This window comes from Lepisma saccharinum, chromosome 14 (assembly GCF_977018435.1).
Source record: "Lepisma saccharinum chromosome 14, izLepSacc3.1, whole genome shotgun sequence".
NCBI classification, from domain to species: domain Eukaryota; kingdom Metazoa; phylum Arthropoda; class Insecta; order Zygentoma; family Lepismatidae; genus Lepisma; species Lepisma saccharinum.
The window spans coordinates 20,031,063-20,175,241 of NC_139242.1; the positions used below are offsets into that span (position 1 = coordinate 20,031,063).

The 144,179-nt window shown below is 38.4% G+C and overlaps 4 protein-coding genes across 4 annotated transcripts in view; all 4 read right to left on the bottom strand.

Moving 5' to 3' along the window:
- LOC145998711 (facilitated trehalose transporter Tret1-like) overlaps positions 1–2,192 on the bottom strand; it is a 106,687-nt gene extending 104,495 nt beyond the window's left edge. Inside the window, exon 1 of the mRNA XM_083135207.1 lies at positions 2,013–2,192. The gene's annotated coding sequence lies outside the window, so the exon portion shown is untranslated. The remainder of the gene's footprint in view (positions 1–2,012) is intronic.
- Positions 2,193–7,248: 5,056 nt separating this feature from the next.
- LOC145998442 (uncharacterized) lies at positions 7,249–24,855 on the bottom strand. Its single transcript, XM_083134854.1, has 4 exons — positions 24,432–24,855; positions 14,027–14,114; positions 10,646–10,838; positions 7,249–8,108 (listed from the first exon to the last, which is right to left on the bottom strand). Exons 1-4 carry the CDS (start codon positions 24,512–24,514, stop codon positions 7,513–7,515), a joined length of 960 nt encoding a protein of 319 aa, XP_082990980.1. The 5' UTR covers positions 24,515–24,855; the 3' UTR covers positions 7,249–7,512.
- Positions 24,856–27,067: 2,212 nt separating this feature from the next.
- Positions 27,068–39,539, bottom strand: LOC145998308 (uncharacterized). The gene is made up of 7 exons (XM_083134713.1): positions 39,488–39,539; positions 37,823–37,875; positions 36,119–36,250; positions 32,610–32,681; positions 31,425–31,490; positions 29,607–29,648; positions 27,068–27,305 (listed from the first exon to the last, which is right to left on the bottom strand). The coding sequence occupies exons 2-7, from the start codon at positions 37,838–37,840 to the stop codon at positions 27,192–27,194; spliced, it is 444 nt and encodes a 147-aa protein (XP_082990839.1). The 5' UTR covers positions 37,841–37,875; positions 39,488–39,539; the 3' UTR covers positions 27,068–27,191.
- Positions 39,540–44,787: 5,248 nt separating this feature from the next.
- LOC145998443 (trehalose transporter 1-like protein) lies at positions 44,788–119,548 on the bottom strand. The gene is made up of 4 exons (XM_083134855.1): positions 119,326–119,548; positions 106,749–106,822; positions 54,758–54,893; positions 44,788–46,091 (listed from the first exon to the last, which is right to left on the bottom strand). The coding sequence occupies exons 2-4, from the start codon at positions 106,809–106,811 to the stop codon at positions 44,803–44,805; spliced, it is 1,488 nt and encodes a 495-aa protein (XP_082990981.1). The 5' UTR covers positions 106,812–106,822; positions 119,326–119,548; the 3' UTR covers positions 44,788–44,802.
- Positions 119,549–144,179: the final 24,631 nt, after the last annotated feature.

Genomic DNA, 144,179 nt, shown 5'->3' on the forward strand with positions numbered 1-144,179 from the left:
CGTCCAGTGCCAAGGTCAGCGTAAAGCTGTGGGTCTAAATACCGGCAGACGCACTCCCACTTGCCCGGCGAGCTGGTGGCCCATCCGTGGACGATTCGACCTTGAAAGGCATGTAGAAACTGGAATCGCCTTGCTTCTTTTCCAAAAACATCTATCACTTTCTTGATGCACAGTTCTACTTCTATTTGTACTTTTTCCCTATGCACAAATATCAAACATAGACCACGTAATCTACTGTCCTCATGGGGTGAAAATTTACTATTCCACAAACACATGTAACTTCTTCGTTTCGTCACTCTTAACATTCGTACTTACCTATCTGCTTCGCGGAACATTCTTGAACGTGTATCATACGTTTTTTTGATGAAAGTAATGTCAATTTTTCACATTACGAGTACTTCTTTATTTGCATTGTTTCGTTTCCTTAAGAAACAGTATGGCGCGTACACCTTCGCAGATCATCGCGCGACGTGCGTGTGTTTTGTCGATGCAGGGTTTCCAAACTTCGTAACCCAAAAAATACTAGTAAAGTTTTTTTTGTTTCTTTAAGCTGCTTCTCATTATTTTACGAACAACATTTTAACTATGCTTGCCTAACCTAACTTCGCCGGAAATGGTTCGTGGGGCTATGCGTGAATGGTTTTTGGGGCTATCCGTAAATGGTTTGTGGAGCTACCAGTTTTTCAAGTACCCAATTACAAAATCCAATGGATCTTCCACACCCGGTATGAATTTCACCACGCATCCACGACACGTCATCTTTTCGGAAAACAATGGCGTGGTTGGAAACCCTGCAATCGACAAAATACAAGCACGACGCGCGATAATCTACGGAGGTGTACGCGCCAAAGGCTATCGTGCGTCGGAGAATTAATTTTGAACAAAAATAGTGAATTTCCGCTATGATACATTTCCACATGACAGAAAACACCTTCCAGATGTTAGACAATGCTACAGGAACTTATTACCGTAAGTAGTTTCTTGTGTAAAAATGAAGAAATCTGTTTGTGGAATAGTAAATTAGTATCCCTCATGGTACTTATGCCATGTTTTTACGTGTCGAAGGGTACTGAAAAAAAGTAACAATTCAAAATGACGGGATGTGACTTATGAACGCGAGATTCAGACTTTTCGTAATCCCGAAGAGCCGAGAATTTCCAAAGTATCTTATTTAAAAGAGGCTAATTCTTGATATTTTCTGCACGATAAGCATCTGAAATTTCTAAAAATTAACAATTTTTATTTCAGAAGTGCAAAAACAGTGCCTTGAAGGGCAAATGATTTGTATACTTCTAGATTTTCAACGCATCGGGAAAGTTCCGAAATTTGCCGTACAGATTTTTTTTTCAGTCCCCAACGGCCGAATAATTAATATTTCCAATCCCGTCCCTAACATAATTTTTCCATCCCGCACACCAATAGTTATGACAATCCCTACGATTATAAAGTCTTGTAAAAACGTTGTCTCGTTATCTTATTGGACATGGCAGTTAATTGCTGTAACTGACAGCCTGTAAATTACAGAAAACAATATTCTTTGTAATAAAATATCGTTACAATTTCACCATACGAATTACGTGAACTTTTCCCAACTTACCCTTGGTTGTGTGACTGTTTCCGCTGGACGGGTTAGCCAATGAAAAAGCCGGCTGTCACCTGTCAGGCAGGTTTAAATTTGGATCCGAACCACTATGTGTCTCCACGGAAGAGCGAACACAAAATCCCTTGATTACAAGGCCGGAGGTTCTTGAAATGTAGTAAAAATACCATCTAAACATCTTAAGTTATTTGGTTTAAAAGTTATAACTGAAACTTAATGTAGGGGGCGGGAAGAGTGTCACAAATATGCTAATCTGTTTCTACGTATTTCTCGCAATGTCACTGTTTTTCAGTGACGTTCTACTCGATGTCATTGACTTTCTAAATATAAAACAGATTCTACGTTGCATTTCGCTCGAGTTTACCACTGCACTCACAAAATAAAATAAACTACTTTTATAAGAGTGACATACCTGAGTCCTGTGACCGCCTTCTGGGTCGTAGCTGAATGGAAATATTGCTTTTTGTTCCACACAAGCCTCGGTTGGAACAGGTGAGCCACTAACCAGACTAGAAGGTTAGGTTGGTCCGCTGCGCCACCTAGATGACTGTTTCTGTAATTCGCAGGACTTTATCAGATCTAGAATCGCACAGACTGGTGCCTCTGCTCTTCAATAACAGCATTCCGTTCACATTTTTCCTCACTCTCACCTTCTGCCTTTGAAAATATCGCAGGAAGAAAAAAATGGGACCGAATGTTGCTGAAGTAACTAAAAAAAAGTTTGACCAATTTTATCCAAACCTTTCTTTCCACGATAAACACTAGTTGCAAGCTCAGTATTCAAAACAGCACGACTCACTTCTTCATTGTATCGAATGGAATTGAGTAAGAATGAAAGTTACGTGATTTTCTACATGTTTCAAACAAGGAACCGGGGATTGTTCCCACTTAGAAGAAACTAACAAAGACCTAAACATTTCGATAGAATTTACTCGGAATAATTGTGGTCGTAAAGCCATATCCTGTTCTAAATTACCATTTCATTAAAGTCTTTAATGTGTCATGTAAGTATGCTGATTATTTTTGAGACTGTTCTACTCTCAAATAAGTTGCATAGTGAGTCTAGGGCAAGTAACAGACTCTTTATACAGGGTGTTACCGTGACCTTGAATCAATCGAACAGGGTGGCCCAAGTACTAATATGAGATGAGAACTCCCGGTCCGGAATTGAGTCATTGAAAAGTTATAAGCCAAAAATAAGACAACTGAAAGATGCGGCTTGTAGATTCAATACGGACATTAAAACTTTTTGATGACGCGTTTCCGGACAGGGATTCCTTATCTCATATTGGCACTTGGGTCAGTCTCCATCCACCCTGCCAGTTTGATTCAAGGTCACGGAAACACCATGTATAAATATAATAAACGGATGGTCCAAGAAGAAAGGTCTGTAGGTAACCAACAGGGTGCTGTGTGGGCAATATGGCAACATCGAAGCAGCAGAAATCTAACAAGGTCTGTCGTGACAGTGCAGCGACAGTTTCAGATCAAATTCTGGTTGTGTGAGTGCGTTGCATCCTTCACATTATACGGAGCCAAGCCCCTTACCATAACCACGTGTCTCTGAGGACTGAGATCTCCTTAACAATGTTAAAATCTGAGGCTGTAAAGGGACACTCAGCACATATGTGGACAACACACAACCCTACAGAATAGATACATACACACACACACACAAAATTGTTCAAATAGTTCTGTGTTCCGCAAATTAACAATGTTTTCAAATTTCCTTCAAGTTTCTTATGCGAGCGCCGTTCAAAAGTAATGATAATTCTATGTTTAGAAAGTAATATATTTAAAAATTAAATGTTGCGTATTAGCAATTATTATTATAATAAAGATCATGTCTAAATGTGAGTTAACAAAAAAATAAGGTAATACTATCAAAGCCGGGAATTGTCTGTAACTCGTTTATTCTTATTGTTGACAATCGTACAGTGGGATCCACGAGTATTACCGTGCAAATTGTCCATGACTATTTTCATTAATTTTTCTCTTACATTCTATGTGCTTTTAAGCAGTGGATTTTTATGTATGCTGGTGCAGAAGTTGTCAACAGCTTGTTTTGAGTTTTCTTTTAATTCTTGAAGCTCTTATTGGGTCAAATAAAGTGCACGAACATGGTGATGGACAATTTGCACGGTAATACTCATGGATCCCACTGTACTTACTTATTCTACATTTTGAAAGATTGTTTAACAAGGGATTTCGCCCTTTTTTAACGAAATTAGTATCTATTGTCGACATATCGAGTAATTAGTATTGTTCGTTCTTTTCTCGCTTCCTTAACACGCAAAATAGCGGGCAAATCTTGACTAGGATAGCCCCCAAAACCATTCACGCATAGCCCCAAAAACCATTCTGGATCGGATAACAATCCACGAATAGCCCCAAAAACCATTTACGATAGCCCCACGCAACATCACGGTAAAGTTAGGTTAGATTGCTTTGGGTTGGGCAAAACTGTGTGTTTGGAAACACTTACCGGAGATTACGTCATCAGATGCTCGCAACATCAGGTTCAAGTACATGGCTGGAAATGCAAGCAACAGCTTTCGTGCATCGGACGGACATTATTATAGAAAAATACATGAATTAGCGGCCAAATACATTGAAAAATGCGAGAAAACACTTCTACGACCTTCCGAAATTACACAGGAACTCAATTCCGTAAGTACTTTCTCCTGTATATTTGAAGAAATCTGATTCCCGGCTTTGATAGTTTTACCAAAAATAATAATGAGACATTTTCACATCACGACCGCAGTTCGAAAAAGTCGGGACAAGGACTAAATCTGTCCGGACTAAATCTGTGATTCGGACGTCTTGCATCAATGATTATAAAACTAAAGCTACCCAATATTGCAGACTGGAGACTTCTATACAATAAACACATTAATATATGCAAAAACAAAATTGAAATTTTACAAATCGACTGTTATTTTCGTAGTTTTTATAGGCTCACGTTTAAATATATCAGGGTTCGAGAGGGGGGCATGGCCCCTCCCCTAGGTACGGGCCTGCAGATGAGTATACTGATCGTAGATCCAGACGCCTGAGCCTCGTTGGCCTTGAGGAGTGCAGTTACTGGGGTGTGCTACGTGTAAGGAATGCTAACTTTTGTTTGGGTGCCTTCTAAAAAAGATCGCCTTCTAAAAAAGATCACCCCTAACACCCCGCAGAGAAAATGCAATGTGCACTGTGAGAATCAGTCCGAATTCACTGGTGGCTGTTGATGCCGTGGAATTGACACCCGAGGATGTGTCTGGGCAGTACTAAACTACCATTTTGAGTGCAATTCCATTTCCGAAACCCATAATCTCAACTCAAAAGAGTTCTAGAAAAACCAAACATATGGAAGCAATAAAAAACACCCTTAAAATGTTCCGGTACACTTACTTAGATGGCGCAGTTAAAACAACGTCTCTGCTCCTCGTCACAAACTTCCACTTTGAAATATTTTCGCATCTTTTTGCGATAATATCGTAATATACTTTCTCTTTCCAGAAAAGTAAAACTGGATTTTCAGCTTAAGAGGATTATATTTCCTGATTCAGGAGTGGTTTTCTCCTAAAATCTTTGTCAATAGTACAGTGGTAACATAACACGTGAAAACTGAGTTTAGGACGAGTTTAGTGCCTGAAAATAATGAGAGAAATATTCCTACAATCACTCTCACCCTGTCCCTGATGCAGTGAGTCCGCGGTGGGGTGGGCGTACCTTGCGGCCTGTTTTTTGGGGGGTGGCAGACTCGAATTCTTTTCATCCCATAAGCATAGCGTGCAGGATTATTTGCTACAGAAACTCTTACATTTGTGAAATCACAAGTAGTACTTTGCTTCCCAGGCCCAAGGAGATTAACAAAAGTAATATACGCGATTTTGTTTGGGGTGGGGGGAGTGTTCCCCCTTGCTCTCGCCAAGTTACGCCTATTCTCTTGCCTCTAGATGTTGCGGTTAGTTGTTTGAGTAGAACTTTTTTTGTTTTAAGTTTTAAGTACTTTATGCACAGAAAGGCTAATCCTGACGGACCTACAGTTTAAAGTGGGATCCGACCTACTATGTGCCTCCATTGGGTATCATTCCGGGGCCCCTTTATTACAAGGCGAGGACGTTCCTACCAGTGCCGGATCTACAAATCTTGCTCCCCCCGCAAAATATTACCAGAGGCCCCCTCATACACATATATAATGTATGTGTGTGTGTGTGTGTGTGTAATTTTTGATCTCATGTTGACAAAGTCACATATAAGAGTCTAGAGGGTGATTCAAAAGTCCCTTAACACCCCTTATAAAAGGTAAAGGAATTATGCTGGGTGCAATTGGTCATGAGTGAAACAGGTTAGGCTTAGGCGGAACCACTTTGGTGTGTTACAAGCGGAAGTCCGCCATGTTAGTGGTCGCCACATTGAATTCAACTCAATTTTTTTAAATGGGAAAGGGATGATGTGATATATGACACTGTTCTCTCACACCTGGAAAATGATACATTTGTTGCAATCATGCAGTCGTAACTTTTTCCTGATTAAAGATAGGTTGAAGAAACCTTCACCAGTGCACTTCTCGTGAAATTCTAGCTGATATGATTCTAGACTAAGTGCCACGCGGGAGACCCAGGGTAGGTGATCTAAGGTCGAAATTTTTCCTGCTTGGTCCTAGCATAAAGCGGCTCTAGGGCCCACCCAGCTCAAATCAAATCAAACTATACCGGGGGTCGTAAAGGCGGCCGCAGAGTGGTACTGATCACATCACCTCCAAGATTGCTGACATCGAAAATATGTCCACATACCCTAAATGTGCCTTCATGGCATGGTGCCATCCACAGGGAACTTTAACTTTACCTTTATATATAACATTCGTTTCTGTACCCCTGAGTAACTACGTTTATTTTTTACATACGCATATACGAACCCTCTACTATGTCAATGGCTGAGGGTGAGGGCTTCCCTAAAGGCTTAATTGTCTCCGTCCCCGCACTGCGGGGTTTTGCGGCTTGTAGATTCCACACTGGTTCCCACATTGCCATCGGGGAGACCCCTGCGGTTAATCATGATGGAGTTGATAAGGTTCAAAGAGATAGATGCTTGCTCTGCTGGGAAGAATGTTTAAGACACGTTTGAGGTAGATTGGAGAAGTGTCAAGTGCTGCTGATTTGTAGAGCAGAGGAGATGGATCAATATATACATATATATATATATATATATATATATATATATATATATATATATATATGTGTGTGTGTGTGTGTGTGTGTGTGTGTGTGGGTGTGTGTGTGTGTGTGTGTGTGTGTTCCTTGGCAGCCATCACGTGAGTGCTTCCACCCAATGAGGGGAGTGCTGGCGACTGCACGTGCTTCGTTCTGTGCCAATCAGAGTTCGCCGTTCCCTTTGCGAGGGGGAATTGAACACTTGGTTGCCACATTATATTGGGCCTCCCCCATGGCGCAGTGGTAGCGTCATTGCCTTGTAATCAAGGGGTCCCGGGTTCGATACCCGGTGGAGGCACAAGTGGTTCGGATCCCACTTTAAACTGTAGGTCCAGTCCCGATTAGCCTTACTGTGCATAAAGTGGACTTAAAAACAACAACTCAAACAACCCACATTATATTATACAACCTATATATTAGTAAGCTATTTTATTATTTCTGGCACTGAATTTATTTGGCAAACTTATATATTACATTATGTACATGATACACAGATTACTTTTAATGTTCTGTTTCATATTTGCTGCAGTTTGTAATATGAGCGAAGGCAGTGCTTGAAGTGGAAAATGTTAACTGGGAGGATGTTTGCTTGAGCTTTGGGGCTATCTGGGGGGATGCTTTGCGTATTTTTTCTAGCAGAGGGAGATACTATCCCCCACATCCCTCCACTTCGAGCACTGAGTGAAGGTCTATGTTAACTTTCTGTAACTATTCAATTAATCTTTCCCTGTAACGGACCACCTGTGTATTAATCGTCGACTTGCTCTGTGTTAAATATGAAATAATATACGCTTCAAAGTCTTCTATTACACGCAACGTTTCCTCACTCACTTCTGTTTTGACGGAACCGCCGTTACCTCGGTTAATTCTTGCGATTGGTTTTGAATATTGTCCATTGGAACTCGACAAAAAATCCAAAGACCTAGACCTGTTGTGATTGGGAATGGTCATACTTTGCACTCGCGTCACGCTCGGTACGAGTTTCGTCTTTTCACCGCCAGAGCGTGCCACGTTATGGTTCACTTCGACTCCCTCTGCAAGTTGTTTTCCCAAGTAATCGGTCGACTTTGTGCGATTGTGCCGTTGTCCGAAAGACGTGAAGAAATCCGATATCTTTGCCTTGGTGGACGATTTTTTCTTGGATTTCCCAACAGACAAGAATTCGTTCTTGGACGAGCTCTCGTCGCACGCTTCGGTGATGTTCGGATCCGACGTTGATGCGGGGAGAGGGCATTCTATGGAGGGCGCCGTCGTTATTATTTGTATGTCCAACGAAGAGTGCCTTTTCTTCCCATTCGATTCACCTGTAAAGAAAATGCATGCTCAAAATATTAGGAGATAATTTACTAATTGCAAACTGTGATTTATCCACATACCCTCAGCACGCCCCTCAAAAAATATCCTCAACATCTCCTAAAACTCTTCACAAAGACCCAATTTATTATCATTTTGGGTCTATATGTTCCCTTACACCCTTCTAAATTAGAACTTCCCCTCACCCTCAATGGAAAATTTTGGACAAGCCACTGACTGCAAGAAAAAAAATTGTCGGCAAATGATTTATTATTATTGGTAGCGATGATATATACCAGGGGTCCCAGATTCTAATCCCTGCATGGCCATGAGTGTTCTTTCATCATATCATCACTCATCCTCTTTGTTGCGATTAGCCAAAAGTGGAAGAAAAGCGAAGGAAAATGAACTAAATCAATCAATCAATAGTTACATTTTCTAGTTGCAAAAAAATTACACTGTCACAATTACAACTTTGGTTAGTTGTTTATTTATTTTCCTTCAGCAGATAATATTGGCTCCTATTACAAAAGCATGAATGTACGTATATTAAACAAATGGTACAGATTCAATAGAATGTCACAACATATTATAGTATAGACAAATGTAACACATACACATATGTAACACAACCCTACTTCAAGTAATAAAGAATAACAATAATAATAACAACACATACTCATACGTGTACCTATACCCATACTCGTATATACGGATTATCAGTGAACATTTTTTTCAGCCTTTTTTGTCACATAAGTTTTAAAATTAGACCATAGCGGTATCATAGTGGTTACCGTGCGAAGACAAAACCGTAAGCAGTCTGGTGTGATTGCTATCTTAAACGCGTATTTCAAACCCATATGGCATGAAAGCAGTTGGGAGCTTTGTCAGTAATTGGTTAATTGCATGCAACTCACGTAGGGCGGCATCGAACATGAATGGGAAGGCAAGTATATTTCTCACAATAAACACAGGAGCCACCACCAAACAGCTTCAGACAATTCGCAAGTTAGGTAATTTGTGACGTACAATTAGGCGCTGCCGGAACTAGTATTCGCAGAGCAATTTTCTTCAATGAGTTCGTCGGATTTTCTTCACAAGCAGAGTGACGTTCTTGAGAAAAGGGCTATTGACATGTTTTCACAAAGGCAATAACCCAGTAGGCTAATGTCTCTATTATTTTCAAGAATCGCTGCAAATTTTAACCGATATAGAAATACTGTTAGAAGACCTAAGGCCTGACTATAAACCGTTGTGATTACCTTATTCATTTATCTTACTTGGGAAGCTTATCATCGGTCCGATTTCATTTCGCAACTGAACAGCAATAAGTATGCTACAGAAAATAATCCCCTCCCGGGCACGAGACGTAATTACTCTTTACACCAGTTTGCAAGTTCGAGGCCCGGTGACGACGACATATTATCCCTAGTTTGTTTATCTGTACATAGTACTCGTACATTGACACAAAGATTTCTATCATCTTTGAAACTTTAAACTTTATTAGAATTTGTTGTTGAATTGTTGTTTTATTGATTGATTTGTGGTTTTAAGTTTTATGCACAGAAAGGTTAATCGGCACTGGACCTACAGTTTAAAGTGGGTTCCGAACCACTGTGCCATGTGCCTCCACCGGGTATCGAACCCGGGACCCCTTTATTACAAGGCGACATTACCACTACGCCATCGGGGAGGCTGAAACTTCATTAGAATTTTCTCCTGAAATTATCATGACCATTTTGGATACTTTCTTTTGTTTTTCGATTTAGACTAGTTTTCTATGCTTTATTCATTTTGGGACTTATATTAGACAAAGACGAGAGTTCCTTAGATTAGTGTCTCTCAACCGCCGAGTGGCACGTAACCGGGGCCTAGCATAAATTATACCGCTTCGTGAGAGGCTATCTTGAAACAGTTTTTCTCTGACTAACATTATTAAAAATAAAAAAAATCATTTGATAATAATCAGTTTTCAGAGTATTTTAATGAAATCATCGATTTCAGGATTAGTATTAATTCGAATTTTTCCGTATTCAAAATGCAATATGCCAAAGGAAATCAGCACTTTTCAAATTATTTTAATGATGTTAGCCGAGAAAAGCTACAAACAATAGAACCACTAGTTGATAATTAATGTAAACCTAAATGCGTATTTGTCAACAAGCCACACTTTAAATATTACTCTTTAGGATCATGTCGTAATTTATTTATTAATATTTAATTTCAAGGGTGCACATTAATTCGTGTATAAAGTTAAAATAAATAGAAAGGTATTTGATAGTGAAGTGCTTCAGATCGGGCCTTAGATTGTCCTTTAACCCTTATGGAGAACCATTGAGGACAATCAATAACCTACTGAAGGCCATACCCTACATGCGAAATATCCCCTTCTGTTTTAAACATTCGCACAGTGGGAAAAATCGTGTAACTCAACAATGGGTGGAATTTTGAAGATGAATCGCTGATGTGCGATAAGAAAATAAGGACGAGGAAACGACTTGAACCACATTAAGAGAGAGGGAGAGAGAGAGAAAGAGAGAGATAGTACCTTGCTTTGACAGTTTTTGGAACTCAATGGATTTTTGGGCGTTGAGGTTGTCCCTGCTCTGCTGCATCATCCTGGCCACCATGTCCAGGTCCTTGTCCAGATCCTTGACGCTGGACTCTAAGCGCTGGAACTCTTCCGCCATGCTCCATGAGGATGACGTCTGCTCCTTCTGGAGTCTGCGAAGATGCTCGAGCTGGCAATGAGTGGAAAAGGATTACAAAATCAAACGTTTGTATTTAAAGACATCCATTCAAATTCAACGAGATCGAATTCTTTATTTGTTTCTTTTTTAAATCACAGAGACAGGCAATATCTGAAATTGTCTTTGATTTTATAAAAATATATAAATTGTGTTGTCAACCTAGTACGGACAGTAGTTATAGAGAGAGGAAGATCGATTCAGTTGCTAACCGGCTTAGACACACCTTGGACTATTGCTTAAGTTTGGTAAGGCAGTGTGGACCATATTAGTATGACGTCACGAGCAGACATCTGAGCAAGACCGAGTCCAAACAAACCCGTCACGTGCTTTATCTATGCCATAACATTGGATTTTCCATTACAAGGGGTAACTTTTAAAATTATGGCAGCAGCTATGAAACAAGATTGTGGTGATATGTATCGTCAGTATGAGATTTCGGAGAATATGTCGATATATATAACATATACCCTACAAAGGATAATGTAAAGAATAACCGGAGTAAGAAATCCGGCATTCGATGTGGGAACGCAGCCAATAGGCGGCGCCGCTGCTGTCACGTGAGGCTGCTGGGCTTCCAATGGACTCTGTTCTGTTTGGACTCAGTCCTGCTCAGTTGTCTGCTCGTGACGTCACACTAATAGCCTATATTCCATGTATACACATGTACAACTCGTAATACCTCAACAATTGCCCATCACTATGGAAACTGGATCAATCTGATTGGTTCAAGGGTTCGTGTGTCCCTCCCTGCTCTCCTGTGCAAGAGCTAAAAGAAGAATTCCAACACGTTTCTATCATCGTGCGGTGGGTGCTCAGCATGTGATGGCACATCATATTTTCTTTACAAAATTAAGCTGATTATGAGACCTTGGACATTTGCCTTGCCTTTGCTCACAGCTTCAGTAACTTGCATTTTTTATTTCTAACTGAATCAGTCCAATGATTAGAGTATTAAAATTGGAGAATTAATGTCTGCTCTGTTATTTTCCAACTGTCTTGCGTGGCTGGATTTTTTCAACCTGCTCTTTAATTGTTCATATGAAATTATCATAAGTAGCACCGTCACGACAACAGTAATTCAAACAACCAATTAATATAAACGATTGATTGATTAGTTTTTTAAGTCCACTTTATGCATAGAAAGGCTAATTGGGACTGGCATTTTGTGATAACATAACTTAATATTTTGATGTAATTCTCAAATATTTTAGGCCTACCCAATGGTAGCGTTGTCGCCTTGTAATCAAGGGGTTCCGGGTTCGATACCCGGTGGAGGCAGATGGCACAGTGGTTCAGATCCCACTTTAAACCGTAGGCCCAGTCCCGGTTAACCTTACTGTGCATAAAGCGGACTTAAAACAGCAATCAATCAAACAAACAATCAAACAAACAAACAACCAACCAAACAACGAACTAAACAAGTATCAAAGAAACAATCAACCAAACAACAATCAAACAAGCAATCAAACAACCAACCAAACAAGCAATCAAGCAACCAAACAAACAATAAATCAATCAAACAATCAATCAATCAAACAAAGAATTAATTACTTAAAACAAAAATCTGGTATATGGCATATAATTAGAGTGGCATACGTAGGATACACACTAATAATAATATACATTTTGAACAACTTATAATTATTACAATTTTCCAAGTATTGGTATCCCTTAACAGGAAGTATGATTTTTTATTACATAATTGGAAGTATGTGTCTGACAGACACGGAACGCCGAAACTTTTGTTTCCTTGCAAAGTATTACATAGATTTATTCTTATAATCTAATATTATAAAATTTATTTCAATATACATACACAACGCAAGTGCTACGTAAGAAAAAATAACTATTATTGAGAAAAACTTTTCTTTTTTTATGAAAATGCAACTTTGTTTGTCTCCTTCCGTGTTTCTCTTGTTTCAGAGTCGTCAAATCAGAGGCAGAGTAACAAAATTTAGAAACGCTTCACTGACATAGCTGATCTAAATATGGGTCTACCCATAGAATCAGTAGAAAATAGGAAAACCATATCCTCATGTCCAGACTTACAAATTGATGTAAGCATAAAAAGAGCTAAAAGTGCCTTTATTTCACACTTATGAGTTGGTCTGTAATTGCTCTTTTGATGCTCTTTGACTTTAATTCTTGTTTTCTCTAATTTTACATTTGTCCACAACAGAATATGATCAATAATGTCGTCATCAAAAATTAGAGACCAAATATCTTCCATTTGAGGATTTTCACCTAAATTTCTAACAATCTTTGTCAAGCTTGGAATTCCTCGTATTATATTTTGACGAGGAACACGTCTAGTCTTTGTTGGTTCTTTAGATTCCCAAGAATATCCTTCCTTACCTTGAAAGAAAGCTGGAACGTCATTCTCTTTATTTGTCCTGCAACTTACAGACGAAATACTAGCTTCGATATTACGACAATCTTCATCATCAGTGGAAGAACCATATGTCACAAGAATGAACATGGAGTCCACATCGGAATCATCATCAGAAAATAGATCTTCCATCTCCTCTTCTAGCCCGTCTTCTTCTTCCATTTCTTCCCACATTTTTGAAACCTTGGCGCAAAAATTGGGTTCACCCACTTTCGCTACATCGCTTAGTTTCCTTTTCCTAGATGTAGAAGGTCCTTCCTCCATTATAACTAAGTTCTAATCATCAACATCAATAATACTTGTGTGCAAGAAAACTCCACTACTGGAAGTATGTGTCCAAGGGACACGCAAAAAAACTTACGTTATTGGAAGTATGTGCCTCTCAGACACGGTAGGTTACAAAAAAGCTCTTATCAGCTAACACACAAGCGCGACCGACAACAATGAATCACACCACCAAACTAAGAAAAAAAAATTATGAAGGTATTGAGGAGCTCGTTTCACAGAAACATACAGGGATGCCAGCACAACGAGAAAAAAAACGATGCGTGTCTGTCAGACACATACTTCCAGTAAAGGGGTATCAGTGGGTTTCGGTAAGAGTACCGGCATTGGTATCGTCGCTCTCAGTTCAAAGTGGTATCTGCTCAGCCCTACAAATTATGTAACCTATTTTTGTGGACAATTGTTTTGGGTGGAGTACGCATGTAATGCACTTTCGCAATGTCCAAAGTGAAAAGAGCTCTTATTCTTTACTTGAAAATTGATAATTTCATAACTTAGCACCTACCTGTAAGAGGACGGAGTTCTTCTTGTGACGTATTTGGGTGACAACTCGGTGCTCATTTTGCGTTATCTCGGATTCCTTACGGTCGAACCTGCAAAAACATTTTTACAATATTGAACTTCAAAATAAACACAAACACCCCTTCACCCCACACGCAGAGATAGATTACAGGAATGGAAAAAAACAACATAATTCAGCTAGAATTGTCTTCCCTGAGGAGGAGTAAATTGTAGACGATTTCCGTAACCTGTTTCAATTTTGACTACTTTACATCGTTTTCATACCTCTCCAGGTTAACCACGATATAATGAATGAATGATAACTGGATATAATTGACGACGACGCAAATACACATTAATGATTTAGTCAGAATACGAACCGAATTGTCAAAACTAGTAACCTTTCAAGAACATAACTTGCAAAATACCTAAAATAATAATAAAAAATACTCAACATATACATAACCATAAAATATTACGAACGTATAATAAGACAAAGATGAGTGTATAATATGATGCAAAAATAAGATATTTCAGTATGTAAACACATGGAATTTTAATCGGTATAATGAACCTGGTATTAGCACAAAATCTATTTAATATATTATTTTGGTTTCATTTTGTGTTTCTTTTCTAACCCTTTAAGTTGATCGCGACGGTAAGGATAAATAATGATTAGATGAAATGTATGAAAGTAAAGTCAGAGAGGTGTCCTTATCAGAAGAACGAATGAACATCTTTCGTGAACAAAATTTCATTTTAAAATGAATAAAAAATATTTAATTTATGCATTTGACTTTTCTTAAAATATTCATCTCTGTATAATATTTTACCCTATAGCACCGATTGCACCTCTTCGATGACGTAGCGTTAATACTATCGCCTTGTAATAAAGAGGTCCCAGGTTCGATCCCCGGTGGAGGCAGATAGCAGTTCGTATCCACTTTAAACTGTAGGTCCAGTCCCGATTGGCCTATTCGTGAATAAAGTGGACTTACAACAAGTTTTGACTTATATATTTTGTTATTTATAGCATTGCTTTTCTTCCACTTTTGTCTTACCGCGACGACAATTAGATGCAATTCTTTAAGGGACACCGGGATTCGAACCTGGGAATCCAAAACTTAAATTACATGGCTACGCACCCAACAAACTATGACTTTTGATAGAGCATCAACGACACCATGTTTGCAAGGGAGGGATGAACACTCTGCTGAGTCGTGCCTGTAATGCGTTTTAAATGTTCCTCACGTCCGTCTCGAATGCACCAATTTTAATATTCTCAGACAGAGTTTAACCTTTCAAGAGATTGATAATCTATGTTGGAAGATGATGACAGTGTCTTAACTAATGTGTTTGGCTTTGCGTGAAGAGAGAACCTTTTACGCTGTCTCTGTGGAAGTTTCTTTAGTGTGTCCTTACCTTTTTAATGTGTCGTGTACTTCCTGTGCAGGTCTTTTTACAACATACACTTTTTACACTCCTAGGTAAAGATCTTAGATAAGGGTGTTTTCCCCAGAATACTTTGAAGGGTGCAAAATGACCGACGCACCCAAAAATTTTAAATCATTCATTCATTTAACTACGCTATTTTATTTAATGTAGCGATAAAGTAGCATAAAAGCGACCTAACAGCCATTTTTCATTCCAATGTTATTCCTCTGTAGCTCATGGACTGTTGTATGTGTTGGGCCTCAAAGGCACATTTGTTTTACCATCATAAAATATAAAATTGTCTCCACCATTCCGAATAGAGAATTTTCCTAAGTGCTGAGCAGTAATACATTACATACACGTAAAGACTTAAACAGAACCTGAATCGTAGTGGATTCGTCGCTAATATCATTACGATGAGAGGAGTACTCTTCATGACGAGGAAAATAAAAACGACGCCAAAGGTAATTTGAGACCCATCAGCGTGTGTACGCAAGGGTGAAGTGGCTCTGCACACATGAAAAGGCCGGATGACACTCCACCCTCACATGCGGAACCAATTTCCGGCTGGCAAACAGCTCTGATAAAAAGAGTCCTGGTTTCACAAACTGAGGAAACACCTAATACAGCTACGTTTCCATTCGGCGTGGCTGGCATTAGAATGTTTTGTCTACAACACTTGACTGTGCGGACAGAGACACTCAATGAGTAACAATTCTCCACAGTATATAGAGCTTTATCAATTCTTACATTTGCATGATGCCAAAACCTGTTTTAAAGCTCCCTTTTGAAGAATATGATTTTTTTTAAAGTTCAAAACTATTTGACCGATCTCTGTGGCAGAGTGGTTATCACAGCGTGCTATACGACGCCAGGGATCCCGAATTCGAATCCCGGGCTGAGCATAGGTGTCCCTTCATCAATTTCATCATATTATCACTTATCCTGATCTTCGCGATTAGCCAAAGTGGCAGAAAAGCAAAATAGAATAAACCAAATCAATCAATCAAAACTATATTTTGATATTGATTTTTGTATTGACTGATTCCACATCAAATCACCCAGAAAAAATTCAAAATGCAACCCAACGATTCAACAAGGTGTAAACACATGCAACATTATTCTTCTGTACATCTCATAGTTACTGAGAAACAGGAGGCTAAAGTTTCAGAATTTTGTACGGATAGGTCATTGCCTTGGCCATGGTGCCTGGAGAAAAAATTGTTTCTCAGAGTCGAATCGATATATCACTTTGATTTTTTTTCTAAATTTAATAGATATATTTTATTTTATTTAAACGTTGTCACCAAGATTCCTTTACACTGAGAGCCAGAAAAAAAAATTGTATTGTAAATAATGTTGATTTTTTGTGTCAACGTCTGACATTACTAAAATTGCATTATCACTAAATGACCCTGCAGTTATCATGCCGATCTTTTTAAAGTTGAAGCTTTAAGTATGTTCTAAAAGTTTATAAAATAAAATGAGTGGCTTTCTCACTGCTTCTATTAATAAATCTACATCAAAAATGTTTTATGTATATTCATATGGGATATTCCATGCCAAATCATCACAAAAAAATGAACTTTTCAACCAGACCATTTCAGATATGTATGAAATTTGGTAGGATGGTAGAAGACATGAAGTAACTTATACATATGTAAAATTGTAGCCCTCAGTGATACACGGTATTCATACAGCAGGGTTGCCAACCTTACAACAAATGTAAAATGTAAGTGCTTACAAGGTCAAATATAACAATTCATAACTTTTCTTACACTTATAGCATAACTTTATCTTGTGTTTCTTTTGAAGCAAGGACAGAATAGTTTTCACAAAAAGATCTTTATACGAAAATATTGAAATTGTCACTTCAAAGTCACATGATGTTACTTTTTACTTTGAATATATAAACATATGTATGTTCAATTTTGTGGGGAATAAAGTATGTTACACACTGAAATGCAATCTTAGTTTGGTGTAAGTTTCATTTTGGGATGACTTTGCTAACAGGAATAAAAAATAATCTGACAGTACTACGCCTCATTCGACGAAGGGAAGAACATAGAATGATTGGATCACTTCCGTAACAGCTGAATTTTGGTCAAATTACGGCAACATCACTGACATTAGAAAAAGTCAAAGAACCTTTTTTATTGTCAGTCCATCGAATGAGAATCATGACAAAAAAATCTGTTTATGATCATTAGTTACAGGGTTATACGAGGAACCCTCAGTTCGTAGGTCAGAAACTGGGGTTTCAGGAGAAGGGGGAGCACCTGGGAGAGGGACGGGGACTTCTAGGATATTTCACTTCTCGTAGTATTCTAACAACAGACCAAAATTCAGCTTTCACGGAATTAATCCTGCCTTTCGATGTTGTTTTCCCTTCACTGACTGGTATATAAAGTGTTGCATCGAATGAGGCGTACTACTGTCAGATTATTTTTTATTCTTGTTTGCCAAGTCATCCCAAAATGAAACTTACACCAAACTGAGATTGCATTTTACTGTGTAACATACTTTATTCCCCACAAAATTGAACATACATATATGTTTATATATGAAAGGTCAAAAGTAACATCAAGTTACCTTGAATGAAAATTTCAATATTTTCAAATAAAGATATTTTTTGTGAAAACTATGCTTCCATAACTACTAAAGAAGCCTAAGATGAAAGTTATACCACAATTGGAAGCAAAATTATGAATTGTTTTATTTGACCTTGTAAGCACTTAAATTTTTACATTTGTTATAAGGTTGGCAACCATGCTGTAAAAATACCGTGTATCATTGAGGAAAGTTTTACATATGTAAGTTACTTCATGCCTTCTACCATCCTACTAAATTTCATGAAAATCTATAATGGTCTGGTTGAAAGTTCATTTTTTGTGATGATTTGGCATGGAATAACCCATATGAATGTCCACAAAAATTTCTTTTAATGAAGATTTCTTAATAGAAGTAGTAAGAAAGCCACTAATTTTATTTTATACACTTTTAGAACATACTTTAAGCTTAAACATGAAAAAAGATCGGCATGATAACTGCAGTGCCTTTTAGTGATAATGCAATTTTAGTCACGTCAGACGTTGACACAAAATAATATTTAAAATATAATATTTTTTCTGACTCTCAGTGGAAAGGAATCTTGGTGGCAACTTTTTAAATAGAACATACATATACGTATTAAATTTATTAAAAAAATCAAAGTGATATATCGATTTGACTCTGAGAAATAACTTTTTCTGTTAAGCACTTCCATGGCCTAGGCAACGACCGATCCGTACAAAATTCTGAAACTTTAGCCTCCTGTTTATCGTAACTATGAAGTGTACAGAAGAAAAATGTTTCATGTTTTTATACCTGATTAGTATTAACGAATGCAACAAGTTTCATGAAAATCTGAATCGGTGGGTTGCATGGTTCGGGTGATTTGACGTGGAATCAGTCATTGGTATAGCAGAAGATTATTCAAATTTTATTTTAGAAATTTGAAAGCTTTGCGGCACGTTCTAATATGTAACGGCCAATATTTGTGTGTGCGTGTGTGTTTATCTTGCATCATGTTATAACCTGCACACCTGATAATGAACAAAGTCCCGACAATGCAGCATACCACCTTACGAACCTAACGACCATAACAGCTGATGAAAGCAAATATTAAATAAATATCTCGCTTAGGAGTTTCCGTGTTGCTTTCAATTGAGAACGAACAATTTTTATTGCATTTTTATTTTCATGCAAAATCTGCGATTTACAATGACTTCCAATTAGTAAGAGAGTTTAACATTGAAAAATTACATTTCTAACACCACTAAAAAATGTGATAAGGCTGGAAAGGCAAAAAGGGTGGAATAAAGAAAGAAAAGCTTCTGATGTGTGAGAAACTAAACTGTAGGTCGTTACGTGGTATAGTCACGTCTTTAGGAGCTTGAATTTATCATGTGAAAATTGTGACAAGCGTTAACACACATCATATGAAGGTGCCATGGTCGTTGGAGTGCAATCAGATGTCCTAATTTTCCGTTTTACTACACATGCAATACGGCTCCAGATTGTAAGACATCTTTAGCCGCTAAGTTACATGTAGTGATTGGACTCTTTCTTCAACGGATCATTGGATACAATTTGCATTGAAATTACGTGTGGTACACTCGATAAACCTTGTTTCCATCCTGTATTGTGCTTCCTTGCAAAATGGGCTGCAAGATTAGTCAAGGCCAACGCGTGAAAAGTTAAGAAATACATATTGGTAAATTCAAATATAATGAACCCATCCTATACTGATATCTAGGAACATATTAATTGGTTTGGTTTATTTTACTTCGCTTTTCTGCAACTTTTGGCTAATCTCGAAGAATAGGATGAGTGGTGATATGATTAAATTGAAGGGACACCCAAAGGCAAGGAATCGAAACCAGGACCCCGGTGTCGTAGCGCTAACTACTTCGGTAAGGGGACCGGCAATAAATGGCGACAAAACTGCAATAATAGTTTCACATCAACCAAGTAGCCTTTAAAGTAATGAATTTTGAATGTATCTGAAGTTTTACTTCATATGAGGAGATGGAGGTATTTTCTTGAAATTTTCTTACGTGTATGTCGCTTTGTTTCCTCTGCAGGCTAATTGCGATGATGCAGATGAATGATGATTAGATCGACACTCACAAAGGAACACTCATCTGAAAGTCAGGATTCGAACTTGCCTGAGGTGTGAAATCGTGAATGGACCACTGAGCACGCTCGGTCGCAGAGCCAACGTAGATGTAGAAGGAGGGTGAAGCACGATTTCACCAAAAATCAGTTTGCGAACCTGATATTTATTTAAATATATTTTGGGCAACATTTTTATGAAAGTCGATACGCACAATTCATTTGAAAATATACAACTGATTACTTAAATTTCTGCGACAAAACACAACCATCAAGGAGACTATTTCTAGTTATGATCAGGACACCATAATTCCTAAACGCCCGTTTTCCTCATTTTTAGAAGGTGGTAATGGTACGTCAATTAGTTATAAAAATATTTTTTCAATCATTCTCTTTCAACAAATTAATTTGTTTGCATTGAACTCAGAATTTTTTATCTAATCATTCTAGTTCTATTACAAGCCATTATCAGTAGTCTGATAACGATTTTTTCTTTGTCATAAGCTACGTATTAGCAATAGTCGCCTTGATATGCTGCGTGTTTGAAATTTTATAGAATCCTACCGTAAGATGTGAGGCATTCGTTTGTATTACAATGCTATCTGATTATCAAGCTACGTTTGGTTTAAATCCCGAAAATACATGGACTGGAATATTAGGAGTTAGCATTATACTTATATCTTAACAATACAATAATAAGTTGAAATTAATTTTTATTGCAAATCTCTCCACTGAATTTCCTCTATACCTTGATCTACAAATAGCAATGAAATCTTTAAAATATAGTGTGCAATTTAGGGTGTGCTGGAGGCAAAGAGCAGCAACTTATTAGTTTTGTGAACATTATAATTGCCATAAATTTAGAAGTATTTAGGCAAAACTGTTTCTGTTAGGAGTTGGAACGCACATTTGTTACGCACACTACTACACCGTGTTATGCAAAACGTTTCAAAATTCCAACTAGAATAATTTTTCAGAATAAGGAACTAAGCTCACAGTAATTTTAGGACATAATTTAAGAGAGGGTAAGAGAGGGGCGAATTCAAAAGGCTGGGGCTGATGGGGCTATATGCCCTCCGAAAATTTTGAGAAAATCAAAATTTTGTAGTGAAAGCATTAAAGAACTCAGGAAAACCAAAGTGATAATGACTCCCGATTACATTTTTTTGTCTTTGAACAAACTTTAAGGCCAAGGTTAAACATAAATGCAAGAAAAGGCATTACTTAAAGCCTTAACTAAATAAAATAAATAATAATAAACATAATAATTATGTAATATTTTATAGTATATCTATCCCCCTCCTCCCCAGAACGCAGCTATTTAAAATTCACCTTTACAAATCTAGTCCCTTCGGAATACTGTGAACGCCAGCTTAAAGCTTCGGAGCTGAAATTCCTGCACATGCTAGGTACCATGGAAGATTTAACTCCTATTACATTTCAACGAAATCGATAACATATTTCAAGTTGGTGGGCAAAATTCCGATTTTCTGTATCTTGCGAGAGGTTCAAATTCTGCTCGTATAAGTCTTCACTATATTTTCGTACATTAAGAAACCAATATATTACAGTTTTGGAACATCCCTCGCCTCGAGCGATATGTTTTTCATAAAAACATCACAATATAATGAGTAGTTAGGAGGGGTGTGGATTTGAAATGAGTGAAAAGCACTTACGTATATTGTGGTCTCCAGAAGGGCATACAATTTACTGGTTTTTGTTTGAAATTCGTACAGCAATTAGACACGTCGGGTGACTGGTCTGGTATAGTATTCGAGTGAAATCTGACAAAACGTTCCAAGATGGTACTAGACAAAACATTGTTTGTTTCTCTGTTTGGACAATGTTTTAAATGCCCGCCACAAAAAAAAAAAAAACTAACATCAATTTTTTTCGGGATCAATTGCACTGTAATATACACATTGAAATGTCATACGTGGTTGAGGAGGGACGGGTATGAAGTGGAAGACAGTCACTGTACTGTGACCATATAAACTAGCGTAATATAAATTCGGAGCTTTCTAGCTGACATACAGTGCGTTTCGCCGTCCTTTGTGCGCCTGTCGGCGCCCCGCTTGGCGGCCGGCCAGACGGCACCTTCCGACAAATCACGTGTGATATCTCCGCTATGGAAACCGCTAGCTTCGAAATGACTTCAAGTTCTCAAAATTACAGTTACAATTACGATCAAAATAAGCACATTAATTGTCACAAGGGATGTTGGAAATGTTGTTCTCGTGCATCCACACATTTCTGGCACTATTCTGCAAATAGTGATTACCTCAGAGACAAATCTGCTTCAAAGAAATCGGTCAAGTTTCAAGATGACAGACTTTGCAAAAATCTACAAAATTTTGAAAAATACCATTGACCAAGGTGTTGTGTGACAGAAATATTTATATATTGGAAGCGTAAAAAGGTAAGTACTCTATTTATCTTTTGATTTGTAATTTCTAAAATTTCGTCACTTCACGATTAGACCAAGTGGCAGAAAAACGAAGCTGAATACAAAATTACAATACGTATACAAATGAAGTCACCTTGTGAAAGCAGTAAATTTCGGATCTAGTGTCTTTATTTGCGAAATGAATTAAGGAAAATACACTAAGAAGCGAATGAAAAATATTTTGCAATATACTAAAATTAATGAAGGATATGAATGAGAACTAAGAGAAGCCGGGTGAGATATCATGTGACATTTCAGAGGTTCCTATTCTCATGCAAGGGAAAACAAAACCAAGGTTAGATGATCTGATTATGTATTGGATAATTATGGGACAGGCGAGAGGATATTAGATACAAGATGGCAGGGGCTGATTGTTGAGGAGGCCAAGGCTCAGCTAGGCTTGTAGCGCCGAGTATTAATGTCATCAGGCTCTCTGTTAACAGGTCGTAATTATTTTTCGATTATAGTTTTTGTTATTGCTATTGAAAGTCATTGAAATCTACAGAAACTATACCACCACAACTTTGGTTACGTTCATTCTGCTTTATTTATTTATTTATTTGAGAAATCCTGAATACAGAGAGGATCCATTTTATATCAGGATATCAACAGCGAGAAAAATAGAAATTAACAAATGAGAAGCACGCACACATATGTAACAAGAATAATACAATAAAAATAATAAAAATTAAACAATAATAATAAAACAATAACAAGGGTATAACAAATATTAATTACTCTTCAGCTGCTTGATGCACGCATTTCTGAAAGCCTGCTTAGATAGATGGAAGCCTGGAGGATCAATTAGTGTATTGTACCTTGTTTGTAGCCTATAGAGAAATGACCTTTGTTCTAGGGATAGCCTTGATGCTTTTGTATAAAAGAAGTTGTTGCATTTGCTGTTGGTACGTGGGATCCGGATGTGAAGATGTGGCAAGAGTTCGTTAGTGAAAAGTTGTCCATTCATGATTTTGAAAAGAAATGTTAGATCTGAAACTTGACGGCGAAGGGAAGGATCGTGAATTTGAAGAGTGGACAGAATTTCATGTTTGGAAAAGTTTGCAAGGGCTGGGCATCTATGTTTGACTATTCTGATAAAGAAATTTACCACTTTGTTTGTTCTCTTTATATTGCTATCACAGGCCATAGACCAAATACAGGAACCATATTCAAGAATAGATACTACGCACGATGTAAAGTAGGTTTTGAGGGCAGAAACATGTGTGATATCTGTAAATTAGCCCAAGGGTTTTCATGGCTCTCGAAGTTATGTAATCTATGTGGTGGCTGAAAGTGAGTTGTGTTGATATTTTATGTCATTATCCTGTAAAAACAAAAGGAATGGCTTGTCGCAAATAGTTACATTAGTGGACATCAAACTTAATAGTACGTATAATTACACGAGTATTGCAAGCTGGGCTCCATGGTTAAATCTACGATCTTCATGATAGCTACTAGGAACTACACACGTGCAAACGGGGCTTAGGGTCTCCCTGATGGCATAGTGGTAACGTTGTCGCCTTGTAATCAAGGGGTTCCGGGTTCTGTACTCGGTGGAGGCACATAGTGGTTCGGTTCCCGATTAGCCGGTCTGTGTATAAAATGGACTTACAACAAAACACCACTCGATGGTGTAGTGGTGACGTCGACCATTTGTAATTAAGTGGTCTCGGGTCGATACCAGGTGGAGGGGCACATGGTTGTTCTGATCCCTCTGTAAACTGTAGATCCAGTCCAGATTAGCCTATCTGTGCATAAGTGGATTTGAAACTCAAGTATCAAGTGCGTGATTAGATAATTCATATATGTTTATGTGTGTTTCATGTTGGAGTCTTTGGCTACTAACAAAGAAAGAGAACTCCGCGCAACTCACCTGCTAAGTATGCTCACGACGTTATCATGGGTCGACGTGGTGTACTGTGAATGAAAATCCAGCTCCGACGAACAGCGGGACATTCCACGACGTCTTCTGCCTTCCTGAATCACCCCTAGCTGGCCACAGCGACGCACAAGCTTTCACCTGTCATACCACAGCCTGCACTAAACACTGCGATCGAAACGAGAGCGGTTATCAGTGATTCCTATCACAATAAGCTAGATAACAGATTCCCCTTTCGTATGGTGGGCGGATATCCTCCCGTTCTGAAATTCCACCGTGTCAGTAGCCGTGCCCGATCGGATGGAGGAAGCGAGACCCAAGGTTGCAGCGAGGTGCATCGTATGGGCGTTTATGTGTGACCTTTGTCACAGCGCACAGCCCATCCATTGCCAGCCGACGAGTGTTAATACTGCCTCTGCTATCGGATCCATCGTGTGCGCGCTTCTGAGTGTGAGCGTTTCATGTGAAATGAATGCGTAATGGCTCCCAGGAAGGTTCGGAACTATGTCAGCTCGTCCTCACGTGGATGTTAAAAGTACCTTCACGCTGGGTGTGTATCGCACTCAAGCCGCTTACCCGAATCATAAATGGGTGTATTGAAAGCGGGTTTAGGCTTCAACCTCTCGAATCTTTTGGCATGTTGGATTAATACAAGGTCAGAAATCATACTTGCTCAGCTTTACAAAAATAAACATGAGAGACAACACTCAGAGAACACTTTCTTCAGGCGTTTGGAATTCGTGAAACTTGCGCGAAACAGGTTTTATTCTTGGATTCACAGCCTACTCTTGACTTGACCCATTCACTTTCACTTCTGGCAGTCCTTTCCATTGTTGTTCCTGGTTCAGACTGAAAATTCCCTCGTGATTGCCCCCAAATTCCCTTTCCGACCTCTAAATTCCCTGCGTTGTTGGATATTGTGTTTTAATCTCCCCTTAACAGGAGTTGGAACCTGGGACTTTTCATGCTTAGACTGTGCTAAAGACAGTTCAAATGCAATGTTCAGTAATCTTACTTTGTCACCGCTAAAGTTTGAATTGATATTTCAAGTCCACTTTATGCACAGCTAGGTTAATCGGGACTGGACCTACAGTTTAAAGTGGGATCCGAACCATTGTACAATGTGCCTCCACCAGGTTTCGAACCCGGTACCCCTTGATTACAATGCGACGATGTTACCACTACGTCTTCGGGGAGGCCCTCGTCACCGCTAAAGTTAACAAAATTAAAGGTAACTAGATTTAGTTTTTAGTTACTTTGCAATGGAGATTACCCAACGACCATTTTCATTCCTGAAAATGAACGTTTAAATGTCATGCTGGTACATCCCTGAAAATGCCCTCGTTAGTAAACACCTGTGAACACCAAAGACGCGTGTGTGTGGTGGGAAAGGTGAACACAATGCACAACAATTGAAAAGCAAAATCCACAACGAAAAATGTGGCAACGTACGTGACAGTCAGTTTCACACATGAATATGATACGCATGAATATGGCTGTTAAAACGAGGTGACTACCGATGTAATAACAGGTTGAACAATGAACCTGCCGACATCAAAACGAAATTATCATATCGTATAATGACAAGGGCTGTAGCGTAGGATAACGCTAATTCTTGCTCGCATCGCCAATGCCTGAACATTGCGAACTTCATTTGTGCACAACTTGTATGTCTCTTGCGTTCTTTTAGCGTCGTCACTTTGTAATCAAGGGGTCCCGGGTTCGATACCCGGTGGAGGAACATGTGGTTCGGACCCCACTTTAAACTGTAGATCGAGTCCCGATTAGCCTGACTGTGCATAAAGTGGACTTTCAACACTAAATCAATCAATCAAATCTTGTGTTCTTTTATAGGACTACTTACATTCTTCTTCACTGTTGATTCGTCTGGTTATGCGGCTTTCTGTTTTGGTGAAGCATTGCCCCGCCATCACTTAAAGAAATATGGAAAGTTCTGAAGTATCCTCCTGTACTTTGCCTTCAGTTCAAGGGCGGATCAAAGGGGTGGTGTGTTTAGGAAGATTGCCACAACCGGCACTTACAAAACTAACTCTTAAACGTCAGCGAACACTCCGTGGTTAGCACAGCGCTCTACAACGCCAAGTGTCCAGATCGAATCGCAACCTGGGCATGAGTGTCGCTTCATCAATTTCATCATATCATCACTCATACTCATCGTCGCGATTAGCCAAATGTGGCAGAAAAGCGACGTTAAATAACAAACATCAAGCGAAATTAAGAATGTCAGAGGCAGTGACGTACCATGAATGTTCATAAAATGAAGGGGTGGGGTGACATTACTGGTGGTGGTTAGTGACTGGGCACGTGACTGGTTAGAAGATGTTCTTTTGTTTAGCAGATGTGCAAAATATCAAAAATATCCCATGCATTTTGTCACATTATTCTTCTGACGAACTCTCCATTCGTATTGCCAGGACTGCTTCGGTGCAGTACCAACCGCTTGTAATAAGTTTCCTGATTAAAACTTACAATTAACCTTTATTGAATCTAGTGGGCAAAAAATTGAAAAATGAATCATCCGCTAGCCACGACAAAAAGTCCTCGAGTGTTATTTGTAACTGAACTCCTTTAATCATCAGCTCATATGAAAAAAACAAACGTATATACATAGAAAAGGTGTCATTTTTACGTACTTGCTTCTAATTTATACATATCACAATAAAGACTTGACCACAAACATCGTTACATTAATATCTGCTAGAGGTCGGTGAAGCCCCTTCTTCCTTTGACTTCTTAGGAAGTGAGCTGCTGACGTCGTCTGCAACACTCCTCGGAGACACTTTCGTCGGAGTCTGTTTCCTTTATAACCGACATTTGCACGTCGCTGTTGGACGATGACGAAATTAGCTGTGAAATAAGTTTAAGAAATTTACGAATTACGATCGGGGTTTTAGAATGCAATGGATATAAGGTATTCACTTATGTGAATACACTGTGATTACAATACTAATTCCAAAAACAAATATTGAAAATACATCTTTATCATTGAGACACTAAATTATAATTCATCTGCCGGTAATTTATCAGTATTTACGAACTGTTGGACGTGAAGGGATTATACAGAGATTTCTCGCAAAATATTGAATGGATTTTGAGCGAATTTCGTGGGTATTTAGACTATTGTTGAGGAAAATGTGGAGTCGTACGAATTTCACTTTTTTAACACCTAAACGTTTCGTGAAATTACACAAAACAAAAATTAAACTAGCGATGCGATTTAAAATGCGATCAATGTTATTATGAGCACATTTTAAATGAACAAACTGATTTTAATAAAGAAACAATAGTTTATTTTAAAGATCATATGTATCTTTGGTGAAAAATATACAGGATATTTGTTCCATTATGAGTTAATTTCGTAAAACACAGATTCCAGGCTTAGTCATATGCTGCAGGAATTCCATATCTTTGCTAGGAAAATGTTATTTTACCATTCACTTTAATTATGGATAAATTCACACACATCCATTCCCTACCTTCTAATTACGAAGTACTTGCTCTCTTTGTATGTTACGTTAAGGTTTGCGCAGGATCGGTGAAAGCTCACCAAAAGACAGGCTGAACAGCCACGGATGTTTTTTCGGGAGGAGCTGGAATTGTATAGGTACATACCTGCTTTCAGTGGTACCTTAGCCCACCCAATAATTTGTTGCGTTATTATTATTATTATTATTATTACATTTGCTATATATTTCCGTATTGAAATCAGTAATTAAGCCATTTAAAATAGTAAGAATTCATTCTTTGTGTAATTCTATCATGATACATGGAAGTTAAAGTTTGAGATTTTTTAAACTTATAAGAACCCAATGTTTTTCAAAAGTTGGCGTCCCTGGCGGATTTCTAGTGTGCGGCATACAGAATACTATATTTCTTATATTTAGAACTATATCTCGAAAATGGCAATTGTGGGTTATTTTAAGAGGGTTTGCATTTATCACTCTTTTCCCCAGAGATTTTCAGCTCTTTAATTTGAAAATGTTCATTTTCTTATAATTTCGGAGGGGGCTGTAGCCCCATCAGTCTCCCCCTCTGCGTACGCCAGTGGTTCTAGCTATAGCTAAACACTATACAAAATTGAATTCCTTGATTGAACTTTCAAATGTAAAATTCCCGCACATAATTGCCAATTGATTATTTCAAGTACTGAGTGTACTCTAGAGTCAGACGGTGCTGTACGGCGTCACCATGTGCGTGTGTGTGTGCACATACATATATTGGTATTAGAAATATTAATTTTTCAGGTACAGTAAAACCTCGTTAATCTGGACCCCGATAACCTCGCTTAATCCGAAAAAAAGAAAGCAAAATGCAAGGTTTTAAATGTGGCTAGAAGTCAACAAGAGAACTTCGCAAAGAAAAGGCAGTCAACCACTGATGAAATTCTGTTTCTCGCAGACTTTGTACTGTACTGTATAGTGTATTTAGGCTTATGCCCTTTAAATACACCATAATAAACTTGTTTTGTTGCTATAAACGGAGTTTTAATTAACTTTCTACTGTTCTTTTAGGTTATTTCAGTTATTCCGGACTTTCGTTAAACCGGTCAACCTATCCCCCCATTAGCCCGGAATAACTAGGTTTTATTGTATCCCATTCGGAAGAGACCTGCTGAAAGTAACTCTTTTTGTGTTGTTAGTATAGTTTCAGCATTGTTTCTACGATGTGCAGGAAAATTCGTATACAATTTAGGAACCGTATAAAAATGAATTAATTTAAAATAAAGGCACAATGTCTTCTCTCAGGCACTAACTTATCATTTGTTATTGTTAATTTCATCTTTTCTCTGTTGATATCCTGATGTAAAAAGGATTCTCTGTATTCAGGATTATTCAAATAAATAAATAATGGCTTCGTAACAACCTAAAAGGAATAACATATTGCAGGGCTTTTTTCTATCTCGTGTTAACTAATTAGTATGTTCTTAATTTTTGTAATTATACTATATTCTAATCACTAGACTAAAAGTATTTTACAATTTTCGCAAGAGGTATTTAGATCTGATGAAAAGGATTGGCACAGGCTAATGCCCTTCCCCAGGGGAGGTTCGTGCTGTCGGCTGCACGGCACCTCCAACTCAACTGGGGAAGGGTATGCTATATGCAGATCCTTTCAAAGAAGCCGAAAATTGTAATCCATCATATTTACCTCCCACTGTACCTCTTGGAGTAAGCTAGTCCCAGTAGAAACCTAAGAAGATATAAGAAAAATAAATTGGCTAAGAAGAAACTCCTTGCTATACTTTGTCCCGGGAATCTGTGGAGCGAGCGAAGGGAAAAGCAAATCTCTGCTCAAGTAGTGACTCGAGACGACTCGACCAATGAACACGTGCGAGGAAGCGGGATCGCGTGGAGGGGGCTACCAGCCTTTGCAGCAGCGTGTGCTCCGCCTAAACGGTTCCCCCCTTTCCCTACCTTTATGCGCGGTCTTGCTCCAGAGATTCCCGGAATAGAGTATAAATGACGCACTGGAAGGAATGGTTAATGGAGGAAGAAGAATATACAAGATGAAAGACGATATTGAATTAAGTGGTTCCTACGCTTATATGAATAGTAAGGCCGACTTTAGACCAAAGCATTTCCTTTAGCATTTTTGCTAGCATAAATACTATGTAAAAGCTTCCAATCTTATTTCAGGTAGTACTTTACACGCAACGCAAGCATTTCATGTAACTTTTCGGCTAGCTTTTGCGATTACAATGTATAATATACAGCATGAAAGGCACATCGAGTTACACCATCTTTGCTGACTGCACGGTGTTAACATTTGAAACAACTAAAATATTCTTTCCCTGCGTGTACAGTAAACGTTGTAAAGTATGTATTTAAGCAGCGCCATTGTTTTGTACCTAATAACGTTTTACACGAAACGTTATTCCTCTCGGTTGAATAGTTATCGGCTTTTAAAAATTTGAAGTGATACATTGTTTACGTCTCACGCGGCCGCCATTACAACTGCACTCGTGACCTAGAGGTCGCTTCTGATTGGTTACGCTACTAAAAATGATACGGACCGAGCCTATCCTTGAGAAATATCATAAAATATGCCATGGCATCTGAGAGCCATAAGATTTTTCACTTTACACGGTAACATTTTGGTCATGGCATAAATGTTAAGAAAATGCTAGGAAAAATGCTTTCGTCTAAAGCGGGCTTAAGGCTAAAACATACCGCTCGCAACCTAATATTTCTTTGAACCGATTCTTGTCCGGATGACGTCAGCAAGACCACCTTCTGAAGATAATAAACTGAAAATGTGTTTCCAAACAACAATTATGGCCTCCTGCCTGCAGAGACGTGTAGTTCTTACTCATAATGCGACTTCAGGTTCTGCAAGACGCCACTGACTATATAAAAATGAAGTTGGGATGATATAATTTTAAGCGATGCAATTTTTGTTAACACCAGCATACGTGTGGCATCACATTCTTATTTTTGTGTAATTTGTTACTGCTCTTCACTGTTAGAATTTAATATGAAGGAAAAATAAGCAACAGCTGTGCTACGGGAATGTGAAATGTTGAATGAAGACATTATACAGAATATAAACTAACTCCACGGATCTTTAAAATATTCATAAGCTATTATAAATTATTGTTATTATAATTAAAAATATAAATTGGCGATATGTACTAGGTTACACGCAAGCTCATAAGATTTACAGTTAAAGTGAAAAAGTAAAATAAAAAAAATAGTTCCGAAGTTGCGTTTTCTTGTTCTTGAATTCGAACGCAACATCCATGACGGAATTGTTATCACAGCACGCTACGACGCCAGGGGTCCCGGATTGGAATCCAGGCATGGGCGTGAGTGTTCTTTGTGAGTGTTCCTTCATCAATTTCATCATATTATCACTCATCCCCACCGCGAATATTAGCCAAGGATATCAGAAAAGTGAGGTAAAATAACCTATACCAATCAATCTTGAATTTAAATTCTGGATGTAGTTCGCGAGAGCGACACGTACCGTCTTCTGTAGGATGTCACGTTTGCGAATGAGCAGCTCCTTCAATTTCTCTCTCTCAGACTCCATCTGAAAAGATAGTGTTTAAACGCAGTGATAATGAATAAAAACTAATAAACAATCCGACACAGTACGTTCCATTTAATTATTGTTTAGTTAGATAGGTGGGCGGGTGGCCTGGTGTAAATATGCCTCTTAGCTTGTAGCCAGAAGTTCCGATTAGCCTTACTGTGCATAAAGTGGACTTAAAACAACAAATCAATCAATGTTCAGATCAACTCAAGAGTTGTTTAGTTTCTCAGTGACATACCAGTGTCCAATGTAGTAACAATACAATAAATAGTATTAATATTTAATAAAGAATTAATGTATATTCTACATTAAGTGATCCTATCTTCATCACTTGTTAACCTGTTAACTCTACAGTGTTAGTAAAAAGAGATATAATACGAAAAAAAGAACGAACCTATCAATTATTAACACAGAACAGATAGAAGTCCTGAAATCACTCGTGAACAGACACGTGTCCTGAAATATATTTCGTGCGGATCCGATCCAAGTGTCTCAAAATATTATTAATAATATTAATAATACTGTTTAAATTAAAATAATTATACATATTTAATTAAAATGATATTAATTAAAATATTTAAACTAATTGATATATGTTTATTACATGAATAGGATAAGAATAATGATACAACAGCACGTATTCATTTTAGCTTACATATGGTTAAGCTGGGCAAAATTTTAGAAAAAAGATATCCCTGGCTATTTAAATTAATGTCAAATAAGTAGATAAAGGGTTGAATGTTTATTGAATATAAAAAAAAATGTTAGACCAAGTTGACGAAAACTAAAGTTGCTGGCAATATTATCCATATTATTAGTATAGTAATTTCTGTCATAAAGGTCATATGATCCCAATATAATCCTAGACTTCCAATAAGTTCGGTGGACTTAAATATCTCTCAATTAAACAAGTGTATTTTCATTATTTAAATTTAGTTATTTTATTATTTCATTATTTAATTTTTGGACTTAGTAAGTCTTTCGGGGCAGGGCGGGGGGGGGGGGGTCCGGCCCCTACGTCCTTGCTTGTGAATCATTAAATAGTTCAGAAATTAGCCTCTACGGCCCGCGCACTACTGCCCCTGGTATTACCACAGATAACGGTATTGACCTTACCTGAATATGGGAATGATTAGGAATACACTTCTCGTCCGAATGCCGCCTGAGTTCTCTCTTGATATTGTAGCTCTGGAACGTGAAATGATACATTCAAAATGAATGAACTGACTACTATGAATTTTGTGTTGTGTTGTGAAAGTGAAAATCAATTCAATTGGGTTAACATTGCATTCAGCAACAATTTTAACATTTAATTTACTTAGAATTTTACCAACTTTGAACGGAAATTCTCTTTGGAATAGAAGAGTATGTAGTTATTACCACATGACAGGGACTGACTTACAATCACTGAACTCTGACCTGAATATCCTCAATAACTGGTGTATATCGTCAATAACGGTCTTACAATCAGTCCCCCAAGAAATCAACTTTCATGATAATTGACTCTAATTACTGAAGATTGTTAATTAAAATCTAACTCGAAATAAATGTTATCCCTATTGTCATGAAAAACAAGCTAAAAACTATGGCAGCATCAGGCTGAACCGCACCCGCTAAATAAAGTAAGTATTATAATATAATTTATTATTATTATCATCATCAATATCGTGATCATAAAGGCTTCAATATGCGGAGGTGGCAAATATACATTTTCTGCTTTCGCTAAAATTCCTCAATATTATGTTTATAAATTATATACAAAATTTCGCGTATGTCAATCTTGTCATACGCTTACGTGTAGCATTCTGCAACTCAACAGAGAATGGAATCACTCGCAGCTAGCTTCGTGAGAAAAACCACAGAGTATAAGACATACAGAGCCATCTTGTAGCGGGAAGAAAAACTATTTGAACATCACAGTTTCACCGTTTGCTCTGCAGGTGCACATACGAAGGGGGGAAAAACATCATTATCCATAATTATATCATGGTGTTTTCAAAATGTGCTTATAGATGACAAATAAATATGTATACAGAGATTAAAAATAAGATGTATGTACTCTAGTCCGATAGGAAGGTGTTACTATGAATCTTAATCTTGGTTATTTACTATTTGTACCTACAAATATAATTATTTATAAATTTCATGAAAATGTTATGGTTATAATGCATTATAACTGAATGCACTATAATTGAAATATATATATATATATATATATATATATATATATATATATATATATATATATATATTTCAATTGTTGATATACACTATAACTGTTGTACTGGGTATTATTTGGGGTTAGAATAGATATTTTATACTCTTTCTGTTTTGAAACTGGGAAAATAATGTATAGGCTATCGTGTCCTCCTCCGTGCGGTCTAAGGCGCTGTGCTTTGGGCTCCGACTGCGGGACGGCATGGGTTCGAGTCCGCCTGGGTTCAATCTCTGGGTTTTATGCCTGTGTATAGGACCGGTGGCAACCCACCATCGTGAGGAAATTGGGGAGCTACGAGTTAGAAGCGTAACCCGGTCACGGATATCTCCTATAACGGCTGGGGGTTCGACGTGCTGACCCCACGTCACCCCATTACCGGTTGAAGATCTCCACACCTCTAGGTAGGATTGTGGGAGGGATACTACCCGTAGATTGATTGATTGATTGACTTGCTTTGCTTTACTTCGCATTGTGTGCCACTTTTGGCTAATTTGCGAAGATGGGGATGAGTGATGATATGATGAAATTGATGAATGGATACTCACAAATATCCATGCCCAGGCCAGGATTCGAACTCGGGACTCCTGGCGTCGTAGCGCAACTTCCCGTAGAGGCTAGGGCTGTAGAGCCACGAGTTATGTTGTGTTATTTTATACTAGGGACGTTCAATATATAAGTTTCCCTGTGCTATAAAATATTGTATAAAGCAATGCCATTAAAAAGAAGCACATGGTTGACAAGCGCCATCCTTCGTCTACAAGGAACAACAATCGATTCGTTATCAGACGTGAAGGCGCATGCGCTCAAGGACAAAAAGTAAATGCTTGTTCGGAAAACGCGGGCTCGCGTCATAAGGAGTTCAGAAGCATGGATGCTAAGGGCGTTCTGCTTATGGACTTTTTGGAACGAGGAAGAACAATTAATGCTGACCGTTATTGTCAAACATTGGATAAACTGAAAAACGCAATTCGACATAAGCGACCAGGTCTCCTGTCAGCTGGTGTCCTTCTTGACGATAACGCTCGCCCCCACTCAGCAGTGCAAACACAACACAAAATTGAAGAATTGTGGGGTTGGAACGACTGCCCCACCCTCCATACAGCTCCGATTTAGCGCAGAGTGATTTCCATCAAGAGCCAGAGCCCTGATTTTCTTGCAAAGGGTATGGACAAATTTGTGCAACGGTGGGACAAATGCCTGAATCTCTATGGGGATTGTGTGGAGAAGTGAGGAAGGATCCTCCTATACATGTATGTATAGTTTTCTAATGTATCTTAAAAATATTTTTTTACAGCATACAGAAATTTATATATTGAACGACCCATATATACCTTTTTATTTTGAGTTCTATTGTGCTTAGTTTCTAAATTTTTAGGGCCTTTTTTCCTACCTATCTAGCTAGTTTTTAGTGCCATTAATACGTGCTTTAATGATGACCAAGAAAACTAAATCTGCAATTCAGGAATTTTATCCTTTTAAAATATATAGGGGAATTTCAGTTTATAAAAATTGAAAGTGGAAATATTTATGTTTGCAAGTACGTGCTGCCCTTTGTACATTCGACAGCAAAGGTAATACTAGGCGAATTGTCAATCATCGTGTTCAATTGTTTTCCGCAATGAACTGAAACAAAAACTCCAATAGATAGAGGGCAGCATCTTCAGTAACAGCAAATTCCATTCCTTAACTGAACATAGGATGGTGTAGAATTTGGAGAGTTTGCCAAATTTCATCTGCAGGTGGGTATGCACGTTAAACTGGCTTTAATGCACACGAACCTTGAAGTAAGCGCGCAGTGGAAGATTTTCGCCTTAAAGGTCTACTTATTAGCTGTGGGGCAGCTATGCTAGTCGAATGTACAGATACAACACTGTTCCAATTTATGTGAGTTTATTGACATAATGTGCAATCACAATTAGACTACATAAAGAAAGATTGTTCGATGATAAACTTGCTGAAATAAACCTTGTCTTATCACTTGGGCCAGTTTGATGGATATTAGTTTAACTAATTAATAATAATGAACTAAATCTGTCTTTTGACTGTCAAGTCACTTCTTCGCGTAGTATAGACGAGAAAGATGATGAATTAAATATAATTGAGTGAGTGAGTGCAAGATCGGAACTTAAAACATTACGGAAAATCCTTCTCCTCCATATCGTGGTTCCTCGGACACCTTCACAAAAGTGTCTACCTTGAGGAAAACAACTTCCTCTCTCTGGGTCAGATTCCAAAATGCGCTGCGAGGTTGCACCGAGGCTTCCATATTACGTCATTGTGTAACCGATTCTATTGACCTCTGGTGGCAAAATTAATAATGATTCCATCAATCTGGCACAAATGAAACAAATATAACAAAATGACGGCTACGCGCGCACAACGGTCCATAAGGGAAAACCTCACTAACCTCCCATGATTTGACGAGGAAGCAGAAGAAGGCCCACGCAATGAGCTTGAACACCAGCCCTTCCTGCAGCCTGGTGAAGTAGAGACGGAACAGGTCTTCAGCGGTTCCCATTCGGTTGAAGAACATGTCTACCTGCAATCGAAGCAATCTTCACTGCCACCACCACCACTGTTAAGGAGAAGCTAAGAACTTATGACGAATGAAAGTTTGGGTGACAATTTCGTAAGTTCTTAACAAGAGTTCTCAATAACAATATACAAAATGCTGCCTCCCCGAGGGCGTAGAGATAACGTCGTTGCCTTCTGACCAAAGGGTCCCAGGCTCGATACTCGGTGGAGGAATATAGTGGTTCGGATCCCACTTTAAACTGTGGGTCATGTCCGAATTAGCCTTTTTGTGCATAAAACAGAGAGAAAGATCTCAAGCGAGCACAGATGATGAGCAAATCTATTGAGCTGAATTTTTAATTGGTTGCAATTGTTAAGATAACTGCCATCTACATGACTGGTGATGAAATGGTATACCTCAAAGTATGCTAAAAGAGTTAAGTAAAATATACAAAATTTGTCTCACTTTAAAGTGTCCAAAAAGTTCACATGAATGAAATATGCCTAAAAAGGATAAGAATGTCCCTTCATTAAAAATATTTATAGCTCACTTGGAACATTTTCAGGCACAATCTAGATAAAATCATACAGGAACCCCCCCAAGAGTGTGTTTTTAAGATCGTGTTTTAAATCCCACTTGATGTATGTATATTCTAATGGGGACGGATTGAACACCCGTTTGAAGTATAGGATTAGAACAATCCGTCGTGTAACAACCAGAGGGATGTAACTACAAATTATCAAATATGCAGGAGAGAGGAATACGGTATTCTTAGGAATATGTCTGACTTATAAAGAGTCAGTATATTGGTGATGCGTGACTCCACCTTACTGCGAAGGATTAAAAGTGGAGATATTTCTATCTGACTCCAAATAGAGTTCTTCAGTGGAGTTTAATTAAAAAAAACAACAACTAAGAACCATATTTTTGGAGTTACGTTCTCATCCACGGAATTGATCTCCGCAGCAGCTTTAGTTAATGCAAACGTGTATTGTACGTTTGTTCAGATGCTTATCCATTGCCCGTTCGGTAAACTAATAAAGATCCTGTCAGGACTTGCTCAGAATATTGTAAAATATTGTAAAATAAGGAGTTTTACACAGGAAACGGCGAGGACGCTTACCTTTAGCGAAGGTCCAGGTCTTTGGTTGGTAATCGTCTGAAGGAGCACCAGCTGGAGCTATAGATCTATTCGTTTACCGAGCAGGGTAAGTTTACATCTTCACCCTCATCTGCCATTCTCTTTGCTCAGTCAGAAGTGTTTAAATCGAAAACATGAGTTTTACATTAATTACTAAATGCTAAGCTAGGTATTCACACCTGGCCCTTTTGGGGCCGTCTCTACCACCTACAATCGGTGGGGGTTAGCAAAACATCCCTTTGGTTCGATCCCCGCGTTCTACAGGCTGGAACGCTACGAATTATTTACCCACGGACGTAACCTATATCATTGAAAATTTACATCCAGCAATTGGTATGTAGTACCATTATTAATTTCCATCGGGTGTAGAATCAGTAACCAGTAGGCCATTGATCAACCTGAATATTACATTTTTGTATGTATCAGACTACGTCCAAGCCACAAATTCTGCTTACCAAATCGTATGGAGTCATCGTGAAGGTTTGTGAACTATTTTCTCTCTGCTGCCCTAGAAGGGAACAAATATAAACAAACTTGATCATTCAGAAGGTTTAGCAGAAGGTAACTAACTCTCTATCCTTCTTAAAGCTGAAAGTTTATGGCTGCTGCAACACAAACCTCCCATCTGCCCCTCTCCTGGGCAAGATTAGTCCAATCTTTTCCATTTTTACCGATTTCCTTTAGGTCCATCTCAACGTTATCCCTCCATCTTCGTGTTGGCTTTCCTAGTGGTCACTTTCCATCAGGTTTCCCAACAAAAATCTTGTAAATTCTCCTTTCCTCTCTCATCCGTGGCACATGGCTTGCCCACCTGTGTCTTCTTGATTTAATCACTCAGATAATATCAGGAGAGGAATACAAATTATGTAGTTCTAAATTATGTAACCTTCCCCACTCATCTGTCTCCTAATCTCTTTTAGGTCCAGATATTTTCCTAAGGATCTTATTTTCAAATACTCTCAATTTATGTTCCTCTTTCAATGTAAGGGACAAAGTTTCGCATCCATATAATACTACAGGCAAAATTACAATTTTGTGTATTTTAACTTTTAGTTTCTTAGATATTATACGAGAAGATGAAAGTTTATGAAGAGGAAAGTAACACGCATTTCTTGAATTAACCCTGCATTTTATTTCCTCTTTAGTATCATTTTCATTTGTTAATATTACTCCTAAGTACTTGAATTTGGAAACTGATTCAAACGAGTTGCTATCAATAATTATATTTTGATTTTTGCCTAACACTTGATTTCGACCTGTAAGGATGTATTTAGTTTTTGGTTACCCAGATGTTCCCGTGCGTTTCTATCAGCGGTTACTGAAGGAACTTCATTCACTATCCTGCACTAACTTTAGACTGTGCAGCAACCGAATCCAATGTTAACTCAATTTTGAACGGAAGTTATCTAGTTTTACTCCCGAGCCACTCAATTCTTAATTGATTTTCAAAAGTTAACTCTGTGGCGTAATGTTAATATCTTGTGAAACTAGCCGTGAAACATTGACTACCTGGGAAAATTATCTGATATAGTTTTCATAACATTTTAGAGTGTTTATGTACAGAAATTATGTTATTATTAAGACTATTATTTGGGAATAGCTATTATGCATTTCCCTAATCAAACGTGAATCTTATTACGCCCCACTTTACAGAGCAAACAATTACATAAATTTACCATCACCTGTACCACATATGGTGCCTTGATCTAGTCTCTATGGTTCACAATCAAAGCTACATAGCAATGATCAAGCAGTATTATACTAATTACAAAAACTCAACTTCGGTTTGCCTACTCCTCCACAAAAACCTCACTTACCAACATTTTCCACACCTCCTTTGATTAATTATGATTTCTCGTTCGCCTTTCTTTAGAAATGTGAAATCATTTTATCTTTAGATGATAGGAAGTTAGAAACTTTCTGAGTTTTACAAATGCACTTGTGGTGGGGACGTAAAACTTATTTCTTTCTTATTTTACTCACGTTCTTCTACCTGGTTTAAGTGGAATATTAATTGTTGAGTTTCTCTACCACCAGCTGCTGGTGAAAATGAAATTGTGCACAAATGTGGAAACTAGCTTCTTCTGGCATTATAATTAGAATATTTTTAATTTACTCACATGATAATTTTGATATTTCCCTAATAAATAATGAATTATTGCTTAGTAATTGTAAAACAATGGTCACAAAGTTGACAATAATGGAAACTTTAGCTTGCGAAACAAAATAATTTCTGATTTCTTTTCCAATAAGATTGTTTTCCAGGGAACTAGTAAAATGAGCCATGTTTTATCTTTTAGCAATGATGTTTTTACTCTACGTGATGTAAGGTGGTTGACCCTGATATGGCCATGCTAAGGTGTGAGGATTTTTCTAGACGCCATTTTGCCATTTTGAAAAAAAAATCAAAACCATTTTGTCTTTTAATCGTTCTCAGTCTATTGGACTTTCATAAAAAAAATTTACATTCCCCCTGAAAATAGTTTTACTAGTCCAAAAAAAAACAAATTCCAAAAGACTACCTAGTGACCATATCAGGAACATGTGCACATGATATCGCCACCCTTGTTCCATGTTCTACAAATCGTGATTTGTTTCAGTTTCATAGTGCAGTTCTGCTAAAATTAAATAATTTTGGTGTAAAAGGAATAAACATGATACTAAATAATCCTTTTTGTAATTCAAAAGTGGATTCAAAACAGGATTTTCCATTAATAATGAATTTGTTTACAAAATGGACATTACAATTTACATATTTCAAAAAACGAAAATGTGAAATCATTCAAGAGAAGAGTACAAAACAAAAATGAGATTGTTAAAACAAGTTACTGGTCGCAATTGAGACAAATAAAAATGTCTGTCAGCAAAAGTGAGGCCAACACACTCTTCGTGCTAGAAATTCCCGCACACTATGCAGAGTCGCATGTCCTTGACTTCATCCTCCTGACAAAGACTGCAGTACCAACTTTCAGCTTCTGTGGTTTTCTGAGTCTCTTTCTTGCTGGGTTGCTGCTGTTTGTTCTTTGGCTTGTTGGTCAACGGCTGTTTCGTGGTTGGTCTCTGTGGCCATATCAGAAGCTGGTCAGCTTGCACGAAAATCGTCTCATTATGAACAACTCGTGAAAGATATGCCATCAACGACAACACCAATCGAAAGAGCATTAAAAACTGAATAGAGTACGATGGTTTTCATGAAAACAGTCTTTGCAAAACATGCATAAAACAAAGGATACTTACCAAAGAAAAACAAGAAGAGGTCACACGAAAAACACAAAACAGGCAACTAACGCCATATTGCTCAACCTGGTTGGATGAGAAATTATCACGTGACACATTAGGAGGCCCCCTAGCTGGATGCTGATGCCATCTAGCGGATTTTCTTCTTAGCTAACTCACAATAGGGGGGGGGGGTGGCCATATCAGAAACATGGCCATTAACAGGAGCATCCACCTTATTCGTTTGAAATACAGTAAAACTTGTCTATCCCGGAATATGATGGTTCCGAACAAAATTTTCCGTCTTAAGAGTTTTTCCTTCTTATACAGGGTTGACTTTAAATACAGTATAGAGCGGTGCAGGAAATAATGGAAAGACAGATTTACATTTCGCATTACTTATAATGTAGAGTACTAATGCATGTACGTACATGAATAAAAATGCGATACAGTTGCAATAAGCATAGCAGAGATTACAATGATGTAACTACACAACATGTTGGTACACTCTTTACAGTGTTGTAAGAACGTACAGTACGTACTTATGTATCTTTTCGAACCCGGGACCCCTGGCGTCGTAGCGCGATGTGCATAGAGGGAAAGAGAAAGATTGAAAGATGGAATAAGAGAGGCGAAGAAAGATTGAGATGAAAGTGAAGAAAAAGAAACAAAGAGAGATAACAAGAAAAATAGAAAGATGACGAAAGAACAGAGGAGAAATAGACAAAGAAAGGTGGAGAAAGAGGGTAAGAGATGAAAGAAAGAAACGAAATCGTAACAGCTATGAGTATTGTAGCGCATTCTTTCATATCGACAATGTTACCGATAAGCGAGTGGCAACAGAGGCGTGTTCCACTTACAGTATTGCATTGTTTTCTTGCGAGCGAAAAAAATAAAGGAAGAAATTTCCGTCTTACTGAGAATAAAAACATCTCGTTGGTCTTTAAATGGTGTTCCGTTTCCGAGTTAAAGTCATTTTCAGGTATAAAATCGGTCCGTTCTGGGGACTTTTTTTCCGTATTTACAGGTTTCCTTCTTATAGAGGTTCCGGGATATGCAGTTTTTACTGTATAACATACATGTACATTTCCCGTACACTGTTTTGCAGTCACTTATGGATATGATCGTTGAAAAAATATTTGCAGCAGGAAAAAAGTTCTGGATTCAATAAAAAAGAAACATTACAATATCCAATGGGGGATTTAAAGTGCAAACATGATTTTTTTTTCTTTAGTTGCAGTGTGTTGGAATTACGCAGTGAATTAAACTGTTACCTCTATATGAGTGCCAGAGGATAAATATCAACAGAACCAACTTCTAGAAAGTTTCATAATTTAGCAAGGTGTATGTATGAATACATGTGCGGTTATATTAGACCCAGCTGTTTATAGGCATTAAGAGTTTCTTAATTTTTAAACAATTTGACAAAGTTATGGAACAGGAGCTTCTGATTTTTACCAAGTACAAAAATAAATAAAGCAACACTAATAAATGCGATGAGTATATCATTTAACTTATGATCGCATAGATGTGTCCGCCTGCCCATGTGTCCGTGCCAACTTTTTTCTGCCTGCACACTTGTATGCTATTTTTTCTAAATGTGTGTCAATGTTTTCGGAAACCACCTTCTCAACATAGTAATTTCTAACCAAGCGGCACCTCAAAAGTAAATCGTTATGTATTTAAACTGACAAACAATTCTTATGTTTGTGTGTTTCACTGGAAATAACAAAATCGTTAGTAGACTAAATTGCTGAGAACGGGAGATTCCTACTAACGCATAGTTTGCATATTTACATGGCAAACTTGATGCAATGACAGTCCTCCAACTTGTTTAGTGTAAAAATATTACCTGTTAAGTTTTAAGTACTTTAACTGTATCGGCTGACACAGCACGTGTTATTTTGGTTTCTTCCTTTGTCGTTGCTCGAAACTTTGTATCTAAATCGTTTACACTTCGTTAAAAATATTCTGTGTATTGAGTGACAAAATGGAATGTTGCTTACAAAGATATCAGTCTTATAAGATATACAACCTCTGACAATAAAGTTCGGTGAATGATCCTGAATATCGAAAGTAGACGAATTCTTAATGAAACCTATCTTACTGTCCTTCGAAGTAGTCTCCTCCCATGGCTATGCACCGTCGAGAACGGCTGCACATGTCCTGGAAACGTTTAGAAAATTCTTCTTTCGGGATGTTCAAGACCCTCGTCACGTTCCGTTGGATGTCCGGAATATCCTCAAATCTCTGACCTTTCAAAGCGATTTTGAGGCGTGGGAAGAAAAAGAAATCTGGAGGATTCAGATCCAAATTTCTTGCAATGCATTGCTACAGAGGATGAGAGCTGGTGTGTGAGGTACGACCCTGAAACGAAACGCCAAAGCATGGAATGGCGTCCTCCTGCATCACCCCGTCGGAAGAAGGCCAAGGCGGAAAAATTGTTGTTCCCTCCGGCAGGAATTCCTTGTGGATCATGCCATCACGGTCAAAGAAAGTGATAAGCATCGTCTTGATGCGTGATTTTTACGCCTTGACCTTATTTGGACCTTATCCAAGGTGCATTCAAGAAATAACCGGAAAGTAGTATAAAAAATCTAAAATACGACCGTGATTGTTATATGTTTGTTATTTTGTGAAGGCATCTGTAAGCTATTCTGAGGCTGGCACACCTGCCTTGCGTACGGGACGCTGGAAAACAGTTACACAAGATGGCGGCATCCTTACAGGAGTGCTTCAAGCTGGAGCAGCGAAGTGTCGTGAGATTTTTTGTTGAGTGAAGGTGTGAAACCGAAAGAAATTCATCGCCACATCACAGTTCAGTACGGTGACAACTGTATGAGTCGATCACAAGTGTTCGAGTGGGCTGAGAAGTTCAAACAGGGCATAACCAGTGTTGAAGATTCTCCGCGTCCAGGTCGTGCTGTCACTGCAGTCACGGAAAGCAACATTGCTCAAGTGGAGGACTTGATACGAGACAACCGGCGTATTACTGTCAGTGAAATTGCTTCCCAGATGGTCATAATGTAAACAGTACCACCTACTCTAACCTTTTGTGCGACGACTTGGTCTGGTGTCCACTTGTGTGCTTTTGCTACATGACAATGCGAGACCACACACTGCCAGTGTCACATTGACTACCATCGAGGACTTAAAGTCAGATAACGGTGCATAAATGGTTACGCACGCTTCCAAAAGATTTTTTCCTGTGGAATCAGTGCCCTTATGAAGCGCTGGCGTAGGTGCATTGAACTAAGGGGGGGACTATGTTGAAACATAGTACTGTAGTTCTTTTGGTGCCTGTAATAAATATTTGTTACAACATATTTCCGGTTATATATTGAATGATCCTTGTAAGTCGAAATAAATTCGGGGTGTAAGGGGTGACCTTCTCTAAAGTCAGTCAATTGCCAACATCTCTTCCATGTAATACACCTTGGGCTAAATTTTTGCTGGTAAACAAAGGCTCTTTCGCGTGGATCCACATGATGGTCCTCTCTGATGTTTTGTGTTGTGTTGTCCATGTGTGCTTGTGATTGTCCCTTCATTCATCTCATCACCGTTCATCCCCATCGTCACGAGTATCTAAAAGTGGCAGAAATATGACTTAAAATGAACTAAAGCAACAGCAAATAGAAAAATATTCGTAGTAGATACTTTTCCGTGCTACAAATAATATAATAGCTATATTAATTCTAGAAATGGTAGTGAGTTTGACCACAGGTAAAGATATACAGTATAAACAGATCTTCATCTCAGGTAGGAAAACCAGTGCACGGACCTCTCACTGGGAACGGCCCCTCGCAAGAAGCTTCGTAATATCGTAATAATACGTTGGGAGGCGCTGATAGGCACCTATCGAAATCTTGCTTCCACAAAAAGACAAGAGATGGCACTGCTAAATTTCAACGCTCGGGTGCTAAGCCTGACGTCATCGAATTCCGAGACAACATTCACTTGCGAACCCTCTGGACTTCGGCATTCAAAACTGACCGCGAAGGCGTGGCTTTTAATAGCGGTTCTGTAAAATACCTGACTTTTATACTCATTCCTAACAGATAAGAGGTTACTGAAGAAATATATATCTTTTCTGTGGTTTGACTGCATATTTAAGAGATTATGTGTGAACTTTATGTTTTCGTACTAATATGTTACATGTAGGACGAATGATGTTTCCACATTTTTTCAACATATATTAAAACACTTTGCTTTCTTTTTATTATTTATTTCCATCGCTGTTAATACTGTACGTTAACATTTCTTTCCCTTCGTCAGGGCTTTCGGCTATACTAGGCAAATTGTTCCTTTGCTTCCTGAAATAATTTTCTATTTCGTACAGAGATTTTCCTTTAGTTTCAGGTACGAACCCATACACGAATATCGAGCCTATAAGGGATACTGCTCCGTAGAACCAAAACAGACCGTAATTTTTTAAAGCACCGAGCATGTCCGGAAATAATTTAACACTTACGAATATTAGCATGTGGGCAACACACACCGTCGCACCACTGGCAACACCTCTTATTTCCGCAGGATACACTTCGCCGTTGAGCAACCAAGGAATCGTGAGGAATCCGGTGGTGCTGCTGAGGATGTACACGATGATTGAGGTCACGGGGATCCAGCTTATGCGTCCGTCGGTCAAATCGAGAGAGAGGAACTCTTGGGCATAGTTCAGCGTTCCTATGATAGCCATGCATATTGCCATGACGATACCGGACATGATCAGAGGAAACCGACGACCTATCCTGATGAAAGCGAAGCACATGCAGAGTGCCACGGTGAACCGGCAGAAACCAATGAGTATTGTGATCACCAGTGCGTCCATGTCCGTGCCAACTTCCTGGACAATCTCCACGGCGTAGAAAAACACCACGAAGGTTCCGGAGAACTGCTGGCAGACAAACAGGATTACCATGATCGCGAAAGGTTTGTATCCTTCTGGTCTGGTGAAGACGGACAACGGCTGCAGAGGCCTTTTCCTCTGGTTCTTCTTGTGTTCCATCAGCATCTCTTCGAACTCGTCCACCGCTTCGGGACTGCCTGCCCTCAACCACAATAGCGCTTTCCTGGCAGCTTCTGGCCTTCCTGTGTTCAGGAGCCACGCTGGAGTCTCTGGAAGAAAAGATATACACGCACACGCGAGAAAAGGCAACATGGCGCTGCTTCCAGCAACAGTCCTCCAGTTAGTATAAGCGCCCATGATGTACACGATAAGAGTACCCAGCGCCACGGCACAGGAATTCCAGCACACCAGCATTCCGCGGTACTTCTTGTGGGATGTCTCCGCGGCATAGATCGCACCGGAGGCGCTGGACATTCCTCCTCCTATACCAGTGAGGACCCTTCCGGCGTAGATCAAGGTGACGTTGTGCGCGAAAGCGATGAGGCCCCAACCCAAAAGGACCGGAGCGTTCAGTGCGAGGAGAGTGGTCTTCCTCCCCAGTCGATCCAACGTAAAAGAGCTCACCAAACAGCCGAAGGAGGCACACAAGGGCGCAATGCTTGCTGAAATGGAACAAAACGTGTTAGTGATATGGGAAATAATGGTTGCCGTGAGAAAGACATTGTCACTAAGATGTAAGACATTATAATACTCTAGGAAACAATTTTATGGCATTGCATAATTACAAATACGTTTCTATAAATGATATATATTGTAGCATCCAAACTAAAAAATATACTCTATCTATCTTAGGGATTTAAAAATTGGCTTCTCCAGAATTCATATATTGAGAAGCAATATACAGGGTGCCCATAAAGTCTGGGTATTGTGAGAACGGCTGTAAATAGGAAGAAATGGCGATACACGTATTCCATGATGTTCGGGGGGAAACGTTTTGAGGCCAACCATTCCCTACCCGCCCCCTCCCTACAAGGGAGTAGGCTGGGGTCGGCTCATTTTGTCGTTTGAAAGGTCTTATCATAACAACAATAATACAGCAAATCCGGGGTCTCTACGTAGCTCCAATTAGCAATGGCGTGAAATCAAATGTGGAACATGACCAGCATTGGACAGGACTCCAACTCCTACAGTAGTAATCCTAGACAACAGTGGGAGCTGGAAAAATGTTCCTACACTGTAGCAAGATTCGGAGATATCCTAGCAGTGTTTACAAATACATACACCCCCCCCCTCCCAAGAGATGGCAAGCGTTCGTACACAAAACCGCACATCATCGCGCCCCCTGAGATTGCTACCAGGAGGACAAGGACCGACATGCACAATCGCAACTCGTCATCATCATCATCTCCTAGTTCTTGCTTTATCTGCATTTTGTAAGGATGAAATTTGTGTAATTTTATCACCTTACTGATAGAACTCCGTGGAATGTTACTTGCTTCTTCTATTTGTCTGAGAGACGTTTCAGGGTTTACAGTCACGCGTCCTATAACTTCCAAAACTGTTGATTGATTGATTTAGTTTATTTTACTTCGCGTTTTGTGCCTCTTTCCTAATTTGCGAAGATGGGGATGGGTGATGAAATTGATGAATTGATATTCACAAACAACCAAACCCGTGCGGGATTCGAACCCGGGACCCTTGGCGTCGAAGCGCGATGTTCTAACCACTCGGCCACAGGGCCCAACTTCAAAACTGTTGCCTCATCCATGTGAGGTCATCCTGGACGTCGTCTGTCATTGACGCTTTGCGTTTCTAGGAATTTTTTCACAAGGTCTGAAACATACATATGGTCAATTCTATGGCGTTGGGGATACAATTAGTTAAATCGTCTAGCAGTGGCACGGTAGTTTCTGCCACATTCACTGAAAATAAAGATAATTCCACTTTGTCTGCGCCAAAACACGCCCTTCCGGCACCATTCATTTTTCTCGTCGTTGCAAACACTTTAACCACCAATACACACACATAAACAGAACCACGGTAACGGAAGATACAGGAAACACGTTAGTAGAACACAGTGTGTACGACACTACAGCTCTTCTACGTCCAGTATTTAAAGTCACTTCAAACGTTTGCGGTCCGGTCTGTTTGCTTACGAGAACAAAAGGAGAATGGTCCTGTTGAATCTTCATCGCGGTAGTAACACTGATTACTTGGTCTGTTCGATACTCTGTCTGCATTCTCCTTCGAAAATGTGAATGGGGCTCATTTCGAACATCTTCTGTAAATAGTAGGTAAGCTCAATTTGACTTTTATAGTAGTGTACGTGTTGTAACATCTTGTAACCCCCCCCATTTGCCTTCAGTTGTCATTGTACATGTAACTACGTGCCTCCTTCACAATTTGACTTGAGTTGACATTGTACACCTATCAAGAGGACAAAAACTGCCAAATTTAAGATTTTTTCGGTTCTTAGTTTTTGAGTTATTGACTTTCAAAAAAGCAAAAAATCCCACGACATTTTGAAATCTTTAAACAGCTGTAGATCACGAACTATTTGACTTAGAGAGCTCAAATTGGTGTCGTTCTCTTCTGCTTTTAATGAACTTTAATTTGAACTGCAAGATGACTGTGGTATTTGAATTTTGCAAAAAAAAATTTGCAAACAAAAAAATTAAAATCTCAAAAACACCATTTTTAATTTTTTTTAAAAAAAAATGTTTTGAAGACATCAATTGACTATTAGTGTGCAAAATTTCATAATGGGACGGCAATGGGTTCCAATGGAATTTTTTTTTGTATTGTAATATGTGCGAAATTTGCTAAATTTGTTGACTTCCATGTTAAAACCAAAACTATAAACTGAGTGGTTGATGTTGAAGTCTTCATATTAGTTTATTTTATACTTTTTGGACTACAAGTAACATGAAAACACCTAAAATTTATCACTTTTAATATCAGGTAAGGAAATTGAAAAATGTACGAGGGGAAGTCATTAAATAACAGGAATTTTATTCTAAACTTCATGGAGATTTATGCACAATAAAAATGTGTATTTCGGCACTCAAAAAGATTCCTTAGCAACACGCCATAAAGGTGTCGTGACGATCGAGCAGTATGCGCCTGAACATGCAATTTTTATATGCTGTCTTGGTAGTTTATTTTATTATTGTGGCAGAAAGAACACTACAATGCTGACCAAGGAAGCCTATATTTCAGTAAAAAAAAAACAACTTAACAACGTGACGTTTCCACCTTCTGTCATCCTGAGACTTGAAACCAAACTTAAAAAATCATATAGTTTGAGATTTTGTTTGATTTTATGAAAAATGAACTGCTTTCGTCAGCACATGTAGCGTTTTTTCTTGTCACGGAAACAAGGTTTAATCGTGTTACTATTGTGACAATATGCATTTTCTGATTTAGATGAGTGTTCTTAGCGAGTGTTCCTTCATCAATATCACCATGTAATCACTCATCTTCACCTTCACGATTAGCCAAAAGTAGTGCAAAAGCGAAGTAAAATAAACCAATTCAATCGATTTACATTGTTTGTGAAAAAGGTTTTTAATAAGTGTGCGTTGCGAAAGTCTAGGAAGTTATGGACACCCCTTGCAATGACCTCAGGCTTGATGTTTGCAATTTCTATTCGGATTCGTGTCTTCAGTTCGGTCAACACTAATATCGTTCAAACAGCCCCACGTAAAGTCGTCGTAGGTTGTCAATGTTGCTGACTCAAGGTCACGATCTGGTCTCTGGATGTTCTAACCTTCTTTGCTAACCTCGAACGAGGTAGCCAAAATGGCTACAATCTGTAGTTCGTATGTTAATATAGAACTGAGCCAATGGGCGTGCCCAGCTCAGAAATAAATAATAATAAATAATCGAGCACATTAATTAACAGCAAAAAATTAAGACAGTCACGACATCAGAGAGTATGTAGCTACGTATATTATACAGTGTGTTCCGTTCAAATCTCCCTAATTCCAATTAATTACTGTGAACGAAGTACGATGAATTGTGAAATAACTGTAACACCAAATGAAAGACCATATCTTCAAGTTTTGTTTTCATGACTTGAAGTTGTCAGTTTGCTCACTACGCAGCGCCACGGTTGCATAAATAAAAATGGCGACTGTTCAACAACGCGCGCAGGCAGTGGTGTGGTATGCTGACACCAAATCTGTGATTCCAAAGCAAAGAAATTTCAGACGAGTGTACGGAGGAGTTGCACCTGATGCTAAATCAATTAGGCTGTGGTTTAGTAAGTTTTTAACAACCGGCAGTATCCTAAAACCATCTGGTGGAGCTCGCCGTCGTGTGTCGGAGGAAAAGGTGGAAGACATTCGAGCTGGGTTTCAGAGAAGCCCGTATAAAGTGCAGATTGTGCAACAATTGAAGCTAGATGATAAGACGCGTCGCAAGAATTTGGTATGGAAATGCTGCAGCGTATCTACATGAATCCTCACTTCCTTGAGAACGTCTTGTTTTCAGACGAAGCAACGTTTCACGTGTCAAGATTGCCAATCGGCATAACGTACGGATCTGGGGATCTGAAAACTCACATGTGTACAGAGAACATGTCCGCGATAGCCCAAAATTGAATGTTTGGTGTGGTCTAATGAAGGACAGGATCATCGGTCCGTTTGTTTTCAATGAAGATTCGGTCACATTCCCTGTGTTCTTAGACATGTTGGAGCAGTTTGAGTACCCCCAGGTAGTTACTCTACAACCGGACATCATCTTCCAACAAGATGGAGCTCCCCCACACTGGAGTCTGGATGTTCGGAGGTCCTTCAATTCGACATTTCCTAATCACTGGATTGGAAGCGATGGACCGATACAGTGGTTGCCACGTTCACCTGACCTCACTCCTCTGGACTTCTTTCTCTGGGGTTACGTCAAGGATCGTTTGTTTGCGACTCCAGTGAAAAACATGCCAGAGTTACGAACCCGCATAGGTGATACGATTGCAACAGTAACAGGGGACATGTTGGAGAGAACATGGCAAGAAATTTAATACATACTGGATATTGTTCGTGCTACCAATTGGGCACATGTTGAGGTGTATTAGTGTGTGAAATTAAATTTATGAGTTTTTCTTCAATTCTCTGAAATTTCATAACTCTATTATTCATACTTTCTTTTCTACGATTAATTGAAATTAGGGAGATTTGAACGGAACACCCGGTATATTTACTTACGAAATGCCATGAGGGCAGTGGCGTGCCCAAGGGGGGTTTGGTGGGAGTTATAACTCCCCCTTTAGCCCAGTATTCCTAATAAAAAAAAAGAACGTCAAAGGTAGGAAAAGATTGCAAAATGAGAGCTGACTACCAGAAAAAGTGTACGTAACCCATCCCTTTCGAAAATCCTGGGCACGCCACTGCATGAGGGTGGTTCATAAATTTGAGAGAGAAGAATGTGAGTGGTTGAGTAAACTTGACTTTCAAGTTGTTGTTTTGTATGCATTGCAACGCCACGGGAAAACTAACTAACTAACTCTCTAGCCTTCTTAAACCCGAAGGTTCATGGCTGCAGCAACATAGGCCTTCCATCTGTCCCTATCTTGAGCAAGATCTATATACTCTTTTCCATCCCTACCGATTTCCTTTAGGTCCATCTCAACGTTGTCAATCCATCTTCGTCTTGGCCTTCCTACAGGTCTCTTACCATCTGGTTTCCCAACAAGAATTCTGTAAACTCCTCTTTCCTCTCCCATTCGTGCCACATGGCCTGCCCACCTAAGTTTTCTTGATTTAATTATTCTAATAATATCTGGACATGAGTACAAATTATGTAGTTCTAAATTATGTAACCTTCTCCATTCACCTGTCTCCTCATCCCTTTTAGGTCCAAATATTTTCCTAAGGATCTTATTTTCAAATACTCTCAATTTATGTTCTTCTTTCAATGTAAGGGACCAAGTTTCACACCCATATAATGTTAATACTACAGGCAAAATTACTGTTTTGTATATTTTAACTTTTAGTTTCTTAGATATTAAACGAGAAGACAAAAGTTTATGAAGAGAGAAGTAACATGCATTTCCTGAATTAAGCCTACTTTTTATTTCCTCTTTAATATCATTTTCATTTGTTAATATTACTCCTAAGTATTTGAATTTGGAAACTGGTTCAAACGAGTTGTTATCAATAATTAGATTTTGATTATTACCTAACACTTGGTTTCGGCCTGTAAGCATATATTTAGTTTTCTCTTTGTTAACTTACAAACCTATCTCTTTAGCAGTTTTGAAAAATATTCTAGCATTATTCTTAATTGTATTCACATCATCCCCCAGTAAGTCTACATCATCTGCATATGCTAACAACTGAGTCACACCATTTAATTTTAGTCCTTCTTTAGTTTCTCTTACCTTCCTTACAGCATATTCTAAGGCAAAATTAAAGAGCAATGGAGATAATGCATCTCCTTGTTTTAAACCATCATGAATTGTAAATTTGTCAGACATATTAATACCCACACGAATTTTACTTTCTGTTTCACTGGTGCATCTTTTTATCATACTAACAAGCTTCTTAGGTATTCCAAACTCTCCTAATATATTATATAATTTATCTCTTTTGACCGAATCATATGCTTTTTTGAAATCAATGAATAGCTGATGGACATTTTGATTATATTCCCACTTTTTTTCAAGTGTCTGTCTGATGTGAAAAATTTGATCTGTAGTTGATCTGTTACGTTTAAATCCACATTGATAATCACCTATAATTTCATTAGCATATGGGGTTAGTCTTGTTAAAAGAATGTTAGACAATATTTTATATGTTGTTGAGAGTAGAGAAATTCCACGGTAATTACTGCAGTTCATTTTATCACCTTTTTTAAACACAGGAACAATTATGGATTCTTTCCACTGTTGAGGGATTTCTTCTTTATTCCATATTAAACAAATTAATTTATGAATTTGACATATTAATGAATTTCCACCATATTTAATTAACTCAGCTGGTATTAAATCAATGCCAGGTGCTTTGTTATTATTTAGCCTTTTAATAGCATCTTTAACTTCCGTCAAGTTAGGTTCTGGAACTAAAGGTTCTGCTGTGTGTACTTCATTTACTTCTGATTTATCTCCTACATGAACATTTAAAAGGTCATTAAAATAGTTCTTTCATCTATTTAGAATATCGCTTGGGTCAGCTAGAAAATCACCGTCTTTATCTTTTATCAAGTTTCCTTTAGGTTGCCACCCCTTTCTAAATTCATTACCACCTTTATATAAATCTCTGATATTTTTATTTTTGCTGTTTGTTTCAATTTCGTTAATTTTGCTTTTCAAGTAATCTCTTTTTTTACTTCTAAACGTGCGGTTAACTTCTCGCTTTATTCTATTATAATTGCTTAGATTTGTATCATCCGAGTTATTTAACCACCTAAGTCTAGCCTGATTTCTTATTTCTATTAGATTATGACATTCATTATCAAACCATGGCTTACTTTTTATTGGTTTATGGTATCCTATACTTTCTTTAGCTGCTGATTCAATTGCATTACGTATGTGCTCCCAATTCTTATTTACGTCTGTTTCATTTATATTTTTATCATCATTTAAATCCTGCAAAACATCAAATCTATTTGACAGTTTAATTTGGTAATCTTTCTTAATTCTTTCATCAGCAAACTTTCCTGTATCAAATTTTATAACTTTTAGATTTTGTTGCTTATGATTTATCACTGAGAGTCTTTCTCTTAATTTAGCAATTACTAAATAATGGTCACTGGCACAGTCAGCACCTCTATGTGTACGAACGTCAATTATGCTAGTATGCCTTCTCTTATCAATGAGAATATGATCTATCTGATTATGAGTTTTACCATCTGGAGAAGACCAGGTATATTTAGGATATCTTTATGTTTAAAAGTGGTACTTTTCACAATTAAATTCTTTGAGGTTGCAAAAGTAATCAATCTTATACCATTATCATTACTTAATTCATGAAGACTTTCTTTACCAATCGTGGGTTTAAATGTCTCTTCTTTGCCAATCTGTGCATTACAGTCACCTAACAGAATTTTCATATCATACTGGGAAAATTTATCAAAGATCTGTTCTAACTCTGAATAAAAATCATCTTTAGTATTATCATCTTTATCTTCCGTTGGTGCATGTATGTTTATTAAAATAATTTTACACCACCTACCCTGTAAAACTGCATACGATATCCTATCATTAATATATTCAACTGTTTTAAGAGCCGAGATAATTCTATTATTTATGAAAAAGCCTGTTCCAAAATTATGATTTTCAGTACCACCATAGAAAAAAGTATAATTTTTAGTTTTACAATTCCCTTCTCCTGGCCACCTAACTTCCTGGACAGCTGCTACATCTAATTTATACTTCACTATCTCATTAACTGTACACTGAAATGCCCCAGGCCGGTAAAGGCTCAGAACATTCCAGGTGCCTAATTTAATATCCTTATTCCTAACGTAGATCTTATCCATAGTCCAGGGACCTCCCAAAGTAGTCCCCACCCGGAGATCCGAACGGGGGACTATTTTACCTCCGGAATATTTTACCTATGGAACATCCATGGCCTTATATTGCTGTTTCTTGACATGTCTTTTTACAGTGCAGACTTGTCAGCTCTACGCCTAACCCCCAATATGAATGGAGGAACTACTACACAAGACAAACACAAACATATTAGACAGCACAATTACTACACAAGACGAACACAAACACATTAGACAGCATAACTACTACACAAAACACACACAAACACATCACAACTATAACACAATATAAACACAAACACACTACAACTACTACACAATATAAACACCACACACACACACACACAAATCATTATTAACACATAACACATAACATAATTAACACAAATTATTGGTTGTTAATATAGGTACCTATTAAGCAAAACTTTATTTTGTGTGTGTGTAATCAACTTTAATTTAAAGAAACTCATCTCTTTTCTATATACAGGGTGAGTCATTTAAAATCACCACCGGAAATATTTCGTAAACAACAATAAATACTGAAAAACTGCTCTCGCAGATATATAGGTATGAGAGGGGCTCATGACACTAATGGACACAATACGTTCAACTACGTAAGGAAATACGGTTTTCAACATAAGCTTAGTTTATTTAAATAGAAACCCCATTTTATTTTCAGCTCATTTGAAATTGAGCTCTCCTACATTGAATGATGTATTTTTATTTTTCCATTTATTATTTTGTATAGTGTATGTAAAAGGAAAATGTATTTTATTTATTTATAAACGCCACGGGAAGAGATATTTAATTAATAAAATAAGTGCTTAAATATATTTACCAATCCACGAAGCTTCATCGTCCGAAATCTGGATGCTGGTCATGTTGCTTTGTAGCTGAGGCAATGCGATCGCTGAAAAGCCGATGATGATCCCAAGGGATATGCATGGCACGTTGGCAGCGAATGAGGCATAGACCTACAATGTTAAAGGAACAAATGAGAACATATAAGAAGCAATATTAAGATTTTAAAACACAGGGACGTAGCTAGGTTCATGTATTTTGGGAGGGCATATACATATATACCGCGTGAGGCACCTAAAAGTACCACCTGAAATAGCGAAGAAACCAGAAACAGTAGCGATGTGAGGTTTGCGGGAAACAATAATATCAAATGGGGCTCGTAAATCGGAGGTATGGGGTGGGTCGAAAAATATCGACAAATGGGGCATCTGGAGCAAAGTCATATTTTTTTTAAATGGAACGATATACAATAACATGCATAATATAAAAGAACACACGCAGAGAAACACAACGCCGTTGGTCTCATGCATCTACTGCACATAGGAACGAAGATATGGCCATGTGAAAATATGTAAACAAACTAACAAGTGGCCTACTTGACCGTCAGTACCACGGCATGTACAAGTATGAGATGTCGGAAGCCATTGGACAAGATGAAGACAGAACGTGTTAAAGGAAGAAAAAATACAGTAGACATCGTCAGCACCATGTATTTGAATGAAATGACAGTATGTCGAAGAACCACTGCGTAAGAAGCGAAAACCAGTCAAAGTGTGTGTTCAAAGTGTTGGCCGTCAGCTGCGATACATGCAACGAGGCGCCCACGCAAAGATCGTTGCACAGAATGTAGCATCTCGTAGGGAATGTCCCTACAGGCCGCAGTAATGTGGTGTTGCATATCCTCTGGAGTTGTTGGCACATCCCGGTAGACAATGTCCTTCAGCTTTCCCCACAGGAAAAATCTAACGGTTTCAAAATCTGGGGAACGAGCCGGCCATTTGACAGGCCCTCCACGTCCAATCCAACGATTTGGAAATGTATTTTCCACACATGCTGTAGCGCGTCTTGCACTGTGAGCTGGGCACCCGTCATGTTGGTACCACATTTCCCTCCTTGTCTGAAGTGGTATATCCTCCAATAGTACAGGCAGTTCATGTTGTAAAAACTGTATGTATCGGTCAGCATTCAGTGTCCCTTGTATAAAAAAAGGGCCAATGAGATGTTCACCCAGTATACCACACCACACGTTCACACTCCATGAGCGCTGGCGTTCCACTTGGCGAAGCCAATGTGGATTTGTCACCGACCAATAGTGCATGTTCCTTAGGTTGACATTTCCATGATTGGTAAAAGTTGCCTCGTCAGTAAAGAGGATACGTGACAAATCGGGTGTGTCGTGTCGTAACATCCATGTGCAAAACCGAACACGGTCCACAAAATCATTCCCGTGAAGTTCCTGATGGAGGGAGATATGATATGGGTGAAACTTGTGTGTGTGCAGAATGCGCAATACACTTCGCTGACTCATCCCAGCATCCCTGGCAATTTCACGGGAGCTAACGTGCGGATTCACTGCAACAGCGGCGAGAACATTTGTTGCACCTGCCTCACCTGTAGTTGGCTTGTTCCGCACACGTGCTCGTGGCGTTACACTTCCGGTGTCTCTTAATTTAATAAATAACTTACCAAACAGACGTCGAGATGGCTGTCGTCTGTCCGGATATCTCTCTGCGTACACACTGTATGCTTCTGAGGCATTCTTTCGGCATTCCCCATAAATCACGATCATGTCCGCTTTTTCTATGTTTGTGAACACCATAATCTTCGCTCTTACCACTACGACTGCTTGCTATCGTCTTGTGACACACTTTTACTGAGTGTGTGAACCTCGAAAGGTTCGGGGATCAGACCTGGAGCCTTTTAGATTAAAGATATTATTCTATTGGGGGTTAGCGGTAGCTCGTAAGCTCTCGCTTGGCTGCATCTGCATACTGCAGGAGGTACCAGAATAAACTTAAATATATAAAACCCTTTATAAAATGGCAACTCTCATGATTCGGGTTACTATGACCTTAAGTCTGCATTGGCAAAGGATGGCATTAGAAAAGCATATTACCTGTCTCTCTTTAGAATCGTGGACCGAAGAGTTTCTATAGTAACTGTCACTTGCTTGCTGAAGTTCGCCTCTCAAATTCTCACTCAGCTTCGCTGCACTCCACTTCCAAACAAGTTTCTGAAAGTCCGCATCCAGCCTCAATCTCCTTCAAAATCAAACTCCCTCTCCTCTCTCCAATACTCAAAACTCCCTTCTTCTTCCTCCTGAACCACTCTCCTGTTCTCTTCAAACCCCAAGACCAACTCCCTCTCTCTCTCGAGCCAGATCCCACTTGCATTCCTCCTCATCAAAACTCCTCCCCTTTTTCTCTCTCATCAATTTTCCTTTGCAAATATTGGCGAATGCTTTTCGCTGAGCTGGTGCTGAAGTTAACACTTTCCTATACTTCCTGCCAGGCTGCCTAGCTACACGTAACTCGAAAATGAAAATGAGGGATACGTAACGGTATCCAGCTGGGCGAAAAAAAATTCCTTTGAATTTTTAAAACGTTTAGACAAGTTGCAGGTACAGTGCCGGTTATGCCAATGCAGTCCCTTAGAAGGTCTATTTATTTAGTGAAGAAAAATAATAGTACATTCACATCAGTGAAATGAACACTACAGACTAACTCTAAAACTAAAGGGGAGGGGAAAAAATGCAGTCAAAATTAGATTCGGTTGACAGGTGTCAAGTCGTAATCTAATTTGGACTATCGAAGATCAAGACAAAAGCTCTGTGGGAGCAAACTAAAATTAAAAGCCGAGATGGCAATCAAAAATGAGAAGTCCAATGCCATATTTCGTGCGTCTCTTGCATGAATGAAATGAACGCGTGCGTCTACAATATTTATGCTGAGCACGCATACATTGGCTTCCAAGAAATGTTTATCAACACGAGCTAAGCGGTAACGTCAGCTCGGGTCAGAGAACCATGAAAAAGATGTTGAAACATCAAACACACCACTGAACTCACTTGTCAGCTGAACTGACGTTAGAATGGCCAAAGCCATAAGTTGTGGCTCCACCCACTAAGCATGTGGGGGAGGGGCTAACACCAAAACACTAGGAATATGGGAGCAACTGCTCACGCCACAATAAATTGCAAGACAATTTGCACTAATATAACAGGATCCTGGTGAATATATATTGTATCGAAGCACACGCAAGTTTCTCCGTCCATTGAATCTCTGTGAGAGAATAATATATGTATAGAAGATATAAGTACCATCTTCCAATAAAAATGAGAGAAAAAAAAAGATTGTTGAAAATATATCATATTATAGTGAATAATGCTATAGTGCATTACGTATTAAAATACCAAAATTGTCCAATACCGTCCATTAAATATGAGTAGATATTTGAATACACACGTGATAAGTAAAGAAACCTAACTTAGGCCACTACAAATATATAATGAGTGGAATATCAAAATCAAATGTCCATTATATGTGTATATCTTGGTTAGTAAAAAAATTAAAATCCTACAGTCCTTGCTGTATGGCGTAAAAGTTCCTCTGTAAGGTCCGGAATGTTCTGAAAACATGCGAAAGCACTTGCGTGTAGTATCCACTGCATTCCATGGAGTCCGTGCAAAAGTGTTTGCAACTGCGAAAACCGGAAAGAGGGTGTCAAAATTTACATCCCAATCATCACGTGAGAATATCGATCCTTTTGTAGCTTAAGGAACGAGAAGTGTTCATGATTGTACCACTGGATGTAAAATTCTGGGTGAGGGACGTTTGATGAGGGGTGGGGGGTAAATCTTGAAGATCGGAGGGTGAACAGAAGGAAGAAGCAGTTGGATTAATTTGTGCTGCTAACTGTACTGTAAAATTAATCATCCAGGGGAGAATGCTGTTCACCGGACTAGGGAACCTAGTCTCGTAAAGTCTGCCATGCTGTAGAAGTAACAGCTAAAGTAGGTGTGCTTGTCGGGTTGCATATGCCTGCACTCGAAGATGGTAACACACTTGTGGTGGGGACCGTACATGAAAGTAAAGCTGGTCTTGCTGCGTACGGGCGTCTGAATGGTAACCAAATCGAAGGATACTGAAGATGGGGTAAAATGTGTCATGTTTTCTTCTGGCCACTTGAAACTTGTAGGCTGGGACACATGACGGGAAAAGTTTTCATCCACTGCATCACTTTGAGCTGGAATGTAGTTCTGACTGGAGTTCCAGCGGAAATATAGACAGTACTTTTAGGAAAAGGGGGCGTGTATCCGCTGCATCTTGAGGGCCGGAGCGTAGAAATGGGAGAAAACTGAAGGTGTGCTCTGGTGGCTAGCACAAATCCCATCGGCCGACGGTCGCAGTGCAGTCCTGAGTTCGAGGAGGTAATGCGAAGTACTCGGCGGGTTTATGTATGCCGGGTGAAAACTGAAATTGTTGACTCCACGAACTGAGAGGCGATGGTAAATGGAGTTGCTCTCTGAAGGTCGCCGGCGCGTAGAATTCCAATGTTGAAGGCGTCTCAGGAAATCTCTGCTATGCGATGTAGACGTCATGGAGATACGAGACATTATTAGGTGAGGATAGGAATGAGGTGGTCAATTAAAAAAAAGGAACAGGGAAAGGTTTCAAAATACAGTCTTTAAAATCACAATAACCGAGAGTATGCCATTCAAATAAAAGTACAAAATCACTAACTATAGGGCATAATGTCAAAAAAAATATAATAACTAATAATAAAAACAATGAAGAATGTAAATCAATTTTAAATAACTGATATGCTAAAAATGTGAAGGTTTACGATGTGAGACATTATTTTACCATAACGGGAGTGTAAACGTGTTGGAAATATTGATCGAAGGCTAACAAAATTGCACTAATTGCCTGTAAATCTAAAGAGGTGATAATAAAAAAGGCAAATGAGCGGAACCAAATTCTTTGAATTTATCTTCAAATGTTAATTATGTAGGTGACGTAAAATGAATTGAAGTGACGCAATAATGACGTAGTATCCCTTAGGTACTAGTCGAAGAGAAATTAGTAAACTAACTAAAAATGTAATTGAACATGCCTCATCTCAATTGTCGTGTCTATTTATTGACGAATATGAACAATCTCATCAGCAAAAATAAATTGTCAAAGTACTTGTCATATCCATACTACATTATATATCTGAATGCTTTATTTAAATAACTCCAACAGTTCACCATTATTAGTACTGAATTTTTGTCTTAGATGTATGAAGATTTCGAAGTGCCAACTTGGAATTGATGTTTCGACGTCGAACGCTGGATCGAGTTATTATCCGAAGTGCAAGAAAGTCATGACGTCAGAATAACTCTAGGGGGGAAAATTCTTGGGTGGGGAAATTCTAAAAGGTAAGCATGCTGGAACATGCCCGGCTGTGAGAGCAATAGAGTCGCCGCTAGGCAACAGATTATGCGAAGTCAGGAAAAAGTAACGGGAGATGTATCGTTGCTCAGAGTCAGTTCCTTGGAAAAGGAGCGGAGTTAGCCATTGTGCATTGTCATATTGCAATCCTGTCATTGTATCAATTTTCATCGTTTGGCCGGAACTGTCCAAGGTTACTGGATGTATGCGAACGCTGAATCGCAGCCTTCGGAGTTTGCTGGAATTAACTGACGCCGGTAAAAGGGAATGGAGGAAATTAACTTGCAAGAAATGTGAGTCGCCGGGATGGGACGAAGCTTAACTGGAAATCTGGAGGGGAAAAGGAAAAAGGGGGGGGGGTAAATTCTTGGTTTGCAGCTCGGATTCATCGCGGCGCTCTGGACAGAAAGAAATAGTGGATGCGAAACATCCATGCGCCAAAGATCCAAGCGCGTGTCGTTACGTAACAAACGTGACTACATATTTGTGAATGTATCTTGTTCGAGTTCTATGCAACTTGATCATAACAATGATTCCGTATGAAATGAAATCGTTATCTGGGTCATTCAGTCCTATGCTAATCTTGTATTTCAAACGTTATTTGACAGGCTTGGAGCACGGGAAACGAGAACACAATAAAATAATCGTATTAGAAAACATATGGCAAAGATCGCTATTATTAATACCTTATGCAAAGTACATACGGATACTGAAACGCTGCGAAAAATATTTCCCAAAATGATAACGCCTGAACTGATGGGAAATTAAGATATAATATTATATTTACTAACAAACTATGCAAAGTGAAAAAGGTTGCAATCCTTTTTGGACCACTTAGTGCGCTGAATTCTCTTTAATTAGGCGTGATATGAGCTCTATATTGACATATTTAAAATTATATCGTAGCTATGCGTTTCCTATTCTTTTATATTAATGCAAATTACAACTATTCTCTTTGGAACTAAATATATGTAGGGTGGGTGGGCAAGAAGGGAAAAAATAAAATGCCTTAATTATGTGAATATAGTTCAGCCATTACTAGTATTATATCACACGAAGGGTCAAGAAAATATTTTGTTCACGGGTCTCTATTAAAATATGCTTTGCATATTTATATATACGTAACATTTACTAAAGTATTTATTCAGACTGGACATTATCGCCATTCTGCCGATAGCAGAAGGTACTTTCACCAGTTATTTGGGATCCCTGGGTAACTGGAGAAAATGGTATTCACTAAGCGCATTTACATATTATTTCGTATTTTTTCACCATTTATTCATTATGTGGAGCTACTTCATAAATCTCACTGTATAAATGCGCATTGCATAAACTTCTAACGTCGCCCTGTGAACGTCACACTCTTCCAACTAACTAGTGTGCATAATTGGCAAATAAATTGAGTAAAGTACAACCATGCGTTTAATAACCAATAAATATTCACATATAAAATAAATACTTTTCGTAAAATCGCCCAAATAGCTTTTGCTGTTATTCGTGTCCTTGTGATGGACAGAGATGATGTTACAAAACCTCTGTGACTGCTAAAACGCGTTCTCATCATTAGTGGTTGCTCAAATTCCTACGTATTCTCCGCTTGTTTAGGGTCTGACTGAATGTAAACACGGTGAGGTCTTAAGGGGGAAGGCGTACAAGATTCTGCTTTATTAATTCTAAATATAGGTACAAATTCGCAAAACTTTAACATTATTTAATGAAAATTGATAATGAATTTTATCTTAATTTAAACAATCTCTAACGTGTATCTGTTATTCAGTGAGTAAGTGATTAACGTCGTGATTAGGTAAGCACGCGAAATCAAATCTGTTAATTAACGCTAAGGAACGTTGATATTGATGAATGCCGTAACTCGAAATATAAATATCATAATTGCGCTTTAAGTTTGAACAGTAGATATAATATAAATACACATGAAATTTAAGGTATTAAAATTTGTCATGAGCTATAAAATGAATGCGTAGGAGGAATATTCAACTGTCCATCAAAGCAATAGCTCAGAGAGGGGGAAAAAAATATCAACAACAAAAAAAAAGATCTCGCAAACATGTGAGAAACATCCGCGCCGTGCTCTCTTAATTGTGTCCAGTTAAATCATTATAAGTTGGCTTTGCCTAACTTTTGGGTGCTTGAAACAGAAATATATATATATAATATGTGTACGTACTGATTCATCTCAGTAAAGCCTTTTCATTGGCTTAAAACATCTTACACTCTGCCCTAGCAGACTGCTTTATTTATCTATATATGCGCTTTATTCACCATTATTCATTTCTCGACCTATTTATGCATATAACTAAAGCACCTTTTATTTCTAAACCAGAATCCACTAATTAATCGAGCGGTTTATACTCTGAACTAATGGTAGCGTCACTCTAACTACGTACGACCAGCGTACAGTAGCGGACATAATTGCTGCTTCATTGCCAGAAGTATAATGGCGTTTCATTTCTTCACATGTCAACACATAGTTTAATAAAACAATTTAGTCCTTAATTAAGGTAACGTAAGGCAAAACGACTGACTCGTGAATTCCTCGACTATCTCCTGAAGCTAAGCATCCTTCTTTGAGGAGCTAGGAGCATTGTGTCATTACGAATATAAATGAGTCGACCGCGGAACCTTGTTCGTTCCCAAAACTACATTTATTTAAAATTAATATCCTCTTGGCAATAATCTGAACAGTTTATAGCTCATGCATTTTAGATCATTGACAATTTACGGTCTGTTTTGAACGAAAATAAATTTTAACTTTAAAGAACTTTAATTAATAAACAACAAAAAAAATGACTCAGCATACTCGCTGCTGGACTCGATGAATATATAGTGCAAATGAGTCGGAGTCAAGACTAAATTATTTTCCTCCTTAGCGATAATCTTACTATTCACTTTTAGTTAAGGATATAATTAATTAAAAGACGTGAAAGGTAAAACTGAAACATGATCTGAGCAAAATTATCGCGAACATAAAATGTAAAAAAAATAGTCGTTCACAAAATGTCTGTAGCTTACTGCACTGTTATATCACTTATCACATAAATCACGTACAAAAGTCATGTAAAAAATTCAATCTAAATTTTGCGTCAAAGGATCATCAAATTTGAATTTGCACTTTTCAAAAGTAGATTAAATCCTGGAAATGATGAAAAGTTTCCAGATGGGAGATCTGTCATAGCCAGGGTACCGGGTCCGCGAACGAACCACAGGTCTACCAGGAGCGAAGCGATAGAGAAACGTCCAAGGACGTCCCTGGGCCGGCCGCATTTTTGGCAAAATGGGCCTCCCTAAAGTCCGACAACACCTTCCGTGACGCGGGATGACGGACGCTCCCGATACAATAGTGCCAGCCCGACGCGGACAACCGCGACGAAGCTAGGGCGCTGGGCTGTACCCAGATCGCCCGCGGCTATGGAAGAAAACATTCTATTTTCTTTTCCTTCGCATTGTATTGCGCTTGACTGCGGCGGTGATTAGCCTATCAGGGTGGGAAGTGACTCAAATTTCAACATCTTACATAATTAACATTCGTATCGTCGCTGCCAATTTCTATATAAGACTTTCACGTTCACCAATGTAAGTTTAGATAGCTCCAATACGTGCAATTTGAAATAACATTAGTTACCGTTGATAGTGCACTAATTACTCTAATTTGGAAGAAAGGGTGAATCTCCTGTTGTTAAAGGGGTTCGCTGTTGACTGTTATTTCACACATTTTCATCACATCCCTTTGTGTCAAAAGAAAAGCCAAATCCTTGGGTTAGGGAGGGGGGCTAAATGACGTTAATTTTCATCACATTTTGTATAGAAATTGATGAAATTCCGCACCTGCACCACGTATTGTGACACAGGTGAACCTCGAAAGGTTCGGGGATCAGACCTGGAGCCTTTTAGATTAAAGATATTATTCTATTGGGGGTTAGCGGTAGCTCGTAAGCTCTCGCTTGGCTGCATCTGCATACTGCAGGAGGTACCAGAATAAACTTAAATATATAAAACCCTTTATAAAATGGCAACTCTCATGATTCGGGTTACTATGACCTTAAGTCTGCATTGGCAAAGGATGGCATTAGAAAAGCATATTATCTGTCTCTCTTTAGAATCGTGGACCGAAGAGTTTCTATAGTAACTGTCACTTGCTTGCTGAAGTTCGCCTCTCAAATTCTCACTCAGCTTCGCTGCACTCCACTTCCAAACAAGTTTCTGAAAGTCCGCATCCAGCCTCAATCTCCTTCAAAATCAAACTCCCTCTCCTCTCTCCAATACTCAAAACTCCCTTCTTCTTCCTCCTGAACCACTCTCCTGTTCTCTTCAAACCCCAAGACCAACTCCCTCTCTCTCTCGAGCCAGATCCCACTTGCATTCCTCCTCATCAAAACTCCTCCCCTTTTTCTCTCTCATCAATTTTCCTTTGCAAATATTGGCGAATGCTTTTCGCTGAGCTGGTGCTGAAGTTAACACTTTCCTATACTTCCTGCCAGGCTGCCTAGCTACACGTAACTCGAAAATGAAAATGAGGGATACGTAACGCTATGAACTAACACGATCTCGTGGACTTGCTATCAAAACTTGCTCTGCGTAAAGGCAGTTCTGTCAGGCACCTGAGAAGTATTACATGCCGTGGTACTGACGGTCAAGTGGGCCACTTGTTAGTTTGTTTACATATTTTCACATGGCCATATCTTCGTTCCTATGTGCAGTAGATGCATGAGACCAACGGCGTTGTGTTTCTCTGCGTGTGCTCTTTTATATTATGCATGTCATTGTATATCGTTCCATTTAAAAAAATATGACTTTGCTCCAGATGCCCCATTTGTCGATATTTTTCGACCCACCCCATACCTCCGATTTACGAGCCCCATTTGATATTATTGTTTCCCGCAAACCTCACATCGCTACTGTTTCTGGTTTCTTCGCTATTTCAGGTGGTACTTTTAGGTGCCTCACGCGGTATATGTATGTATGTATGATGTATGTATTTAATATGCAAACAAATGCAAAATACAATAGCTAAAAGAACGAAACCGATTGTGGTCTACATGTAAAGTTTTCTTTGAAGTTTTTTATGATATTAAACTAAAATTACCCGTAAGGCACGGAAAATTTTGGCGAGGTACGTGAAAGTTTCAGAGGGGACAGTGCCCCAAGGCCGCCCTTAGCGATGTCACTGTTAAAACGCACACATTCACATCACAGTAGTTACAACAGAAGAATACATGAGATACAGTGCATTAAATTATATGAACTTTCAAAAAGGACAAATTTTTGGTAACAGACATGGACGTCCGGAAGGCGGGCAAGGGGGGCCACGACCCCCCTGGAAAATTAATGTTCACTTAAAAATTATATATTTCTCACATAATTTCATTTCAGTCACAGTAATTTGTGTTCATTATTATAAGTGCGTTGGAGGAACATTATAATTTCAGACAAACTTTTTTTTTTTGAGGGAGCATCACTATTATGGGGTAAAATATGCCTCCTTTTCCCCCCTGGAAAAAAATTACCTTGCTTGCCCCTCCCTGGAAAAAATCCTGCGGACGTCCACGGTAACAGATTATCATCAACATTTGATTATGAATTTATAAAAGGTAAAGGTAATGTGTTCCCCTGTGCATAGCACCACGCCATGAAGGCGTATAGGGGGTGTGGGGGTAACGCCCCACACTTTCTTGATCCGGTCGTGAGTGGGGGTGATGTGATCAGCATCACGCCCCTGACCGCCTTTACCCCCCAGGGTTTCCCCCAGGTACCCATGTTATTCGACGCTGGGTGGGCGCCGGGGCCGCTTCCACCGTTAGAAAAGTTCCCGGATTTGAACCGGCCGGGGATCGAACCCTGGACCTTGAGCATGGTAGTCAGACGCGTTACCGACTTTTTTTTTCTTTTTTTTATTTACAATATAGCTATTACATTCTACTACTTTTTAACAAGGTTTAACCATATTTCATTTGTGGTTACATTCACAAATGTTACATTATTGTTGAGTCATACAGTGTGTGTTGAATATAGTTTGCATATAACATTTTTTTTTTACTAGGTAAAATTTTGCCATATTCACTTCGGTAATAGTCCCTCATATTGTTTCCTGTTTGTCCATTGAAAAAAATATATATCATGTACGTACCTATAATCCACTGTATCGCTCGATGCTTTGTAGCAGGGAAAAAATTAAATTCCGGAAAAATTATTACTTTCGGAGTAATACACTGAACTGATGATCGACTTATATGTGCTATCATTATTTGGAGTACCGGCCAGTCTTGTTTTGCCTTTCCACAGTACGTCATCCTGTGTGCTATTGTATCTTCTAATAAACACTGCTCACAATTAGGGTCTGAACTAAACCCCAACCGATGTCGTTTTGCTTTATTATCAATTAGTTCGTGAACAACTTGGTACCATTGACTGCATTGTCTATTGGATAAGTGTTTTGCCGAGATATTGGTAAAAATCTGTTCCAATTATATTGTGGGTGTTTCTTCACTATGTGCGGCGTATCCATATTTTGAGTAAGGTATTGATTGTACAAATCTTTCACTGTTAGCTGATTATAGTCTATTTTCTTTATAAGTCCATATAAATATTCCATTATAGCTTCTCGATATACTTTTTGGGAAGTGGGAATTTTGATCTCATTCACTGGTGCTTCTAATGGAATATCTCTTATATATGTATACCCTGGAATGTCCTCGACATTTTCTTTAGATTGAATCATTGAAAAATATCGATGATTAAACAAAGCTTTTGTTTTTTTACCAACGTCCACCAAACTCATTCCTCCTTGCTGTTTTTGTAAGCTAAGTGTCTGCTGATTCACTCGGAAAACTTTTCCTGCCCAAAGGAACCGGTTTAAACTTTTCTTTATTCGTGCTAAGTTACGATTATCACATGGCCAAATTTGGGCTCCATACCACAGTTTTGATAATTTATATACATTTGCTATTTTGACTCGCGTACATAAAGTGAAGGGTCGTTGTATAAATTTGTGTATGGTATAATTAATATTCTGATATATATTATCATAACTAAGTTTTATGCTTTTTGTAGTGTCATTTGTAAAAAACACTCCTAGGATTTTAACTTGATCCACTTTTTTAAACGTCACGTCAGGTGGCTGTTCGTGTTGTTTTCCTAATGTTAAGTAACACGTTTTAGTCTTATTCACTAAGGCACCAGATTCTATTTCATATTGTCGTATACATTCCATTAAGTTCTTAATCGCTGCCTGATTTTGACATATGACTGTGACATCGTCGATATAAGCTCCAATCGTAAATTCTGTTCCTGTAATGTTATTATTTACGGTCGTGCGACAGTGTTGAAGGAAAGGTGCCAAGGCCATTACAAAAAGGGGTAAGCTTAATGGGCTTCCTTGCGGAAGTCCTCTTTTGACTATGCATTTATTAGTTAAAAACCCATTGATTTTTGCCTTTAAGCTTATATTTGTCACTAATGTTTTAATATTTTCATACATTTGTCCATGAATACCCATCTTTTGTATTGTTTTTAACAAAAAACTATGTCCCACTCTATCAAATGCCTGTGAATAATCAATCGCTACGAGGTATTTATTTCGTTGGGAGTCTTGAGATTTTATTATTTCATCTCGTAATAGTGTCAATAAATGGTATATTTTTTTTTCTCCAACTACTCCATATTGATATGGTGTAGCCAGTTTTGTCAAAATCAACTTTAATCGATTTGCTACACATCTAGTCAGTATTTTATAGTCTGTGTTAAATAAAGTTATTGGTCTGTAATCTTTCATCTCCTTGGGTTGACTATTTTTTGGTATTAAAATTATTATTCCTGTTGTCTCGTAATTTACTAAATTATTTTTGTTTAATACTGTATTAACCCATTTTGTTAAAGTATTACCCATTGTTGGCCATAAAACTTTATATGCATTAGTCGCTATTCCATCTTCCCCAGGTGCTGTTCCCCGTACCCCCTGTACTATTGCTTTATACACTTCTTCATTTGTGTATGGTTGGTTTAATCCAACCATTTCTTCTGATTTCAGGATTGGTATGTATTTGTCTAAAAATTGACCAGCCTTCTCATTATTTTGATATGCGTTTGAATATTTATTTTTCAAATATTTATACACTATTTGTTGTATTTGGTTCCCCTCATTATGGCCTACTCCATGATTATCCTGCATTTCTGTTATCAGACTCTGTTTTTGTCGCTGATATATATTTGTTACGTGAACTAAATTTATTTCTTCTTCAATATCTATGTTGGGGAGCGCACTGTGTATACGTATTCCTTCTACTTTTGTTGCCTGTAGGCGCAGTAGTTGTGCTTTTACTTTTTTAATTTTCGTTTGCGTGTCACGGTCATTGTTCTTTTTTTATATATATCGTGTAATACTGCATAATGGAAATTAAATTTATTATACCATTCGTGTTGTTTTTCCCAGGAGTATTGTTTACAATATCTTTGGAAATTTGGCTTAAAAATTTCTGTCCACCATCTATTAATATTTTGTTCATATAACGATCTCTTAGTCCATTTTTCCCACTGTTTGTCAAAGCCAAATCTAAAATCTTCTTCAATTAAATGTGATGTATTCATTTTCCAAGTTCCCCTCCCTATTCTAGTTAACCTTACCGGTGATTTCATTGTTGTAATTACAGCATGGTGATCACTAAAAATCACCGGTTCCATATGAACAGAGGTAATGTTTGATTTTAGTTCACTTGAAACATATCACCTATCTATTCTCGAGGCACTAGTTGCAGTGACGTATGTGTATCCGAGTTCATTGCCTCTTTTTTCTTGCCACACGTCCTTTAACTGCAAGTTGTGCACCAATTTTTGCAAAGCATTTGAAAAATTATAACCCGGTGTTTGGTCCACATTACATAATACGCAATTAAAATCTCCTGCTAAATACATTGAACCTGCACTACCTGCAATGTATTGTGGTACTGTATATGTATAAAAATTACTTCTTTCGTTCCGGTATCTTGATCCCGACGGGGCATAAACGTTAATTAATGTCAAGGTTCCCAATTTTCCCATGATTAGTCTTCCACTGGATTCTTTTTGTACTTGGATAAATGATAGTCCTTTACGAACTAAAATTGCAGTTCCTGTACCACTTGAATTATAATTATTATATTCTATGTAATTTTGATTACATTCTAGCGAATTTCGGCCTACTTCTTGCAACATCGCAACATCTATACTTTTTTGATGCAAGAAACTACGTAGTGATTTTAACTTTGTTTCATTTTGTATATTATTTATATTTATATTTGCAACTCGTATTACTGTTGTTTCCATATTCCTATATAATACTATTAATAGTATTAAAATAATCCACACTTTTGTATAATACATATTTTCCATATAAATAAATTACTCTAAATACTATGTTCTTGAGCTGCCTTTTCGCTTTCTTTACTTCGATTACCAGTCCCCATCTTCACTACTGGAGAATTTAATCCAATAATTGGAGCACTATTTGAAAAGTTATTTCCTAATCGTCTGGTAGAACGCCGTTTTGCTATAGAGTTTTTTGTTTTTGTTTTTCGTTTAAGCTTAGTTTCACTTACCTTCATTTGATTACTATTCTCACTCCCACAAGTGGAAATGAGATCACTGTCTTCTTCTGATTCTTGTTTGTCACTCAGTGATTTAGTGGCGGATGCAGTTTTCTCTGGTGATAAGGTAGTGGGGGGGAGGGATGTGTCCATGAATTCTTCCTTTTTCTTCTCACTCTTCATTGATTCTCTTGATTCTTTTTCTTCCTTCGAGTGTTTTTTATCTTGAGGTTCTGACGTTTTTTTATTTGCTCCCTCCTCTTGTGTTCTTCCTATTTGTTTTCCCATCTCATTATTACTGGTTGGCTTCATTTGTGAGGTAACCTCATTTTTCTTCTGATTTGATGCACTAGCTAAACCCTCTGAGCTTACTATGTCGGTCTCACTGAGCAAAGCTGCCTTACTGTAGGTTGCCTTGACTTTCGGTGGGACCCGTAGGGTAGTCATTTGCCGCTGGTTACAACTGTATCTTAAATGTTCATCCGAACCACAGAACTCACACGTTGGAGTTTGTCCCGTATATATCACGTGGGCCTTATATTTGCCTATAGTTACAAATGATGGTATTGGCTTCTTTAATGACATTTTTACCGTACGTACGCCACTGGGCACGGGGTAACGAAACTTTTCACTCCACATTTCTTCTGTCACTTCATCCACTGTTCCATATTCACTAAATTTCCCGTGCACTTGTCTTAATTCAACTTCCATAGGTAAATTAAATACACGTACGTATTTCACTGTTCGACTTGCGTCGCTAATTTTTACTTTCACTACGTTCCCATTATCATACTTAAATTCTAATTCACCTGGGTACTGTTCTAGCAATTTTAACATAGTACGTTGTCGCACTAATTTCAAATAAACACCTCGCGCAGTTGTCGGTATTTGTATTGCTAAAATTTCATCAATATTGAGTTTAAACTTACTGTAAATGAACTCATGCACGTCCATTGCACTGGGTTTTGCTGCTCCATATGCGAAATTTATCAAAATGGTATTTTCACGTTCCATTTCTATCCTTTTTGTTCTTATTAACTATTGTCAAATACTATTACCGATCAGAGTCCTATTTTCCACTTGGCCCAACACTCGCACTCGGTTTTCCGCGTCACGCGTTATCTAAGCCCGCACGACTGCTTAGCTTCGACCTGCCTCTCTCGTGGCCAAGCACGGACTGAGTCTGAGCCACCGCGGCCATTATAACAAACCTTACTTGTTTCACCGATGTTTAGAAATAATTGCTGAATTTTAAGAATTCAAACTTTTCTTTAAGTGTAAGTTATATGAAATATTTAATTTTAGGATAATACTTAGGAAAACATTTCTCGAATCAACGCACCCAAGTTTATTTGCTAATGATATGGTTGCAGTGCATCCTATTAAAAGGAGTATGTCTGTTTCACTAAAATGTAGTCTGACTCAGCATCTCAATGTACAAAAATTGTAGGTCAGTATTTATGAATTTACAATATTGAAAGTATGGTTTTGGCGCTGGATTTTTAGAGGAGTCAAATAACGCTGAAAATTGGTTAACAGTGAAAATTCGATTTTTACCTGCTATATTGAAACCTGTTGAATGACCAGTTTTCAGCATTATCTGACTCCTCTAAAAAAATCCAACTCAAAATCTCTAAATTTCCAGCTAATACTTCCTGAGGTACTTTCGTTACACAATCAAAAAGTAACAAAACTGTTAGAGCGAATAAAAGAAATGGACTAACTACCATACAAATAATATACTCTTCGCCATGGATATTAGAAAAAGTCAGTTCTTTCTTGAATGATAGCCGATAGCCCAGACTAAGAATATATATCGGGTGACAAGAAATAACCCGTACTAATGTTTGTGATCGTAAAGTTATTAAACCGAAACAATTGAGCAAAACAACACTGAAGAACAATGACATGGGACCTTAGGAACAAGATGTTCAACTGGTTTCGAAGTGGCCTCCCTGGGCGGCGATACAGAGGTCCAAACGGGCTTTGAAATGTTGGGCAATGGGCCGCAGGTCCTCGGGCGACAATCGGTTCCACTCATGACGCAGCAATTGCTTCAGCGACTCCAAACTGTGGTGGCATTATCACATACCCTGGCCTCCAAAATCGACCACAGACTGTAGTCCATTGGGTTGAGGTCCGGCGAGTAGGGCGGCCATTCCATCGATGCGATGAAGTCCGGAAAATGGGTTCTGCACCACGCTTGCGTCATTTTCGCCCTGTGGGCCGGAGCGGATACTTGCTGGAATGTCCATTGTGTATCGCCGAAGTGCTGCTGGGCCCACGGAAGGACAACGTTCTCGAGAATGTTGCGGCGGTACACTTCTTGGTTGCTTTTGACCCCTTGATCCACGAAAACCAGGGTCGTCTTGCCGCTTGCGCAAATTCCGCCCCACACCATGACCGACTGCGGATTTTGGCGGTGTTGGACGATGACTGAGGTACCGGGAGCCTCTGCAGACCAGGTCCTGTCGTTTTGGTGGTTGTGCGCCTGCTCCACGGTGAACAGCTTCTCGTCTGTGAAAAGAATGCGCTCCCATTGCTGACCTGCGGCCCGGCACTTCAGAGGGCGGCATCTTTTGAGTCTCAGGCGCTTGATTTCGTCCGTGTGAAGCTGAACTTTTTGGAGCTTGTACGCCTTGAGGTTGACGTTCTTTTTCGCCATTTGCCGCACCGATTCGCGGTTGATCCCGATCTCACGGGCGACTTTTCTCATGGAGACCCTCGGATTTCGCTGAACTCGCTTTTTGATGATCTTGCGGTTCTGGGACGTGTTGATGGTAGGCTTTCTTCCTCTTCTGGGACGGTCGCCTTCATGGCCGAGCTCCTTGAATCGCCGAACTGCATCTGAGACTGTCATTTTTGGAACACCCAGCAAACGAACAATTTCACATTGACGCTTTCCCTGACGCCACAGTTAAAAAATTGCACTGCGTTTGGTTGACAGTCTGAAACACAAAGACTGTAATCGCTATGAAGCCGAAACAACAAGTACAGTTACAAAAGACTATGGAGAATCCAATAACACAACAATTATTTGGCTACGGTACACTACATTCTTGGCAGGATACGCCAAACTTTGTACGGGTTATTTCTTGTCACCCTGTATAAAAGACCACTTATTCTGTAATTAAATACGAGGTATAAAAATTACAAGAGAAATAACCGCCACATAAAAATAGCCATGATTCTATTTACTAAGTCATTCAAAATTTCAAATATGACGGGACTGATTTTTTTCAAACAGCAGGGACGGCGCGAGAGGTGGGCGAGGGTGGGTAAGCGCCCACCCAAAAAATCGTCTGCCCACCCGATTGCCCACCCGAACAAATTCAAGATGTACGTCATTAGGAAAATATGAATGCTTCAATAAGAAAAGTATATTCTTGTGTTAACTTCGTGCACATTTTTCTTATGAATATTGTCGATACTAGAAAGTATGTTCATTTAAAATTTGGAACATGATTCAGTCAGTGGCGTGCCCAGGATTTTTGAAAGGGAGAGGTTATGTGTACATTTTTGAAGTTGTCAGTTCTCATTTTGCTATATTTTCCTGCATTTGACATTCTCTCTCTCTCTCTCTCTCTCTCTCTCTCTCTCTCTCTCTCTCTCTTTTAAATACTGGATCCAGTTAATACTTTTGTAGCTAGAAGATGCGAAATATCTGGTATAAATCCATGACAAGGCTTTCTTACCCTAGCGTTTTGGGTAATGGGTGTTTTATTTCGAGAGTATGATAATAATCAGTGGGTGCCAACTTCATATAAACATTTAAGATTGACAACAATATTTTTTATGATGTATATACTTCTTGACGGATTTGGAGGGCAGAAAGTGTCCCCTAAAGTTGACGTCTATGGTGATAAGTGTAAAAAATGAATGAAGCATTTTCCAAGAGTTTTAAACCGCTATGAACATGAGAAGAATTGCGAATTGCATGATTTTTTTGCTGTAAATTACTTTCCACAATAGAGTATGTAAAAGTATTTGTTTTCCCAAGCGCTATGCATTGAACCCTATCGAGCATCTCCATTTTTTGCATTGGGCAGATGAAGATTTATTTCAGTAAGTGATCGCTTCCGTAATTGCATCGGTTTTTCGATATTCATTTTGCGCCAATTCCTTTATTTTTACTATATATTTTTCAGTGATATCTAGTGTGAAAATTCTATTTTTTATGCTGGGAAAGTTTAATGCAGAATGATCAAAAATTGTGCGTTTCTTGTGTGTTTTAAAACTTTCACAATAAGACACTGTAACACTGTTCATACCTATACTTCATTTCTAATTATTTTCTAATATCATTCAAGAATTCTATCATTTCTTCTTATTTCTAGATCTTTCCAGCATTTCTCCGATTTCGCAGCAACTTCTTGCCAGTATTGCTGTAAGATTCCCCCTTGCAAACCCTAATTCGCCACACATGGCCCATAACGGATTCGCCCCGAGTCTAGCCTCGCATGACAGCCATCTTTACTTCTGAAATCACTATATCTTTACACTAAACTTTCTTGCGAATATCTTAAATCAGGCAACTATCGGCTAACCCTAGCTCTCTCTTCTATTCATCTTTCCACTAATGGCCCAGAGGCAGCCACTGCTATTGTCAACTGTGTGTCTTTCTCCAGCCATTCTGGCGACACAAGTCATACAACTCATTTCCTCACAATGACCCCTTTTATACGTCCCGATCATCTGGTCTTCATCCTCCTGCACTGGTTGCGAACTCCAAAGATGTGACACTAGAATTATAGTAATATAATAATATTGTTGGATACTTTGCTTTGGTGTAACGGGAATATATTGCCTGAAGTCATAGGAGGTTTGACATCACTGCAAACTGTCCTTTGCTGCTTGTAACTTTTCCCTCCAAATGTCCACCAATAGAATTCAAAAGGTCAACTCAATTTCGGCATAAAAATAACCTTGTAAATTTTGTGAAAACAGTTTTGACTCGAGTACGGATAAGGACGGAGGTGTCGAGCACCATCGAGATCCGTCGGTGACCACTGAGCAGTGCTAGTTCGGACTCACCAATGAACAGTACCGAATGTACGAAATATTGTTGTGGACAGTGTTATGATATACATAAGAGTGTGAACAAGAAACTAAATGCACAAATGGATCGGTTTGAGCAATGCAAAACCGGTGTTCCGACCAAGGACCATAGGACGCAAGAATAGGAGCTGCACCACTGCACTGTCGGCCAGGAACCCGTGGAGGGGGTAAGACAACAAAAATGGACAACAGTGCGCCAACCCAGGTGATTCAACAATTATCCCCCTTTCAAAAATTTCAATAGAAAAGAAATGAAACATCTGTACCTACAAACTTTGTTCTTTACTTTTCTTTTCATCTACATTAAACTCAAGTTAAATTGTCTCCAATCTTTTTTTTAAGTATTTATCTTTATTTTGCAATGAAAACCTTCAGTGGTATCCCACCCCTATCGACTAGCTAGCTGGAGGCGGACTGTGGTGATTGGTTCGTATCAATCCCTAAGATTATATGTTTGTTTTATAAAGCCTCTCTGAATGCTTCACGTTGACCAGGGCATTCACTTGTTTTTCTCAGTCGTGTCAGCCTCTGAGGCATGTAAACAATGCACAGTGTTGTGCTATGCAAACCTCCTGAACTATTCAGGAAACAGGTAGTTTCTTCTGCCTATGGAGTCAGCGGTTTGCATAGTGGCAATTAAAAACACGAATCGGCATGGAGGAAGAGCTCCATGGCCTAGGGATATAGGGAGGAGACAAGCTGAGAGGGGCTGACTTTGGATTGGAGTTGAGAAGGGAGAAGAGGTTAGGAGATCAGTGGGGCAGAAGTGAGACGACGCTCTGGTCAACCTATTGAGAAGCCAACAGAGGACTTCGTATATTTTATTCATCATAATTCATCAGATAGACAGGTAACTATCCTAACACCTAGCCATGATTCAGGTTCAAAGGTTCACAAAACCCAACGAGTGACCATTGTCTTTTCTGCAGTTTAGTTCCTTAATCTAAGGGAAGTGGGGGGAAAATGGGCACGTGGGGGAATATGGGTACACGTAAGGTTTTTACGTCACAGCACCAGCTGTGTGTGGTGAAAACAAATCTACTGCAGCTTGGCAACATCAGTGGAGACCAAGTTGTCGTCTGTGTTGGTTGTCACGTCGCAGCTGAAGACAAGGAAGATTGTGTGCCTGTTGAAAGGTAAGTGCTGTTCCAAATTATAGTAAAAAAAGCACGTGATGTTATTTTAGAGTAGTTGGAGTTAAGATCTGAGCAGAGCATAACGTAAAATAGCGGGAAACTGACATAGCAACAACGAAACTACAACAAAGGAGCATGCAATGCAAATGGCATCACGCGGTGTCCCGCGTTGTGAATGCAGTAGTACAAACTTACGTAAAATGTTGCAAGTTGTGGAAATATGAGCACAGCAAGTCGGGGTAAAATGGGCATAGGAATTCTTATAAGGGGAAGATGGGTATTTCATAAACAAATAATTCAGAGACATGGAATATATTTCCAAACCTCAGAAATCTCATTACGCTGTAAAGAAAAACTGCATCCTATGATATGTTGCTGCTTATAGTATAGATTCTGTGTGAATCGTTTGAATTGAAATCTTTAAAACATCTACAATCATTGTACTGTGGACTGCTAACGGAAGTGTATAGAAATGCTATCTCGCTCGCGGTGAGCAGGTTGGTATCAAACATACGTACCATAGATAATTGTAGTCCTCCTTTGCTGATTCTTCATCCTAGTGACCTCCTGGGATAGATATTTTCTTGCCCTTGCTAAGAGTTGTGTTACATTCATCCACGTATCGTGTCCCTTGGTTTTGTATGTTAGTCATTGTTTCATTCTTGCATTCCAGATGCCAGGAACGTAGAGACGGACGTCCAATAGGCAAACCTGGCAAGCAGAGCACATGGAGAACACATGATGAAAGATCCTTATTGCAAGACGACGCAGCCTCGTTCAACCAAGAGGATAGAACTACACCGGCCCAACCAATTCCAAGCGGAAGCTCTCAAGTGGTCGTGGAACAGTCCGTCAACAGTCCATCCTGCTCAGGATCTCAGAGGTGTGAGTCTACAGTTCATGGATCGCTCAATGACGCTGCTTCTCCTTCATCTTCACATGTAGTAAGATCAAAGTGTGCAAACACGCTTGCACCCACAAGATATTCACCTCGGAAACTTGTGCGCACATTGTCACCAATTCCTGTTCTTTACAAGCCACCTGTGACCCGGAGAAGGCAACCAAGAGAAGCAAGGGAGCTTACCTCATCAGAAACTATTTCTGCAGTCAAAAAGAAGCGTCTCACTCATGTGTCTGCACGATCCATGGAAAGTTCGAGTACTGTTCCATCTACAGTTGCATCTAGCGGCGAAGATAGCGAGTGCCCTATATGCAAGGGTTGGTATCATGAAGACAATCAAGGTGAAGAGTGGATACGTTGTGAACACTGTTCCGTGTGGTATCATAATAATTGCGTTGGCATAGAGGAGGAAGAAGTACATTTTATCTGCCCTGCTTGTCATGGGTAAAGGGCTATTTGAGAAATGCAAGTTAATTTTATGATATGTACCGTATTGAAGAATCATTAAGTGTTATATCGTGACTTGCCTTTAGTGTATATTTTGTAATATTTACTTTCAAACTCATCATGCTCATATTCCCCAACGGTGTGCTCATATTACCCCCACTGTTCGGGGTAAAATGGGTTTTGTAGTCGTTTAGTTTTTTTTATTGTTTCTTATTTGCATGAAGAGAATTCCGCTCATGTGTACTACTATGTATTGGGGAAAGACTGTTCTAAATTTTGCAATATGTATTTTTTCTGTATTTCAATACATCTCTGAAATATTTTAAATTTTGTCTTAAGGTGGTTATATTCCCCCCACTTACAATATTTGTACCTTTCGTATTGCCAAGCGTTAACTCGTCATGCTAATGACGAGTGCTCTCATCAGAGGATGAATGATGAGTAACTTACGTCACCCAGCAATTAATTGCACGATGACTGGTTCAGATCCCATCATTCTTTAGATGTTTGGTTGTATCTACCGAAGGATTAGTTCTTAATCCTGACGGTAGCGGCACCCTAATATCCGTGCATCATCGGCAGTGACCACTGTCCGCCAATGCAATGGAAGAGACCATTGCATCTAAGGATGTTAAATTGTATCATCGCAACACTAATTAAATGCAAAGATTCATGTGCACTTATCAATTTGTAAAACCCCCATGAGCAAAGCAAAAGGATCATTCATTAACCCTTATCCAGTAAGCAGTACTCTTTCCAGTTAAAACTCACAATATTATAACTGGAGTTTATTATAATTACAGTTTCAAATGGAATCCGACCACTATGTGCCTCCACCTGGTATGCTAAAAATTATATTTCAAATATTTTTACTGCTAGGCGGCTTGCCTCCGTGTAGTGCGAAGCCTTGACCTTCTCCTTCTCCTATGGTTTCACAATTATAAATACTCCTTGTAACCTAATCACTTTCGCTGCCTTTTGCATTGGTAGAGAATTTCTTACACATTTCATAATTTTCGCATGAATTAAACAGTAAATCCCTACTGTTATTTGCAAGTTCACCTAATAAAATAGTATGGAAATTCCTTCTTAACTTAAGGGACAAAACAATATATCCACTATAAAAAAGCGAAGTGCACAGTGAACTGTTGAGAGCATGGACAGGGAGATACAATGAAAGATGGAGAATTTAAATTAGAGAGAATTAGGGGGATTATATCCAGACTGACATAGGAAAAACACAAGAAATGAGACAGAGGGGAAAACCTTTAGGAGCAACAGATCTTTGAGGGATCAAGACAGGCACATACCCAAGAGAAGGGCTAAGGAGGCTGAGGCGCCCCAGAAATACTACACACATAATTTAAATAGTGTCTAGTGGTAATTAATTTTACTTCCTTAGCAGCATTAAACAGTAGTTGATATAAACTGAGAAATTCATGTTCAGAGCTTCTACCCTCCGAACTTTTTCGACTTTAGATAGCGGCTCCTGATACAGGATGGGCATCCTCCCCCCAAAATAAAATCATTTTTAAGAGCTTGGACTAACACCTCACAAGTGTTTTTTTTTTCAATAGGTGAGGGCATCGAGTCCCTTCGCCACCTTTTTCAGTGAATTCAGATGAGAAATTTGATTAGAATTTATGAAAGGATTACGCGCACTTTCATATGTGTGTGTGTGAGAGAGATATAGATAGACAGAGAGACAGAGGGAAAAGGAGAACACAAGAAGAGGAAAAATGTATGTAAAGGACAAATAAAAAAATGTAGGTACACCAGCATAAAGCAAATACAAAGATAGAAATACAAACAAAATTAAGAGGGGGAGAGGTAGAAAGAGAATGCATGTTTGTGAAACGCATATACTTTCTATCTGGCCACCTAGTCAAAATTTTATGGCGCCGCCCCTGTCAAACAGCCATTAATGCGCAGCAGTTGTGCGTGCTTGGGAGAATAGAGCCACAACCCCCACCCTCCCTCTCGCGCAGGTTAGAATCCTTGGTTATTTGTCTATGTTAAAACCTGCTCAATCGTGTCCGAGTGTTGCTAGAGTGATGAGCGAACAGAAGGTGCCGCGGAGCGTGGAACAACGCATTGTGACCAAATTTCTCGTTGGAGAAAACGTCCAGCCATCTGAAATTTTGCAGAGACTCGAACAACAGTATGGGGAAGAGTGTCTCTCACGAACCCGTGTGGTAGGAAATCTGATGGCAACGTTTTTTTGGGGGACTGGCATAGGGTTATCCATGTAGACTTTCTTACAGATGTCAGAACAGTCACTGCAGCTTATTACTCAGAACTTCTGACAACAGAAGTGAAGGAAAATATCCGATCCAAGCGGAAGAGAGGTGGAAAGCGGGTAACCATCCTTCAAGACAATGCACGGCCTCATACAGCCAAAACAACTATGGCAGCCTTCAGCAAATTGAAATGAGACCTTCTCCCACACCCGCCCTACAGTCCCGATTTGGCCCCAAGTGATTTCTACCTGTTTGGAAGCCATGCGGTTTGTGGTTAACGACGCCGTCATCGGCAGTGTTTGGGTGTGGATACGCAGCCAACCGAAAAACTTTTATGAAAAAGGGCATTAAGATGCTTCCACAACGTTGTAAAAAAATGTATGGACTCTGGAGGGGAGTACTTTGAAGGGTGAAATGTGCAAATAAGTATTTGACAATAAAGGATTTGGTAAAAAGAAAATCACTCCCCGTCATATTTGAATGACCTAGTAATTCAATTAATTAAATACTCTATGTGAAATATAGAAGTAAGTTGTCCGTACGCTGGCCTAGACCAGCAGTACTAATTCAAATGTATTCAAGCTTGTCACTTGCATACATGACTGAATCTTTAATTTCCATCCATTCTTGTTTATAAAAAGTAGCCGCGCAAAAAGATACTCAACTTTATTCGAAAATATAACAAACTACGAAATTATGCGCTATTCTTGAAATTACTTAAGACTGATGTGATTCCTACTGCCTATGTCCTTTTAATCCCAGATTAATGAAAAAAAAAACAAGACACCTTGACAGTGTAAAATCTATAACTTTAGACTACAGTACGCGGTACAAGGTACTTGCCTCTTCGCCAACGGGTAGAGTTACATAGGAAAATAAACGCGTCCGTTAATCCACTGGGTTTCCTCGCACACTAGGACGCAGGAAAACATGGAAATCCGGCAACAGATCTTCTGTCGTCTGCTTCTATTGAAATCAAATGGTGTAACGCTTACTACAGGGGAACGTGCGGAACCGAAGCGCGGATTTTCCGGATACAATTCTGCAGGTTATCTTGAGGGTTATCGCCCACTAAGACGCCGAAAGCGAAACTGTTCCGTTCTGTTGCCTCGCTTCCGGCATCTCAGTGTGCGTCAAGCTTAAGAAGTCTATCCCTTTCTGTAGTTCGAAAGATATTTCCATAAAAAAAAAATAACAATATCCCCCCGAAACCAAACGTTGGCTTGTCGCCAAACGAATCGAAAATTGTGTGGTCACAAAAAATTGTTGACCGCTGGCAATAGGACTAACCACAGCCACTCCGAAACCGAGAGAATCTCAAACGTGTCCCCTGTTGCCCAAAATACATAAGAATGCCAACCCCCAATGCTCAATCAGGTCCCTTTATACAGGCAATTCGAAAACAGACCAGTAAACTGGAATTTTCCACCCTCTACAAGTTTGAAGGGACAATATTTTATAACTAACAGCAGTTTGCAAGCTGGCTTCCACAGCCACGTAGCCCACGCCCTATAACACGTTATATTGGAAACTGCATTACTCATGTCTAGGGCTAGGATTTTGATGGCCTTAAAATAGCCAAAAAAAAATGACCTTTAAAAAATGCATTTATGGCCTAATACATGCCAGAAAATGCCGTATAAAAATGACGTAAAAATTCTGAAAGATTTGTAAAACAAATTTATAAACTACCAAGAGAAATTCAAATTACAAATTAACGTTACAGTATCTATCACATGTTCATTGTGTATGGTAGTACAAGTAACAAAGTTCACTTTCTGTCATCTTTTACACTTTAAGTAATGAGTTGCGAGGCGCCGACTTGTCAAAATTATTGGGGGGGGGGGGGTGCTCTGATCACTGAAATAAATTAATGAATGACTCCCTCCCTCCCTTTTTTAAGTTTTGGCCTCAGTGTTCGGAATCTCGTAAAAGCCCACGAATTCCTCAAAAATATTAACATTGTCATTTACAGTTCGAATGCAAAAAGTAAATTGTTCACGGATAGATATGTCACAAGTTTCGTCAACCATAATAGAAAAATATTAACGACTTTTAAGTGAGAATACCACGGAGCGCAAAACAGATCTCCCTAGTATATCAATGATTTCGTTCTGAATGTCATGTGAGAGCCATTTGTAGCCCGAACGTTCCATCCACTCTCCTAGTTCATGCAACTCTTTTTAGTAAAAATGTTAACAATACTCATAATTATATACTTAGTATATAGTAATAAGTCTTGTGTTTTGCTGTCTCTGGTCATAGCCTCCCCCCCCCCCCCCAAGTTGATGGTTTAGCGGTCTCAGCCCCCCAAAGTTGATGGTTTAGAACATTTCAAATGTGTATTTAAAGTTAAGTTCATGTGGCACAATTCAGAGTAAACTTTACAAGAGAAGCAAAATAATACATTAAATTATCTTAAACAAACTTATTTGGGGGGCTCTGCCCCACATCGATAACATTTGGGGGGGGGGCTCGAGCCTCCCCCCAAGCCCCATGGATTCGGCGCCTATGGTTGCAGTACACAACGAAAATCATAAGCAAATTTTCAAAAGTGAATGATTGTCGGTTGTCGGACAAGAGAATTGAATTGTTACACAAGAGCTTGTATCAACAATACTGCACAGAATGTCTTTGTTTCTTCAAGCACAGTTCTTCAGAACTGCGCTGAAGGCAATGAGACGACAGTCGGGAAACTCTCTCCTTCAAACGGTTACATTTGCATGTAAAATGTCCCTTCTGTTACCAAAATTTAGAAAAATGCATAAAATGACTTTTAAAAGGCCGAAAAATGACTTAAATAGTTTAAAAAATGACCTCTACTACAAAAAAGGTCAAAAAATGCAAAAAATGCCCTAACAAAGGCATCCCAATTTATTCACTTACGTGTAAAAAACGTTCCTTTCTACTTATGCAATGTTTCTGCCTTACGAAAAAAAGATGCATTTGCATCAAAATCCTAGCCCTACTCATGTTAAACAAAAAATCGGAAAAAAACCGAGAGAGGCAAAAGTGAGAGCGTCAGAGGTGAGAGAATTGAACAAGTAGACAGCTTCAAATATCTTGGATGCATCATAAAGCAGTGATATGAAATGCAGTCAAGAAATAAAAATGAAAGTGCAATGGCGAATGAATCCTTCAATAGAAAGGAACATATTTTCTGTGGATCTATGAACAAAGAACTGAGGTAAAGACTAATGATATGCTTTGTATGGTGCGGAAACATGGACACTGAGAACAAGTGAGAAAAAGCGACTGGAAGCTCTGGAAATGTGGTTATGGAGACGAATGGAACGGGTGAAATGGACAGAAAAAGTGAGGAATGATACAGTGCTAGAGAGAGTTGGGGGGAAAGAGATCAATGCTGGAGATAATCATGAAGAGAAAAATAAATTTGTTGGGCCACTGGATGAGAAGAAACTGTATCCTAAGGGATGCTATTGAAGGGATGGTCAATGGAAAGAAAATCCGAGGAAGAAGAAGATTCCAAATGATTGATGACGTCAAAATAAATGTGTCCTACGATGCTAGAAAGCGAAAGGCTGAAGATCTAACAGCAAGGCAAGACCTTCCCCTGGGCAGAAAACAATGAATGAAACAAAAAATAATATTGAACACAAAAACAATCATAAGAAAAAGGATCATATAGTGATTCTACCATTACAAACTACACACTTTGTTTTAACGTGTTGCTTTAGTGCTTATTTACAGGATATTTGGTATTAACACCAATGAAAATGAAAACTGGCGTTCCTCTTCTACCTTTCGTAGACAGTCTGGTCGACGTCTTAACCGAAGTTCCCAATAGGATGACGAAACGGCATCCAATCATTGATTGCGTAACATAATTGATGGTTCTTACAGATTGTACACTCTTTGGCAACTCAACCTTGACACCCTCCACGCTGTAAGCAACTGCAGCGCATGGTCGTCAATTGTGGTTTGAACGCATTGACTTCCAAAGGGCAAGATCATGAAGGGAAATTTTCAGCAATTTTCTCTTCATGATGCTTGGTTTCTAAAGAGTATCGGATGAGGAAAGAGTGTTTTGTTAGTACGTTTCGCATGAGCATAATTTGGAACAAATTGTTTGCAAGAAATATAGAGAGATTAATTTTGGTATAGCGTGAAAACTGAATGATGTCTTTGGATAATTTGTGGTAGAGGAAACCACAGATAAATCTTTTGAGTCTGTACCTTGTTCTCTTACAACAATTAAAGTTGCTTCATGAGTAACTCCGAATAAGTAAAAATTAATAAAACTTATCATTATTTGTATCTGTTCTGGTTTTTCCTGTATTTTCTATCTAGCTGTCTTTCCTCTTGTTTGATCTTCGTTTCTTATTGATCGTGCTTACTCCATCTGTTCTTTGTTATTTCTTTCTATTTTCAGTTTTCTGTTTCATGTACTTTATTCTCTTCCCCTCTCTCTCTTTCTGTTTGTCTAGTTTCAATATTTCTTTACTTTTCTTTCTCTATCTCTCTCTCTCTCTCTTTCCTTGTATATTTATCTTCATTCCATTTCTCTCTTTTGCTATGTTTTATCTTTCAATTATCATTTATCTTATGTATCTAACTCTTTAGCTTTGCATATTTATCTTTAAATTTCTCGCACTTTATTTCAATTTATCTTCCTTTCTTCATGTTTCTTTCTCTTTATTGTATATTTATATTTTATGTGCTTGTCTCGCTTCTTTATTTCTCTTCTCTATTCTCTCTCAGCCGATCTCCGTAGCAGAGCGGTTAGCACAGCGCGCTACGACGTCAAGCAGGGAGTCGTAACGTAACGAAATGGAACGGTATTTTCAATTACGGTTTCCGTTACGTTACAACCAGAAACAGAATAACTTTTTTCGTGAACAGAAACGTTACCTCAGGTATATGAACATTACGTTACAGGTGTGCATAACGGTACCGAACCATAACTGATCTCTAAAGGAGTAGGTCTTCACGTGACACTTTAACGTTACATCCATTGCCGGCAACCAGTAACGTTACAGGGTAAGAAAGAGGTTCGTCACGTATTGACTAGTAACTTTAGTGTGTGTGGAAAGTGATAGTAACGTTACAATTAACCAGTAACTTAATTGAGGTCACTACTGAAAAAAACGTTACACTCCTTTTTTCAAAGCAACAACGTTATTTATAGCTGGTATCATACAGACGTTCCGATGTGCAATACCGTGTCCGATGCCGTGTTCCGGAGAGAATAACATAGGTCTCTCGTATAATTGTGCTCGTTACTTTTGTAACGTTACAGTTCTTTTCCTCCACAAAAGTCTGTTTCGAAAAAGTGATACACATATCCGTTACGAATAGCAAATACCGTTATCGAAGGCGTTTTCGAAGAAGTCTCATAATTGTTTGATTTTGATTTGCTGTATTTGACTTCGCTTTTTTTTTGCCACTTTTGGCTAATTCTCGAAGATGGTGATTGGTGATAACAATATGAAATTGATGAATGCACACTCACAAACATCCACGCCCAGGCCGGGATTCGGACCCGGGACCCGTAGCGTTCTCATAATTGTGATCGGCAGCATAGTAACATTACAATATTTTGACACCTTGAAAGTCATTAAGTTATAATACGTATTTTCGTTTTGGATGTCAGTGAAAACATTAAATTGTAAAACAAAACGTTTCATTCGGCGTGACAGAATTCTGGTTATCGGAATTTACTGACTAACTATGTATTTATCACAAATATATTTCTTTTCTGCATACTTAATCACTTTACGTGAATTTGTTCTAATTTGAATATCTATGCAAGATGAATTTTAACATGTGCGTTCACTTTATACAATAGGAAAACAAACGTTTGTTGAAGGAAAACGTTTCTATCTATCTATCTATCTATCTCTCGCTCTCGGTTTACATGTGTTACATCAATTAAAAAAAAATACATTATGTTTTTCGATGAGAATGATTCGTTCTTAGATTAAAATGCTGAAGGACGAAACATAAAGGACCAACCATGGTCGAGCCAAAAAGTCATCCGTGCCACGCGTTCGTCCACATAAGCGAGAGGCAAGCTTTTTCCTATCGGAAGACGAAAAATAATTGCTTGCTGCGCGACCTTGAGAAGGCGAACCGAACTGATAGCAGCAGCACCACGCAAATCGGAAAATCTGAAACTTTGTACACGTGACCTTCGATCACGAAGCATCCGAGTAGACAACGCCCTGAGGCGATATGAAAGGCACTTTTAGCCAGTGGCGGCCGGCGGGTACTGTCAACGTGATCAAGAAATCGAAGAAAAAAAACCTCCGCAATGCCTTGGCCCCCCTCCTTGAGGTTGCCCCACTGGCCAAGATGTATATCCTTGTTTGGTAACGTGGAAAACAGTGTGTTTAAGTAATAACACACTAATACGATTCATCTTCACTCACTAACCTATCTTTAAACACTACAGGACACTTCACTAAAAACACAATTACAAGAGGAAGGGAAAGCAAATCTTCTCACCTTCTCCTCCCCCATGCACACGTATTCCAACTGGACGTTGAAAATATTCTACATTTGATGTAAAAAGAAATTGTCGAAATGCCAAAGGAATTTTTACTTTTATATTTTTAAAAAGTCTGGATGGCCCTCTAGGCGCATCTATCTATTATCAAAATGTTCATTTAACTTCGGAAAAATACTAGGTTCGTTTCTCCAAATGTTGGCAGAAAAGTAGATAGTACCTTTTTCACAAATTACTTCCCCAACGGGTCGTACAAATCCGTCGTATTTAGCGACTTATCTCTGAAGATGGCAACGGTGTCAACACTGAGAAAGTTCCCTCGCTGTGCTAAACGGGCACGGCTGGTGTCTTATGGGCTAACCCCATTGGCTAACACCACCCCCTGCCACCTTCTTCCCGGCTTATGGTGCAAAGGTTACTCGCTGAGACTTCACCAACCCTCTGCACGCGTTTCAACTTGGTTAGGCCAGCTCTTGGGTGGCGCCGACCGCTGCCTCGCCGAGGATACGAAACAGCTGGCGATGCAGTGAGGAGGTTGGGGCGGTTCATATCTAGTCTGTGGTTGGGGCGGTCGTCACGTCAGCTTGACCGATTGAAAGATTCGAATCTCATTGTCTGTAAACTATCAATGTATTAATTTAACAATACTTGGGCTAGGGGCTAGGTATGCATTTCTTCTGAGGGTAGTGCCATGGCACGGCGGCTCTCCCCCTTGAGCCGCCGCTGCTTTTAGCAAGTAGAAAATACGTATAAAGGATGGAATTTGTGTACGAAACAAATGAAACCGCGTTTGCGCAACTGGTCTGTAGCTAGACAGGGCCTTTGGACTCTGAAGTAGGCAACAATTGTATGGAGAGTGATTCTCAAAACTAAGCGAATAAAAGGACAGTACACGTATTTTACAAGGGCCCTCATCTGCTTACAATTTTGAAAATTACTTTCAGTAATTCGTGCCTTTTTGGACAGGAGATGAATTAAACTTTGTGGTGTAGAAACAGACAGAGCGCCTACCACGTTTGAAAGAAGAGCATAGGCAGACATTAAAGTAATTTTCAAGAATGTAAGAACGACAGTCGACATGGACATTGAGCAACGTGTGACTGAGAAATACAATCGGAACAAAGGACAAGATTCTTCAAGAAACAGTAATTTTATAAAACTTCCTATCATTAACTAAGTTCATCCTTTTATCCTCTTTTGTTTCTTCTACTTTTGTATTGTTCTTGTATCGCTTTTCTGCCACTTGTAGATAATCGCGACTATGAACATTAATGATGATCATATTAAATCTATGAAGGGATGGTTACCAAAGAAAACGCTCATGCCCAGGTGTCTACTCGAACTTGAAATGTTTGGTAGAGAGTTTATGAGTGGATCACTCAACGACTTCGGCTTCGAGGATACTGTTTCAGTTGCAACATGCAGTATAATTACGTTTCTACTACTCTCAATTGACCCAAGCATGTGGTATGTGTCCTTCATTTTACTTAAAAAGCCCCCTTGATACATGAGATACTGCAAATAATTTCAGGCATGCCGTCGAATTCACATTGCCTGGCACTTTTTTTAAACTAAGTAATGAAGTGACGTGTATATTCATATTACGACTAGCTCGAACTAAAAACTCTTGTGGAATACTGTGTATATGTTATCCTTGTTGAAGTGAGGAACTTCATATTTTGCTAAGAAAATATGTATGAAAAAATATGTTTGTAGCTACTAGAAGAATTCAAATTATTATGATGGAATTTCAACTTGCGTATACTCTTCATATAACGTGGTATATAGTTATCGCAGACGAGGTCTTGTTTCGCAGTCAATTTATTTTTAGTTGAGGAACTCGAGAGTAAGTTGCAAATATTTAATGACCCACGTTGTGGTGTGCTGTTCGATTAAGCAGAATTGGAGTGAGAGAAATCATTCAACACGTCAATTTGTAACTGTGAATGCAAGTTTTCTTTGATTTAGCGGGAAATCAGTCTGCTATTGTTGTAAGTAATAAATGGAAACATATACATTTTCTGCTCGAGTAGGAATCCACAGGCGTTATCCAATCAATCAGTTTCTGTGTTTGAAACTTCTGTCTAGGAAAGCTACATAAAATTTGCTTTTAATAACAGCAGCTTCAAAATAACCTATCCATTCTTGTCATGCCAAGTAATGTTTGATTTTGATTTGTTATATTTAACTTTGGTTTTCTGCCACTTTTGGCTAATCGCGAAGACGAGGATGGGTGATGAAATTACAAAATTGACGAAAGGACATCACAAAGAAAAATGAAAATGATGCATAGGCTGGGATACGAACTCGGGACCTGTGGCGTCGTATTGCGATGTGCTAACCGCTCCGCCACGGAGGTCTGCAAAGTTGTATTTGACCATTGTACATTGTTAATGAAATAAAAACATTACATATACAGTGGCTCACATTAGTAACCGAAACGTAGCATTTTGTTTCATTTCTTCACAATATTTCACAATTAACAACATGTACATAAATATAATCCATTGTGAAATATTTATACGCATTTATTAAAGCTATATTCCCTGTTACGTTTTTCTTTTTTTGTTTAATTTTGGGTGTTTCAGCACTTAGGCTATTTTGCACCCGCCACGTTATACTGGGTCCAGCCCCTTACCACAACAAATAACATAACTGTAAGGTCGCATAACTGAAATATGAAAATATTCTGACTTAGGTTAAAAGCTGAGGCTGTAAAGGGGCACTCAGCACACATGACAAAAAGCAGGAGAACATACAGAATTATACTGGCCAGTCGCCAGAGACTTGTTAGTCAGCAAAAGGCAGCCCAGGGTGTACTACGTGGAACTGATTTTGACGATTGGGTGTATGTACTGCGTGGAAGGTCACCCCTTACACCCCTGTTACGTTTTCAAATCTGAAATTAGTTATTTATATTTGGGTGTGAAAAAAAAAGATCACTTTAATATTCAGACAAATCTTGAAAGCCTTCTGTTACTGTTACATAGTTTTTTACCGGTCAACTACAATGCGGGGAAAGAACAATTCATGCTACTTCCTGACTACATCTGTTATGAGTAACTGCATTGATCCCTGACTGAAGTACGAGAAAAATGGGTAACAAAACAAAAAAACAACATTTGACGAACGACAGCTATTTATATTTGCCGTATCTAACCAAAGGGTGTCGGTACGTGCAAGGAAATTGAAAATGTTAAGTACATGTAAGCGTACCGTGGGTAACGCAATAAAACGTAATGAAAAGCAAAATGAGGTAAATTCCGTATCTCAGAAAATTCAACCAAGATAAATGGGAGAAAGAAATGAAGGAGCTTCGGTATGAAAAATCAAGACCCTTTCCTCACCCCCACCCCCTTCTCAAACCAAGGGCTCTGAAAGCAGCTGTGCAACTTGGAGCAGACATTGGGACTGCTTTACAGACGGGATAAAATGAAATGTACTTCCGTTTTCCTACCAACTCAGAAGCGAGTTGGAAACTCTTCATTGCTCCTGTATAGATAAGAAAGTGGGGGAGGGCAGTAGCAGACAAGGCCACCACGGAAACTTGTTTCCAGCATGCTTTATGTTGGAGTCTTGGCAGTTTGTGGAAGGATTTTGTGTTCTGCCTTCCCCCCCTCCTCTCTCTCTTTGGATTGAAAAACAGGGTGCGACGATTATGCGATGAAATACGGTAATATATAACGATAAAGCTTTATTTGATTGAAGATGATGATAATAATAATAATAATAATAATAACCCGTGACGCAACGGTCCGTGAGGGCCACGTCCTACCTACCGACTGCCGGCTTCACTTCCACCTGCCGAGGTTGGAATTATGGGGTGACGCGTGGTTAACAAGACAAGTCTTCAGCTAATCTGTGGTCTTCAGTCTTTGCAGGTTTCCATGGCCGCGTCACGCTACTAATTTGTAGCTCCTCAATTTCCTCACGACGGTGGATGGCCACCAACCCCATACACAGGCCGAAATCTCAGAACCAGGGGTTCCGGGTTCGAATCCTGGCCTGGCCATGAATGTTTGATCTTTGCAAATTAGCCAAAAGTGGCACAAAAAGCGAAGTATAATAAAAGAAAATCAATCAATAAATTGTTTATTGTTGGTTGACGTGAATTGTTAATATGCCTAAACTATTAAAATACTCTAATAGCAGGTTTTCTGTTGCAAATTATTATTTGAATTTTGAGGGCATCCATGACGAAGTGCTTTGCATACTGCTCTATGAAACCGGAGACCCTATGATCGATTGATTGATTGATTTGCTTTATTTTAATTCGCTTCTTGTGCCACTTTTGGCTAAACGCGACGATGAGGATGGTCGATGAAATGATGAAATTAATGAAGGGACACTCACAATGAACACCGAATGAACACAATGCCAAAGCCGGTGTTTAAGCAAGCTGTGCTAACCACTCTACCACGGAGGCCGGAATCCTTCTTAATGTATAGGAGAAATCGTTCTTTGACATCGAACTAAGAACAGTTAATATGCGTCACCTCGGAGTTATTATATTTTAAATTTCGAACAATCAATTGAGATTTATTCTTCACCATTATTTTGTCCACATCAAAACTTCCACACAATAAGATCAATTACACTAAGGACAACAGCATTAGAGTCTATGCTTTAAGGAATGATTAAGCACACAACGATGACGGAAAATAATTCACATGATTAAAGTGATGCATTACATCAGTGAAACATAAATTTTCGGTCATGAAGAAAGATTGAAAAACGCAGGGACACAATAATCGATGTGTTTATTTATTTTATTTCGCTTTTCTTCCACTTTTGGGTAATCACAAAGATAAGTATGAAAGGTGTGTTAAGATGAAATTTGTGAAAGGACAACTACAAACGTAAATGGATAGGACACAGTCCAAACCCCACAGACCATTATACTGACCTTATGTCATGACGCCAGATCCTCGTTAGTGTGCAAAATGCACTCCATGGTCACAATGACGTAAGCATTCGTAGAATTGATTTGTATATCATTCTTTCTTTTTTTCAGAAAAACGCGAGCTAAACTATTGCGCGTTCTGTGATATGTTCATTACTTCTCAGGAACACTCGCGGCCTTCAACCAGTTTTATCCTTAAACAAAATTGCGGGTTAGGATGTTAACAGATACTTCAAAGACAATATCCAAAAAATTACTTGTCACATACGCAGAATGTAAAACATTTTTATTTTCTCGTTTCTTCTACATCCTTGGGGAGTAAAGACGGCTGGAGCGTGGTGCTGGTCATATGACCTCCAAAATGTCCGAACTCGAGAATATGCGACACCCTACTGCCACAAACCCTTAAATGTGCCTTCATGGCACGGTTCTATACGCACGACGAACTTTACCTTACCTTTACTACTACTAAGTACTCATGCCCGGAATTTTTGTATTTTTGATCCCTCATTATGTCTCCATTGCTAACCTGTTTCATTTCCAGTCATGACAGCAATTAGTCGATGCAATAAAAATACGTCAAACTTAAAATGAAACAGGTGTCGGCGCGCGCACACACACACACACACACACAAACACAAACTCAAGGAGAGAGAGAAAGGCGGGGTTGGGGTGGGGGAGGAACACAAAATCCTTCCACAAACTGCCAAGACTCCAACAAGACGCTTTGCCGGAAACAAGTTTGCGTGCTGGCCTTGTCTGCTATTGCCCTCCCCCACTTTCTTATCTATACAGGAGCAATGAAGAGTTTCCAACTCGCTTCTGAGTTGGTAGGAAAACGGAAGTACATTTCATTTTATCCCGTCTGTACATCCGAAATGGTAATCTGGCGGTTAAGAAAGCAACGATGAGTATGAGCGACGAAATGGTGAAACTGATGAAGGGACAATCACAAAGAACACTCCTGCACAGGTCGGGATTCGAAACCGGAACCCCTGGCGTCGTAGCGTGCTGTGCCACTCTACCACGTAATATTTTTTATGTACTCATTTTTAGCTACTTCCTTTGTTCCTTATTTTATTAAGTGTATCCGAATATTAATGTTGCTGCTATGTAAAGTCCAACGTTCATAATTTAATATCTGACTAAATTGTATTTTTTCAAAATTGTTCCACTTTGTATCACACATCTACGATACCGAAGATATTTTTTTAAAAAAAATTCTAACGTTCCTTCATTTAAAATGTGTCTGACATGCCTTAAAATGAAAACGTCTTATCTGGCCAAATATTCGAGAGTCTACCTATTTAGCGAAGCGTTTTTCTGTTGTTTGCGACGTGAACAACGTAACGTCTCGAAGGTAGTGAAGTATAAAGACATTTGTAGACATGTGAGCACTTTTGTTATCATATTCACTGATTGTAAATGTCAAATGATGGGGAATTGCAGAATTACGCCTGTTTATTTGATGGAATTCTAAGTGAAAAAGAAGAGAGGAAATGGAGATATTAATACTAACATTTATTGAACGTTTTATCCTGGATGCGAACCCGGCTTCTTAAAGGTAAGTGATCTCACTTTGTATTTGTTGAATATGTATTTAGTGTACACATTTGTGCCTAATAAAGAAGTCCAAGAAAAATGTATTTTTTAACTAATACGTTTTAGAATTATTATTTTTTTAAGTATTTGTAGGTGTGTTTTACAACAAAAGAGCATTTCGGTATCAAAGCAGAGGGACACAAGAAAGAAAATGCAAGGGCATTAAATGAAAACTCCTTAACTTCATTAGGGGTAACATCTGAAATAAATAAATCAATAAATAAATCTAAGCGTACATATGGTGAGACATGAATCCATAGGGACAAAAGTATATTTTTGGTGAAATGGATTAGAATCACTGCGTGCACCCTAGAAAGTTTGATAAAACACCTCAAGTGTTTTTCTTAAGAGAAGTGTAATACTACCAAATAGGACCTCTGGCAAGAAATCGCTAATAGGCGGTGTGTGCCAAACAAAGAAGACGACGACAACCTATCTCCAGTTCTCAAGGGCATTTAGTGGAATGAGTGATTATAAAGTTTTATTTTGGATTTGTTCAGTAATATGGTGCAGGCGATAATCGTTCAGGTGTGTATATGTATATGATTAATTGAATTAGGTTATTTTACTTACCTTTTTGTCATTTTAGTATATATATATACTAAAGCAAGATATATATATATATATATATCTTGCTTTAACCCACGGAAATAACTATTTCTGCTTCTGCATTTTTCAGCAGTGTACAAATACGCCACAAGCTGCTTCTACATGGAGCCAATCAGATTCGCAGTGTTCGATTTAAGGGAGGGGTAGGAGGTTAGAACTACATTTTACAGCGGAGGTAGATGAAGAAATTGGGATCCTTAAAACTAGCGTGAATGGGAATCTCGGTCTTTTACGATTGGTTACAATGGAAGGAGAAGGTTCTTCGCTATCCAAGGGAAGAAAGAGAAAAAATCCCGTTCGCATGTTTTTCTCCTTTGATGACATACGACGAGAATCTCACTGTCTTATTCCGGGCTGCGGAAAGAAAGTTGCGGTAAGTGCAATCTTCGGGCAGGTTGAAATGTTTCAGTTCTCGCCGTAAATTCCGTTATTTAGGATTTCAGGATGGGACTTATCTTAACTTGTCGAATCTCATAGCCGTCCTAGACCGAAGCCACCTTGATCGTGTTATTACTATTTAAACATCATAAGTGTTTTCTATCTTATAAGTTACATTCTTCCTCTCAATTGTTCTGCCAGTGAGGGTCAACGTAGAGAACGTGGTCTCGAAAAAGGAAACTGAAAACAGCTCGTCTAAATGTCGGAGAGCCTTAGTTTAGAGTGCAATGGGGTTATACGTCGTATAGAGCGACCACAAGGGGAAAAAAAACGCCGAAAAGTGTACGCACAGATTTTCCTTCTTCCATTCAGCTCTGGCCATAAGAAAGCATGCTTTACTGTGCCCCTCTCCTCCACGCGAGAGTACGGTGCACGCGAGCCGCGAGTCTGCTCAGGTTTATATCCTTGTGGTCCCACAGTAGTTTCTGTTCATTTCTGCAGGAATTCAATCTTATCATAAAAAACTAACTAAACTTTTTGCTCTGATTGTCGTGGATTAAAAAAATGTTAGGATGCAGGCGAAAGGAAATGGAAAATAATTAACGTTTGTAAATTACACGTAGGATTGTGCACGAGTGCACTCTTGCTCACACATCACATTCTGCTATGAGCCAGCGTATTTAAAGGTGCTTGAAGACTATGGGCAGATCTTTTCATGTCTGCAGGTTTGCCTTGGGAAAATTCAAATGCCTAGTTTCAATACATTAATTAATTTAACTTTATTTGGGATTCTATGAAATTATTTGCATGGAGGTGCATATAGAAACGTTCATTTCATCATGTTAACGTTTGAAAGCAACTGATATAGTCTGACCGTGGGCAATAGTTGCTTCGGCATTTCAAAACTCGGCTCCATATGCATGTGTGGGGGGTAGAGGAGTATTTTATTTCCTATTTCGGCAATTTTACGTAGCTTTCCTACCTCTTCAGTTATTTACTATGTTGAGGTTGAATAGATATTGGGACAAACTCAATGGTACGTCCATACCTTAGCCAGGGTTTCAAATAGCAGCTTAGCTGATCAGTCACGGAGCAGGCAACGACTTTAGTCTTTACGGTGTTCTTCAAGCAGCAATTTTAGTATGGTGTCTTGATACTAATTTTTTCATGGCCATTATTTTGTTGGCCGTGACGATATAAGTTGTTATTGAACATTGTATCTAAAACTCAAAGTTTGCTGATTTACGTGAATGCTGAACTCTTACTCCAAATTGAAATGAATGCAATACTCCTTGACTACTAAAAAGTGATAGCGATACTTGAAGTGAAGGTCGGCTTCCCCGATGTCGCAGTGGTAGCGTCGTCGCCTTGTATTCCAGGGGTCCCGGGTTCGATACCCGGTGGAGGCACACAGTGGTTCGGATCCAATTTTATAAACTGTAGGTTCAGTTCCGATTAGCCTTACTGTGCATAAAGTCTGACTGTTAAACGTGACTCAGTCTTACAGATAAGAATTAGAAGTGGAAAAATGTCGATTTACTTCAAATACCCTTCAGAGGATTTTTTTTTTAACAAAACTGAAAACCGCATTTTTGTAGTTACGTTCGTCTGATTCCCGTAGGACGATAGGTGAAATACGTTTCCCGAGAAATATTTGAAAGGAGTTGTGTTAAGATGTCAAGCATGTAGCCCACAGCCATGCTGTATGATGAAAGCATAGAGGATAAGCCCCACACTTAATCTAGGTTCACAACAAAGATAGCGACTGAGAGGCCTAGCGTAATGAAAGGCAAGGAAAACTGTTAATCATTGGAAGAGACAATGAGTTTCATGTTTAGATCATTCTATCATATGTATAATTAATGAAATTGCTTATAAAAATAAAAAATGGTACAAAATGCTTCAAAGTAATTGAAAATATCGTCTCCAGGAAAAACCGAGAAAAGGAATACGCCCATTCAAACTGCAAACCTCGATTTGCATACTATATAGAAGGAATTTCCACCACATACTTGAAATTAGTTTGAGAAAATCTAAAATACGAGGAATCCCTATTCTCGTGTTGCTATTTCCTGTCAAATAAGAGGCTGTTGCGGTCTACTTCCGCGCTATACATTGAAGAAACAACGCTTTATACTCCGAAGTAGATACCAATGGTTCATGGACGCCCGCATTTTTTTTCAGGGAAGGGCAAGCAAGGTAGTTTTTTCCAGGGGGGGAAACAAGGTGCATGTCCTACACCATAAGTGTTGTCTTTTAAAAAAAAACATTACTTTAATTTGAAGTTATGTTCATGCAATAATTAACATATATTATTGTAGCTGAAATGACATTATATGTGTATATATATATATATATATATATATATATATATATATATATATATATATATATAATTTTTGGTTGACTTTCATTTTCCAGGGGGGTCGTCCACCCCTTGCCCCTCTTTCGGACGTCCTTGCAAAGGTTCTATTTTTATTTCGCGTCTACCACTGTTAATCGCGATGATAAAGGATGCGATAGATGATGGAAGTGGTATAAAGACAATATCTTCTAGTCCAGGTTCTAATCAGACTTTAGACTTCGCATTGTATTACGCTAATTAATTTGCCACGGGATCGGCTACTTTGTGTTTGTCTGCTCATCAAATGATTAATTAGTTATTCAAACTCTATAGGTAGCAAAGCGATATAAAATAACGAAACGGAAAAAATCCACTTGACGTCTTGTAGTACTATCATCAACCTACAATTTCATGCTCACAAATCCACACAGGAAACTTCTTGTGGCATTAGTTTTGCGGAATGGCCTTGGGAAATAAAGATCGCCCATTTCCTTGTTCAGCTCTAGACAATTCAGGTGCCTTATCGAAGCTGCTCTTGAGCACGCAGGGTTTCTAACCTACTTCGCCGTAATTCAGTTGTTGTATCTTGATCAATATGCTGCATTGAACATTCCACTCAGAAATCCCATCCTATTCAACAGGGCGAGCTCACTACCATCCACTATGTGTAGGGTATTCTATAGTATTTTAATCAGGCGTAAAAAGTGCTGGGATTCCAATTTGTGACTAATCTCCATACATTAAGCATATTGTTATATAATGACAGTTAGTGGTCTCCATATATTTACGTATATGGGTATATTGTACGAATACACAAACTCGCACATAGATTTTACTTTGATATTAATTCTTTCAGTATGAATAAAACTATTTTCTTTATAGGGAGATCATAGTGGTAACCTAGAGAAACATATCAAGCGGAGGCATCAAGATAAGCTGTCATTTCTGCAGAAGAAGAAAATGAGAAATGCTATCTCTAGTAATCCGAAAGCCAATATTCTCCTAAATGTAAAGATGACCGCAGACATCCTCAGGCAGTCTTGCATCCGACTCATCTCGGAGCACGGACGTCCTTTTTCACTGATGAATGACCAAGCATTTCAAGATATAGTGAATCCTCTTTTGGAAGCGATGCCAGCTTCTGACAGGTGCGTATTTTCATCAATGTCGTCAGATTGTCCTTTACATGTATTCCTTAGTATGTTCACATTGTATACGAATGAAATTATTTTCATTGTTAGTAACGGACAGTCTTAATCAGTGTTCGGAAAGTTACTAGAGTCAGTTGCTTGGTTCTTCAAAAAGTAGGTTCGGTGCAGCTACTCAATTTAAGAATAACTTACTTTTGCAGTTACTTTCTGTTGGATATTTTATTGCGAAAAATTGAACACACCCAATGATCATTAATTACAAGAAAATAAATATTTAAGAAATTTTATTTTGGATTTTATGTCTGTGGTATGTCATCGCATTGTAATATTATGACAACAATCAAGATTAAACCAAACACTGAAGTTTTAATGAGCAACTAGAAATGACGAATTGCAACAAAGCGTGGATGTCCTAAATTCAAAATGGAACGAAGCCCAGCTTTCTTGCCTTAGTAGGAGATTCCGAAAAAAAAAAAGGAAACAAAAGCGTCCAGAAAAGAAATAGTTGGAAGCTAAACTACCCCTCTAAGAGAAAGGCCCTTAAATCAATTTGACGTATACAAACAAGACTAATTATTCAAATGCCAACAACTCTAAGCTGATTTTTCAAAGGATGACGCTTGGTCCGCGCATAGTCCATCGCAGCTATTTCTGGCTTTCAAGACAGAACCCACTCCTTAACTAGCTCAACTACTGTCCTCGCGTAGCTGGGCAGGACTGAAATTTTGGAGGGCTCCCACCAGGAATTTAACCCTGGACCGCTAGCGCCAAATGTTAAATCACTAATAATTTGGCTACGCGGGAGCCCATAGTTGAAACAGTGTTGCGAAATTTAACTTTTTCCCCCAACGCTACAAATTTTAAAGTTAAAAATTTGTCTTAAAGAATAGTAAAAGTAACGTCATAAAGTTACATCTATTGCAAAAATGAAACTCTGCTACGGTTACAGCTACCTTCTTTAGTTAGAATTCCTTAGAAATTCATTTCAGGTTACTTCAAATACATTGATTTTATTGATCCAGCCTCATGTAATGAAGGTAGAGAGTTCTGTATATCCTTACAATGTTTAGAAGGAATGCAATTACGTTAAGTTAGTTTTTCAAATAACTGTAAAACTAGTTACTCACTGACATAATCATGAGTAATTTCAACTGCAACAGTTACTCTTTGAATAAGTAAACTAAGTATAACTGTCTGGAAAAGTAATTTTCTGAAGACTGATATGTATGAGACACATTTTTTCATCAAATGATATTTAACACACTTTTGTACACTCAAACAAAACTAATTAATATAAAGTTTTCAAATATTATGTCAAATTTTCCTCAATTTTACAAAGTTGTTACATATACAGTGCGTTCGTTTTAAACTCTTATAACACAGGTTAGGTCGGAATATGTAATATAAATACTGTATAATTGTCTGCATGCTAGACGTTACGGGACGAAAGTGCCGGCATCTGTCCCATATCACGTGCTAACTCTGCGCAGAGACAAAACAAACTCACTGTACTCCATATGCCTAGAGACAGGTTATGCTAACATTCTGTAGCTTTCCAGTGCTGGATGGAACTGAGCATGCAGTACAACTTATTTAGATATCCCCTATATACTATTGTTAATATATTTTAGAAAATAAAAAAAATATAGGTGTCACATATATCCTTTTCACAGCCTTAGGTATATCTGAATGAAGCAAAAAGACCTATTGCCAAAGCCCAGTGCTGTGACCAGGGAGGGTGGTGTTATAACTTCCTCATTAGTTCAAACTTTACTAAAGAGCGTTGATTGCATCAAATAACACTGTTTATTGCATGCAAGCTGCGTTAGTTTCTAGACACACTGATAGAGGTTAACCTATTATGGTTTTAAATAACAATCTTTTTCACTTTCACCAAAAAAGTGTTCTGCTTTCTCATATTTGTAGCATTTGCCTAGTTGATGAAAGCTTGATAATATAATTAATTCATACTATTTGAAAAATATTTTTAAGAATTTTAATTCTATTTTGGGTTTGAAACAAATGTCTTGAAAATTTCAAAAATCAAGAAACAACTTATCAATTAAGGATGAAAGCAAATTTTATTCTCTGCAGGTTTATCGTGAACAAGGAAGGTGTACGGAACATGCTATTCAGTCAGGCCCAGCAGATCAGAGAAACAATACGCGGCGAAATGGAGGGAAAATTGATACATCTAAAAGTTGATTCTACTTCGAAAAATGGACGATCATTCTTTGGTGTCAACGTTCAGTTTGTTGTAAATGGGGCTCTCCAATTGCGTACTTTGTCAGTTCAAGAGTTATTTGTGTCTCAAACAGGTAGCAATTTGCGTTACGAATTGTTGAACATTCTGGATACGTATAATGTGCCCGTGGAGAATATATATAGTTTAACTACAGACACTGGAGCAAACATGATTAAAGCCGGGAAACTTATTGGGGAAGATCAAGAAACACAGATGTCTAATATTTCTCAAGACACTTACGAAGATGAAGATATTGAAATGGAATTGACGAGTAAAGATTATCGTCTCCAATCCGTTCGTTGCGCGTCGCATACTCTTCATTTAGTCGTAAATGATGCTCTCAATTCCATTCCTGAAGTTAAGGATATTATTGTGACATGTCAAGCAGCATGCCGTGTCTTACGATCGCCTACAGCACGGCGTCAATTGAATGCAGAATCACTGCCGGTACCATCCCTTGATGTCCCGACAAGATGGAACAGCACAAATGATATGCTCCAGTCACTTTTTACACTTAAAAAGTTCATAGGGGATTACTATCAAGAGCAAGTTAAAATAAAGCAAGAAGACTGGATATACATTGAGGCTATTTTGACGTCACTGGAACCAGCCAAAGTAGCCACAAAGAGGCTGCAAGAAGAACAGATTCTACTTGGCGACTTCTACGGGATATGGCTGGAGTGTCGCCTTAAAACATCAACAATCAACACAGACCTTGCACGCCACATAGTAGAGGGCATGGACAAACGAGAAAAACAAGCATTATATGTCAATAACGAAGAGAGACTTCCATCATTATTTGAGTATCCAGGATTTCTTGCTTCTATTTACATGGATCCCAGGTACTTTTCTGTTTTAAGTGAAGAAAACATCCATGTGGCGAAGGTGTATCTCCAGAAGTTGTGGTTAAGACTTGAACACATGAAATCCTTATCAGTGTGTGGAGAGGTAAAGAAACAAGAAGATTCCAGCACTGAAGATGATGGCAGTGACCATGTCACAAACTACTTAAAGAAACAAGATTTATTGCGGCGGAATACCATATCTGCACCAAAGTTTAATATTGCGTCATTATTGGACACTTACTTTGTTTCAACTCGAAGACTGAAAAGGACTGAAAATGTTCTAAATTTCTGGGAAATTAGAAAATCAAGTTGTCCCGAATTGTACATTTTGGCTTGTATTGTTCTCTCTACTCCTGCAACACAAGTTAGTGTCGAGAGACTCTTTTCATCTCTGAAATTCATACTAAACCCACTCAGGTGTAATATGGCAACCGAAATTATTGATGACATACTTGTTATTAGAAATAATTATATTTTCATGAAAAAAAATCTAACTAAATCTTCATTAAAAAGCAATCTCAGAAATAGCAGCACAGAATTGACTACAAACATTGTAGCAAACTTTGTGGAATCCAATGATACACCACAGAAAGATCTTGTACAACATGTTGAAAATGTGGGGAATATTACTGTCTAGATTAATAATGTATATAATTACTTGATTTTTTTTGTGATCTTATAGTTCATTATACATAAGTAGCTGTAACCAAAGAAAATCTTTTCAGAGGTTCCATAAGAAGTAATTTAATTAAAAGAACAATTTTGCTCGTACTTGTTTAATGTTTCCTAGTAATTAATAAATTTAGTTTTGAGTAGCTGTCTTACCTGTTCACAAAATTGCACAGATATACTGATGTTATACAAGAGTATGAAATATATTTTTATTCATGTCAAATTTGTGGAATTCTGTTTAGTTTTAAATTGACACCTGAAGGAAATGACAGTGTATTTGCTTTGTTTTGAAAGATACAAAATTTCTCTAGTTTTTTAAGTAATAAGGTCTTTTTTTTCCTTGTTTTAGAATTTACCTTGGAATGATTAAGAGAATAATAAAGATATTCAACAAAATTTTAAAAACTGTTTCAATATATACTTTTCAGAACCTCCGTTCTATTCTTATGCTTATACAGTACGAATGCATACTTTAAATATATGTATATTTACATTTTTTTAAAAAAAATTGAGCTTCGATGTTGTAGGGAGTTGAATATATGGCAAATATTGTTATTCCTTGGTTGGTGAACAAATCCTAATTTTTTTTTATTGTATTAATTCCCATGATATCTGTTTCTTTGTGAGAGATTAGTGTAAATTTTTAGATTTTTTATGATAAATTTGACAGCCATTTTAGAATGTACCTCAAAATGTAACATTTAGAGCACATTACTCAGGAACACCACTCAATAACAGACGTTACTGTTAGCCTCCTAATATGTAACCTAAAATCAATTCTTGTTTTTCAAACACGCTACTTCCTAAGGTTAAGTTTAGTTCTCTTGTTATAAAATTCTCTTAATAAAATATCAAAAAATGGCAACATCATTGTCATTATCTTGTCTAAGTAATTATTGCATGGCATCTGATAAATTATCAAAAGACGCACGCAAATGCAAATTAATGTACATTAATTACCTTGATGGACGCACGTGTCTGCCTGTGTGTGTATCCAAATCAGCATGTTACTTTCTAATGTTCTGGACAATGAGTTTTTGAAGAATGGAAACCGAATAGTCAATCACTCTACTACCAAATCATCCCGTGTAACAGCATGGAATGTAAATGGAGATGACAAATAGCATCCACATATCTTTTGAACTTGACTCATTTTGTTAGAATCAGTCGTTCCACATGTCTTATCGATACCTCAAAAATACTGAACCCACAATTGTAATATTAAAATGGGCTCCAATAACTATCAAAGTTTAATTTTTGCATGGCTGAGTTGGGGTCATGTAAATTCTTGTCCTCGCTAAAGTACAGTATGCGTACGTTGCACAAGACTATATAAAAACAAAGTAAATTTGTTACACACACATAAGTGCGCGCCCGCAATTGCATAGCTGAAAGTCTACTGAACACACACACACATCAACTTTCGAGCACTAACGATGACCATTGCCATAAGCACAATCTCTGGCGTGTGTCCAAACATGCACTTCTATGTTCACTATCTAGTAGTAGCAATTTATGGTAGAAATCAATGGTCACTAAAAGTGCATGTTACAACGTCTGCCCACACCTGGGAGTTAGGAATGGAAGACATCGCCATTATGTTATTAAGTGTCCTGTTCAAAATGTCCTTACTTTTATTTTTAAGAAATTTGCCAGAGAACGAAGCGCGATAGTTTTCAATTACATAGAAAATGATGCACCCCCTCAGAGGAGTAACCACAAATTCTTGTCTGCGGGGGGAGTACTTGGATAAACTATTAATAATAGTAGTAATAATGGCACTATTATTATACGTACACAATTTATATAGCCTATATTAATACATTACATAATGAATTCATTCGCCCCACAACAAACAACAAAAAATATGCCTCTGAAATGTGTGCGCTTCTTCTCCCCCAAACAATTGTTCATACATTTAAGACTCAACTGTTTGTAATAGTCTGACGTACTTACTTCTTGTTACTTCTCCCTCTGGTAATTTACAATGCATTACAGAAAATAAATTGCTAGCGAAGCGATCAAGAAAACTTTTAGATCCAAATTTTTGCAAACTGAAAACAATATTGATTTAATATGGCGCAAAAAAATCATGGAGGCCCATGAGATTCTCTTTTACATTTTTTTTTCTATTTACATCGTTCGGCGTCCAGGGCTGACTGCCGCCGTCCCCTATACATCGACCACAAGGAAAAAAACCTTGGGACGAAAAGTCCCCGCGCAGCTTTCCCTTCTTCCCTCCACCTCGGGCCATAAGGAAGCATGGTCCACTCTCCCCCTCCCCTACAAGCGGGAGTATGGTGTACAGGAGTCGTGGGTCTGCGCAGGTTGTTTTGCTCATGGTTCCACTATAGCTAAGGGTTTGAAATTGACAAGACTGTAAGAAAAGCAGATATTGCGAGCGAAACGAGCTAGACAATTTTATATAACTTTATTTACATTTGTATAAAGATATAAATCGAAAGGGGGCAATTGCCCTTCTGTGCCTCCTTGCAGATGCTCTTGACCGTCTGGAAGAAATAATGCACGAAAGACGTGAAAACTAAATCCGTCTTTAGTATCGTTTTGTCCTGCAACTCTTAGATTCTGCAACCTTTCTTTCCATAGTTCAATGTTTGCAACCTTACCCCTTAGAATTGATTTCCGTCCAAGGTTGAGGCCCAATCTCCCCCCCCCCTGTGGTTGCGCCACTGCACCTTCTTTAGCCGTAGTTGTTTTGTGAACTTTCATTGGCTTAAAAATACTTCATTTTCTTCAAGAGCATAATATAGTTTAATAACCGGCGATAAAATTCCTCTCCCCTAACTTTCTGGATTAAAGTATAATAATATAGGGGCATGGAAATCTGAAAGGGGGGTGCGGATGGCCACCTCTCTCCTTTAGAAAACGAATGTCAGCTAAAAGTATATATTTCACACGTATAATTTGATTCCAGTCATAGTAATTTACATTAATTATTATAATGGGTATGCAGGAATGCGATAATTTCGAATTCAAGTGGTGTTTCTTGAGGGGGCAACACTATTATCGGGGTAATATGCCCCATGGAAAAATACCTCGCTTCTCCCTTCGTCGAAAATATCTGCAGACGTCCATGATTAGGGCGGGGCATTAACCCCCCCTTTGGACTTCGTGCGCACGCCTATGGCTACTCATTTCTACACTACATGGAAGGTTTATTCAATTTCGAGCCAAAAGTGTAATTTTCAAATCAGGGTTTTTAAACGTCCACGAACCCATCAACTAATGGGTTCTATTGGGTTCCGCAACAATACCGGAACCTGTTCTATCACAGTGTAAATTCGGTCCAAGTTGCGTATTGTTTCATTTCAAATATGGAACTTAGACCGTCTTTAAATTGATCCGGAACGAAGGACCCTGTGCCGTATTTCAATTGATCCAGAAAAAAGGTTCCTGGAACTTATTTAAATACCTTAAACATAAAAAGGCTCTTTACGGTCCAGATCCATTTATGCTTGCTAATATTCCCTGCTGAACCTGAATTGAATTGATTTAAAATTCCTGATCCTTTAACAACCCTGGTGGAAATTCATTAATTTACAAACAACCATATTTTTAACGAAACATTAATCCCACACAATATACTGAGTTATTTTTCGCAATGTTCCAATGAATGGCAAGAGAATTGGGCTATTCCTTTTTCTTCCTTGATGTTTAATAGATTATATTTGTCACGCACCTATAACGTTACTAGCAAACATTTGTGAATTGTTCTTTCCTTGTAACGTTAACATCTACCATACTGAATTTATTTACGTTCTTTATGCAGATGGTATGTACCCAACTGCATTTTGTTCCGTTCCGCTACAGTGGTTTACATTTTGTTACATTCCTATGTAACGTTAATTAACCATATTGCCTTTCACTTCGTTCCGTTACGGAGGATTGCATTCATTACGTTCCTATGTACCGTTATTTACTACCATGTTGCATTTCGTTACGTTTTTTTGTAACGCTAGTATATACCACAATGCATTTCGTTACTACGTTCCTTGTATCCTTGTAACGGTAGTATATACCATATTGCATATTACGTTCCAATGTGCTCATTTCGTTCCGTTCCTTTATAACGTTAATATCTACCATAATACATTTTGTTACGTTCTCTGTAACGTCAGTCTGTAACATATTGCATTTCGTTACGTTACATGGGTACCAGCAGCTGAACCATACTCTTCCTCCTACAAAATGGAACGTAACGTGTAACGCAAATTGGGTACGTTACGACTCCCTGACGTCAAGGATCGCGGTTTCGAATCCTGGCCTGGGCTGAGTGTCGCTTAATTAATTTCACCCACCATATGATTACTCTAATCATAGCGATTATCCAAAGGTGGTAGAAAAGTGACGCTAAATAACAGAAATAAGCCCCCCTCTCTCTCTCTGTGGCTTAGTAGTAACGTCGTTGCCTTGTAACAAAGGGGTCTCGGATTAGATACCCGGTGGAGGGACGCTGCACAGTGCTTCGGATCCCATGTTAAACTGTAGGTCCAGTCCCGATTAGTCTGTCTGTGCATAAGTGGACTTAAAATAACAATTCAATTTTCTATGTGTCCGTGTGTTTCGCTTCATTCATTCCGCTCTCTGATTTTATATCGTTGCTTAAAACAAATTTCTCTTCTGATGACATGTAAACACTATGTCACGTGTCACTACGGACACAACTTTTTGATTTTGATCCCTTCCCTTGAAAATTTTGCGTGAGTGCCGATGGTTGCTTACACGTTGAGACTTATCAAACTCGCCCATGTAGTTCATGGTACATTTCAAATACTAATAAACATGGTAACACGGCGATTAATTATCCACAGTAGAGTTAGACGTGCGCGCAGAGATTGAGAGAACAGGAGCCGAGGAAATGGGATGAAGAGAGATGAATACGTAAAGGGATAGAGAGAAAGCAAGAGAAAAAGTGTGTGTGTGAGAGAGAGAGGAAGAAAAAAAGAGAGAGAGAGAGAGAGAGCTAGAAAGGAAGAAGAGAGAGTGCAGACACATTTATAAAATGTGGGCCCCTAGGCTATCCTTTGTTTTGGGCCCTGGAGACATTTTGCCATCATGGTACTTCACGACCACTAATTGTATGCTTTAAAATACAGATATAGCTGATTAAAAATTACAATTTTTCACATCTACGGAGAAAATTCACACATAATTCCCAGAGCCAATAATTCACGCAGAATTCGCGGCGAGTAGCGATCCTGGTCAATACCAGTAAATTATACGTACTTACATGTGTAATTAATTTTTCATATCAACTGCTTACAGCAATAATTTGTGGATAATTTTGAAAATGATATGTATGCAAATGAAAACTTTGTTAGAAAATTAATATTATTATACAAATTTGTTATGTAAAGTATTAAAATATTTTACGGTTTTTCTGAAATTTTGTTTTTAACTATTGTAGTAGTCAGTATTTTTTAGGAATTTTGAACCAATTCAGGATTTTTCAGAGCATAATTTCAGACTTGTAGAACCTATTTAAGAGCCTATTTTTGGATTATTAGTTTTTTTTTAGTATTTTAGAGCTTACTTTAGGAACTTAAAAGCACACTTTTTGTAGCCTAAAATTCCGAGGTCTAGAAGTGACAGTAAATACATTAAAAACAATAATGGTTATTTTTTATGATAGTTTAATAGTAGCGGAAATATTAATGGTCCTGGACGTTCAATTCTCCGGTCAACTTTTTATAATTATATAATTTACATATAGCACTGCGAACTCAGTCCCTCAAACGGTGATTTATGCGTGAACATGATTAAAAAAATATCTCTACGAAAGAACTTGGTTAACATATTGTACAGTACAATGAGAATTACAAATAATGCAGGAGAAAGGATGCCAGGCGATACTGAACAGAAATGTTCATTGTTTAATCAACTATCGCTGCTGATGAATGGATGTTTGCACGTTGAAATGGAAAAAGCAGCGTTCAGCATTGAAACATGATTTGATTTATTATGAATACAGTAATCAAGATTACAAGCTGTTTCTCTTACCTGAATGCAAATGCTCTTTAGTCGGAACGACTGCATACCTTCGAACTGTTCATCCGATTCCATTCTCAGGTTGCCTGGAAAATAATACATTATCAGTTCATAAAGAATGAAAAAATAGGCTATATGATTCTTACTGTATCTCGACAATTACACGTACTTCCTATCAGAGACGGATCTTGATTTTTTTTCCTGGGAGGGGCACAGAATTTGTAGTAAGCATATGCAAAGTAGTAAGCATATGCAAAGTAGCAATGCAAATATTACATACAGATTTTTCTAGATATTTAAAACAACCTCAAACATATGTACCATATGCACATAAAGATAATTACGACCTCGATTTGTGGCCAGATAAACTAATCGCGACTGGACCTTCAAAGTGTACAACGAATGCAGGATATTTTGATTAAAAGATGATAGAATTAGTAGATTTGTGTGAAATAGAAATAGTTCTACATTATTTGCATACTGACAGTAATTACAGAGAAAATAGATAAGCTTGACAATTCATTTCCTCAGGACTATCAAAAACGTCTGAAACATTTGACCTAGAATGATCTCGCTTTGTGTCATCATGACCGGATTTTTATGCACTAAAAAACGTGAAAATATGCATGCATCTATGCAGAAAAAGCTTGCAAAATATACATTACAATATGCACACAAAAGTTTCATTGAGGGTGTAAAAACAGGTTCCACACAACTTTTTAACTAACAAATAAAACGTTCAAATTACAATACGTACATATAATTTTAATGAAAAGACTCCAAACAAAAGGACTACAAAACATGCCGCAGAGGAACGTATACTCGTTATGAAGAGGATGTGAGGTGCTCACATTCAATTTTCCAAAGCTTCGGATTCTCTTCTGTAGCAGTTTAGAATTAGATGTTTTATGTTTTCCAGCGTCAGTCGTCTTCTGTTGTCTCGTAAGATGTCCTTGTAGCGAAAGAAACATCTTTCCACCTCACAGGAACTTACCGGTGCATGTTGAAAAGCAGCTATTTGCTCCACTGATAAGGACTTTGTCGCTAAGAGTCCACTGCTAAAATTTCTTCAATGTCACAAATTTCTTTATACCCTGGGTTTTTTGAAAGTATCCTGTGCACTTTTTCTTCACTGTTTCATCAACTTTTCCAGGAACCGAATTTAGTTTAGAGATGGTACTTTTGAAAACGTTCAGCAAATCACTTAGTGAAGAACTGCTTTTTTCCAGAGAGGTAATGCCCGATGGAAGATGAGAGAAATGAGCTTAAATGAAGGCAAGATTACCTTCTATGTCTGCGTGCTTTAATACTTCTTGAGCAATCTGAATCGATGCTGCACTATGGGGATCAAATGTACTAACAATATCCCTAACCGTTTCTAAATGTTCAGCATAATAAATGACAGCATTGAGCCATGTGTCTGGTGGAAGTGGCGTGTTAGAATCTGTTGTTTTGAAAGCTTGTATCCTGTAAGGAGCTTTCATAAACACCTTCTTCACCGAAGATACCAACTTGTTAACGAGCGAAAAGTTTCCACGTATAGTTTCTGCAACACGGTGCAACCCATGTGCAAGGCAAGTCAAGTGTATCATATTTGGGAATATAGTTTTGATCATGTAACTAGCAGCATCAGTTACAAAGAGCAATACACGCTCGTACTGAATGCCATTCGGCCAAAGTAAATTCATAGAATCAATGAAAAATTAGGAAATTGTGAAAATATTTGTGGTTTGGCACTTGGCAGTGTGTATATTTCTGTAGAAAGTTTTTTAGAGTAGTATTGGTTAGCTTCCGGAATATCTGCAGCTAAAAAAGCTTCACACAATTCCAATGAGAACTGTGAAAAACTATTATTAGAGCACTCACCTACCAGTTTTTGAACTGGAGCACGTCTCAGACTTCAATTTAATATGTTCTTTGTGTTTATTAGTGTTCAGGTGCTGAAAGATTTGAAATCGTTTGTGACTACCAACTGTTTATTCACAAGCTTGGCAATAAAGAATTCTGCCATCACTAATTAACATTTCTCCCTTGAACTGTTGGAGCTTAGATTTTTCACTTAACTTCACTTTCGGCATCGCAGAAAACTGTTAACACTACAAAAAAAAAAAAAAAAACAGATCACGACCGCCGCTAGAATGACAAAAGAACAGTACGAGCACAATTGCATGAATCCGCCATCCTCGAGAACCTGGTGAAGACTTGGAAAATGATGAAATGTGCACTGTTACGGGTCTCTAAATATCGACTGTTTCCGACCAACCCCTTCAAAGCCACATGTTGCAGACAGCAAAACTTCGGGCTCAATTTGCTATCTCTATGACTCACCTTCCAGACTGCGTTATCGGATCGCGGTCGCTTTCAGAAGGGAAAAATGTCGCGTTGGCGCCAGGATTAAAATTTGCACCCAAATATTTAGAAAAATGTAAAATAAAATACTTTTATGAGGAAAATATGCAGTATAAAAGGAAATCTTCCAAAAATTATGCCCGTTAACAAAACAACTAAAATATGCATTTATATGCAACATAAACTAATGTCTAAAAGGTGGGGAATGACTTGATTCGAACATTTAAGGAAGTGTGCATACTTTTTGGTTGCAATAAAAAAATATGCATTTGCATGAAAATCCGGTCCCTATACGTAATGCCTTGTAACCAACAAGTTCCGGATTCAGTTTCCGGCGTCGTTCTATTCTTTAATTATCCGGAAGAGGATTCCTCGAACATATTTTGTTCTGGTCTGGTTCTGGGTCTGTGTATAGGACCGGTGGCAACCCACCATCGTGAGGAACTTGGGAAGCTACGAGTGAGTAGCGTAATCCGGTCTCGGAAATCTCCTATATCGGCTGGGGGTTCGACGTGCTAACCCCACGTCACCCCATTACCGGTTGAAGATATCCACACCTCCAGGTAGGATTGTAGGAGGGAGACTGGCAGTCGGGAGATAGGCAAAGGCCCTTACGGGCTGTACAGCCACGGGTTATTAATATACAGCTATGAATATTTTTTTAAAAAATACTTAGTCATCCATTTGGGAGGAACGTAAACCCCCGTGCCCCTCCTAAATCCGCCAATGCTTCCAGTTAAGAGAACATGTACAATTTCGTAAGAGATGCACGTTTATTACAATATAGTTTAAATTTAAGATGGAAATGAGAAAGCCCTCCTGCACAAAAGAAATACTAAATTAAAAAAAAGTTTTCTTTCTACTCCAATTACTTCTATGTCTCTTTTCTATCCCTTGGGTTAATCCCGACGACGAATCATGCATACATGCCTCAACCGTGGTTCGAACCTGGAATCGTAGTGCGTTACGGTGGCCGGCATATGTATTTTATGCATTGTATTTAACGACGTATTAATTATGATCCCTCTCAGAAGTTGCTGTAAAATTTAGAATATTCTGCCCTTAAAATTTAACAGCCTATTTATACAGTAACGTTGCCGACCAAGGCAGTTTATTTAAAAATAAAAGCACATTACACGATACTTTTCTACCCTATATCAGGGTCTTCCTCAGACGGAGAAGGCTTAATCATGTTAGCTTATTTATTCATTTCAAAAACGGCATTCGATATTTTTTTTATTTAAATTTGATTTTATCTTCTGTTTCTAATATATAGAGAATAATTATACAGGGTGTTTCCAAAAACGATCCCATAAACGAAAATTCCTTGCGACATGCTTCGCAGAATACTGTACTATCGGACGAAGCATGTGGCAAAGTGGTATTTTCGGTTACCATTGCGGCTCTCACAAGTGTACAGCCTGAACAGTGCATACTACATTGAAAATCAAGCACTTTATATTGAAACCAATATATTTCCAACAAATTTCCCCTCTTTCCATTTTTCGCTATTTGCACTAATAACGGGCTTATCCTACGAGACAGGACTTTTGAATCACCTGTATATTACTGTGGCTTGTATTGTACGGACAACGAAGTTAGAAATAATGTGTGTTTTATGCAGCGTTGATACACTTGTAGGTTTAATTGTGTCTTCTGCAAATATGCTGCCGGAACAAACTGCCGGAGTACTGAGGTGTGTGTCCAATAAATAAATTTTTAAAAGCACAATCATTAAAATTACATTAATTAGGTTAATTGCGTAATGGCCGATATTGCTTTAAAAACTGTCATGGTATTTTTTTGCGCTAGTTGGATGGCAGCGAAATTTGACGGTCTTGGGCCATCACTTTTTCAGCCAACCTTTTACAACACACTGCTCATTCTTTCCTGGTGCTCTCACTGTCATCTGTACGTATTTCAACACACAAAAGTGAAGTACATAAACAGCTACCATGCTCTCTTACGATCGCAGTACGTCCTGGAACAATAAGTAGTTCAGATAAAATATCCTTATCAAGACCGACTTTTATTGTGGTAATTACGGCGTCAGTCTAAACTCGCTGTCATGTGCCAGTAAAGTGCAGGTAGAACGTAACCAACGCGAAAAGGCCATGAAACGGCCATTCGACAATATTTTGCTTCTGTATGCTTCAGTTCCTTTTAGAGAGAGAGTACAAAATGGGAATTGGTGGAGGAGTATAATTGTCTTTGCTATTGAACGGTGCAAACAATAGCTCTTTCAAATTTATGTGTAAGAAGAGGGTTGCTCTGTAATTCACGCCTTACTTGCTAATGATTTCAAGCTCTTGAGGTCCTCTATTCTTTGTCACGCCAGCTACAAATTCTGCCCCACAAATTATCTTACATTGCAAAATCTGACGTTTAAATTAACCACTCGTAGCTTCTTCTAGTATTAGTCCAAGACCAAGGACGTATTTAGGTGGGGGTCCAGGGGATCCCAACCCTCCGAAAAACCTACCAAGTAATAACATAAAATAAAGAAAATGCACTTTTCAGTATAACACTATACTTTATTGTACTATTATCGATGGTTATTTATTTTCTACGAACTTGGAACACACTGCTTTGAAGAACAGTACCAAATAAGATTTATGCACACTACTACTCATGATAATATGCATAAATTATTAAACTTTACTTTTCGTCAACTGGATCTAACATGATTTTTTATTATTCGATAAATATTCAATTCTTTATCATTTGATATTAATTTTCTTGTTTTTGTACACATACTGGTGATCTTAAGTACACGCAAGATTGATAACAAATAGCTCTATGCTTGTACAGTGTGTCTTAAAAGTTGTAGGACAACGACATTTTAAACTAGGCAACCCAAATTACGTAAGGAGCTGGTGGGTTGCGTGTAGAGTTAGGCTCAATTTCAGGGTTGCCATATGCATAATATATATTTATGAAATACGCGAAAGGAATAAAACCAAGTACTATTGTATAAAACTCTAAAAAAAATATTAGTATTACATTTGTCGCAAATAATAAATACTTTCTGAAAGAAAGAAAATCGATTTTCTAGTATTTCATCGCTGATGAGTATACACACAGGAAAAGAGGAGAGAGGAAACGAAAAGGGACAACAAATGAGAGGAGAAAAGAGAGAGCGAAAGGGGAAGAGGAAAAGTAAAGGAGGGAAGAAAAGATAGGACAGGAGTGGATAGGAGAAGTAATGAGGAGAAAAGGAAAGGATGCGAGGAGAGATGATGAAAATGGAGCAAAGAGGAGAAGAGAGGAGAGAAAGAGATGAGAGGAGAGGAGAAAAGAAGGTTTGAGAGGAGAGGAAGAGACGAGAAGAGGGGAGTTGAGAGTAGAGTAAAAGAAAGAACATGAGAAGAACGAAAAGAAGAGGAGAAGAGTGCAGTGGAGTCTGAAATCTAAGACAGGAGAGGAGATAAGAGGAGTGGAGAAGAATGGGATGGAGAAAAGAGGCGAGAACTTCGTGTAATAATAAAAATGCAATATTAATAAATTAACATATATTAATTAATATTTAATTTAATTATAACTGAATTATATTATTATTGAGACACTTGGTCCGGACCATCTCCGAAATATATTTCTAGATACGTACCTGTCCAAGACGGTACCTTCTAATCAAAAGGGGAACCTTTAGGTTTTTATCTGTACCATTGAGTTAACCGCGACTGGGAGATAAACGAGGTTATATACTCTGTTCCGGGAATCTCTGGAGCGAGCGAACGAAAACAAGTCTCTGCGCAAGTAGTGGCGCGAGACGGCCCTTGCTCCAGACATTCCCGGGATAGAGTATAGAATGGAAAGGAAACAGATCCGTATAAGCAATTACCCAGGGAGGCTGAAGGAAACCACTGGGCCGTTGAGCCACTGTACCTCCTGGAAAATTACGTTTTTTTTTAAATGGACAGACTTTAATGTTTTACGTAACAAAAAAGTGGTTCCAGCATTAGGAATGCACAAATAACGGAGATATTTGATCCCAAACTATGGCTCACGAAGTTAAAACTTGCAATTTCTGAGTGCTTTCGCTTCTTGTTAGTACAAACTGTTCGTATGAACATTAAAATAGCGAAAGAACACGTCGAAAATAACTATCAGAACCAAACCAAGCAATCCTAACCTAACTACGTAAAATTATAGCTGCTGTTGTGGAAAGTCGTTTTGGGTGCTATATTCACTTCGGCCTGTTCTGCTTCACAGTAAAGTAACACGCTAAGGTAACAGGCGTACTTTACTTCACAATAACACATATCCGCGAGCAAAAATCAACTGAAAACGTTCATAAACCATGCAAAATATTTCACTTTCTCCAGGGGGTAGCGAAATTAAGCTTGTTGCTTTTGGGGGGGATGGAGGATGCCAACTCAGTGGCGTATTTGTGCTTTCATTTCAGGAAGTAGATTTCTTTGGGTATTCAAATTTGTGTATGTTACCAGTCAGTTAAATTAACTACTCGGTTTGGGATATGCGGTTCTCACTCAGTACCTTAGGACATTATTTCTAACCTACGTCATTAAAGCTTATAACAATTACACGTAATTTAGAAACAGTATATTTACATTCTTAGAAAACCCAAACTCATGCACAATAGAGTAATCGAACAAGTTACACCGACAAGTTGACCAAATTTTTGTTACCAAGTTCAAACTTAATGTCCACCTAACCTACAAGTTTCTTGTGAACACTTTAATACATGTAAAATATCAGCACTATGACAAGTGGAAAACAGCCTTCTGTTGTCTCGGCTCCATGAGGTTGCAGAATAGTGTATTTTAATCCACAACAATGCTGCATGTACAGAGCATTCCCTGACATTCGCTACGAGACTCGGCGGCAAGCGGCCCGGCGTCAGAGCTTGTCTTTCCCGGCGAACGGGGTCCGCGACAGTAGGTAGAGTCGGCTATTAAAATTACAGTTTTCATATTGTGTACTAACCTTGACTACAGAAGGTGTTGAAAATGATGTCCCTCTGCTGCAACATATTCCTGGCATCTTCGAAGGAAATTGGCATTTACACGTGCAAGTTCGTCTACTGTAATTCTCCCGATTTCTCTTCCAATACTCTCTTTTAATTCACGGATGGTGTGTGGATTGTCTTTGTATACTTTATTTTTTAGATTTCCTCATAAATAAAAATTGCAGGCTGACAAAACGGAGGACCTAGAGGGTTATTGAAGCACCCGTTTCTTGTGAGAGGCGGCGGATAGATTTCCGAGGCGACTGTTCTAACCTTTGTCCTACATCATCGAGTTTTTCCTCAGTAAGTACACGTGGGTTTTTCTTTCCACTTTTATTCAGAACTGACCCTGTTACGCTAAACTTTTTTACGAGGTTTAATATAGTGGTCCTATATGGAACGGGAACACCAGGAAATTTCATTGCAAAACGTCGTCGCACTTCTTCACAATTCCTCTTTCCGAAGTAACACTCGACAAAATATATCCTTTGTTGTAATGTAAACTTTTGTGGTGCCATATTAAGCCACAATCTTCAACACACGACACGACACGACACAACACAACTTCTGAGGGAGGATTATACTAGCGTCAGTCTGCAACGTTAACAGAAAGGGAAAGAGAGCGAAGGCAGGGAGAGCGAAAAAAAACAGACTGTAGCGGAAAAGACAAGCGCTGACGCCGGGCCGCTTGCCGCCGAGTCTCGTAGCGAATGTCAGGGAATGCTCTGTATTTCGACAGGGAAATTTTAGATGACTGGACACGAATTGCGTTTGATACATAGTTATGAAATGGTATACTATATGCTACCAATTGAGATGAAAATTGATTTTCCTCTGCCTATACCCCCCATGAATTCGCACACTGGAAATCACAGAAAAACCCTTATCCAGAATGTGTTCCGTTCAAGTCTCCCTAATTCCAATTAATTACTTTGAACGAATTACGATGAATTATGAAATAACTAACTATAACACCAAATGAAAGGCCAGATCTTCAAGTTTTGTTTTCATGACTTGAAGTTTTTCGTTTGCTCACTACGCAGCACCACGGTCGCATAAATAAAAGTGGCTACTATTCAACAACGCGCACAGGGAGTGGTCTGGTATGCTGAGACAAAATCTGTGATTGCAACGCAACGAAATTTCAGACGAGTGTACGGGAGACTTGCACCTGATGCTAAATCAATTAGGCTGTGGTTTAGTAAGTTTCTAAAACCCGGCAGTGTCCTAAAACAATCTGGTGGAGCTCGCCGTCATGTGTCGGAGGAAAAGGTGGAAGAAATTCGACCGGGGTTTCAGAGAAGCCCGAGTATATCCATCCGCCAGGCATCTAGGCAATTCTATGTGCCTCCAATAACAATGCATCGATTTCTGCACAAGCGGCTTCGGTTGTATCCGTATAAAGTGCAGATTGTGCAACAATAAGCCAGATGATAAACCGCGTCGTAAAGAATTTGGTATGGAAATGCTGCAGCGTATCGACATGAATCCTCACTTCCAGTGAATAACATCCCAGAGTTACTAACCCGCATACGCAGTGGCGTCTCGTGGCCTCAAATTTGGCCGGGGCTTATTTCTTAAAGAATTTAAAATATAATGACAATTCACATGAATTACAAAAAATAGGTATTTTTTTCTTCTAGACTACAAAACTGGACTTACTTTTCTGAAAGAATTTAAAATGTAATGACAAATTACATGAATTACAAAAAAACGGGTATTTATCTTCTTCTAAACTACAAAACTGGACTTATTTTTTTAAAGAATTTAAAATATAATGACAATTCACATGATTACAAAAGAAACAGGTATTGTTGAGAAACATACCTTTCTACGAAGGTTGACTCCTGATCTTCTGCTCAGCAAATTTTGTTATTACTTTTTCGTTGAAGCCCTCTATGTTTGAAATGTATTCTTTCTCTATTGTAAGCAAGTGCCAAGACATTTGGTCTGTCTCATCCCATTGCATTTCTTAAGCAGGTTTTAATACGCTTCTATGTGCTGAAACATCGTTCAGATTCAGCTGTTGCCACTGGAGTTATTAAAACTATGTTTGTCATTTTTACTGTTTCTGAAAAGGTACCCTCTAAATAATTTTAAATAAAAAATGAATGCAATCTACTGATAGAGTTTATGTTTTTCAACTCTTCACTACAATAAAGAACACGAACTTCCCTCTTTAGTTTTTCCTCTTCTATGAAGGGATAATAAATCTGGGAAGATGCCTCTGTTTAAAGATTGTTCTCTTTCATTATGTCCTCGTAGAGCAAGTTCATGTCAACCACAGAATTTTAAGCAATCGATAATTTTATTTAATATATGCCTATTATTCCGGACAAATTCATTGTGTCTTGTAATTGACAGCCTATGTCCTTCATCTCACTCAATCATAGCGAATGAAAGCCACCACAACACTACAGAACAACACGTGAGATCGAACGCGACGCAACGGAGCTAGCCCCGAATCAGCACTCAAATCCATTGCACTCTCCCCTCCTCTCTCTGCTAGCATGTGACCTTCACTGTAGCGTAGGTGGGTGTAGGCCACGCCTTCCTTTGCGACGTGCCCCGGAAAACGATAATTGACATCAATGCCGCTAGGAGCGCTGTCGTATCCATTGCAGGAGACGATGAATTTACGTGGGTAAAAATCGCCTTTTAAAAGACTGTGTGATAGTTATGCGTTATGGTGATTGATAATTACGTCAATACGTCCGTTTTTCTTTAGGGGCTAAGCCCCGGAAGCCCCAACGGACGAGACGCCACTGCGCATACGTGATACGATTTCAACAGTAACAGGGGACATGTTGGAGAGAACATGGCAAGAAGTTGAATACAGACTGGATATTGTTCGTGCTACCAATGGGGCACATGTTGAGGTGTATTAGTTTTGAATTTGAATTTAAAAATTTGTGTGCGTCAGCACTAATGCTATTTTGCACCCGTCACATTATACGGGGTCCAGCCCCTTATCGTTACACATAACAACTCTAACGTTGCAGAACTAAAATCATAAAATATTCTGACTTTCGTCAAAAGCTGAGGCACTCAGCACAAATAAGGACAAAACACAGGACAACACAAACAAAATTATACTGGCCATGGGGCCAGTCGCCAGAGCCTCGTTAGACTGCAGTCCAGAATGTACTACGAGTTGTATTAGTGTGTATTTGTGTGTGGAAAATAAAATTTATGAGATTTCATTGCTATCATTCATACTTTCTTTTCTACGATTAATTGAAATTAGGGAGATTTGAACTGAACAGCCGTTCTTCTTAAGAGAATATATCGTACTTGGACAGGTTTTATGCAACTCATATGAAACAAGCGACAACATTATCTCAGTCTCCTAATGTCAATCCCTCCCAAAATTCACTTTTATGGTCTTGAAAATACAAACAAGATAAAGAAATTGAGAATGTTTTCAATAGCACGATATGTAACTAAAAATTGTTAACGAAGACCGAAATCCAGAAAATGTTTATTGAACAGAAACCAGAAGGGTCTAGTTTTATGAAATGTCACTTTTTCAAGAACTCCTTTCCGGTAAAGATACACAGCGATAAAGTCTTGGACGCCATAATTAATTCTTTCCAGGATAAGGCCTGAGCAATTGATATTGTTGTCCTTGACACTATTAATTCAAATGAAATAACAACGATATTCAACTGCTACAAGGATTCACAAAAATAGCTTGAAACGAAAATAAAGTAAGCGAAAGGAAGTGCACAGACCAATATAAGATAGGGCAATTTTGCCGCCAAAAATTCGTGCGCCCCTAGTCTCGAAACCAATTGTTCTAGAACTGAAACTGGCCCTGTACACCACGCTTCTACTGACCAACTCCTGGACTGCCCCGGTTTTAGGGTTAGACCTTCTCCACAGAGCTTAAAATTAAAGTTTTCTTTGAAGTGGCTCTTGACAACTCTTTAAATAACTTTTTAAAATAACAAATGTTTATTACAAAATTGTGAGTGCAGTGGATTAAAAAAAATATAGAAATAGAGATGAAAAAATGAATATGTCTATGGTGTTCACAGAAAAGAAATTTTAAGTTTATTTAGGGCATACTTGTTTAACTTTTATTTTCAATTAGACTAATTATTAGTTTCACTAAAAATGCCACTTTTTTTAAAAAAAAAATACTTAACTGAAAGAACAAAGATTGATCGATTTAGTTTAATTGAAGGGTCGAGGGAAAAACCAGGAAAACTTTAGTCAAACTTCATAAAATGAAACTTTAATTGCAAAACTTTACTAAACATGTAAATGAAAAAGTAATAGCATGTGATTTGACGAATGGATTTTTAAGATGTTTGAAACGAAAGAAAGCATATTGAAAATTCCAGCACAGGATGAATATGACAGAAAATGACACCAGTACCTCGCTTGCGACAGAAAATTGTCTTGCCTGGTTTTCTCCCCCTGACTTTCATTTAGCGTTGCTTTTCTGTCACTTTTGCTTAATCGACACGCTAGTAATGAATGGTGAGAAGATGGGATGGGATGAATGGTTTTACTTCGCTATTCTGCCGCTTTTGGCTAATCGCGAAGATGAGGATGATAATGGTACGAAGATTAAATGGATGAAGGGATAATCACAAACACTCATGGACAGAATGCATACAAGCACCACAGAGAATTATACTGGCTATGAGTCTGGTCGCCAGAGCCTCGTTAGCCTGTAACTGCAGTTCTACGTGTAAGAGAAATTGACTTTTCAGTGCCTGTAGAGAATGTCACCCCTTACAGAACGATGTTTGATATGTTTCTATATCAATTTTGATGTTCTTGAAATTGTATTACTATTTATCATAATTGAGCCACCACAAAGAGAAACGGTTCGTTCTCTCCCCTTTGAGGCGAGCGGTCTCGGGTTCGATTCCCGGTGGGAGCCGTGGAGGCACAAAGTGATTCGGATCTCACTTTAAACTGTAGGACTTCCCGATTAGCCCATCCGCGAATAAAGCGGAATTTAAACAAACTTGAACTTTGACCGGTGTGAGCTTCAGAATTTGTGTGTTGACCCAGCATCGTGAGGACTGTTAAACTGCTAGGAAACTAAAGGCAGAAAAGTTACTAGTTTCAATATTTATTATTAATGCTATTTCTGTTATTACACGGCTGTGTTTCGAGTTACCCTTAAAAATATTCAGTTCAGCTTTGGTATGCCATTGTTCTGTAATCCGAAGCCTTGATATTTGATGTGAAAGCTAAGCAATTGTCTACATTACAAAATATTCAACAGGAGCATGCATACGTCAAACTTACCTGTAAATAAAGAACTGCTTGAAAACGTGAGCAAGATTCACGGCCACGAACAGCACAAACACTTGTAGTACTCAAGGAAGCAGCCTAGTTTTGACAGGCGATTTATCCCAGCAGTTATATGAATTCATATTTGCTCCAGTGCATGGCAGCGCCTCGTTACCATGCACTATGTCGACGGCGAAAGAAGAGTGCGTACAAACATCGCGTGTGAACTATTCGCGAATTAGACTCTCCAAGAATAACGCAGGCGATTCCGTGAGGAGGTGGCTTGCCAACAGTGTTGCCAGGTGCAGCATTATTTTCCTTTCATTTGGTTTCATTTTTGGCGAACCTGTTGGCACAGCGCGCTACGACGCCAGAGGATCCCGGGTTCGAATCTCTGCCTTTGTGAGTGTGCTTTCATCAATTTAATCGTATTGCCACTCATTCTCATCTTCGCGATTAGCCAAAAGTGGCAGAAAAGCGAAGTCAACCAAATCAAATTAAATACAATTTAACGTCGCTACTTTTGACTAATCGCGACGATGAGGATAAGTGATGATATGATGAAATTGAAGAAGGGATGGACACAAAGAACGCACACGACCAGGACTGGAGTTGAATCCGGTACCCCTGGTCACATAGCGCGCTGTGATAACTACTCTTCGTCCACAGTTCAAGGGAAGCTGTGACATCCAGTGCTGGAAAGTGTGCAGATGTTGACCAGATAACAAGTCCCTGTCTTTCAATATGCGTGTTGTGGTACGTGTCTATTTTGCACATGTAGCAATTTGGAGGCGTAGGGGGGTTACCCCTATAGAGACGGCCGAAGACCATAAATTAAATATCAATTAACGTAAGAAACTAAATAGTGATCCTGCGTTGACATTAAGAAAAGCTTCCACTCTACCCCAAGATATGTAAAGTTTACATAATTATTGTGGATCCCTCATTTTTACTGAAGATATATATTATGGGAGACCCACAATAATTACGTAAACCCGCCACTGATTTGTCAGCAGGGTGCGAAATCCTGAGGGGGGACAGGGGGATTTCCCCCCACCAGCAATCTTGATCTCAAAAATCCCCCCACCAAAAATATCCCGGGGGGAGAGTTTTTCTTGTAACAACAATATATAAGCAATTAGTATTTACTTCTTATGTACTTTACTAAGGATAATATCGAAAAAAACACAAAATAGTGAGTACAGAATGCTTTCTCTCTTTTTCAAGAGATTATTACTCTGTCTACATCAATAACAATACGCGTGCAATAAAAGAAGAATGCAAGTCAAACATAATTATAAATTATAATAGTTTTGTACTACGTAATACAAAAACTAAACAAAAGCTTGTACATAACAAAACTATTTCGTAATTTATTGACATCTTTAACCAGTAAGTAAAGGAATTATTTTGCTACTTTACACATATCTGGAATATATAAAAGTAACTAATTATTTACTTTATGTGTATTTAATAATAATGTTTTTTTAAATATTTAATAATTAATTGACTTTTAGATTTAATAACATTAAAAAATATCCATATCATAATAATTTATGTATGTATATATGTGTGTGTATTATATGTATATATATATACATATATATATATATATATATATATATATATATATATATATATATATATATATGGGGGTGTAGATTAAGATCTTCTTTCCCCCCACCAGTCTTCAATGATTTCGCACCCTGTTGTCAGTATAGGTTAATCGCAAGAACTTATTGTGTTAGCTTATTTTAATATCGTGAATGGGACAATGGAACCCGTACCACTGTGCAATGTGGCTCCACAGGGTATCGAAATCGAACCGAGTGTAAGGGTAAAAAGGTAAAGGTAAAGTGTTCCCCTGTGCATAGCACCACACCATGAAGGCGTATAGGGGGTGTGGGGGTAACGCCCCACACTTTCTTGATCCGGTCGTGAGTGGGGGTGATGTGATCAGCATCACGCCCCTGACCGCCTTTATCCCCCAGGGTTTCCCCCAGGTACCCATGTTATTCGACGCTGGGTGGGCGCCGGGGCCGCTTCCACCGTTAGAAAAGTTCCCGGATTTGAACCGGCCGGGGATCGAACCCGGGACCTTTAGCATGGTAGTTAGACGCGTTACCGACTGAGCCACCGCGTGTAAGGGTATCGAACTAATTATTTGCTGATTAAAAATAAGTAGGTCAATGATATGATGTAAAGAGTAAATTCAAGGTAATAATAGTGAAATTAAGAAACTGACTGAACATAAATGTCCGTGCGAAACTAAGACTATGTTTCTTTATTTCTAAAGGAATTGGCAACACTGAGTGAAGAACAAGAGGGGTTAAAATTTCCTGCCCTTTCTTTCTCAGGGTTTGAGAGGTCGAGGAAACAGCTGTTTTCGTTACGCAAGATACATTGTTTAGTTACCTTGTGATTTAAGAATATTGCAAGGCACAGGAAATACGTATTCAACGAAGCTACTTTTTATTCATGACGATTTCAAGGATATTTGAAGCTCGACGAGTGACGGCACCAGGGGGGGGGGGGGGGGTAGGATGGGTACCCACCTGGTCGTTCCGTTCGCTTTCTTTACCGTCCTCTACAAAAGAAAAATGCTTCATTTAGTCCACATGGGAATTTTTGTGTTGAATTTGTGACCATGCAGCGGAACGTTGCAGTATTCAGAGAGGACATGTAGAGAAACATGTTTCTTTTGGGCGAGGGGGGACCTTCGAAAGTGCCAACCTCATATTCACGTAATACACTCTGGTAAACGGCATTTCTGCAGGTCATCGAGACTCTGGCGTCTGGACATACACAGTTGTATAACCCTTTGTAGGGCTATGCGTTGCCATATGTTTTGTCCTTATAAGTTTGTTTGAGTTGGGTTTTAAGCAGGGGGGGGGTGCGAAGTTGCGCACCCCTTGATTTTCTTTCGTATCCCTTGTTCAAAACGTATTTTCCCCAGAAAACAGTTATTAACTTTTACAGCTAATATACGCCAAAGAATACTCAGAAATGTAATGGTTAGGGAATTTCATTTTCACCACCTGGACGTAACAACATTTTTGGAATTCAATAAATAATCTATTTCAAACATTTTTTAGCATTCATTTCTTTGCTAGAAGAGCTGTTTTTGTTTTTTATACAAATGTTACTGATTTTAACTTGACTTAAAAACCAGACAATGAATACATGTTGTTATATCAATAATAATCTTTCAATTAACAGTATTATTAATAGACATGCTGATCTTATTTCTATTTATTAAACACGGTAGCAACAAAAATATAATAAACATTTTTAGCCCACTGTTATAATTAATATATAACATTAACGCATTTATTATAAACTATTATTAAACATTAATAATATAATAATTATTAATATTGTTGACTTGTAGGTAAAAATTAGAAGGTGTATTTGAAACGAAACATTACGGAGACAGGATGTTCTCGTCGGTTTGGAATGCAGACCTTACAAATTCCATTACTTGCCTCGTCCGTGAAAAGGTACCAGCCTGACAGACGGATATGAATCGACAGGTATTGGAATTTGTATAGCGAAGCAACCGAACCGATCTGAGAAGATCGGAAGGGAATTTCGGGTTCAGTATTGGATTTGGTTTTAGTGAGTCAACATCGAGGAAGACAGCGCAGGTATGTACCTGGAGGACGGAGGCGTCTCTCCGAACATAGAATGGTCTGAGCCTTGTTACAAAACCTCTCGCTAGTACCTTTTCTTACTTACACCCCGGTAATAAAATAATTAAGACAAGGGAGGAGGCACCGGCCTCTTTTGTAACTTTTAGTTGTAGGTGCGAGTTCCTTATAGGAAATATGTGCTTCAAAACGCGGGTTAGGAATGCTAAGGAAAAATGAACACGAATTCGACTTATCTTTAACGAGGATTCAACAGCTGGCGGAACAAACGGTTCCGATTTCACCGTCTCGTCCCGTCACCAGGGCAAGGTCGCGATACATACAGCAATTTTCCACCAACACTGTACATTCCACGGACTGTGTTGCCATTATTCCTTCCACCGTTGTCAAGAATACTGAAGTCATGGCATTGAACATAACTAACTAACTCCCTAGCCTTCTTAAACCCGAAGGTTCATGGCTGCAGCAACACAGGCCTTCCATCTTTCCCTATCTTGAGCAAGTTCTATATACTCTTTTCCATCCCTACCGATTTCCCTTAGGTCCATCTCAACGTTGTCCCTCCATCTTCGTCGTGGCCTTCCTACAGGTCTCTTACCATCAGGTTTCCCAACAAGAATCCTGTAAACTCCTCTTTCCTCTCCCATTCGTGCCACATGGCCTGCCCACCTAAGTCTTCTTGATTTAATCATTCTAATAATATCTGGACATGAATACAAATTATGTAGTTCTAAATTGTGTAACCTTCTCCACTCACCTGTCTCCTCATCCCTTTTAGGTCCAAAGATTTTCCTAAGGATCTTATTTTCAAATACTCTCAATTTATGTTCCTCTTTCAATGTAAGGGACCAAGTTTCACATCCATATAATACTACAGGCAAAATTACTGTTTTGTATATTTTAACTTTTAGTTTCTTAGATATTAAACGAGAAGACAAAAGTTTATAAAGAGAGAAGTAACATGCATTTCCTGAATTAAACCTACTTTTTATTTCCTTTTAATATAATTTTCATTTGTTAATATTACTCCTAAGTATTTGAATTTGGAAACTGGTTCAAACGAGTTGTTATCAATAATTAGATTTTGATTATTACCTAACACTTGGTTTCGGCCTGTAAGCATATATTTAGTTTTTCTCTTTGTTAACTTCCAAACCTCTCTCTTTAGCAGTTTTGAAAAATATTTTAGCATTATTCTTAATTGTATTCACATCATCCCCCAGTAAGTCTACATCATCTGCGTATGCTAACTACTGAGACACACCATTTAATTTTAGTCCTTCTTTAGTTTCTTTTACCTTCCTAACAGCATATTCTAAGGCAAAATTAAAGAGCAATGGAGATAATGCATCTCCTTGTTTTAACCCATCATGAATTGTAAATTTGTCAGACATATTAATACCCACACGAATTTTACTTTCTGTTTCACTGGTGCATATTTTTATCATACTAACAAGCTTCTTAGGTATTCCAAACTCTACTAATATATTATATAATTTATCTCTTTTGACCGAATCATATGCTTTTTTGAAATCAATGAATAGCTGATGGACATTTTGATTATATTCCCACTTTTTTTCAAGTGCCTGTCTGATGTGAAAAATCTGATCTGTAGTTGATCTGTTACGTTTAAATCCACATTGATAATCACCTATAATTTCATTAGCATATGGGGTTAGTCTTGTTAAAAGAATGTTTGATAATATTTTATATGCTGTTGAGAGTAGAGAAATTCCACGGTAATTATTGCAGTTCATTTCATCACCTTTTTTCAACACAGGAACAATTATGGATTCTTTCCACTGTTGAGGGATTTGTTCTTTATTCCATATTAAACAAATTAATTTATGAATTTGACATATTAATGAATTTCCACCATATTTAATTAACTCAGCTGGTATTAAATCAATGCCAGGTGCTTTGTTATTCTTTAGCCTTTTAATAGCATCTTTAACTTCAGTCAAGTTAGGTTCTGGAACTAAGGGTTCTGCTGTGTGTACTTCATTTACTTCTGATTTATCTCCTACATGAACATTTAAAAGGTCATTAAAGTAGTTCTTCCATCTATTTAGAATATCGCTTGGGTCAGCTAGAAAATCACCGTCTTTATCTTTTATCAAGTTTACTTTAGGTTGCCACCCCTTTCTAAACTCATTTACACCTTTATATAAATCTCTGATATTTTTATTTTTGCTGTTTGTTTCAATTTCGTTAATTTTGCTTTTCAAGTAATCTCTTTTTTTACTTCTAAACATGCAGTTAACTTCTCGCTTTATTCTATTATAATTGTATAATTTGTATCATCAGAGTTATTTAACCACCTAAGTCTAGCCTGATTTCTTATTTCTATTAGATTATGACATTCATTATCAAACCATGGCTTACTTTTTCTCGGTTTATGGTATCCTATACTTTCTTTAGCTGCTGATTCTATTGCATTACGTATGTGCTCCCAATTCTTATTTACGTCTGTTTCATTTATAATTATTTTCATCATCATTTAAATCCTGCAAAACATCAAATCTATTTGACAGTTTAATTTGGTAATCTTTCTTAATTCTTTCATCAGTAAACTTTCCTGTATCAAATTTTAGAACTTTTAGATTTTGTTGCTTATGATTTATCACTGAGAGTCTTTCTCTTAATTTAGCAATTACTAAATAATGGTCACTGGCACAGTCAGCACCTCTATGTGTACGAACGTCAGTTATACTAGTATGCCTTGTCTTATCAATGAGAATATGATCTATCTGATTATGAGTTTTACCATCTGGAGAAGACCCGGTATATTTATGGATATCTTTATGTTTAAAAGTGGTACTTTTCACAATTAAATTCTTTGAGGTTGCAAAAGTAATCAATCTTATACCATTATCATTACTTAATTCATGAAGACTTTCTTTACCAATCGTGGGTTTAAATGTCTCTTCTTTGCCAATCTGTGCATTACAGTCACCTAACAGAATTTTCATATCATACTGAGAAAATTTATCAAAGACCTGTTCTAACTCTGTATAAAAATCATCTTTAGTATTATCATCTTTATCTTCCGTTGGTGCATGTATGTTTATTAAAATAATTTTACACCACCTACCCTGTAAAACTGCATATGATATCCTATCATTAATAAATTCTACTGTTTTAAGAGCCGAGATAATTCTATTATTTATGAAAAAGCCTGTTCCAAAATTATGATTTTCAGTACCACCATAGAAAAAAGTATAATTTTTAGTTTTACAATTCCCTTCTCGTGGCCACCTAACTTCCTGGACAGCTACTACATCTCATTTATACTTAACTATCTCATTAACTGTACACTGAAATGCCCCAGGCCGGTAAAGGCTCAGAACATTCCAGGTGCCTAATTTAATATCCTTATTCCTAACGTAGATCTTATCCTTAGTCCAGGGACCTCCCAAAGTAGTCCCCACCCGGAGATCCGAACGGGGGACTATTTTACCTCCGGAATATTTTACCTTGGGAACATCCATGGCTTTATATTGCTGTTTCTTGACATTTTTTTACAGTGCAGAGTTGTCAGCTCTACGCCTAACCCCCAATATGAATGGAGGAACTACTACACATTATGAACATAAACAAACTACACACCACAACTACTACACAAGACAAACACAAACAAATTAGACAGGACAACTACTGCGCAAGACAAAACAAACATACTAAACAGCACAACTACTACACAAACATACTAGACAGCACAACTACAACACAAGACACATACATACACATCACCGATAGCAAAGTTAATATATTGTTAGAATTCCTAGGCTTACAGTGTCCAAACTGTTACAAATATGTACGCAACATGACATGGAATCTAGGATTTGCAAAATTCGAAATAATGTTGTGATTCTTAAAAGTGAAAAGCATTTTAATGTTTCTAACAACTGGCACAAAGGCCGGACTGTATAATTCATCTCTATAGAGTGGGCGTCAATCCACATAAACACTCCTTGAAACAGTCATTTAAATATACATCAAAATTGTCTAAATAAAATTACCTTCAGTGGAAGCTGGTCTTTAAACAATTTCATGTAAAGTTTGTTTTGAGGTGCTCTATTATTAACACATTAAAATCGGGTAGGCTATGTACGTTAATGGTTATACAACCTCAACGCACCTGTACCTAGCAGAAATTCTAATATTTCCATGCACAGTGAAATATAATGGCCGTTGGCAACACTGACAGTAGTGCTCGCGTCTACCTGCAAGAATTACATCGAGTCTCGCATGTCTTCTTAGGACCCAGGTAAAGAGAAAAACTTGGCAGGCATCGAGACCTGTGCACAGCTGTGACGTAAAGTTCGCTTGCGCGATGTCTACCTCTGTTTATACACACATTCTCTGATCAATACGCCATCGAATCCATGGTTCACCCAAATTTTCAAGATCAAAGCCCCAAGAAAAAGATGCGCCTGGAATTCGAAGAAATACATATATGTACAAGAACATATACTGCCACTAGACGATAAGCTGTGCGGCTTTTTCTTTTGCTATGAACTTGTCACCCATCAAAGCATGGTAATTTTAACACAGAAAACAATATGCATCGCATTAAGCAGCAAAAATGACAGCCTCCTCTAAGCAATTTCTACAACAACACGTGCCGGAGCAAATATGAACAATTTGTGAAATAAACCTGTTGAAATATGTAAAATTAAGTATATTTCCTTAAATATGTAAAAGTAAGTATGTATTATAGTTAGAAATATGGAAAAATATTGACAATAAAATGTCGCAGCCGCTGCTATCTTGCCAAATTTCTTTATTGGGATGCTAACACCTTGACTGGCTTCCTCCTTCATGAACTCGTGCACGTTGCTTAGAATTTTCCGAGCTTGGCTATGCAAGGTTTCTGATTTCAGCTTTGACAGAACTGGAATTTAACGTTCATTAACAAACACACACTTTTACATACACACACGCAATACACGCACACAACGTCAAACCGGTCAAATACTTAGTATAAAATAAAAATATGGTGCTTCCAATTCAACAAAATTCACCGTCACTTTACCTGCCTTTCTCCTTCCGTGACAGAAATAGTGCTTCATTATTACAGCTGGCAACATTAGTTACTAGCTAGCCAATGAACATGCACTGCATAAAAGAAGCAACCACTTCGTCATGCTATACTGCCACATTACCGTCCCTGCCGAACGGTGTGAACCGCGAGCTGCAGCACTATTCAATAGTTTTCAATAATGTTTGCATTGAACATACCAAATTTTATTCAACCTGAAAAGTTTTCAGGGGCAAAACCCTTAGAAGTTGATCAATTTTTCACAACTTTTGAAAATATGACGGATGCATTAACTTGGACCCCTGCAAAAAGAAAATATTTCTTGCCTTTATTCCTCACTGGAATCGCTTTAGATTTAATAACGGGAATAAAATCTCAACCAGATTATGCAAATAAGGAGTATCAAACGCTAAAAACAGAAATTACCAACACTTTTAGGGACATTGGTCAACCTCTCCTGGTTGAAGATTTCTTGAAGGAACAAGTCCAACAAATTCAGGAAACCCCGCAAGCTTACATCTTGCATAAACATGCCTTGATTCAGAAATATCTTCCCCAAGCATCAGTAGAGCATGTAATTTATTACATTGTGAGGGGACTACGTACGCAGTACCTTCAAGTAGCTTCCGACAAGAATTTTAATTCGGTGAATGAATTTCTACGGTTCATCAACAACATACAAAGAAAACAAACCTTTTTCAAGAGCAAGCGTACAGAGAAGCTAGGGAATTAGCGGCGCTTAAATATACTCAAGGTCTAGTTTCATCAACAAATCAGATAGGATTGCAAAACATAGTAACCCAACCTCCCATAAAAGAACCTCAAACTAGCTCAAATAATCAACAGGAAATAAACAGTCAACTGCAAACTGGAAAAAACTTTGTAACACAAGATCAATTAAAATATTTGGAAATTAAAATGAATGAACTCCAAATTAATCATTTTCAGAATAGTGCACAAACGTTCAGAAATAAATCACAGCCTACTAGAACTAATAATAGATTTCCTGCACGCCAAAGATATAACGGTAGGAATAGTTCACATTCCCAAAGAAGTGACAATTTTTTAGATCAAATAATTCAAACAATGGTTACCAACGTGGGAACAGGGGACGTTCAAATTACCGTAGAGGAGGTTATAGGCCATTCCAGAGACAACACCCTCAACAAGCTCAGAGATGGCAACCCTGTGAAAACTGTTGCCCTCAACGTGAACAACATACAGCCCAGCATTATAATCAACAAGTCTATTACAATCAGACAGGTTCATCGGAACAACAATCACCTAATGCCTCTTTAAACTATTGAAACCCTATGAACGTGGGAACGGTCGTCAGGGGAAAAGTTCGCATACAGTTCCCATAATTAAACAGAATAATCTTAGTTTTCTAGAAGCAACAGTAAATAGGAAACCTTGTAAAGTACTTGTAGACATAAGTGCAAATTGTAGTATAATAAATGGCAACTTGGTTCCAACAAATGCAAAAAGAATAAACATAAATTCAACCATAGCAGGAATAAGTGGAAATTCCATAACTGTCAGACAAATTGCCTTCATACGATTCGGTGGGACATTTTACTGTCACCCGTTCAGAATAGCTAATACAAAATTCCAGTATGCAATTTTGGGCACAGATTTTTTAAATCTACATAAAGCAAACATATCGGTAGGAGATAATACGATCTCATTGCAGAGATTAGGGTATTCACCAAAATGGCAATTTTCCAGTGACGAAAGCAAAGTACACACCATTCCTGATCAAATATTTCAAATGTTAGATTTAAATCAAAGTTCAACATTTGTAGCAAAACATAAAATAACATTAAAACCGAAATCCTCAACTTATGTAAAACTACGGCTAGAAAACATCCAGATTGGGACTAAATATAACACATTTGAACCGAATAAAGAATTGTTGGACTCATTAGATGTTTTAGCACCTTATGCATTAGTTAATGAAGAAGAACCCCACATTTTGCTAACAAACACAAAAAATCATCCGTTAGTAATACAGAAAAACACTCCACTTGGTTCAGCAGGAAGTAACCAAATAATTTCTGAAATTTATGACACTAACGTCAATGCGAATGCAAATAGTGGTCATAAAGTATATCATTCATTCGAGCAAGGTGACGAAAATTTAGACCAAGAAACCTTAAAACGACTCACTAAACATAGGAAATTTTATGACGTTAAACAAATTGATATAAATCCAGAACTAACAGAGGACCAAAAGCTCAAAATTCAAAATTTAATTTACAATTATGCAGATATCATGTATTGGAATCCTGAGTGCTTTTCTAAAACAAACGCAATGGAAGCACACATAGATGTTGCTGAATGTGTTCCTCCATTTGCTAGGCAAATTCCCATACCCATAAATTTAAGGGAAAAAATTAAAAATGAAATAACAAGACTTCAAGAACAACAGATCATTGAACCTTGTGAAAACTCACCATTTCGTCATCGCATATTCTTAGTTAAGAAACCAAATGGAACCTACAGACTAGTTTCAGACTTTTCAGAAATTAATAAAGTGATATACAATGTTTCATATCCCACTCCAGATTGCAATGACATTTTAGCACGTCTTGCGGGTAAATTTTTTTACACTACACTGGACATGGCTCAAGCTTATTTTCAAATTACAATATCAGAAGAATCACGTCCAGTTACCAGCTTCGCAATTCCAGGTTGTGGTTCATTCCGTTATCAATGTTTACCTATGGGTATGAAGACATCCAGTAGTTTTATGAATAGACTAATGGACATAGTATTTAGTGGTCTTCCCGACAATCAAGTAGCCACCTATTTAGATGATTTGTGCATAGCAACTTCCACTTTTGAAGAGAATTTCTCCCTAATTCAACAAATATTTGATAGGATTAGGAAAGCAAACATGACAGTTGGAATAAAGAAATGTAAGTTCGCATTTTCAGAAACCATCGTTTTGGGACATCTTTCTGCGAAAGGGATGAAAATTTCCGACAAAATCATTAATTCAATCAAGAATTTTCCAACACCTAGCAATAAGAAACACGTGAAGAGCTTCTTAGCGCTTTGTTCTTACATTAGGAAATATGTGTCCGGATTCTCATTTTTAGCGGATAACATATATAAACTTTTGAAAAAGAACGTTCCGTTCACGTGGACAGAGCAGCACCAGAAAGAGTTCGATGAACTAAAGGATAAAATTCTGAGTTCTCCCGTTCTCAAACCGTATTCTCAAAACAAGAAGACCTACCTCATCACCGATGCGTCTACAGTTGGCCTCGCAGCCAGCATTTGGCAAGATTCGGAAGACGGAAGCTCACGCCACCCAGTTGCCTTCGCGAGCCGATGATTAACCAACACAGAGAAGAAAATCAATATTTGAACTAGAATTTCTCACAGTGGTCTATGGAGTAAAAGCGTTTAGATATTATTTTCTAAACAGTCATTTTACTTTAATAACTGATAATCACTCCATATCATATTTACGACAAGCATCAAATTTGACAGGTCCGCTGTCACGGAGAGCACTGGAACTACAGCAGTTTTCCTTCGATGTGAAACATGTCAAGTCATCAGAAAATACCCTTGTAGACACTTTAAGCCGCTATCCAGCAGAGAAAGCTCCTGCCGACAGTGAAGACAACCCTGAACTAATTTTCCACCTAGAGGACGAAAACTTCAGCATTCGACAACATCAAGAAGACGATCCATTATTCGGCCCTATCATTAAAGTCATCAACAACGATCCGATGCAAGATCCAGGAGTAGTACGAGCAGCACAGTATTACGTCATCAAAGACAACAAACTGTACAGACGTCATCGATACAACAAGACAGAGGAACTTCTCTTGTGCATTCCACACAAATTAAAAGATGAAATTTTCGAGAAGATTCATTGCAGTGAATACAATGCAGCTCACGCTTCACCATCTTCCACGTATGAAAATTTCAGGAAAAGATTTTACTTCCCAGGATTAAAACGATGGGTGTACGTGAAATCAAAAAGTTTCCTCGAATGCCAGATGTCGAAGAGAGATTTCGGACCAAAGAAGCTCACCCTTCAGACGTTCGAACCGATCGCCACCACAGCCAGGAAGTGGGTCATCGACACGTGCGGTCCACTGCAGACCACAGCCAACCACGGACTACGTTCTCATCTGCGTTGATCAAGCGACCAGGTACATGGTAACGACATCTATACCTTCAGTTGACGCCGAAACGATTGCCAATGCATTAATGGAACAGATCATTTTACGGTTTGGTGTGCCAGACAACATCACGCTTGATCGTGCACCAGCGCACACTTCAAAAATCATGGAACAATTGAGTCAAATATTGAACGTCAGACTCAGATTCGCAAACACAGATTTCCACGAAACACTTGGACTCACCGAAAGACATATTCAGAAACTAAAGCAAAGACTGAGACCGTATGTAATGAAAAAATGTGCACAGTGGTATCTGTATCTCTCGGCCATAACGTTTGCGATAAATTCAGAAGTACACACAGGAACAAGATATTCTCCACATTACCTTATGTACGGTTACGAACCAAAGAATGCGATGGATTCATTGCTAGGAATAGATCCAAATTCGTTGCAGCACTCTAACAAGGAACGCCTAGACCAGCGGCGTAGTGCCCACGTAAGGCTTGTAAGTCCACCTTACAAGTTGAAATTATTGAAGAAAACTTATTTCATTCCCGTATTTATCGCTTGAACACATATAGCAATATCAACTGCAAGTAGAACTTTTAACGAAACAATTGAGGACTTGTTTTGATTCGAGTTGTTTCTCTGTAAGGCTTCTTCAGAGGACTTACATGCGGGAGAATGGAAGAAATGATTTGGGCTCGCCCATGGTGGGCGCCCCCGATTCTCAGCACTTGTAAGACGCATTACGAGCAGACGCGCACGCGAGAGAGAGAGGATTCAGTGTTTCTATTAGCCAGCCATTACAGTATTTTGTGCAACATGGAAAATAATTGCACAAGTTCAAGAGTGAGTGAAAATGAGTGTGTGGTTGATATGAACAAGTGTGAGTGCGTAGTTGAATCTCTTTTAAAACAACCCTTTTCGTCTTTGACATTCGCGTGTAAACAAGACATCCTCAACAGAGGTAGGCCGACACCAGAACTGAAAGATTTGAAAAAGGAGAGAAAAGGAAAAGGTATGTACACATTTCAAACAATGTGGTACGATCGGAACAAATGGCTTTGTGGTTGCGCAGGAACGAAAAAGTTATATTGTTTCCCGTGCCTTTTATTTTCAAAGGAAAAGAATGTGTGGAGTAATTTTGGTGTTACGGATATCTGCAATTTTTCTTTATTGAAAAAGCGGCACGTTGAATCGAAATTTCATATTTATGCATTGTCAAGTATTATTAAATTTGGCCAAACGAGAATAGAAACTTCCCTGAGTGAAGCTTTCAAACAATCCGTGAAACAACATAATGAAAAAGTGACAAACAATCGCTACATTATGCATCGCCTTATCGATATCGTTTGTTTTCTGGGGAGGCAGGAACAAGCATTTAGAGGACATGATGAATCGAGTCAGTCACAGAATAGAGGAAACTACTTAGAGCTATTGAATTTCATGGCAAAAACTGATGAAATATTAGCTCATCATTTGCGTACAGCTACTGTATTTTCCGGTACTTCTCCACAGATTCAAAATGACCTCATACAGTCAGTGGCTCAAGTGATGACCAGTGAAATAAAAAAGGAAATTAAAGAATCCAATTACATTGCCGTAATAATGGACGAGACGACAGACATCTCTCACAAATCCCAACTTTCAACTGTATTTAGATTCGTTTCTTCAGGCGGTGAGGTTCAAGAGAGGTTTCTGCGATTTGATGACGTAAGCAGTGATCGTACTGCCAGCAGCTTAGCAGAACACTTCTTTAGTTATTTGATTGAATTCGAGTGCAGTGATAAATTAGTTTGTCAAACATATGATGGGGCAAGTGTTATGGCAGGAGCACACAATGGTTTACAACGGAGAGTTAGGGAAAAATTCCAACAGGCGATATTTGTTCACTGTTACGCCCATAAATTCAACCTAGTTTTACAACAGGCAACAGACAGTATTAAAGAGTGCAAGATTTTTTTTCAGACATGTTCTGGCTTTTCTTCATTTTTTTCGAAATCAACAAAAAGAATGAATGCTCTTGAAAAAATTGTTAATAGGCGGTTTCCCACAGTTTCACCCACAAGGTGGATTTACAGCACGAGGCTCGTACATGTAATTTCTTCTGTTAAGAGTGGCCTGGAGGTTGGCATGAAAGTAGTTTCCTGGCCCGATGCGATACAGAGACACCTAGCGACATATCAGAGGACTAGGAAGAGAACCTTCCTCCCTTCACCACCCCTCCCCTCCGCGTGACTCCCGCAGTGAGGTTTCCAGGAAAAGGACACCCACCTGTTTCTTTTCATTCTGGTTTCGGAGGCTAAAATTTCTCCACTGGCAAAGCAATTCGCATTTCACTGCTTGCTGCCTGACTCTTGCATGGAACGAGAAGAGTGGCAGGCTCCCGAGACAGAACCTTCATGTCTGAAGTTTTGATTGAATAAATTTGGTTGATTACAGTGGCTACTATAATTATGTTGAATTTTCTTGTTGAGGTTAGAATTATCAATTGAGAGTAAAGAAGGAAAGAAGGAGGTAGAGGATATCAGTTGAAAGAAAGTATTTTTTTAAGGGGGTGTTCTTTTATACAAAATCGATATATAATAATAATGATAATAATAAGGCAAGAATTAGTAACAATTATTATTTCAACTATTAACGAATCGAGTCCCTATTAGAGATGGGCAGGGGCGAAACTACCTGGAATTTTAAAAGGGGAAACGTGGACATGCGTAATAACATATGGAAAAACTAAAAAGGAGAAAGACGGACAAAACAATGTAACAAAATGTACAGTAGTAACAAAGATGTCAGGAAACAATAGTATAATATTGAACATACACTTTGATGAAGTAGTTTTCTTTGTTATGATCTGAATTAAGTCCCTTTGCACAGTTCTCATCGTTGGAGTTCACAGCAGCTTTAATCGGCCAATATTGATTGATTTTGTTTATTTTACTTCGCCTTTCTGCCACTCTTGGCTAATGATGATATGATGTAATTTATGAAGAGACGCTCACGAAAGACACATATGCCCAGACCGGATTCGAACCCGGAACCACTGGTGTCGTAGCGAAATGAGATAAATACTCCGCCACGGGGCCGGCTAATCGGCCTAGGGTGGGGACAAACTCTCAGTGGTGATGGGAATCCCCTGTGGAAACATATGACCAGTTCCTGCATCACATTAGTTGCTTTCTCCTATTGTGATTTTTCCCAATGTTAATTGATTGCTTCCCAAGTGAAATTTCAGTCCAACTAATGATAGTATGATCTTCAAGGTCAGCACTATACGTGTTATGAAGAATTCGAAGTAATAATTTGTCAAGTTAGAAAGTCAGCAAAAATTATGTTTTTATACTAAATTTTACATTAATTGAAGATTTGCAAAGAAACAGTAAACCTTTTTGTTGGTTGATTGATTTAGTGTTTTAAGTCCACTTTATGCACAGTAAGGCTAAGAGGGACTGGACCTACAGTTTAAAGTTGAATCCGAACCACTATGTGCCTCCACCGGGTATCGAACCTTGAACCCCTTGATTACAAGGCGGCGACCCTACCACTGCACCATCGGGGAGGCCAGTGTAAACCTTTTCGTAATCATTCCACTCCAAAAACAGATGTTTCTGTAAGAGCCACATCAAGTTTGTTTGGAAGTAGTGATGTTCTATGACACACACACACACACACACAAACATATATCTCCTCTAGACCAGCAATGTCAAACTCAATTCGTGAGTAGGGCCGCATAACGATAATGTCAAAACTACCCGGGCCACACATCTACCGTAGAACCCCAACACCTTAAAATCCAGAACTAAGTGGTTCGACCCAAAGGGGCCGAAGGGAGGGGGGATTCCAGTGATTATTATTGCAGCATCGATATGTAAATTATATAGACCTCCCCCCATATTTTTTCATGGTTATAGTATTTTACATGTTACTTTCGAGTATAAATTGGTTACAATTGTAACTGTTTGTTTGCAATTATAGTTTCGTTTCGCACAGATTTCACTGTTTTTTTTAACAAGCTTCTCAAAAGTGTGCAATAAGTTTTTTGTTAGCATGAAACTCTTAATGCAGACAACAAATGTTTTGTCAGTCATTCTTGATCATTCGGCTGTTTCATTAATCTTCATTATGGAAAACAACTTTTCACCAAGGCAAGTGCAACGAAAATTAATAAAATTTCTACAGCAAAATAGCTTATTCGAGGATCCTGCTATGGGAGATATAAGAAAAATCAAGGATAGCCCACCTATACGAGTTGCACTGCAATTAAATAAGTTCCATTCGAAGTCAGGACTTGCACACGCATCATCAAAAGAAAAGGGAGCAGAGCAGAACAAGATTATTGCCCTTCGCACCCTCTGAAGTCTTGAAACCTGAAGGGACACATACAAAGAAAATCCATGCTCAGGCCAGGATTCGAACCCGCAACCTCTGGTGTCGCAACGGGTTGTGCTAACCACTCCGCCACAGATTATGGCAAATTTATTTCGTGATAAAGAAATACTTCTGAATGGATTTATTTTATCAGGGTACAAAAGTTCTACGCTTTTCAGTATTCACTTCACAACAAAAGTAAGCATTTCACTTGAAAAATCTACATTCCTCTTCTATAATCCTTTTCTTACTCCCACGAAGTTTGGGCAGCGATATGGTTCTCTGAAACTTTTACAGAAACTGGCTTTTCTTCCAGGTAAATCCTTGAAAATCAAGAAACAGACTCATAGGCGACAGAAAGTATGCACGCTGCCCTCCCCCAGCTGGCAAGATATTTTCGTACTTCAGAAGTAACCTATCAATCACCTTGCTTAGTTGACACAACACCTACTCTATAATGGAATGTATACCTGTGTAGGGAAAATTGGTCAATGTGTTGAAGTTTGGATGAGTCTGGTCTTGTATCACGAGAAAAGAGAAAACGGGATAACTACAAATGTATAGATAATTTCAAGCATGAAGTGTTAAGTGGGGCCAAGGCGGGCCGCTTTAACGTATGCTGGGGCCTACATGCGGCCCGCGAGCCGCGAGTTTGACTGGCCGAAATATCAGGAGAAAAGTTGTTACGCTTCTCCCAGGAGACTCGAACCTGCGCGCGTCCCGTAGCTGGAGCCCCAGGTACCAAACTCGGGATCTTTTGACATTATGAGGTTCATCTTTACCATTACGCTATAGGGGAGGAAAAATATATCCGAAACTAAGAAGACATTTTGAATGGACATGTAGAATGTAGGAGGCAGGGTTCGCGCTGAAGAGGAAGAAGACAGGGAATTCTCCCTCCCCTATCCTAACCTGTACATGTCTAATGTAATTCTCAACCAAGCCAAGAATCTTGTCCTTCTACATTTTATGTCGCTTTTGTTATTGTTAATGAAGAATTCAAATTAATAATTTCTTTAAATCTCAAGTTAGCAAGTCAGCCAAAATTATGTTTTTATACTAAATTTTACATTAATTGAAGATTTGCAAAGAAACAGTAGACCTTTTCATGATCTTTCCACTCCAAAAACAAATATTTTGTAAGAGTCACATCAAGTTTATGATTGGAAGTAGTGAAGTTCTAGGAACCACACACACACACACACATATGTAAGCAACAACAATAGTAGGCTATTGTAATTTGGAGAGGATGTGATTTGTGAGCGGAACAATCATGGGAATTTAACGAAGTCCCTTTGCGAATCATCAATTGTGTGTGTGTTTGTGTACACGTATTTCCTATCTGCACAAAGTACTACATGTGAGGTAAAACTATCGAAATGTAAAAAGAGGAAGCGCTACCACCCTCCCCGCCTTTTCTACATTTTATTCAAATCGAACACGAGGCACGTATCTAGATATAAATTTCGGAGGGGCGTCCTAACGTAATGTCTCAAAATAATAATATTAATAATGTTAAATTAAAATAAGTATAATTATATTAAATTAATTAATATATTTTTATTACATGAATAGGTAAGAAGGCGGTATAACAACAGTGCAGAATAACATCACGTATTCATTATCTAGCTTACGTGTAGTTAAGGTCGGCAAAATTTGTAAATAAATAGAAACTGCCCTGGCAAGGAAATTAATGTCAAATAGATAAAGAATATAATATTTATTGAGTATGAAAAAATGATGTTAGATCCAGTTGACGAAAGTAAAATTCCTGGTAATATTTTGTTTGCATATTATTATAAGTAGTAATAATTCTTGCATAAATCTTCTTTGGTACTGTCATTCAAAATCGTATTGCTTTCCAATATTCTTGCGGAAATAAACAATTTGCGATTAAACAACAACCTTATTTTCATTACTTAATTGAAGTTATTTTATAGTCTCATTATTTTCATTATTTAATTTTTGTACTTGGAAAGTCCTTCGGGGGGAGGTTGGGACACCTGGACCCCCTAAATACGTCCTTCGCGGTAGGGGTCGAGATAAAGTTACTGTGTCACTGGTTGCAATTCACGGTAAATATGCTCTGCTTCTCTACACTCAAACATACACAAACTCATGGCCTTCCTGCTTTCTTGGTTTCTTGCCTGGGAAAGAGGCAATAAATCAAGCTGTGACAGCTACGGGACCTTCTGACAAGGGTACGGAACCCAGCTGTGCAGAGAATTAAAACACCCGCGCGAACTAGCCCTCCCGTCACCCTGGGGCAATTTTCGAACAGAGACATCTAGTGGCCAAGTGGCGAACTATCATGAATGAAATTCGGCTGAAGCGGCCGTATCTTTCGCCGTCGATAATACATGACATTTTTAAACAATCATTTTGGGCTGTGCAAGTGACTTTTGAAAGAAAAGCCCTCCCTAGCTTAGTCATAGAAGGATTGAGCATTACGTTAGTATGCATCATAATGGCCATTTTCGTTGGTGCTACCCACAAATCCTATAACCATTCTGTGCTTATTTACGTATTTCCTTATGGGAAATTGAAAAAAAATAATGGAATTTGTGCACATTTATCGAACTGAAATTGCATAAATGTGTCATGTACTCAAAGTTTCATAAACTAAGTTCACATCTACTGCGTGTTTTCCGGCAAATTTTTGTCCTAAAACGTTATATTCAACAAAATGCAAAAAAGCCCATGTTAAATTTAAGCACTTTTCACGGCGACCTTCGCCAAACTCCACCTCCCTCTTAAAGATGAGCTGGAGGAACTATTGAAGAATATGATGGAAGATGATGAAGAGTGGGACGTGGAATCAAGAATGGCTACTAGGGGATTTTATCACACTATCCAAGAGTTTGAATTTTGTTTTCTCCTCAGTATTTTTTCTTCAGTGTTTCCTAAGGCCGAAGTGCTTTTTAATATCTTGCAAAAGAAAATTTCTGACATTGGATTTTGTCTAAAAAGTTTGAGCAATTCAAAACCGATTTGCAAGCACTGCGTGAACAGTTTGAGGTCATTTGGTCAAAAACAAATGAACACAAACAGTGCAATTCGAAGGTCAAGAGGGGTGTAAGGGGTACCTTCCATGTAGGCGCCCAAAAGTCAACCTCACTTCCACGTAGTGCACCCTGGACTAAAGACTAACGAGGCTCTGGCGACTGGCACTATGGCCAGTATAATTTTGTGTGTGTTGTCCTGTCTTTTGTCCTTGTGTGTGCTGATTGCCCGTTTGCAGCTTCAGCTTTTAACATTTTAAGATTTTTAGTTATGCAACGTTAGAGTTGTTCTTTGTAATGCTAAGGGGCTGGCCCCCATATAATGTGACGGGAGCAAAATAGCCTAAGTGCTGACGCTCCCAAAATTTTTAATTCAAATCAAATCAAATCGAAGGTCAAGAGACCGAGGCTCGAGTTTGATGCTAAAACATCGTTTCGTGTGTTATTTTATGAAATATTGGACACACTGATGGTAAAAACGACCGAGAGATTTGGAAGCATGGAGGAGTTAAAGTTTCTGGCTTTGTTGGATTTTGATAAATTTCCCGATTACGTAGAAACCTTTCCAGAAGAAGAGTTTGTGTCCTTAACTAAGCTGTATGCGAAATTTTTCAATTGCTACCAGTTGAAAGTTGAGCTACAGGTAATTTATTCTGAAGCCGAATATCGAGTAAACAGTGTGTTTGAACTTCATGAGTACTTGCGTACTACCCATTTGAATAAAGCTGTTGAACAAGTGTACAAACTAACAGAATTGTTCCTCACTATTCCTGCTTCAATTGATTGATTGATATGTTGTTTTAAGTCCACTTTATGCACAGTAAGGCTAATCGGGACTGGACCTACAGTTTAAAGTGGGATCCGAACCACTTGTGCCTCCACCGGGTATCGAACCCGGGACCCCTTGATTACAAGGCGACGACGCTACCACTGCGCCATCGGGGAGGCCTCTATTCCTGCTTCAAGCTCGTCGGTGGAAAGGTCGTTCTCTGCACTGAAGAGGATTCATACGTTTCAACGCAGCACACAGACTCAGGCAAGGAAATCTGAATTGGGACTTATATCCATTAAAAAGGAGCTGCAAAAGACATTGACCAGAAACCCCCGATTCTACGACGACGTGATTGAGGTGTTCAGATTAAAGGATCGTCGGATTGAATTACAGTATAAATGAGAATTTTCAGTAAGTAATACATATGCTATTATTGTTAACATAGAGTGTGTGCATTTTGTGTTTGAAATTGAGTATGCCCATGCATGACTTAGATTCAAATAGATTCTATTTAGTTAAAATATCTTTGGGTTCAAAACAAGCAGTCCAATCGAAGCATCCATGTTTAATTAAAACCTAAATGCATTTATTTTGTTAAATCTTATCAAAATATACAGGAACTGTCCTCTTCAAAAATATAATTTCGTGATAACCACGCCAAACTGTCATTCGTTGAATAAACTGGTTTATTTTCATGAAGATTGCAAGACTCGCCTCCTCGACTTGGAAGAGAGCGATATCAACAAAACACATACATCTCCTATTACAGCGGTCAAGGAACGAAGTAGCGTGATGTCATCGTGAAAGTGACATCAAACTAACAACAAGCAACTAGCAGAAGTGACAGAAGTTTCGCATGTAAGCAGTTTCTCCAAAACTCACATCATCTGCATTCGAAGATTACAGTAAAACACGATTATGCAAGAAACCTATATAATATAGAAACTAGAACATTACGAGAATAACGAGCATTAAGATATTTAGTGTAAATTCTCTACAACAATATACATACGTATATTGCAGAGTATACACTCCTGTTATAATTTAAATGAAATAGTGCACAATTTATATTTATATACAGTATGTATGAATTTACGCTCGCAATAATAATAATTCACTTAAGTTTAATGAGGCTAGGGACAGGTTTTATCTTCATAGATAGCCATTTAAGTATAGTGCGCACTTGAGCGTATCTGATATCCCTCAGTACACAATTTCTGGAATTCTGGTAATTCCATATATATAACGAATTCCTCATAATAAATATGAGTGAGATCAGTAAATGAATTAATTTTCATAAAGATTGATAATTCTTGTGTTTCATTGCAATAATAATCATAATAAAAATAATGCACTGCCCTTCGAAACTGCGTCACATACAGCGACAGCGATATCTTTAATACTTGTAGGGACTATCTTCTTTTTTTTATTTACGACAAGTTTTGTTCGTAAAATTAAATCCTGTTTTTGTTGTCATTCTCTTGCACAACAAACAACCAGTCGACAAAAACCTACCCCTCAAGCTCGCAGTATAAATGTCAGAAATGAAGAACAAATAATTCCTGTAAGAATAGCACAAAATAGACATATCAGACCATCAACTACACCACCCCCTATTCCTTCTTCTTCCAAAGCGCTGGCTAAACAATCTTGTATCGATATCCCATCACATCACTTTGACAGTGTCTGTTAAGGCACATCACCACCGACTTGCACTTAGCCAATGGATTAGACACCCTGTCCAGCAGGCAGACAGTGAACATCTAAAGCCGCCCTACATTTGGCTGAGTACATGTCGATTGGTGTATGTCCAATATCTACTACATTCCTATCCTTATTTTCTCTTTCTCCTTCCTTTCAATGGCTCAGACCACCTCTAACAGGTACCTACAAAACCAGAGCATCGTCGAAGATCGACAGAGGAAAACCCGAGAACCAACGCCGCCAAATTGTCTTCCACCTTCTACAGAATGCAACTCCAGATTTAAATCCAATTTCGGAGCAAACCCCCCCCCTCCAGATTTGATGGACGATGGACTTGCCGTATTGGAGAATAGAAAGATGAAAGACAAGTCAAGAAGAATGTTCCCGGAGGCTACACTTTGTTTGGACAGGACAAAGATGGAACAGCATTCATTGAATGTGTGTCTATTACATTCAAATTGATACTGCTAAGACAGGACAATGCATCCAAGAAGAACCTTCTGTCCCAGTTGCGGAAGTTGGAAAAGAAGTGTAAGACGTTTCTCACCTAGGACAACATGTGATTCTCCCACTGTGATCTGATTCCCAGCTTACAACACCTTAGTATAGCAGGCAAGTATTTCACGAACTTGGAAATCCTTCCCAGCAGGACCCATTAGTAGCATTACATGTTCAAAATGCCAATTCACCAGAGCATCCCAGCTGCCCAGGTTGTCATCAATCATTACAAGTTGCAACATGGTGTGAAAATGAAGAAGTTCGAAGAACTGGAAACGCCAAGTTCACCACTTCAATCCCTATTGAAGTCCCAATAGACTACATGAAGTACAGGAACTAGGTTCGTCTAAATTGCGCTACGAAGTCAGATACATTTCTATGCATGGACAAACGTGAACAGTTCAGAACATGGGCAATCGAAATGATACTGATCTGCAATCATTGCGTGAATTCTTTTAGAAGAAACTAGTACCCTCAAGATGATAAAACAAAGTGATTAAGTGAAAATAAACACAATGATACGAAATAATGTCGTATTGAACCCTTAAGGTTTGAACACAATGTGTTTAAACAGTGAATATTCTCTAAGTGATTATTATGGCATGCAGTGTAAACTATGCCTTATCAAAAGTAAATATTATTTCATTCAGATTTGTAAATAATTATAAAATTTGGTTCAAGGATTTGACTATTTGGGTATTATAGTGTATAGTGAATTATGATTTACGTTATCATTGTCGATGCAAAGAACACCAGTGATAACGTAATATTAAAATAATCAATTTAAGGGACAAAAACATCGTAAAAAAAAAGCTATTCTGCTGGTAATGGTTATGTATTATAATCAGCTATACTAATTTTATATTCATATGTTTAAATTAATCAACTTACTGCTCTTTGGTTCTTAATGGGTGTTTAGTTGTTTATGCATTATTTATGAATAATAATAAGTATTATGGATTGGTACTGGTAAATTTTTCTGCTTACCAGCCTTGATAGTTTCTTGATGTACAAGTTGTACTTCTATATCCTTTCAAAGGAATTGCTAACATGTATGAACCAATAAATGATACACTCAGACAAGCGACCAGGAGATGACGCTTCTTGACAGGGGGGTATGTTGACTTGTAGGTAAAAATTAGAAGGTGTATTTGAAACGAAACATTACGGAGACAGGATGTTCTCGTCGGTTTGGAATGCAGACCTTACAAATTCCATTACTTGCCTCGTCCGGGAAAAAGGTACCAGCCTGACAGACGGATATGAATCGACAGGTATTGGAATTTGTATAGCGAAGCAACCGAACCGATCTGACAAGATCGGAAGGGAATTTCGGGTTCAGTTTTGGATTTGGTTTTAGTGAGTCAACATCGAGGAAGACAGCGCAGGTATGTACCTGGACGACGGAGGCGTCACTCCAAACATAGAATGGTCTGAGCCTTGTTACAAAACCTCTCGCTAGTACCTTTTCTTACTTACATCCCGGTAATAAAATAATTAAGACAAGGGAAGGGGGAAACAATATTATTACATGTTAGACACTTGTAGTTTTAGATACGTGCCTTTATGTGTTCTTTTTTTTCCTACATCGCACCTCTTAAATTTCATTCCGCGCCCCTTAGCACCCCTAGAGGATTAATCTTGGCGCTGCCGATGGTTTTAAGTCCACGTTAAGCACAGGTAGGC

Coding starts and splice junctions, on each gene's coding strand:
- LOC145998442 (XM_083134854.1), bottom strand. CDS start 24,514: ATGTCCCGCTGTTCGTCGGAGCTGGATTTTCATTCACAGTACACCACG. Junction 14,115..24,431: donor GTCGTGAGCATACTTAGCAG/GTGAGTTGCGCG, acceptor ATGTTTTTGCAG/GTTCGACCGTAAGGAATCCG. Junction 8,109..10,645: donor CCAAAAACTGTCAAAGCAAG/GTACTATCTCTC, acceptor TTTTCTTTACAG/GTGAATCGAATGGGAAGAAA.
- LOC145998308 (XM_083134713.1), bottom strand. Junction 29,649..31,424: donor GTGACATCCTACAGAAGACG/GTACGTGTCGCT, acceptor ATATCTTCTTAG/GTTTCTACTGGGACTAGCTT. Junction 27,306..29,606: donor TCCAAGAGGTACAGTGGGAG/GTAAATATGATG, acceptor CTTATTTCACAG/CTAATTTCGTCATCGTCCAA.
- LOC145998443 (XM_083134855.1), bottom strand. CDS start 106,811: ATGGAATCGGATGAACAGTTCGAAGGTATGCAGTCGTTCCGACTAAAG. Junction 54,894..106,748: donor TAAAGAGCATTTGCATTCAG/GTAAGAGAAACA, acceptor TTAACATTGTAG/GTCTATGCCTCATTCGCTGC. Junction 46,092..54,757: donor CGATGAAGCTTCGTGGATTG/GTAAATATATTT, acceptor GTTCCATTTCAG/CAAGCATTGCGCCCTTGTGT.